The sequence below is a fragment of the Carettochelys insculpta genome, chromosome 27 (genome assembly GCF_033958435.1).
Source record: "Carettochelys insculpta isolate YL-2023 chromosome 27, ASM3395843v1, whole genome shotgun sequence".
NCBI lineage: Eukaryota > Metazoa > Chordata > Testudines > Carettochelyidae > Carettochelys > Carettochelys insculpta.
The window spans coordinates 14,579,116-14,698,204 of record NC_134163.1 but is presented as its reverse complement, the minus strand read 5'-3'; the positions used below and the strand labels follow the sequence as shown (position 1 = coordinate 14,698,204).

The following is a 119,089-nucleotide window of genomic DNA, read 5'->3' as shown; positions in this document are numbered from 1 at the left end:
TGCCCCCCACCACCTCGGTATAAGGAGGAAGGGGTGGAGTGGAAAGTCATTAAGAAATACTAAGATTGCAATCTGACCTATCACAAATGATCAGGTCTCATCCTGCAGTCCACCCACAACCAGTAGGTGTTGCTATGGGCTGTAGATTCACAGGAATAAATGTATCTTTTGGGGTCCTAAGTGCCAGCCTTGCCACTGGATGATTACCAGCTTTAATTGCTTCCTGAGCACCAAAGAATATGCTTCAGCATTTGTAAACAGACCATTAAATGCTATGAAGCTCAATAAACTATCATGGAGGCCTTATAATGTAGTGGTGATAATCCAGGAAGAACCAAAGCACTGAACAGTGGTATGTATCAGTTTACATTAACCCTGAATGCATAGACAATGGGGATGCAGGGAATAAAGAAATAATTATGTTCTAGTGCACTTAAATCACTTGAATTTCTTTGTATTGCCACCCAGAAAAAGTTTGTGACATCTTCTGTACCCTAAAGAGACTGATCGTGCATAATTTCTAAGCACTTTTAGGGAGGGTGCTAAATAGATTTACAAGGGAAAAGAGTACAGTTCTCTGTATGGGACTGAAATACATATTTATGCAATCCTGTTTGTTTATAAAGATTGTACAAAGTCCTATTTCCCTGAACACAGCAGGAAGCAAGCAAGAGCCAGTCTTTGCCCACAACTCCAGGCCACTTTTTTAGTAGGCATGTAGGCACAGATCCCTAAAGACATTGGCTATGTCTACACTAGCCCCAAACTTCGAAATGGCCACGCAAATGGCCAGTTCGAAGTTTACTACTGAAGCGCTGAAATGCATATTCAGCACTTCATTTCAGCGCTTCAGTAGTAAACTTCGAACTGGCCATTTGCGTGGCCATTTTGAAGTTTGGGGCTATTGTAGACACAGCCCTTAAAGTTCATAACTTTCACAGTGGAAATTAGGAGCCTAAGTACAGAAACCTCAGCCCTAGAATATTATGCCTCTTTCAGACGAAGAAAAGGAACAGGTCAATATAGGAGACTGACTGGAATCAGTATGAAATAAAAAGCAGTAGCTTAAAAGAAGAGCATCTTTTCAGTCAACTTGGTCTTTGGAAATATGCTATTGCAGTGTTTCCCAAATGGTGTTCTGGGGAACCTGGGCGTTTGGCAAACTGACAATAAGGGTTTTGCAAGAAAATCCCATTACAGTAGCTGACTCCATGGCTCCCTGCCTTGCTGCTGGTGAAACAGAAGAACTAAATTTAATTGGTTTAATGGCTGGCAGGGCAGTGGGAGGGATCTGGCCATTATACCAACTGAATTTAATTCTGTTACTTAAGCAGTGGCAGGGCAGAAATCCCCAGAGAGCACCTCACTTGCCCTGCTACTGAGTGGCCACAGTCAGCTGGTGGGCCTGGCTCATCTTACTCCCACCACTGGAACACCTCCATATCAGCCTTCCTTCTGCTAGGGGCACAGGGCTGCCTGGGGTAGGCTCCCTAGCCAGTGCCATGGATGGGTTAGTCCCGGGGGCTGGTTTGGGGCTGAGGGCGGATTAATTCTGGGGAGGGGGTGCAGGTTTGGGGCTGAGAGAAAAATTAAGCCTTGGGGCTGGGGGGATGGGTTTACATCTTAGGAGTTAAGCCTGAGGCTGGGGCTGGGGCTGGGGCTGGAAGGAGTTAAGACGTCAGGGTTTGGTGGATGTAGTGGGGGTAAAGCTTGGGGATGGGGGTTGGATTTGGGGACTGAGGTGGGTAAATCCTGGAGATGTGGGGTGGGTTTGGGGACCAAAGGGGGTAGAGCCTGGGAATGGGAGTTTAAAAGGGTTCAGTGGTCAAATAAAACTGGAAAACACTGCATTATTGGCTAATATTTCAAAGCTAAGGCAGTGCCAGCAATGTCTAACCTGTATCAGAGGGGTAGCAGTGTAGACAACCCCTTGTGGTTGTTCAATTGATTTTACTCGTTCCTTTACCAACTCTGTCAGAACTCATTTTTCAGCTTAAAATTGCTGCCTGTTCTACATAGGATCTTCTATTGCATTCATCTCCATGGTATTTGAGTGACATCCAGTAACACACAAGCAACATTACTAGTATGTCAGGTATAAGGTTTGTTCTCTCATCATCTCTCCAGGGCAACATTGTGTGCAGTAGAGTGTTTTGTTTCTACAGGGATGTGCTGCTCTTTATCATGAAGACAGATCATAGAAATGTGTCTTGAAGTTGAAGAAGAAGCTGGTTAGGTTTAGGGTGGTTCTGAGACTAAGCCTTGATATGAGTGGTTGGAAAGCATGATCATTGTGCAGTACTGACACCAAAGAAACACCCATCTTTACTTTCTAATATTCTGTGTGGCTAAAGAAGCATGCTGGAAGTTACTGGGGCCCTGAAGTATAGCAACTTGAACAAGGTGTAATTTCTACATGAAATAATTACTAGAAACCCTGAAGTGTTATGGCCAAGAGTCCAAAGTGTGAGCTGGTTCTAGATGCACATAATCAGACGTGTGGGAAATTGAGGCCCAGCACGAGGGAGTGATTTGACTTGAGTCACGCAGCCAGACCATGGCAGGGTAGGGACCAGAATCCAAATCTGACTCCTAGCCACATCTCCCCTGCATTAGAATATAGTGCTTCCTCTTAAAAGGTAGTTGAGGTAGATCCACTCAATTGCTGGAAAGGAGATAAACCAGGCTGCAGAGATCAGCTGAATCAATGTATGCCTCACCAACCCTACTCTGCCATCACTGCTCATTCATCCCAACACTGTCATCCCTGCCCTACTATCATTCTCTCCCATCATCTGCCCCTACCACACCTTTGCCCCCCATTCTTTCACTCCCCATGTTCCATGACATATCACCATGCAGCCATTCCAATCCCTTCTACTGGCCAACCACCCCAATCCTGTTATCTGCCCTGACCTTCCCCCCCTCACTGCCCATGTAGCCCTTTACTGGTGTGATGAAGTGGGGGTGGGCGGGGTCTTTATTCCCCTTGTTAGAGTGCATGCGGTATCCCCATGTGTGTGCCTCAGTTTCCCTCAACACTGGACCACTACGGGGCTGGTGATGGGAGTTTCTGGTGCAATAGCTTCTTGCACGTAAGCGAGGGCCCCGCCCTTTGTAATCTGAGCTCAGAAAGGGGTGCGGCCAGGTGACACCTTTTGCTTAGGAAGCAAGACAAAGACTGGAGGAGGAGCCTGGCTGGTGCGGTTGGGACCCGGCTGTTGGTAGCTGAGCAATCTTGTGCCTTGGGAGGCGGCGGGAGGGACAAGGCCCTGGCCCCCGTTGCGGCCCTGCTCCCCAGGATGGATGGTACTGACGGCTTCTGGGGCCCGTCCTGACAAGTCTGTTCTGCGCCGTGTCCCCCTCGCCCAATCACGCGTCTGTTCCCCTCTGCCGAATGAGTCACGTCTGGCTGCGGGGCGGGGGGGCAGTGCCTGGGGACCCCCCAGTCGGTGACAGGCACCCAACCCCCTCCCCTCAGTGGCCGGCCGACCACCCACCTCTCCATAGGGGCCCCTCCCCGCGGCCAAGCTCCCACCTCGCTGTGCCCGCACGGCGGCCCGCCCGCCCCACCTACCCCGCGCGGCTTCCCCCACTAACCGCTCCCTGTCCCCCGGCACCCGGCTCCGCACGCACCGTGAGGACACAGCTTAGACGGATTTAACAGCACCGCACCCCCCACCTTTTGAGCCGCCATCCGCTTCCGGGTTTGGCCATTGGCTGATTTACCTGTCCATCACCGCCTAGCGAGAGGCCGAGCTTTTCCCGCGCTTTAGCCACGCCCCGTCCCTGACTGATTGGGTGATAGCGGTACAATCCTGTCTCCTTTTGGGTTATCTGGCTGTCAATCTTTCCCAGGGCGACGCGGAGGGGCAGTCTGTAAATCTGCCTAGCAACTGGCGTGGGCGGGAAAAAGCGTCCTGAGAGGGTGACGGTTAGTGGCGCGCGCGCCACCCTGGGAGTCCCGCGCCGCCGGTGGCGCGCAGCGCGGGGCGGGGGAGGGAACCCGGCGCGAGGCGGGTCTCCCTGCGCGCGCAGCCCCCCTCCTCCTCCTCCCTCCTCCTGTCAGTGGCCACCTGAGGGAGCCGCCTCCCCTCCCCCCACGGCCCCAGTCCGGCCCGGGCCCCGCTGAGGAGGAGGAGGCGGCTCTGAGGGGGCTGAGGAGAGTGAGTGACATCCCCCACCCCCAGCAACCTGTGGGGCTCGGGGTGAGGGCGCGACAGGGAAGGGGGAGGTGGCCGGGGGAAGGGGGGCACCGAGGCTGAGGGAAGGGGGGGCGTTGGAAGCGGGCCGGGGTGAGGGGATATTGCGGCAGCGAAGGGAGAGGGGCGCGCCGGGACATGGGGCTGGGCGTAGTGAAACGGGGGCAAAGGGGGGGGGGGCTGAGGCAAGCGGAGGGGTTAAAGCCGGGGAGGGGGGACGAGGCCTGAGCAAAGGCGGGGGGGGGGTGAGGAAGGGCTGGACTTGGGGAACCAGGAAGAGCTGAGGGAAGAGGGTGGGGGCGGGGGAGGGAGGTGAGGGCACGGCGGGGGTGGGGGCGCGGTTAGGAGGGAAGCCAGGCCGGCGGGGGGAGGGGAGGAGAAGGGCGGAGGGAATTCTGGGAAGATTGGCCTAAGGAAGCACCAGGCCTGGGCAGAGAAGGAGAACCGAGCGAGGAAGGAAGTACCAGGGACGTGGGCGAAGCTGGAAGGCTGGCAGGCAGCGGGGGAAGGGTGCGTCCTGGGAGTTGCCCCACGGACAACAGTCAGGAGAGGCCAACGTGGTGCTAGTATCTGTGCCGAAGACAGGCATCTTGGGACGAACTTTGGGGCCAAGAAAGCAGTGTGGGAGAGGGTCACAGTCAGCAGCAAAGTGACAATGGGCAGGGGGCTTTGCCAGAGGGAAGATTTATAGTGGAGGGAGAAGAGTGGATGGTGAAAACAGGTGATTTTTAGGATAATGAACACACAGGAGCCTGGGCACAGGCTTCTGTGGTGTGTGCCACAAGGGATAGTGGCAGGGTATGGGCAGTAAAGATTTTTCATGGGCGTGCCATGCAAAAAGAAGGGTGAATGCAGGCAAAATACTGGTTGTATTTTGAGGAGTGCCAGCTGGGATGAGCTCATGATGGGGTTTAAGACTGATGTGTTTTTGTAGGGCTGGTGCCAAAGATGGGCAACTGTCTTTACTTAGGTATGTATCTATATACTCACCCACCTGCAGAAGTCACATGTAGAAATAACAGCAACAGAGGGGCCTGTGACACCTTATAGACTAACAGAAAAGTTCTGAGCATGAGCTTTTGTGAGCACAGACTCACTTCATCAGATGCTGGTCTTGGAAATCATCATCTGATGAAGTCTGTGCTCACGAAAGCTCACGCTCAAAACTTTTCTGTTAGTCTGTAAGGTGCCACAGGACCCTTCATTGCTGTTACAGATCCAGACTAACACAGCTACCCCTCCGATGTAGAAATAAGTGACAAATAGGTTAATTTCCCCCCTCTAAGCTGGCATCTCATATTTGTTTGCCCTCCTAAGTCCCAGTTTTTCTCATTTCTGCTGATGTGTATCTCTGGAATACCTCTGGGGGCAATACAGTCTGTATACAAGAAAAACTACACAAAATAAAGTTATATTGTGTCTATGATCTGCCACCTTCTCCTCACCACCCAGCTATGGTTAGGAGAATGTTACAGAGTTGCTTTAAAAATAATTCTGCTCTGTTTTTATCCCACCCTCTGCTTGTGGCACATTTCTCCCCTAAATAGTATAGAGTAAATCTAGTGAGGATAAAATGGAGATTGAGTGCCACCTCAGGTAAAAAGGTTGCGCTCAGGTGATAGCAATGTTAAGGTTAAACTGAAAACTGTCAACTCAACATTGTGTGTGTTAACTTTATAAGGAATGACTTTTGGTCTGTATATGTAGTCTGTATACTTATATAGATATACATTTTTTCGTATGGTGCATAGTGTGGCAGGTGCCATAGTTAGAAAGAACTCTCTCAGCTTGAATATTTGAAAATGACTAGGTCTGTTTTCTGAGTATGGTTTAAACTACATATTCTGAATTTTTAAAAAACTAAGAAAAAGTACAGTTTTTCTATTCCCAAGTGATATTTAAGGTTTCCTTTAGCTTATAATAGTTAGAAAAGGAGAAAGTGATTATATAAAGGATTAAATATATTCAAAGGTTTTTTTAAAGCACAAATTAAACTGAACATATTTAATTTTTCCCCTATAAACTTTAATACTTTTAGTGTTATTTAAAAAAGTGGGGGCAACGTTGTCCGTAAAATTTCACTTTTTCCAGTTGGATAGTTTTCCTTTTTTAAGGTTTAGTTTTAATTTACATTCTAAGCTCTCCTCTCATACCATGATGAATTTTTGGAGCTGTTCAAGACAATCTCTTATGGCATGTAAATGTGAAAAATAATACACACGTGTTTCAAATAGTAACCACTTACGCTACCATGATAATATAGCAGATTTAAACTTCTGTCATGTTCAGATAGGAGAACATTTCTCTCTGCCTCTGAAACTGAAACTAGTTTTAAACAACGCTGTAACTCATATATATGTATTTCCGTTATTTCTGAAAAGCCACTTGAAAGATGTGAGTTATCTTTCATGTAGTTTTGTCCAATTCTTGACCCTACAAAGTCTAAACCTCATGGGTAGTATGTAAAGAACATAACTGTAGCCTTTTTATTGCAGCAAAAATTAAAGGTAAGTGAGATTTGGGAATAACATAAGAATGGCCATACTGGGTCAGAACAAAGGTCCATCCAGCCCAGTATCCTGTCTGCCGACAGTGGTCAGTGCCAGGTGCCCCAGAGGAGGTGAACCGAAGACAATGATCAAGCGATTTGTCTCCTGCCATCTGTCTCCTGCCTTTGACTAAAGGCTAGGGGCACCATACTTTACCCTTGGCTAATAGCCATTTATGGACCTAACCTCCAAAAATTTATCAACCTCTTTTTTAAACTCTGTTAGAGTGCTGGCCTTCACAGCCTCCTCTGGCAAGGAGTTCCACAGGTTGACTGTGCGCTGTGTGAAGAAAAATTTTCTTTTATTAGTTTTGAACCTACTACACATTAATTTCATTTGGTGTCCTCTAGTTCTTATATTATGGGAACAAGTAAATAACTTTTCAATATTCACTTTCTCCACACCATTCACGATATACCTCTATCATATCGCCCCTCTTCTAGACTGAAAAGTCCCAGTCTCTCTAGCCTCTCCTCATATGGGACCCTTTCTAAACCCTTAATCATTTTAGTTGCCCATTTCTGAACTTTTTCTAACACCAGTATATCTTTTTTGAGGTGAGGAGCCCACATCTGCATGCAGTACTCAAGATGTGGGCATACCATAGTTTTATATAGGGGAAGTATGATATTCTTCATCTTATTCTCTATCCCTTTTTTAATAATTCCTAACATCCTATTTGCTTTACTGACTGCCGCTGCACACTGCGTGGATGTTTTCAGAGAACTATCCACTATAATTCCAAGATCCCTTTCCTGATCTGTTGTATCTAAATTTGTCCCCATCACATTGTATGTATAATTGGGGTTATTTATCCCCAATGTGCATTACCTTACACTTAACCCACATTAAATTTCATTTGCCATTTTGCTGCCCAGTCACTCAGTTTGCTGAGATCTTTTTGAAGTTCTTTACAATCTACTTTGGTTTTGACTATCCTGAACAGCTTGATAACCTAGTATCTTTTGCTCTTTCAGTAGACCTCAGGTTCATGGAACTGAAGCTTTTTTTTTTTCCTATAAGGGTGTCTTTCCACTACATTGATTCTTGTGCTTGAACTTAGGGAGTCAGTTAAAGTCATCTTAGAGGAAATGGTTTGTTATGCTCTCACAGCTTTCCAAAGGCGAATAGAAGGTTTAAAAAATAAGGGTGGGGACATGTTGAATGGACCTTTGGTCCAATTTGGATCAGCCTTAAAGTTGCAGTGGGACTCTGACAATTCTAAAAGAGTTGTTTAACAGCACAATACAGTGGAATCAGAATTCAGATTTCTTGCTTATTAGAGGAACATGGACTAGCATTGCTAATCCTACCTAAAGAGAAGTAACAACTTGCATCTCTTGATTGACTCACTCCTGCCTCAAGCTGTGTGAAGACATCAATACTTCTCCATCAGCACTACTTCATAGTAAGAAGTACCTGCACAGGACATAGAAAGAAAATGAAAGAAGGAATCCTTTAGAAAAAGAAAACTTGGAAAAGAAAAAAGTACTTGAGCCTGGCTTTGGGGAGGAGGCTCTCTATTACAGGATACCAGGAGTCAATCTTCTTCTCCTAGATAAGAGGGCAAAGGAGGGTAGTATTTCTTTTATTGTTAGACTATTGGCCTCTCTTTCACACTCTGGCCTGATCAAGAGGATCTTGTCTCAGTCTTGTAGCACTAAAATACCATTAATGAGCATATGTTCTAAGAATAATCTCTCTTTACAGGCCCACTTCAGACTTCTCTGTCCTATTGAAGAAGGCTGGATGTGCCTTTCTGCAAAGCACCCCAACAGTGTTCCAAACTTATGTAACAGGGATGAGGGCAGTAGAGAACCACAGCTGCTGGTACCTGCTAGTACAAGAATGTACAGGAGTAGCTCCTCAGAGGCTCCTTGAACCCCAGAGAAATGTCAGTGTTGGGACCAAAGCTCACCTCTGTGCTTGGCTGTGCAGTGTGCTGCCATTAGCTTGCCCTCAAAATAAGGAGCCTAGAGTTTTCTTTTGCCCTGAGCTAAGTGCCCGTGCCATGTCAACAAAATTGGATATCCCAACTTAATTAAAAGGATTAGTGTGACAGAGCACAGTTGGAGGAGCACTTTCCCCTGTATCTACCTTTACCATAAACTTCATGTTTCACTTCTTGAATTGTAGGTTCTTACTTAGACAGGTTACTACATTAGGGAAAGTAAGCAAATTAAGATAAATTGTGAAACATGCTAATAGCGAATACTGCATTTCCCTAAAAATAGAATAGTGCAGCTATGAAACCAGAACGTAAATTTGCCTGCCTTTAATACAGCTTCATTTTAAAACATTATTTACGTAAGTCAGCTGTGGCATCAGTTCATCCTTTAGAAATCTGTTAAGGCCAATTCAGACAATAGCCGCCAAAGCTGCAACAGCAGGGGGCCCATGGGTAATTGGGGTGGAGGAGTACCCTTCTAGTGACAGGTTGAAATGTTAGTATGGAATCTACTGCATTTGCTTCTTTGCTGCATGGCATATAGGATCAGTGGCTTTGTTCTAACAGCTGTTTGATAGCAACTTGAATCTACTAGTTGATCAGGATGTGTCCTTCTTTGTTACTATTGTTACTGGGACATTCTTGCACGCTTTTCTTTGGTTAACAGTAACCTCTATCTTATTCCACTATTTTCAGCATAAAGGTTTAAGGTATTTGGTGGGGTAGTCACAATCTTGGGCCCTGTGTCTGTCTCCAAATACCTAGCTTCAGAAGCCCAAAATTTCTTGAAACTGTCAAGCTGCTGGCACTATGATATAACAGAGTTAGTACCTCATCAGTTATGATGCCAAAATAAAGTTGAGTGAATCTTTAACAAAAAGTTTCACAAAACTTTTAAAAGATTTTTGGATATATTACAGAGCCATTGAGACTTAAGTTATTGTTCATGTATAGATAAGCAACTCCAAAGGCCATTTACATCTAATATAAGAGTACATCCATTCATATTCATGGACCAGTTAACTATCCAACAATTGATTTTATATAACTAAAATAGCTAGGGAAGTGAGAAATTTCCTTCCTTCTGGATACAATGCCAATGATGTTAAATCTCTAGAGACCCAGATAAGAGCTGTGCTGTCCTTTTTTGGAATTATTAAGCAAGTATAGAATTTATCCATTCAGGAGAGCACTGAAACCATAGAATTTTCTCCTGTTGGAACTTCTTCCTCTTGCATGATATACTTGTTCTACAGTTGTGCCCTTTACAGATTCAGGATAAAGCCCGTCTGGTACAAGCTTCCCTCCTATCCAAGAAAAAAAAAAAAAAAAAGAGGGTAGTGCAAGATTTGATGATGTAGTACATGGCACTGCCTCTCTTACAGCCAACCCCTCACCACCATATTGGGGTGAGTACTGTAGAAGGCAGCATCTTCGCACTGTGATATAAATTAGAGATTCTGATCAGGTGCAGAAATTCCACAACACACTTGATTGCAGCAGTAGGGGCATTTGGTGTCCTGGCCATGTTTCAACGTGGATAATTAGAATCTGTTTACCAAAGTTCACCTATAGTTTCAACTGGGTAGAATATTCTTCCTCTCTTCCTGACCAAAACTTATATAGAATTGCTATGTTCTGTTAGATAATTTATTCTACCATAAAACGTTCAGGAGAAATTCTTGTGTATGAGGTTTGTGAAGAAGTACTATATAAATATTGGAAGAAAAAAGAACACTCTTCTTAAGAGTTGCAACTAGTTTCAAATTCGTGCATCTTGAGACCGTGAGATGCAGATTGTATACTTAATTCAGAGGTTGTATTTACCCCAAGTACTGTAATAACCTCTCTTTGAAATTTGCTTCCTTCCTATCTTTTCTTGCCCCCCCCAACTAAAAAAAAAAAGCCTCCATCTATAGTTGCATCTGGCAATCCTTATATTAAAAATTAATTCACTTCTGACCCTTGTCCTACAGAATAAAAGCAGGCTATGGAAGTGACCTGCTCTACTTTTGTTGGGGACAGATGACACTATGTTTCAAGGCAGTGACTTGCAATTTGGATGTGGAAAACATGTTCTAAAGAGCAATAACTTCATGTCTGTCTTTTAGTCAAGAGGAATGATGTTTGTAAATCCTGTAAAAACTGGAATGAGACCAACAGATATCCATACTCCTCTTCAATGGACAACATTTTATTGAAATTTGCTCCATCTCTGGTCAGCCTTGGACAAATATCTACTTATGTTTTCTTGAACCTCAACTTTGGTTGACAGACATAACTGTCTTTAGCGGTATACAAGAATTTTATTTTGATACACTTCAGACTTCACAAATTTATAAAAAAACATTCACAGTAACTTTGTTAATGGAAGCATTACTTTGGAAAAGTCAAAGGAGGTAGTGTTTTTATCTTTAAAAATGCCAAGCAGTTTGTTTACAACGCAGGTTCTCAACCCCAGCCCAATTTGTGCACAGCTGTGGGCTAAAGAAAATTCAGTTTGCCATGCTGCTCTGTAAGGGGTGGGGCTGGCCAAGAAGATGCTGTCTGGATCCTGCAGGAATGCTCCTCCCAGTAGGAGTGAGTGCTAGAAGGGCACAGGAGAGTGGGTTTCTGGGCAATGACAAAGTCTGCCCGTTCTGGAATGATATTTAGGCAAAAGATACGGGGCATAGGTTTAGGAAGGCAGCACTGTGGTTCTCAACAGGTAGTCCAGTGATAAATAGATTTAAAACCACAAACTTCAGAGCATGTTTAAAAACAAACTATCCAAAACTCTTTAATCACTTTTCCCATCTAAGAAAGGATTGGTTGATTTTACTCCAATTTTTTTTTAAAATGATAGAAGGCCCAAAGTATCAGTAGTGTGCTTACTTTACAACATGAATCTGACTCTAGTTAGATTATAGTTCCTATTCTAATGCCTTATTTTCAGTCACAAATTTTTGAACCTTACTTTTGATTTTCAAAGTGCTTTGGCTTTTGGAAAAAAAGTAAATGTTCAAACCTTAGGAAAATAGAATATTTTTCTTCTCCCATTTTTTTTAAAAGAACTTTATATCCAGAGTAGCTTAGGAGTTGAAATCAGACCAGGAAATAGTATTCCCAAAGGCTGTGTGGTGCTCCCAGAAGAAACTAGTTTTCATTTGAGGTGTTCATTTTTTGGGTAATCTCTGTTGCTGTGTATTTTGAAGCATGGTTGCAGTTACAGCAAACTGACCATGAACCTCTTCTTAGTGTCCCTGGAAATGGAAGTTCTAGTAGATGTGGCTGCAGCAAGTTGCACTGCCAGCTTATCAAGCGAGGTGCCCCTTTTAGCATAAGGGACTGTGCACAGGGTTGAGAGACCTAGGAGCCAAGTTATGTACACACTAAACAATCTTTACTCTGTACAATATAATGCCTGCCTACCTGCCTGGGAAAACATTGTCCCATTTTACAAGTGGAGAAACAGATACAGAAAGGTTAGATAGCAGACCTAGAACACAGGAAGTGAGAGAGAAAACACAGATTTAATGTCAAAAGAACTACATGCTTTGATGGTTATGATTTGAAATTGAGATTTAGTTATCTGTGAGAAGGTAAGAGTATTTTCAGACCCTTATTGTTGGGATGTGTTTGTAATGTTGCTATCTAGTCTGAATATTCTGAAAAGCAGAGATCGTAGCAGCTTTGCACATGCTTCTTCACAAACTTTGAATATTTGCATTCCAGGTGAGAAAAGGAGTCACATTTTAACTATTCCTCAATTCCCTGGCCTTGTCAGAAAGTCTTTCCTCCTTAAATTGTCCCATAAAAACAGTTGCAACACTTTTACACTTGACTTTAGTCCTGTGTCCAGTTTACTGATCACATTCTTGTGTTTTTTATTCTGCTACTTTTATTCCATGTAGTAGTGTGACAAAAAGTGATCCCCGCAGGAATTCAGGGTGAAGTGTCTCCATCTTGCTTGTTACTAATTATTCCACTGTTTGATGTCCAGTTCAATGGTGCAAGGTTTTTAATTCTACAGCAGAAGGAGGCATTACATATGCAGTCTGAAGAGCCTAGCTGCCTAGAGCTAGCAGCATGTGTAGCAGAGGAAGGCTTTATACGTAGCTTCAGAGTCCTTACGTTGGGAAAAAACCTCCAAAAGAAAATTGAGTTTGCTGTTTACATTTTTGCTCTTTCTACAGATAGGGCCCCTTTTCATCAGATCTAATTTCTCTATGGCCAGAACTCTTTATAAGTATATAGTGCTTTCTTTAGCTCTCTATGAGCCAACTTAGATCGCTGTTGTCACTGATCATTTCTACTAAGGATCCAAGCTGCCCTTGGATCAAACAAACCCTTGAGAACCACATCAATACAGTTTGAGGAGTTCTTTGCTCTATATATACACATCCACTTACATTCCAACCCCCCAAAGAAACATCCCCCGATTCCAAGGTATTCAGCTCTCAATAGCTTGTGAGACACTAGTCAAAACAGCAAGGTCCTTCAGGAGGTAAGCCTTTCTACACCCTATATGGCAGATTGCTAGACTATAATGGAGACTTTTGCAGATCTGGTTAAGGATTATATACTGGAAACTGTGCCAGCATAGAGTTGATAACAATTGCATCCTAAATATTTAGTATGCTCAGTGGTGACCTACTGAGAACCTGAAAGGGATCACATCTGGACAATTTCAATTAGAAGTGAGATCCTGAGTCAGAATTTCACAGATGTACTGAAACAGTATGATCTGATTGGTATTCAAAGGTGGGGGAACCCATTAGTCTTGTCAGGAAATGATCATGCTTTAAACACATAGTCTATAGTGCTTCACCAACATTCTCTGCTTCTTCATGTTGCTAGAAAAGATGGACATTTCAAAAAGCAAAGACGTACCATCCCACTTGTCCCTTAAGGACACTGTGGTTCTCCCCCCACCCCGGCATAACCTACAAATAGAACTTCTTCCTATAAAGAGGATGCAAAGTATTGCCAGTTTTTGTTCCAGAACTGACAAGAATTATGGACTCTTAAGTTTTTATTTCCATTACTTCATATTCTAAAAGGATCATTGAGAGAGAGAGAGAAGGGCAAGTAATGACTGCAGCTCCAGCTTGGGCATATTTTCATGTGGTTCTCAGAATACTTGCTTGTAACACTGGGAGTGCCAATGGCCAGCTCTCCCAGATTTCTTATTTCAGGAACAGGTTCTCTATTTACATGACAGGTATGTGAACAAAGGCAAATAAAATGTTAGATTGTTGGATCATCAACTGACTTGTGAAAATTTAAAAAAAAAAAAACAACTTAGAATACTGCATTGTTCTTTGAACAATTTTTCAAGTGGAAGAAGTGTTCATTATTGGCTTCAAAGGAAGCAGCAGTAGCAGTAAGAACCTCCTAAAGGGATCTGGTCCCTTTTGTATACAGACCGTATTAGTCCATGCTCTGGAGAACCTACAGTCTAGTAGAGACAAAAATGCAGCAAGTGAACAAGACCTGAGAAGAAGGGGGCAGGCAAACAATAAAATGTAAGATCACTGACTGTTACACAACTGGAAGAGTCAAATGGTTTAAAAAAAAAAAAAAAAATTTTTTTTCAACTGATGTTGGACTGATTTCTCATAAGCAGCTTAGAAATGGGCCTTTTCTCAAATAAAGGATTTTGTACCAGAGAAGAGTCTAATAGGCACCCCTGCATATTAAGATTTGAGCCTAATTGGTGGGAAATAGTTTCCTTCAACCATTAATTGCTATTAATTAGAGGCATCCAATCAATGATTATGTTCTCATTTCTCATGATAGTTTGTAGTAGATTGACTGTGTGGAAAACCAAATTCCATGGAAACACTGTAAAAGTCATTTGTTTCAATGAGGGTCAAGACTAGGTTTTTAAAAAAAAAAAAAAAAAACCACCCATGCACATTACAGGCAATGGAACAGTGATTGATAAAGGCTGGGAAATACTCCCTCACAGCCATTCTGTCAGTGATGGCCCTATGGTACTGACTCATTGGATAGGTATCTTGACAGCAAACAAGGTAAGCCTTAGGCCCCATGATTAACACACATGGGCTGTGTCTACACTAGCCCCAAACTTCAATATGGCCACGCAAATGGCCATTTCGAAGTTTACTAATGAAGTGCTGAAGTGCATATTCAGCGCTTCATTAGCATGCGGGTGGCTGCAGCACTTCGAAATTGATGCGCCTCGCCGCTGTGTGGCTCATCCTGATGGGGCTCCTTTTTGAAAGGACCCCGCCTACTTCGAAGTCCCCTTATTCCCATCAGCTCATGGGAATAAGGGGACTTCGAAGTAGGCAGGGTCCTTTCGAAAAGGAGCCCTGTTGGGACGAGCCGTGTGGGGGGGAGGCGCGTCAATTTCGAAGTGCCGCAGCCACCCGCATGCTAATGAAGCGCTTCATTAGTAAACTTCGAAATGGCCATTTGTGTGGCCATTTCGAAGTTTGGGGCTAGTGTAGACATAGCCATGGAGTGAAGCAGGCTCTGGTAGACATTGTCAGGATCTGTCCGACATTTGTTTCTTCATAAGCTACCATCTCTTCTTTGATTAAGCAAAATTTTGATCCCAAAGGCCATCCTGACAGCTGGGTAGATATAATCGGATGGCTTCATAGCTTCCGTTTAGGCCTCACAGAGTTGCAGGACTGCATTGGGAAAGAGTTCTTCCCCAAAGCTGCCAAGTACAATGGGGAAGGGGCACCCCGCCCCATCAGCCTCAGCAGGGAACTACCTGGGAAAGCCGAAGTCACAAACACCCTCATGCAGTCAGGAGCCCTCACCCCTGCAAGCCAAACCCCTCTTCAGCCCCACCCCAGCATCCTTACTCCCCACTCTTGGTCTCCTTCCCACATTCAGAATCCGTCAGCCTTCCTTCTGCCACATGAATTGTGGTGTGTGGCACGTTTTCGTATTGCTGCACATAAAATTAATTCTGCACCAGTGGGGAGAGGGAAGAGAGTGAGAGGGAACACTAGTATTTTTAAGTGAGGTGAAAGTTGACTATACAAGTCAAAGCAGACTCCTGAAAAGCACACAATCTGGAAAGGTTGAGAGCCATTGTTCAAGCTGACAAGAGCTACATTAGTATGTGTGAAGTTTGTGGTTGGAACTAGGGAAAGACCTTAGGGAGAAACATCTTTATGACTCCAGCTGCACTCATGTTCCTTTCATAATTAGATGCTCAGCTTTTAGCACAAATCTGGATCATATTGCATCACCTCTGATCATTAGAACAGAATACTTGCAACCTACCCTGTGCCCCATTCTGTTCCACCTCATCTTAGCAGCAATAATGGCAAGTAAGTATTTAATTCTTAATATTAGCATAGTTGACACCTGTGAAAAGGGCCCTCCACCTATTGCCAGTCCACAGAGGAGTGTCATTGATGAAGTACACCTGGTGCCCTCTGTGGAACACTAGGAAGTTCCGGGTGGGAAATTTCAGCTCTGAATTTTCATAGGTGCATCAGACTTTGTTCTCCCATTTGTCTGCACATCGCTATATACACACACCCCTAACCTACTACAAACAGCAATCAAGGCCCAGATGAGGGCTGGAGCAATAATATTGTTACTAGCATTACTGCATATTAGATGTGCAGTAACAGAGGGAGCCGTGCTAGTCTATATACTGTCAAAACAAAAAAAGCAGTCAAGTAGCACTTCAAAGACTAAAAATAATTTATTAGGTAAGCTTTTGTGGGACAGACACTTCTTCAGACCATTCAGAACAGACTAAATATTTAAGGCATAGAGAACCAAAAACAGTAATCAAGGTGGACAAAGCAGGAGAAAAAAAAAAAAAAAAAAAATATATATCAAGGTGAGCAAATCTGAGTGGTGGGGGAGAGTCAAGAATTAGATTAAGCCAAGTATGATGTATTAGATGTATGTTAGAGTTGCTGGGAAGATACAGATGTTTGCTTCCTAAAGCAGCTTCTTGACAGTTTTGAACTGTCAAGAGTATAGTCCAGATTCAGGAACTGTATCTAGTTTATAAAAGTTTGTTCCTCAGTGACCTTGCAGAACAGTAACTGGTAAAGCTGTAAGCAGTCAGATTACTTCCACTGTTCATTCTGAAAGTTTACATATTCTTGTTTAATAAGAGGGGATTTTTAAAAAAACTTCGAAGTATTCTTAGGCTCTGGCTTTTGTTGAAAACTGATATTTGTTCAATACTATACCTCAAACCCATGCAAGTTACTAGTTTATGAATTTGGAGGATTCAAGCCTATTTACAGGCCGACATTAAGATTTTCAAACAGCTATTGTTTGAAAGTGTTCAGTTTATCACATTAACTCTTAGAATTCTTTGACAAAAGTGAGATCAGTTATTTTTTGCTCCTTTTTATATTTTTCCTCCTAAGCTCTACAAATCACTCATGAAGGGAATTCTTAAGAGAATGACCAGGTCCTTGCATCTTCCTCCCCCACATCTCTCCCACAAAAACAAACAGTTATGCAGTGGCTCTTGTCACATTACATTTTTATCATCTTTCTCTCTGAAAGATCAAGTCATTTTACATTTTAAACAAACTATTTATATAACACATGATCATTTTTATCACCAATGAAATGCAAACACCTGTATTACAAAACTTTAATAGCACATAGGAATACCTCTGATATTTTAAGACATGGTGAACAGTTTCTAAAACTGAAGCTACAGAAAGAATTCAGGTTGGTAGAGCATAGTTATGCAAATCATCATTTGACTAGTCAGAGAGGTAGCCATGTTAGTTTGTATCTTAACTGCTTCTGTGATGTATCACTTTAATATATTAAGGGATGAGCTTTTGTGGGGCGGACTCACTTCTTCAGAGCTAGAAATATTTCCAGCTCTGAAGAAGTGGGTCTGCCCCACAAAAGCTCATCCCCTAATATATTAGTTTGTTAGTCTTTAAAGCACTATGCAACTGCTTTATCATTTGACTAGGACACTTGAGCAGCAGATCCTTACTCAAAGATAATGCAGTACTATGAATGTAGAAAAGTGCAAGTGATGAACACCTTACCTTTGTGTGTCATACAAAAGGAGGCATTCCTAGCAACAGAGCCAACTGGGCATGGTGCTGGTTATTGGCTACTGACACAGTAAGAAGTAGCTCTTACCAAAAGATTTTCTGCACCACTTACGTCTTAAGTAGTGAGCAAGATCAGCATACATAGTGTTCATGAAGGCTAGGTAGTGTGGCTCTAGTCACGCAGACAATTCATGCATTTTTAAAATGCCCAAATAAACACCTTTGTTTAAGGCCATTAGCTAATCTTTATGTGGGTACAATTGAAAAGAACTTGAAGTTCTTTAGAAGTTGCATGTGTCAGCATACTAGATAACCCTCATTTTGTTTGAAAGTTTACAGGTACAGATACAAGTATATGAATAGTGTACAAATAGTAGGCCCTTTCAAATGGATCATGCAGGTGCCTAGTCAGTCAGTATGACCATACTTGGAATGATCAGGAAGTATAGTTGTACCAGGAGAAAATTATTCAGGATTAGCTTTGATAGTTGTTACACCTAACATACATTTCCAAATGATGCTAGTGCAGGAGAGTGACCCTCCTCCATTAAAATTTTACATTACATATTTCGAGAAGTCATAGTAACTTATCACCTCTATGACTACCCTTGTTTCAAGTGTCTGATTATTGTACTGTTTGTAACGAAGTAGTTGTGGCTTAAAAGAATACACAATGAGAACTGGCAAAATGCTTAAAGTTAAGCAATTTTGCATTAACTGGCTGTTAGGTCTTAACCTCTATTTTCTATATATCAATTGGTTATTTTCTTACAAGATAACTCTAAGCTTTGTGGACCCAAGGAACCCACCCACCCCACGCTCCGGCAGCTGAAGTTTAGTGTTACTTCTCTTATTTAGTACTAGTTTTATACACAAGTCATTGATAGGAGGGGTATCATTTCAGCAGCCTGTGAAGATCTGTTCCAAGCCAGTTACTGCACTTTGTCCACATGTTCTCAAGCACACACTATTCTGTGGCACTGGTATTTTGCTTATGGTACAGTTAGAACATATGTGATTTGTTGTTTTAAATGGCAGCAAGCTGCAATTTTATTGGGTAAATAATTGTAAGATAAGCACAACTTCAAGTAAGCTCCACTGCTGACAAACTTTAAGAGAATGCCAGTACTAGTTTGTGTCCAGCTTTTAGTGTCAAAGATTAAAATACCCTTACACTGCCCCCTCCCCCACACACTTTGAGAAAAGAATCCCCTATCTTCACAGCAGCATCTGACAAAGATGACAAAAATCAAATTCTGTGGGAGACCAGCCTATTATAGGCTTCTGCCTTCCACAGCAGAAGCTACACTTGAACTACATCCACCCTTAAGTCATTACCTAGCAAATGTGACTGGCCCTCACTTTCATGATAACACTTCCCCTCCACAAATTCTTCATCAGCATACAGAAAGGCAAAACAAAAGTGTTCTTTAATTTGCAGTGCAGTACCCAAGCAATATGGAACAACAGTCATATACAGTGTCGTGTTTCAAAAAGGCAACCCCAATGAGAGCTGTCATTGCTTGGGTTATTTTACAGTTCCCTTTTACTAGTTCTGAAGTCACTTCCGCTATGAACCACGGCAATAATTTTGGCCAGCCAAATCAAGTTTGCTGCAAATACGTTTGTGTTAGTCTTAAAAGACTGGAGTGGTATTCAGATGATTTCTGTACCCTATCAACAACTAGTTTCTTCTAGCAATATCAGATTATATTAAGGGTATGAAGTGTCCTAGATTGTATTTTACAGTCCCTCCCACACCTGAATGGTATGCAAATGAAGAAAAAATAGCATCCTATGTAGTTCTGCTCCACCACTAGTTTGTGTACCCATAATATAGTAATACAGCCACAGATCCTGGTCATTCCAAGAGATATAGCTACCATATTAAAAATACCCCCATCATCTCTATTCAATCCCTTTTTCCATGCACACAGACATGACAGCAATGTAATCCCCAACTATCAGCGCCAAGGCATAGATCTCCAGTAAACCAACTGCCATTGTATTCTTTGTTACCTCAGTCTAAAATGCAGTGGGCCTAAAGCTCACCTACAAGCAGCCAAGACAACCCAAAAGGCTTCTGCAGTACAGCCATAAGACATCACTCCCCATGCAGGATGAACAAACCCTGCCCATGCCAGTTATATATGCAAATTAGCCTTTGGTCTCAGATCAGGCTTACCTACTTCCTTTATCAGCAGAGGCACTCTACTGACCTTTGAATTTTTTTGGAGGGGGGAGTGAGGGAGATGATGATGAAGGGGAACATCTCCAGTTACTGGTTGTTGGGCAACAAAGTTCCAGGCAAGCCATCCATCTGGTCCCATTGCCAAGTTTCAAACCCTGAAGATGTCAAATATGCTGTCAATACTATATAGAACAAGAGGCTCTCCACTTCTTACACTGTAGCTTCTAATATGCTCCAAAGTCCTCATGTTGTTTTATAATAAGATGGTAATCCCATTCTTCAAGTAGCCACCTCTTTGCGAGATTCTCCATTCCCAGCTGCCTAGGAAACGGGGGGTGCTGTTGGCAAATAAAATCCTGCTGTTGAAACGATGCAGCCCTTGAGCCTCTAAGGCAAAGGATGTGATCCCTAGGAAGAGACAGGCCATAGAGACAAGCTTTTCAGGGTCCCTGCCATCACAATGGGAGTGTCTGTCTGCTCCAATAGCCAGTCATCAAGATACCATATTCTAGAATAAGGGATGAGAGAGAACTGGCAATGATTTTGTTGTACTAGATAGATGCTATGGTCAAAGTGTCTTATGGAACAGCAGAAAACAATCCAATCCTGTGAGAATAAAGCAGTCAAACATCCCCCAACATGCATAACAACAGCTACTCCTATTTGGTGTGCAAGGATTGAAGAACCAGTAAATAGTGAAAAAGCTCTCCCTCTCAAGGGGCAGAAACCTGTCTATCATTAGTAACCTTTAACATGATAACAATAGAGAGACACAGTTGCATAGCAAAGTACAATTGCCAAGAGAATGCCTAACTTGGATTGAGTGCTTGACAAGTAATACCTTGGCAGTATACTTTCAACCTCACTGAACTCCTGCAATCTGTTCATTTTCTTTCACAAGATATGAGCCTCACCTGGATTTTAAAAGAAATACTGTGGCAGAGGTTTGAATGTGAGGACAGGATCCTCATTCTTCCAAGGCCAGAACAGAAATCCTAACATGGTGTGTGCTGCTGAAAGGGATTCAATATTGCCTTGCTTTGTCCTGAACCATTAAGCTATCAGTCACAAGATCACCTCCCACAAAACAGCCCACTCCAGAGGTGAGCTGGAACCTTTTAGAGGCTGCACAAGAAATCCCTATTAGCATTAGCTTATCATAACATAAATACCCATCCACAGCAAAGCCAGACAAATCCAACCCCTGGAACGAACTGGTCAGTCTGAAAGCTGATTTAGTCACTTGTCCATCACAGCACTTTTGTAGTCCTGAATCATGACTATAATCTGGTCAGACCCCTTAATAGACTAAGCAGACCTCCAGGTCAATTATGTCATTCACTGACTGCATTTGATTTGGGAAAGCCAAGGGAAGGATGATACTTACCTGGAATCTTTCAGTGACCATACCAAATGTTAAGTAATGGAAACACATTAGATAGTTCAACAGCACAGCAAATTTAAAATGCCACTTGGCCAACCTGAATCTACCCGACAGTTTTAAATTTTGGCACAATACCATGTCAAATGAAGCTTTTCTAAGAATCATAGGTTACATCCACACCTCTGTGTGCACATGTATGATTTGCTGCTGGCATTTATCCAAATAGCATTACCTAGATCCTGGACAATTTAATTGGGGTAAGGCCTAACATACTTAGTACCGCATCCTAGTCTTTTCTTCTCTAAAGAGAGGAAGGCCCATTTTATACTTCAGAGGCATTTTTTTGCTTTGTGTTAGTTCTGACAGAATTAACAATGTGGCATTTCAGTTAGCAGCAACATGCATCATCTTAAAATTCTTATGTACAGGAGCCTTCATACCTAGCTTCTCATCAACACAGATGCTGCTTCAATCTCTGTTGTTGTCCAAGGCTAACTTGGTCTTAGAGATGGTGTTTTAGGAACTGACTAGTTTACCCAAGTCTATTTTTCCATCAGGTGGAACTCTGCAGCCTGTAGCTTGCCTACATAAGGCCAGAACAGACCTTGAGGGTCATTTAGTCCAATCCTTAGGTATCATAGGCAACCTGTCATTTATCAAGCTACATCTGAAAGTTAATGAGGTTGTTTGTCCCCCACTGCTTATAGCCTGTTCCAGAACATCACTTCTCTGATTAGTGGAAGTCTTCTACATTTCTTCTTGTGCCATTGTTGTCCTTTAGCAATCTCTTTTCACTCACAGGAGTTTAGGGGTGTCTGCCATGTCCTCTCAGTCATAATTTTGAGTAAATAAGCTTAACTAAGAAATTTTAATCTTGTCTCCTCTCTCTATCCAGAGAGTCATCTGTTCTCCGTATTGTGGTGTGGTGGGGTGGATTATACCCTGCAGCACATGTGCAGACAGAAGTTGAGATGGAAAAGGTTGCTGCTGGTTCACAGTGTTCTAAGCTTCTAATACTAAACCAACCTGCACATAATGAAACCAATTGTAGCAGACCCACAGCAAACTATATGCCTACTTCAAAGTAAATTCCAGCTTGAGCAGCAGCAGGAGCCCTAGCCTCCTTTTCTCCCCACCCCCTCCAAACTAGGGCAAGGTAGCAAAGTAAGCAGAGTACCAATATTACTGGTTGCCTAACCTCAGCTGAGGCCAACAGCCAAAAGGAGCCCTTCAAACTGGGCCTGGAAGGAAACTTGATTAACCAAGCCCTTCCACCCTCCTAGGGTATCATCCACTTGTCTCAGGCTTGCTGGCTAACATATCCAGGAGGAAAAAAAAAAAGTAGGTCACAGATCTTAGCCTGCCAAACGTTGAACCCCACTAGAATGAAGATTTAGGAAGTTTTTGGTATAGGGGGTGCCCTTTAAATGGTAGAGGCCTAGCAAAGCTGTAGCAGCGAGATCCTGGCGTCAAACACAGGGATAGGTGGCCCAAGGGTTGTAGCTGGGAACTCGCATCTTGACCGGGTGTGTCCCACAAAGCCACGCGGTTGCCGGGGCAGACCTTACTGCCTCAAAACGCGATGAGGTAGGAAATTTACGCGCATCCAGCCCGGGCGTTACTCGGCCGCTCGGGATTCAGTCAGGGCTGATCTCACTGGAACTATAACAGGGCTGCAAACCTCGCTTGGCTACTAGCAGCAACCGGAAGGGATGCAGCCGCCGCCACTGTAATACTCACCCCCTCAACACGTGGAGCCCTTGCCAGAGCTAGTCAGCAAGGAACGCTATTGAGTCTGCTGCCAGCAGCGCCCTCCTCTTCCTCTTGGCTGCTTATCCACGTGGCCCAGAGACGTACGTAGCAGGAGGAAAGATCGTTCCCCTGCCGCAGCCAGCCCTCCTCAGACCCGTCTACTCTCGACCCCTCCCTTGGCGTCTCACCACTCCCCAGCCAATCCCTGCTCTTGTGCCATGTGCACTGACCCCTTCTGCCAATGGTGCCCCAGGTCACAGACCTGGCCCTCCATTGCCCGGAAACTCGACCCTCTCCACCCCCAGCTGCTCCATATGTCCCGGCACCCAGCGAGAGCCTCCAGCTGCAAGGCTGGAGCTAATTAAGAGCTCCCTTGTGTTTGGGGGGTAACTCGTAATGGGCTAAAGTGCGCTGGCCTCCACGCGCATGCTCTGAGGAGTGACGCCGCGACTCCATGTGTAAGAAGCGCATTATTTGGCAAGGGGAGCAGCAGCCGAGAGGATTAGAGAGGGATCCCCGGCTGTGCAAAAAGCTGGGGGTGCTGGTTATTGATCCCGAGAAAGGATCTATCTCGTGCGGATCTGCGGGGAGCGAAGGGGTTGTGCCTCCGACTGTAAGTTCACCGATTCCAAGTTCTTCTGGGGGGTTATCCGGGGGTGGGGGCAACAGAAGTTATTTGTAAAAGGGAACTGGCACGGGCGCCCCTCCTCCTGCTTTTAGGGACCTGGCGAGAGCGCTCCCCAGATGCGAAGGGGCTATCAAGCCAGTCCTCGTTGCCCCGAGGGAAACGTAAAGTCTTCTTGTCCGGCTGCTAGAACTTAACTCTTTCTGCTGTGGGGATTTTCTTTCTCATGCCGACTGCGGGAGGGGAAGTAGTCCTGTGTCTTCGCTCGTTGTGGGGGCCCCGAGCAAAACTAGGGAGTTGCGATTCAAGGGTGCTGGAAAAGTTTCTGCTGCCTGATTCGCTCCAGAATTCCAGGCTGTGAAAATGTGGTTCGGGCGCAGACCGTGGCTCGGGGACCTCTTTTTAAAAGGCTCTAAAGCGTTTGTTTCGGAAAGTTATTGCAGCCTTTCAGCCCTGCCTCCTTCCTCTTCCTCCTCCTCCTCTTCCACCATCACACGCTCTCACGCTCTCCCTCCCGGCTTGGAGGGAGCCTGTAGTGGAGCTGGATGCAGGGGAAAGCCCATCGCCTCGAACGGCGCGATTTTAAAATGGTCCGGCTGAGATCTGCCTCTTCTGTCGGCGGGTGGGTAGCGTTTTTCGCGTGGGGGTCGTGTGCTGGGGTGGGGGCGGCGTGGCTACAGAAGTGGGGTGCATTTCGGTTTGAGGTCTCTGGGGGGGGTTAATGACGAGGCGGATCCCCCCCCCAACCCCGCTCGCTGCGGTGGAGAAGGGGCGGACTGGCCTCTTCGGGGTGGGGAAGGTGCGCCGGGGGCGGGGGTAGTGGACATATTTGTGTGTCTTGGTTGAGCCCCAGTCGTGGCACTTAACCCGGCTGGCAGCCAGACTGAATCTCATGTCAGAATAAAAGTCCCCCCTGTTTCTCTCCCCACCCCCCCCCTTGCCTTGTTTCACTCGACTGTCCTTCCTGCTGCTAAAGGTGTAGCCGGCAAAACGGTAGCAAGACTTTTGCCTGCTGCTTGGACACTAGTGCCAAAGATTCCCCACCCCCATCCTTCCTGGTTATAAAACCCTCCTCTTCAAGGTGGGTTTTCAGTGTAGTTCTCTAATCAAAGCAATCTCTATTGGTTTTTTTTCCTTTTTCTACCTATAATGGATCAGCAGTACTACAAGGGTCTCTAGCTACTGCTTTTTGAAAGGAAAAACTCAATGGGTTTATTGCCTAGCTCTCTGTATTGGTCGCTTCATTATGCAAAGGGTAAGTGAATGTGTGGGGGATCTCATACAGTACATTTAAAGGGGCTATTTCCCTGAGCCCTCCTTTTTTACACTGGCTTTAAATTTTAAGCAGTATGGACAGGTTGGCTGGGCTGGGGGGGATTATGTTTGTGATGGTACTTAATGTTACACTTTCAAAATCAAACTTCTGAAGTAGTATTATTCCTGTTTTATACATGGTGAAACTGAGGCATAGAAGAAATTACTGAGCTAGTGCATGTTCTGTGTCTGCCTGGTACTGTTTAGCAGGGTGTTTGTCGTTTTTTAATGATATTTTTCCCCCGTTAACAGCTCAGAAGACCTAGATACATATATGTATACCAAGTATGTGGCCTTTAGACCGGGGTGAGTAGCCCCTGGCATGAGTGCCAAGAGCAGCACACAAACAGATTTTCATTAGCATGTGAGGGGGGGCACTCAGCTGTGCCCCTTCTCCCCAGTGTAGTCAGCTCAAAGCCATGCCACCTGTGGATTAACAAAAGACCAACCACTACCTAAATGGTAAAGCTCTGCATCTTTATTTATTAAATTAAGCTGTTGTAAATAGGATTATTAGTGCCTTCAAAAAGTATTACTGGCACTCAGACGGTACATAGAGATCATATTTCAGCACTCTGCCTTGGAAAGGTTGCTGACCCCTGCTTTACACTTCTCTATGAAAGCCTAAGTGACTCATTTTAGGGTTTGTTTTTTTCCCAGCTCCTTTTTCTATTTTTATTTGACTCCTTTTGGAAATAGTGATTCCCAAACTGGTCCGTGGACTATTGGTGTTCTGTGGGAGATTTAAATGTGCACACTGTGCTAGTTCCTGTTTCCAGCTGCTTTTTACGGGTGTGTAGGATCTTAAATTCAAAGAACATCATGATGGCCTATAAATGCATCTGGAAGTGAGCTAGCAGCTTTGCTGCCTCTACTGGAGACAACTGCTGCACAGGAAGTGAGCTACCTTTGGGGATGAGAGGCAACAATGAGTTTGGAGATACTAGCCATCAATAGAAGAGAGGTTGAGCATTTGAGCAGTGCTGTATGTCTGGAGGAGAAAAGGATTCCAAGTGGCAGGGAAGCATGTGCATGGGAAGAGGAGGGGCAGGAAACTGGTAAGCATATGCAGTTGGAAAAGAAGACCAGGTGGCAGAGAAGCACATGCAGGGGAGGGAGTAAAAGAAGAACATAACAGATGGGAAAGGAGAGAACCCCCACCCCCATGTTAGTACATTAGAGGCAGATGAAAAACACTAAATACTTCTAGAATATTACCTGGCCCCCATAAGTAAATGTTATACTTGGCACTGGGATGTTGTGTCACCATGAATGAGCTGTCCCAGAGACAATCTTTCTATTACTAAATGGTGCACAGCATTTGGTTTTTGTGGAAGTGGTTCCACAGTGACACCTTCTGGTACGAAAGGCAGAGAAAATACAGACCAGCCAAGTTGCAGTGGAGTACCTAACATCCTGGAGTAACATGGCTACACCAACACTGCATGCATCTTGTATTACAAGCAGTAACTCTGTAAAGTGTTACCATTGTGACAGCTTGGTGGGGGCGGGAGGGGGGGAATTGCCCACGCTTGCATCTTCTCTCCAGCATAACCTAAAACTAAACATTTGAGTCTTTTGAGATGTATGGCTACAGGGAATTTTAAATATACTTGCATGATATTTTATAACACTGCTAGTTAGTGTGTGTACCGTTCTTCATGTTTGTCTCAAACCACGGCACACACATTTGCAAATTGCTCAATTGAGGTCAAGTGACTTGACCAGGATCATACAAGAGGTCAGTGGCATAGCTAGAATAGCCCCCAGCTCTTTTCATTTTTGTCCTTGTATTTTGACCTTCTAGACTATAGACTGTTACATTAAGTATGGAGAACTGTGAAGTCTGGGTGCCTTTAGCATAGGATAATTAAAGTCACACAAGACTGTGTGGCTAGTAGCTATCATTGATGTAGGATGGGAAGATTCTCCATCCTAACATTTGAGATGGGAGAGAAGAAAGAAAAGAGGCTCATATGCACCAGCCTTATGTACTGGTACTGCATTACTTGCCAAACATTACCATGCATTGCAGCTGTATGGCTCTCTGCAACTTCCTTTAGTGATCTGCCGGTGTCCTCTGATGATCTGACTTTTGGTATCTTCTTGTAGTTGTTTTGGTTCAAATCCAGCTTACACTGGTATAATTGAATATGGTTCTTACGTGCCTGAGTCCTAGAACAACTGAAGTGATCTTAGACTTTCAATTATCAGTGAACAACTATATGCATGTCAGCACCTTTTGCTGATTTTTATCATATAGACTAGGAGTTGAGTTGGATGTAGAAAGTGAGCTGATTTACATTTGGAGTCTGGGAAGTGAGGGGTTTGGGTGTTTTTTTTTTTTTTGTTAAACATAGGCTTTAACTGGGCTTTTGGATGCAGGTTTATAGTGGTCCCTTCTGGCCTTAGAATTTATGAATCCTCCAGTTCATCCCTCGCTTCATGGATAGGGGAGACAGGTTTGCTTTCACTGAACATTGCAACAAATGCCTAATGCTTGCAACTCTACATTAAGATCAAATTTCATGTTGCAGAGCCCTCACCCCTGTGCACAGGTGAGCAGATGTATTTTGAGGGTTTGCTGCCTTTCTCTGAAGTGCCAGCAATTGAGCACAGGTGAAGGCAGGAGATGGAGTGGACCGGTGCTCTGAGATGGCATAGTGTATTCTCTTGCCTTGAATACATAGATGATGTTTGTATTTTGCTCACATGATCAGAGCATAATGATACTCAGATTTGGGGTTGGGAAGGAATTTTCTCACAGGTTAGATTGGCTGTGACCTATATGTTTTCCATAGCAGGCAATCCATGCCCAATGATGCAGAGGGTCCTCTGCACCAAATCAGTTCCCTGCCATTTTCGGGGTCTCGGGCTTTGGTAATATCTTGATCTTCCCTGCTTCTGGCACACAATAGCTTAGTCTCCTGAGGGCTGAAATGCTATAGGGGCGTCTGACTGAAATGTAATGGCCAGTAATATTTACAAGGAAGTAAGAATAGATGGTCTAATAGCCCATTCTGGTCTTAAATTCCATAAAAGTATCTGCCGTGTAGCCCCTCTAAGCTAGCATTTATGTAAATGACCAGGGCGCTATAAGGACTCTCACTGCCCTGATTGTGCTATACCTCTTTTGTGGATAAGTTTTAAGAACTTAAGCTTCTGTCAGTGGCATCTTTCAGCAGTATGGAAAGCACTCTTGAAGAAAATTAAAATGAAGCAGAAGATAGTATGTGTACCTTGTATTAGTTTAGTTTTCAGAAATAACAAATGTGATGAGCTGTGATTTTTGAGAATGTAAAGTTGTTGATTGGAATTATGGCACATTGTGCCTTCTGAAATGGTGTCCATGTTGTGAGGTCCCAAGGGCAGTTGCTAAGCAACTGGAAGAGTCCTGGGTGAGTCCCTCTTGAGAAATTTAAAAGTCAGGCTAAGACAACAAGGTGGTTGTGTCCAAGGCAGTTTAAATTTACCTCATGAGGAGGTCAGTGCCTGTTTTATGTTTAACTTGCCACTGGAAAACATGACCACTCCCAGTGTATAGGTCCAATAAAGAACATATAGTAGCCTATATTTTGTGGTGCACAAAATATCTGTGGGGATACTGATTCTGTTCACTTTGTGCATATTATTGAATTATTTTTCACTTGTGCACATTGAGATACTTGGGCATAAACACATTTTATTTAATTTATAAATTTAAAATTAAATATAAAACTTTAAAAATACATTTGTAAGGAGATCTTGGCCAGGGATGTTTTGGATACTTTTTTAATGTTTATGTAATGCAGCCACCTGTAAGACAAATAGCATGCTGAAATGTCTAATTGGCCCAAGATGTTCTACCTGGGGCTTTTCTAACTCTTGTGAGGAAGGGTTAAAACATCTCTAGCATATTTATATGGCATACTGGATACTCACGCATGGTGATCTTTTTGTACAAAGATCTTTATAAAACAGAACATTTTGAACGTGTATCCTATCTTTCAAATAAGGATCTCAATGTGCTTTTATTGGATAGTATTAAAGACTAAATGGTGGTTTTGAGTTTGGCAGGAGTTCTTGGGGGGCCAGAATCCTTATTGGAGTGAAAGCTAGTCCTATAATAACGTTTTAAAAATCAGTGATAAGTATACTGGGTGCTTGTGAATTGTTGGTGTAAAGTTGTGATGTAACTAATTACATTTGCTGTTTCCAAAGGCAAAACTAGCATTGTGGTCCCTGTAAGTTTGCTTTTAGACTTGGGGATTGGGGAACCTCACAATTTTTGCTTCCGTATAATGCAATGTCTCTGGGATACTACAAACATGACGGCAAGACCCACACGGAAAACAATAATATAGTAGCTGTCCACATGGTATTAGTTATTAGAAAGTGGAGTATAGAAATATTGCCCTCATCCCTTTCAAATCAGCATCCTGTTGTCTTTAACCAGCGTTTAGACTGTATTGAACATAGACATTCTGCATTTTAAACAATATACTAAATAGGAGTCTAACGCATCCCTCTTCCCCCAGTAATGCTGCTCATCATCATCAACATTGAAAACGAGGAAGTGTCCTGGTTGGAGACACATCCTTGGACAAAAGCAACTTTGCCTTTGTGTAGTGTTAATATTTGAGACTTTCCGCTCTGTGAATCTGTAACTGTGTTAAATTTAACAGAAGTATTTCAGAGAACTAAGCTAATATTGAGAAAAACATAACAGTTGGTATACCAGAAAACACGTTACTGTTTGCATGTATTCCCCCTGAAATACAAGCTTGTTCCACTATGCCACAAACCATAAAATAAATCCTGTGTCAAGAGCGTTAGTTTCAAAGTCAAGTGAAAGCTGGGAATTACAGATTCTTAGGCTATGTGAGCCACCTTAATTCTGCTTTCTTATGTAAATATATTGTGATATAATTTAATACAGTTATGCTATTTTAATTAAAAGTTCAAATACCAGGGTCTCTTTCCACAGTACTCATCTTCATTCAGTGCATTGGGTGAACAGTGCTCAGGGAAAGAGGCTGCTGTTAAGTATTTTTATCCTCATCCTCTGAGTGAGGGTTCCTGCCTTATTTACTGCATGCCCTTCAAAGCCTGCACTGAATACATAATAATTTTTTTGTCATGGGAGCTTATCACTACAGTCTGTTTTTTGAGGCAGCATCGACTGTATGAGTTAAGAGGAGTATTCACAAATTCTGATAGGGCAACTGAGAGATTGCCTGAGGCCATGTGGTGAGTCTGTGGCAGAGCCAGTATTTGAATTTTGGAACTTATGACTCCTGTCCCTGTGCCCTTTCCTCCAGACCACACTATCTTATTGCCAGAGGTGCTGCACCTCACAGATTTGACTCCAGTTGCAGTTGTCCACGTCAGGCCACAGGTGTCTCAAGTGGGGTAAAGCTGCAGTTCGCAAACAGGGTTGGGACCCCAAAATGGGTTTCACTCTTATTCTAATGGGGTGCCAGCTGCCATTAGATGTTTGGGGGCATGGGGAGGGTCAGTGAGGGTAAAGCCATAGCCCAAACCTTAATACCCAGAGCTGAAGACAAAGGGCTTCAGTCCTGGGTGGCACGAGTCAGGCTTTGGCTTCCACCCTGGGTGGTGGGGCTCAGGGTTGCCATCCCGGTCTTGTATAGTAACTTTTGTTGTCAAAAGTGGCTTATGGTGCAATGAATCTTTGAGAATCCCTGGAGTAAAGGAACAAAAGTGAATGTTATGTGCAACTATAGAAACACGTCGCCACATGCTGCACCCAGCCATGTGTCTTTGGGTAGGGTTTGAGCACAGAATCTTCAGTGATGCAGAACAAACTAGCTTGCAGTGGAATATGGCTGTTATGGATCATCATATATACCAGATATGTAGAGTCCGGGGATGATTGACGGAGAGCCCAACCTGTCTTTCTCTCCTCCTTCACTCTATCCAACTCTGCTGGGGATGCGTGGGGAACTCCTTCCCCATGTCATGTCTTCTAGGGGCAGAAGAAAGAAATGGACTGGCGGGTGGGGAAGAGGCAAAGGGAACATGGCCTGGCTCTTTCTCTACTTGCCTCACACTCAGGAGAAGCTGTCTGCTTTCCCACTATAGCATTTGTTTGTCACTGCTCCTGCTTCGGTGACCATGTGGGTCCAGTGTTTGTTTTGGTATTTAATACAAGTATGTAACTTTAACTCAGTACATTCCTACAGGATCTCAGAAATGAAGGATAATTGTGAAGCTGGACAGTTTATGGATTAGATGAGTATAGGATTGGCAATCTGAAAATTTGGGTTCTCTTGCTGGCTTTGCCACTGATTTTGCTGTATATCCGTGGACAAGCCACTTAAACATCTCCAGGCCTGGGCTAATTTGTCTGTAAAATGAGGATCTGACACCTACTTATCTCTTTGAAATACAGATGACCATTGTTATAAAGTATGGCTTGGAACAAAAATTCAGTGTAGTACTACACTTGTTTCAACTTTTAAACAGTGTTTTTTTTAAACCAAGGTGGATAGCTAATCTTTATTCTGCCAGTGTGCATGCATTTAGTGTACCACTAGGACAGCCTTTTCAAATAATCATTACTCACAGAGGTCACTTCTATACTAGCAAGCTGTTTTGAAATATTTTTCAGAAGGGCTCTTCTGAAATATCTAGTAGAGTGTCTACAAACACAGCGTTCTTCCAAAATTAAATTGCAAGAACATGACGTTCCTTTTGAAAGTGCTCTTCCAATCGCATTTCAGGCAGAGCGCCTTCTTTGAAAGCTTCTTTCGAAAGAAAATGTGTGTGTAAATGCTCCACTGGCCCTTTTTTTCAAACAAGCAGTCCTCATGGCACCTGACTCTTTTAAATCCCTGGCCCGTTCTTCTGAAATGTGGGGGCTGTGTAGATGCTCTCTTTCAAAAGAGCAGATCACTAAAAAGCAGATCATAAGAGTGTGTGGATGCAGTCTTTTGAAAGAAGTTCTTTCGGCAGAGATCTTCCAGAAGGACTTCTTTCAAAAGATTGCTGTGGGGTAGACGGAGCCATAGCATGTTTCCTGTTTTAATTAATTTATCTCGAAAGCAGACAAGTCATTTACTTACAATTTTAGGAAATGCAGATTCTTGGAGGACCTAGAGGAGAAAGGCATAACAAAAAACAATGAGTGGAAGTTAAAACCTGACAGACTCAAATTAGAAATAAGGTACATATTTTTAGCCTTTAGGACAATTACTGAACATGTTACCAAAGAAATTGGTCCACCATGCCCTGTATCTTACATAGGCATCCAGTCTGGATGTGACTTTCTGAAATATATGCTTTAATCCTACGTTCTGGTGGTCAGTACTGAGGTAACTGAAATTCTGTGGCCTGTATAAATTGGGTTAAGTGATTTAATGGTCTCTCTTGGCCTCCGTCTATGAATCTTTAGTATCCACTATGTGCTCTGTTACTGCAAGAGATGTGATCTGTCCAGAAGTCTGTTTCATTATTTAGTAAGTGTTTTGCTAACTGGTTACAGTCTTTGCTGTTCACTTTAAGACAACAGAACTAACTTTTTTCATACCTGCAGATCTACAGGCTTAAAGAAATGGGTATTTGGTCATAATGAATTGCTGACAAAAGATAAACGAGTAATCTCTCTTTTTTTGGAATAAGAATTCCACATACAGGTGGCATATTCTTGGCACTGTAAACCTAAACATTTATGGCAAAATGGTTACAAGCTATTTCAATGGATCCATTGTCCCTCCAACCTTGTTTCTTAAACAATTATCTTGGCTAAGGAGGCTCTCAGAAGCATTAGGGAAGCGTGACCTGCAGTGACATAAATTCCTGGCATTTGGGTGTATTTCTCATAGGGTGCTGTGCCAGTTCCATAATTCAGGGTTGCTTGTCAACCACGCCCTCTGGCCTGTTGCTTTCCTAACATAATATACTAAGGTTTGTTGCTGATTTACTTATGGTTCTTGTCCTGACAGGTGGCATTCCACGATACTCTTCAAAGTCAATTGAAGCCTAGTCACGTGCTGCCAACATAAAGCACATGAGCCTACTTCAAGTACTGATGTATGTCTTAGCTTATTAATGTGGTGTTTCAAAAGTTAGTCTAGTGGTGGCTTTAATATTATGTGGCTTTAATATTGCATGGCTATTAATATTTAATGTTACAGGCCGAACCTCTAATTGAGGACACTCATCTGGCAACATCCATAATTTGACATGATTTTAGTTAGCCAGAGGACCCCTTACCATGGGTGTGGTTGTTACTTGTGGTCCCACGTAGTTTGTTTATAGCCACCCATCCTGGTTCTGTGCTGTTTGTTTAGCTGTAATTTACCCCTAATGTCTTCTGAGCTCCCAGGAAACAGTGGAAGTGTTGGTAATGCACTAGAAAACAATGACTTTCTGTGGTCCAGCAAATTCTCTCGTCTAGCACCGGTCAGGTTCCAAGGGTGCTGGACGATAGAGGTTCAACCTGTATTAAAATATAGGCTGACAATTGTTCTTGGATGCCTAGGCATGATTATTTCTGATGCACAACTCCGAGTGAGTCAATCTGTTCTGTTTGTGTTACCTTTTCTTTTTTAAAACTTAGGGTTTTTTTTAACTATTCGAAGCTTAGGTTTTTAGACTAGTATGTTTTGATGATACTCCTCCCCCTTTGCTTTATTCTGCACATTTTGCTTCCATAGGCCCACGATAGACTTTGTCAGTGTTTCTGGATAGTGTTCAAAGAAGGCTGCTTTACTACATTATCACTTGAATTTTTTTCTCTTTTTGGGGAAACATACCTGTCCTTCCAGCCAATACTAATCTGAAGCTGCGGTCCCATGTGTGAAGCTTTGCATTTTCTACATTTGGAAGAGGCTGTCTTTGTAGCAATTGTTGAATGGAATCGGAGGCAACTAATGGATTGCATGCTGCTGATGGTCTCCTGAGGGTCCGTTATGCCTTCTTGAGTGAAAAATGGTATTCTTTAGATGCCTGGGATCTTGTATCCTTGTTGATACTCTGAGGACACCCTTCTGACTTAGGATATGTGTACGTGGAAACTTGAACCAATATAAAGCATTTAAACTTGCACTTAATTTTGGTTCCACTTAGTCCTTGTAGACAAGCCCTTGGAGATACAGCCTGATGATACAATGCATATGGCTGGGATGGATTCATCTGAAGTCCACTAGTTAAGGGGGGTGCTCTTTTTTTGTGTCCTTCCACCTCAGCCCCTCCCATTTAAGTATGGGATTGGAGGAGCACAGAGTTGAATGAGAACCTATAAACTGTGCTTTGTTGCTCACAAGAGAGCTTGGCTGTACCACAAAGTGGACTTTTACCGTGCAGATTATTTTTGTCTTAATTTGCCATGTTCCTGGTTAATTTTAAAAGGACTGCCTTATTGACTTAGGCTGTACATACTGTTCCCCTCTATTTTTCGTCAAAGTGAAAGCTGTCCAGCATCAGTTAACTACAGAAATAAAGCTAGGGAATGTTGGAGGGGGGTCTAGAAATGTACACTTAAAACTAATTTTCCCAAGAAGAAAGTCGATTGATCTTTCATTCACCAGTAGTTTAACTGCTGAGTAACTTTGCAATACCACTTTCCTCAAATTCATGTGCTCAGAGTACTTCAGAGTGCATGCGTGTGTGTGTGGATGCAACTGCATTACAAGGTTAAAGTGACAGCTATGATCACTGTTGTTAAAATATCTTTGTTTTGAAGGGCTATATGAAGAAATGCAGTTGATGCATGCAAACATTATTAGAGATCAGGTATAGTGAATGCAGAGTAACATTTTTCCCTCGCTCCCCTACTTCTTCCAGTGAACCCTATGTTTAATGAGTATATTTGAGAGGAGTGACTTGTTGGATTCTTGTTCCCTTAAGTAGTTGGCTACATTAAGTTTACCTGTGGATTGGGAGAGGGACTGCTTTTGATGTCTCTGGCAGTCCTGAATTTGCCTCTCAGACTTGATTTGGAGAAGGAGCCAAAAGACAGGGACAAATATAAATTCTTCAGCTTTGTCACAAAGCTTGATGGAATTGGATTTCAGTAATAAATCTGTGGTTTTGAGGAAAAAATGTAAATAACTGCCCATCACCCAATTACTCTTTCCTTACTTCAATCTTAACATGTGAGCTGCTAGCATTTTCACAGTCTAGTTACATGTGCACTAGAAAATTGATTTATTATGGACTGTGGTAATTGGCACCCAGCAATTCTGAATCAGCATTGAAAATGGCTTACCCATTAACCTAGATGGGGCAAAACTACATCCAACATAATTACAGAATGCTGTTGACACAGTGCTGTCCCATCTGTACTAGCTGTTCCCCATTCTGTGTTGCTTCATCATCAGAAGGTCCATTTCTCAGTCTGGTTTACACCAACCATACTGAAGGCTTCCAAAGTTGTTATGGAGACTAGACACTTGGTCTCTTGCCAATGATTATTCACCCATCCTCAATATAAAAAGGAGTAATTTCATCACTGTACAGTCATGTCACAAACTAAGAAAGGTAAAACTATAGGTCCATTACAGAAAGTCACATGACTTACTGGCTTTGACACTTCCAAGACTTAGAGGAAGTAAACTAAAAGTTTTAATGTTTCAGTAAGTTCTCAGCAAATCATGGCTTGTATAGAATTCTGAACTGCATAAATCTGTAGATGTAGCTAATCTATAAGTATATACCTATGCATCAGAACAAACTTAAGTATAAAATATAATCCTACAGTTATCGTTCCTTTTTTCATCAAATAAGTGAGTAAAGTATTATACAGCTGGCTGAGTGGAGGGTACAATATTAGGTTGTTACTCTGTAGAATTATATTTGACATGGACTTTCTACTTCACTTAGGGAAGGGGGGGGTTCCATTTTTAGTAGCTAATGTCCACTGAGGTGAATATATTGTACCAACAGCAAGTCTTTGTCATTTTATTTATCCATTAGACTTCAAGCAAGATCATGTTATTGAACATCTAGAATATAAGTTGTTTCATTATTCTATTTCTCCTTAAGACTATGGCCTTAGATCTGATTGTGTAAGTGGATGGGAAGGAAGTCTTTCCTTCATCGGTCTTCCAAAAATGTAAATGCTACTTACTTGATAAATCTGATTGAGGGTAAATTGTTAACCAGTTGAAAAAGTGTTGTCCTCACCTCCTACTCCCCAAACATCTAAATTCGCTAATCTCTCTTTAGATGTACATGTTTGAAAATAACCGAGAGGTAGCCGTGTTAGTTTACATCGGTAAATGGCTTCAAATTATCTTGTTCAAATGTTTTTGATTAGAGACCTGCACTACTGATGGTAGATGAGTAGCACAGCCTCTTAAGTGTCCCATGTGTAATTTCCCTTCAACACTTGCTAGAAGGAAGTCTGGAAGATGTTCTGTGGTGGCACTTTTTTGGGGGTCACATCTGAACTAGGGAAAAAATGCAATTTTTAACACCTTAGCTGCACGAATGTAACCTGAGGGGGATGCTCAGATTTTTAATCAACTACTGTGTTTAAGCTATGACTTCTTCTTTTTTTTTTTCTTTCTTTCTTCCCTTGTTACCTGAGATTTTAATGTGTTGTGTGGCTTTTTCCTCCCCCCCCCCCTCCCCCCTCCCCCCCCAATAAGGGGGAGCCCTGGAAGACAAAGTCCAGAAGTGAAATTCTGAGGTTGCTTCCTTAACCAACACTTCTGGACAGGAAGGGGGCCAACAAGTGGTTGACTGGTTTTCAAATACTGAAAAAACCCTATTTGTGTAATTAACGGTTTCAGAGTTTAGTAGCTAATAATCCATCCATGTCATCATCAGCCGGCAACTGCTGCGCTCATTAAAACTTTAGTATCTGTAACTATGCATGAGAAATTAAACTTCTTCTCATTTACAGGGTAGGATAATCCTCAGGACCAAATAGTTTGTAAGTAGTGAGGTACAGTGGCCTGTGCAAGGATACTTCTAGATAGCTACAGTGAGGTATGCACTATTAAAACTTTTTGTCTTCAGCAGACTAGATAATCGACAAGAAGTGTTCCACCTGCCTCTTTAATTCTCCATAACATATTGAAAATATCACAGAATGATACTCACCTGCAAATCGAGTTGGGTTTTTTTTTTTTTTTAAAAGATTTTAGTACAGTCTGTTTCTCAACTTCACAAGTCATATAGTTAGTTAGGATGGGAGAGAAAGTATGATGTACTCTGAACACTCTGGTCTATATGTGCATTTTATGACCTTGAAGCAATTTTTTGGGTAGAAAAGCTTCTGCAAGACTTTATTGAAAGACTGAAAGAGGTAAAGGTTACATGTTTGAGCAAAAGTTAGTAGTAACTTCTGACCCTGTTGACTGTGTGGTCTTATATTTCCTCTGACCCTAGCTTCCCAGTAGTACAGTGAAAGAGGCATAATGGGTTTTTGGTTTTCTTTGCATTTACTTTCAAAATTCTTCTCTGTATTATACACATACAGTATTTGAAACTTCCCTCCAGTTCTCCATTGTATTGATGATGATGATGATGAATAAAAATTCTCCATAGATGGTTATATTACAATTTTGGTTGGCAAACATCTTACGAATCGGAGATGATGGTTTAGTAAGTGGGCCAAACATGAAGGTTCATGACACCCCTTCACCATCTACAACCACATATTTGAATCCTGGCAGTTGAAGTAAGTGTGCTTAGTTGGTAAACTGAATTAACCTACATAGTTCACTGCTCTGGAAAAGGCAAATCTGATATTCATTGTTGAGGTACTATAACAGTTGTAACCACATAAGTAGAATATTTTTTTAAGGTCTTCGATCTGTCTTGTATGTGTATTTAATGATCTTCTAGGAATCTTCATCAGAGTATAGCTTCATCCTAACCTGTTGAAAGTACCTCTTGCCCAAAACATTTGTGCTTTGTGATTTTTACATCCCATCTGGTTGCCGTATTCCACCCCAGAAATGCTTGCATTTTTAGTTCTTAAGTAAACTGCTTCCTGTAACACTGTATTTTGTGATGAATTTGTCATCCTATAGAATGAAAACTGGTTTATAAGCATAAGGTGATGGAAAGTTAGAGTACGGTCTGCATCGGTGTTTAGTAGTGAGAAGATACTGACTTTTGCAGGTGCATCTTGCTATATCACGCTTTTACAAGTGTCAATAGAATTGCTGGCTTTAGGAACTAGTGACCATCTGAAATACTGTATTTCGAGTGACATAAAATATTCTCACTATCCCCTTGAAAATAAGTGTGGTGCAGTCAGGGGATGCATTCAGCCTGTACAACTGGTAAGCTGGGTCTACACTTGCCCCCATCTTTGAAGGGGGCATGTTAATTAAGGTGATGGGAGATATTAATGACATGCTGCAGTGAATATGCAGCACTTCATTAGGCTAATTCTCCCCTGTGGCAGCTTCGAAGTAGTGTGGGCACTTCAAAGTTCCCCATGGCTACACGCATGCTGGCACTTTGAAGTTGCCACAGGGGAGAATTAGCCTAATGAAATGCTGCATATTTACTGCAGCACTTCATTAGTAATCTCCCATCACCTTGATTAACATGCCCCTTTCAAAGTTGGGGGCAAGTGTAGACAAGTCCATAGAGAAGTATAGGTCCTATACAGCCAGTATAGATGAAACCTTGCATCTAAAGAACTTTTTTTTTTCTATAAGGATTAGTTGTCTGGTATAGATGGGTCTCTGTCATCTCCTCATGCAAAAAGAAATCTGATCAATTGGTTAAACCTCAAATTCTATTTCATGGTATACCTAAATTGCCACAAACTACTGGTAAAAGGATGACAAATCAGAAAAAAAATTGAGGTGAGCAAATCGGGGGGGGGGGGGGGGAGGGAAGAGTCAAGAATTTAGATTAAGCCAAGTGTGCAAAAAGCCCCTAAAATGTCCCAGAAAACTTGCATCCTGGTTCAAACACCCCACCCCTCTTCTCTCTGATTTGTCATCCTTGATTACTGTTTTTGGTTCTCTGTGGCTTAAATACTGAGTCTGTTCTGGTCTGGCTATGGTCTGAAGAAGTGAGTCTGTCCCACGAAAGCTCACCTAAGAAATTATTTTGTTAGTCTTTAAAGTGCTACTTGACTGCTTTTTTGTTTTAATGTATAGACTAGCATGGCTCCCTCTGTTACTATTCCACATTTTCAAGTAATAAGTCGTGGAACTAGGATTTGAAAACCCAAACAGCTGCTGAAGCTAAATAGAGGAGGGTGGCAAGAAACATCTGATTTATCTGGTATCTGACTGCTAGTTATAGGCTTTGGCATCCAATAAGCAAAAAATGACTGTAGAACACTAGGAGAAACTCGAACCATTCCAAACTTGACTGTTCCAGCCAGAGGCATCAGAATGATGGAATACATTCCCTTCTGTTGAGACAAATGAAAGACGAAGATATTTCACTTACTGATTAAAGACCAAGAGTTACAGTCAGCCATGCTGGAATGTCCTATCTAGCAACCAGAAAATGGGAGTTGGGGGCGGGGAAGTATGGCTGTTGCCATTCTCTGTAGTAGCATGCACTAATAAGTCTCTTATTCTCACATCTGTGGTGTCTTATAAGGTGAGTTTTATATACGTGAATGGGGTGGGGGTGGAATAAATTATTGCTGCGTTCTGTATGTCAATATAGCTATTTTACATGCTTGTTTGAAAATGGTAGATACACTGCCTTCTTCAAATATAAAATGCATGTTCCTGAAAACAGTTATTCCAGTTCTTCAGCTGTGTGTTCATACAACTATTGTAGATAACTTTCCTTACTAGATTTAGCAATAATGTATTCACTAACAATATTTCATCAATGCAGCCCAGTGGAGAGACTAGCTGACATGGTAAGTTAAAAGAAGTAAAAACAAAAATGTCTGCCGGCCTTGCTGAGGCATCGCCAGAGCATTTTTCTTGGAAGTACAGATTGAACCTCTCTGGTCTGGCAACTTCGTGGTCTGGTATGGTTTTAGCTAGCTGGGTGTCCATTTGTAGGTGTGGCCGGGTTTCCTGCAGTCCCATAAAGTTTGTTTACAGGCACCAGTCCTGGCTCTGTCTTCCGTGCTGTTGTTCAGCTCTAATTTACCCCTAAATGTTTTCTAAGAGCCCTGTAAGTAAGCAGTGGAAATGTTGATGATGCGACTGGACAAAATTGACCTCCCCCTGGTTGAGCGAATCTCTGGTTTCACACAGTTGGATCCTGAGAGTGCCAGACTAAAGAGGTTAATCCTGTATTTTAGTCATGAAGGTCCTGATCCTGCAAGGTGGTTCACCCAGGTAGATAGGCATGAGAGGCATTGATTGCAGTGGTGCTCAGTGTAGGCTCAAAGTCAATATGATTGTTCTGTACCCCTGGACAATCAATCCGACTGATGCTATCCTGCAGCTTCCAGTCTAATCAAATACATATTTGGCTTTGAGTTCAGTCTGCTTTAGTTTCGAACCTAATAAATGCACTGTTTTTTAAATCAACAGTTTTGTAGTCCACCTACTGCTGTGGTGTGTGTGTGTTTGTTTTTTTTTTAATTCATTGGCCTCTCACGAAGATTGTTAGTGATTCAGTCTTACTAGTACATCTTCTAAGAAGATGCATCTGGATAGACAAAAGATGAAACAGACAGAATGGGTGTGTCTACACTTGCATTATCTTTTGATAGATGTATGCAAATGAGATGTAATTTTGCATATCAGCATCTCATTTGCATATTCTAATTTCAAGAGTTTCTTTTGAAAGAAGAAAGCCAGTGTAGACGCTGCGCTTTCAAAAGTAAACCCCATCCTTTTTATCTATTTGTGAAAGAGCAGCATCTACACTGGCTTTCTTCTTTCAAAAGAGGTGCTTTCAAAAATCAGAATATGCAAATGAGGTGGTGAATATACAGATTTATCATTTGCATTTTTAATTTCTCATTTGCATACCTCTTTTGAAAAGAGGTATGCAAATGTAGACACACCCAATTTTCTCTAGTTCTCTTGTTTTGACAGAGGGTTTTTTAATTTTTTTAATAACAAAGATGAGACCATAACTTTGACTTGACTGTCAGTGTTACAATTTATATTTTAACACTAGTACTGAGGGTACAAGTTGGAATTATATTTATTTGTACACTATATAGGGTACATCTACACTAGCTGGCTACTTCGAAGTAGCTGGCACAACGTCGAAATAGTATGCATCGCATCTACATGTGCCGTGAGCGCTTTCAATGTTGAAATCAACGTTATAGGCGGTGAGATGTCGAAATCGCTATTCCTATCCGAAGATGGGAATAGCACCCTACTTTGACATTCAACATCGAAATAGGGCATGTGTAGACGATCCGCGTCCCGCTACATCAAAATAGCGGGGTCCTCCGTGGTGGCCATCAGCTGAGGGGTTGAGAGATGCTCTGTCCAGCCCCTGCAGGGCTCTGTGGTCGCCACATGCAGCAGCCCTTAGCCCAGGGCTTCTGGCGGTGGCAGCGGCTGCTGCTGCTGCTGGGGGCCCATGCTGTGTGCACGGGGTCTGCAAGCGGTTGTTGGCTCTGTGGATCTAGTGCTGTGCAGGGTGAGTTGTTTGGGAGGGGCCCTTTAAGGGAGTGGCTTGGGGCTCTGCTGGCCCCTTATTTCGATGGGGAGCGCTTGTGTGTGTGGACACTCTGCATTTCCTTTCGATGTTCTCCATCGCTACTTCGACGTTGAATGTCAGTGGCACCAGCCCTGGAGGATGTGTATACGATATGCATCCAAGTAGCCTATTTCGATGTTCTTACGTCGAAATGGGCTACTTGGATATAGTGTGCTGTTGTAGACATAGCCATAATGTTTTGGTGAAATGTGTCAAACATGGGTACCCTCCTGAATGAGAGAACATCCCTCCTATAAATTGTGTAGGATGAATATAGCATTACAGTTAACTTGTTTGTTATGACAACTGGTTTTAAATTTTAGTTCAGACAAAAATGTGTCCAAAAATGGTGAGTCCTCCATGAGACTACTTCTACCTAAAATGCCACCTTGTCTATCTTGACAGAGGTCCGAATTACCTAGTATGGCCTACTGAGTTTGTTCAAGTATTGATATCTGGGATGGTGGTAACACCGTTTCATGGATTGGTGGGGGTAGGGGCACTAACGTTTTTCTTGGGATTTCCTGGAGACCTGCCCCCTTCTTTACCCATATCATGAAACAACTTACATCTGAAGTGAAAAGCAGATGGCATGCTCATGGTTTTTGTTGGACCCTGTAGAGACGCAACCCAAGACAATTGGGATGTTTCTATTCATGAGTAGTCAACCAAATCATGATCTGGGTATTCTGAGCTTTCCTGTTCTTCTAAATCAACCCACAAAGAAATGCCGTCCATTTTGTGCTGAGTTAGATCTCTGCCTGGGGTTAGCCAGTGTTGCATTTTCCATGTAGTATCTGTGACCTCTTTTTGTTGCATTTGCTCTGTACACTTTGGCTTTGTAAACTGCTGACTGGTGCAGCAAGCCTTGAGCATCCCTGGCTTTTTGTAACCAGAGGCAAACTTTGAAGACTTTTGAGTAATGAACTATGCAAGAAATCCCAGTTAGGGCTTAAAAGAAGGGAAAAATATTGAAACTTTCTCTTTGTTTCTCCCATACCTTCATATTAAAGTTTTTTTTTTGGTTTTTGTTTTTGTTTTTTTGTTTGGCTGCTTGGCAGTTTTAATAAGACTGAGTCCGTATGAGTAGAATAGTAACCTTTTGGGAAATGGTATTTGGTATTTAGATGCATTAGCACTTGATTTTGGAGTATCTTGATCTAGCATTCAGGAGCTAGACATCCATAGCTTTTGGTTCCAGATTATATTCATGATATCAGGGCTTTTACCCTGTATCTTTTGGGGAGTCCCAGAGCTTCTGTTTTTTTCATTCTGCCTTCTTCCTGTGCCCCAGAATGAGTCATAGGATTTCTGGGGGGAAAAGGGCTGAACTTGGGACATCAGAGTATGGATGCTGTAAAATATGTGCTTTTCAAAAGCACATATTGAAAACACTATCTATGCCTCCAGTTCCTTGAGACAGACCGCAAGCAATGTGTCTGTGACCCCTCACACAGGAATTCTTGCAACTGCTCATTATGCTCCTCCTGTAGCAGGATTTTGAGAATACAAAGCGAGTCAAATTCTCATGAAATACAGTATCTTAGTGCACTGGATTGCAAGCCAGGAGACCATGATTTCTAATTCCCTGCCCTTGCATTGATTGCTGTTTAATACTTCTATGCCTATCAGAGCCCTTATCCACTGTCATTCACTAATGTTACAGCTGTAATTACTCAGTGCCAGTGTTCCCTCTGTTTTCTATCCATGTGCAGAATAAATGTTGTTGTTGTTGTTGTGTGCCAAGGCACACGCATACGTGCACTACCAGTAGAAACACACTGCCAGCTGTGGGTGCTCTGCTAATCAGCTGGAGGCATTTGATTCTCTCCTGGGTGGCCACACAAGCACCTGGCTTACAAGTGCACATTGCTCAGCACTCACACAAAGTTGTTTCCAGCAGAGTCAGGAATAAATCCTGAGTCTCCAATATAGCAGCCCAAAACCTCCTGTGTTTTTTTGCTGTGCTCTTTCAGAGAGAGCATCAAATATTTGTATAACCGCACTGTGACTGGTACCTTTTTATTGGACAGCAGAGACATTGGTGACTCTCTCCTTCTCCCTTCATATTAATAGGTTTGCTTCTTGGCATCCAAAGTAGTCTCGTACCTTTTTTCACATCCAGATGTCTTAGGCTCAGTCTTTACAGAGGACCCAGATAGAGAGAGGTGCTACGCTGTCTGGAACAACTAGACAAGAAGTTCCCAACCTGGGATCTGTGAAGGCTTTGCAGTGAGTTTATAGGCGGGGGTGGGGGGAATAAAGTGTAGAAAAATACATTGTTTTTAATATCTTTTGGTAATTGTTTCTTGAAGAATCTGTTGTGGCTTTCTTTTTCACTTAATGAAGTGTGCATAGCAGCTAGTATTGGCTTTGGTGGGGGTCCATGAACGGTTGAGGGCTGATTGTAGGTCTTGTAAATGGTTGGGGGGTAATTGGGGTCCTGCCCCAGTGAAAAAGTTGGGAACCACTGAACTAGACCATTTAGTTTGTAGAACCAGCAGTAAACACAAGGGATCTTATTTTGAGGGCCTCTGTGGTCCCACTTCTGGGTTTGGCACACTCTGGCATTGGGCTTGAGCCAGTTGCGAAAGGGTAAGACAAGCTTGTCAAAGTGGTTCTCTCAGTAAACTGGTACAAATAAACTTACCTTTCTTCATCCAACTTTCTACTGCCTTCTCCCAGTTACATAAACCACTAACAAAGTGTGGTGCCTGTTGTAGGGGCCCATCTCACACAGTGACCCCATTTTTCTCATCTTCTCCCCCATCCCTGCAATACCTTACTATACCTGCAGCTGAAGGGGAAAGACTCGTGCTGTGAATCTGCAAGGTGAGGGTTCAAACTCTTCAGCTATGCCTTACTCTCTCCCTGAGTCATGTGGATTGTAGGTAATATCGCTAATATGAGGACTCTGAAATAATGTTTGTTTTGTGGCACTTCAGAAGCATGTGGATGTTGTGGTGTTTGTAGCATTTGTTAATATAGACACCAATTCCCTTTCCTATATAAGAACAGGATGGGGCACTTTTCTAGTAGCAAGTTTGAAACAGTTGTCTGTAAGAGATTTTTGCCTGCAGACAGGGCATGTCTACACTACAAAGTTAAACAGCTCTACAGCCACTGCAGTAATTAAGTCCAGTCATATATCCACACCGCACTTGTTGGTGGAGTGTTTGCACTGATACATAGGGAGCAGCACACAGTAGTGGGAACAGGACTTCAGCCTACAATGATACTGTTTCCTCTTGCCCTCTCTATGGCCCAGAGATGGGCTTCGTCTTATTAAATAGCTGGGACTGTGGAGTCCCGTTCCACCCCGCCCAGTCCAGTTGGGTCCTCAAGCAAGATTTTTTGCAGCAAGATCCAAATTTCTTTTCCCCCTTTCTCCTTTGCATATGCAGAATCATACACAACTCAGCCTATGGAGACAATAACATTAGATAGTACAGTAAAAGGACTAATGGCACTGAATGACCGCTTTTGTCTCTAGGATTTGCTCTTGTGGCATTGTTCACACCTGGCCTGTCACAATCAAGTAAACCCCAGGACTATAAAGAGCATGTGAAACTGCATTGCAACTTGTGTTCTCTAAGGGGATGGAAATGCCTCATAGGGATTCTCGTGTATATCCCTCTTTCCCTGATTGTTTTAAGAGGAAATCAAAATCTGACAAACTCTCACTGAATAAAAATAGATTTTTGGGTGGGAAGGCAAAAAAAAAAAAGATTTTTACCAGCCCAACATGAAATAAACTGATTTAAATTTCCATAAACTACCATGGTGATAATTTATATTATTTTAATGCATGCACAGTAGCTGTAATCTCTCTGCAAACTACTCCCACTGGAATTTGTTTGAAGGTAGACTAATCTTCTTTTTTTTTTTTAATGTTTGAGTGTGGGGGGTACCGTATGTTGGAAATGGGGAGGCTAACACATATTTTAGAGTTTGTCTGGTTAGCTGTTCAAGAACTCCTCCTAAACTGTAACAGTTAGGACCATCAAATTTCGGTATACAACTTCCTCTTTCTTAACTTAAGCAAGGTAAGGATTTGGTTGTGCCAGGAAAATGGGATGTGCCCAGAATGGAATTGCTTCTCATTAAACCATACAGAAAAGAAACAGGATTAGGTGGTCATTAGGTGGTCATGGGATAGGAGGAAAGGTCCTTTCATGGATCGGGAATTGGTTAAAAGACAGAAAACAAAGGGTGGGAATAAATGGTAAATTTTCACAATGGAGGAGGGTAACTAGTGGTGTTCCCCAGGGGTCAGTCCTGGGACCGATCCTGTTCAACTTGTTCATCAATGATCTAGAAAATGGTGTAAGCAGTGAGGTGGCAAAGTTTGCAGATGACACCAAGTTGTTCAGGACAGTCAAAAGCAAAAGGGATTGTGAAGAACTACAAAAAGATCTCAGCAAACTGAGTGATTGGGCAGCAAAATGGCAAATGAAATTTAATGTGGGTAAGTGTAAGGTAATGCATGTTGGAAAAAATAACCCAAATTACACGTACTACATGATGGGGTCAAATTTAGCTACGACAGATCAGGAAAGGGATCTTGGAGTTATAGTGGATAGTTCTCTGAAGACATCCATGCAGTGTGCAGCGGCAGTTAGTAAGGCAAATAGGATGTTAGGAATTATTAAAAAAGGGATCGATAATAAGACAAAAGATATCATACTTCCCCTATATAAAACTATGGTACGCCCACATCTCGAGTACTGCGTGCAGATGTGGTCTCCTCACCTCAAAAAAGATATATTGGCATTAGAAAAGGTTCAGAAAAGGGCGACTAAGATGATTAGGGGCTTGGAAAGGGTCCCATATGGGGAGAGGCTAGAGAGACTGGGACTTTTCAGTTTGGAAAAAAGGCGATTGAGGGGCGATATGATAGAGGTATATAAAATCATGAATGGTGTGGAGAAAGTGAATATAGAAAAATTATTTACCTTTTCCCATAATACAAGAACTAGGGGACACCAAATGAAATTGATGGGTAGTAGGTTCAAAACTAATAAAAGGAAATTTTTCTTCACACAGCGCACAGTCAACCTGTGGAACTCCTTGCCCGAGGAGGCTGTGAAGGCCAGGACTCTATTAGGGTTTAAAAAAGAGCTTGATAAATTTTTGCAGGTTAGGTCCATAAATGGCTATTAGCCAGGGATAAAGTATGGTGCCCCAGCCTTCATAACAAGGGCAGGAGATGGATGGCAGGAGATAAATCACTTGATCATTGTCTTCTGTTCTCCTTCTCTGGGGCACCTGGCATTGGCCACCGTCGGCAGATGGGATGCTGGGCTCGATGGACCTTTGGTCTGACCCAGTATGGCCATTCTTATGTTCTTAGGATCACCAAGCAGGTGAAAGAGGCTGGCTGGGGTGTTCCCACCTGCCCTGACAAGGGGACATTCACCCATCCTCCAGCTATGCCAGCTGGAGCTGCAGCAGCCGTGGAGAGGTGCTGCTTCTCACCTGGCCCCAAGCTGCTGCAGTGAGAGAGAACTGGGATTAGTCCTTTCTACCCTGTGCAAGTTGCGTTCTGAGCCCTCCACTTCGGAGTCTGCAGCCTCATCCCAGAGCAGTGATTTAAATGAGGCATGTATGTCTTCATTTTAATTTCTTTATTAGGGACCCAAGCAACACCAGCTAAATCTTCTAGTACAGATGTACGTGAAACAAACTGCATGTAGTCCACAGATTTAGACTACAGATCCTTTCCTTGAGATGTTTCGCATTTGGTTTTGAATGTATTGACCGTTAACAGGTAATCTGAAGTCCAAAATGGTACAAAAGCATTAGGTTTTTTAACCACATCTTCTTCATCTTTTTGATGCATCCCTAGATAGAGCATCACTTCTGTCGCCTGATCAGAAATCAAAATTTTTTCAGTCTGTCATCAAGAACCAATAACCTAGAAATATTATTTTAATTTAGTACAAGTCCTTGTAAATTTACTGCTCATTACCATATCCACTCTTAAATTGGTAAATTTATTTTTTTCACATTAAAAACACAGTAGCAATCATTCTGCTGTCAGCAGTTTTGATCAAGAGTAAGACACTCTGAGGTGATGACACCTGTGGATAATAATAAAGGTCTGAATACAATCCAGTGAAGCTGGATGTTTCAGCTATAATCTAGCAAACTATGTGCCTGTTTTACATTATGAGGTTTCAGAATTGCTCTCCCATTAGGATATATAAGTACAACTGTACAACATACATTTTTCAGAGCTGTTTTTTCCTGTCTATAAATGGTGAGATGTAAGTACAGTTAAGTTGCAGGTGTGATTTCATTGCACTGAGGACTGGAAACTGAACTCAAAAATCATGGGACCTTAACTCACAGAAGTTGATGGTAAGGGAGCCAGTAGCAGCTTGCTGTGGCATTTCACAGATTGGTTTAGAAAATTGTCCTTACCAATTTGTTTTTTGTTTGTTAAAATAAAGTTTGAATTTTGACAAGTGGACTGCATACCACCTAACTTCTGGTTAACTACTTCTCTGCTGGCCTCCAGTGTAAAACTGTTTGAATAATGCCACTTAAATGTAGTGTTGCAACTTCAGTCCCCTTTTAACAAACATTTTTTACTTCCCCATACCTCACTTGAGGCAGGTGGTGTTCTCACTTCATGGTTGAAGGGGTGAAGCCATAGGATGGCTTACAGATTTCATCCAAATACATGAGGAATCTGTGTGAAACAGCATGAGAGCTGACTACTCGAGCACTTTGCCTCCCTGAAGTGTCAATGCCCATATACCCTCAACATTTCAGTGGAAGCTTTTTTGCGTATTGTGAATAGGTTGGCGCTAGAAGAGCACTACACATTTAGACAGCAGAAAAGTACTTGAACCTCATGCTTTTTTGTGCTGGTACTTGCCAGTATTGAGTACCGGCACCTCAGGAGCACCAGCCATGGGATTCCCAGCCAGGTGGCAGCAGTCCATGGCAGCCCCACAGCTGGGAGCCATCTCGGGTTTGGAGCCCTGCCAGCAGCCCAAGCCACGGGAACCCTGTCAGGGAGGGAAGCAGTAGAGCTCCAGGTGTGTGTAACTCCAAAAAAAGCATTGTTTAAACCACTGCCTTAGAGAGGTGGAAGCTGGGTGAGTCTGACACTACCAGCATAGGAGGTCAGTATCAAAATTCATCAAGATAGAGGATGACTGCTAGAGGTTCAAAAACTTCTTACGAATCAGAAATATTGATGTCAAATTTATTTTGTGCCAGGGAAGAAGTATATAGCTCCATTTTTTGTTTTGTTTTGTTTGCTCTTGGGCCTTGCTTGCTTAACACCCACAATTCTCCCTTAGAGAAACGCATTCTTAGGGCTGGTCTACGTTTATAAGTTGATATAGGTGTGCTGGTCAGGGCCGTACGAGTCCACAACTCTGACCAATAGTAGCTAAAGTGCATCTACTTGGGGGGAGGGGGGGGAGGTTAGGCCATAAATGTCAGTGGAAGAATGTTCCTGTCAGTGTCCCTGCTGTAGTTCGGGGAGTTGGTTGTCTTACACTGATGGAATGATTTTGGGGGCGGGGGGGCATTGGTTTTTCCCTGCCCCCACCACTGGTGTAAGTGACGACATTACTGTGGCATAATTATGGTAACTTAGCCCTTCCAGGAGAGTCTTCATTGTGTAGACGTTCTTTCATACCAAGATCTGACAGACCTCTTCCTATGGACTTGGGGGGAGGTAATGAAGTTAACCATGGTTTTGCCTTTCGGTGAAGGCTTCGCCAAGATGCATGGCTTAATGTAGCTCTTTAGAGATGCAGTGTTTTGCCCTCTGATGAAAGCTGAATGGATCTAATACCAAAACTGAGGCATCATTGATCAGTGAACTGTGTCTAGTTGAGAGATTTTTATCCTCTGCAACCATCTGACTTCAGTGGTATTTAATAGGATATTGCAGAATTTGGCCCTGGAGGGCTTGGTAGGGGGTAAAGTAAAGACTTGCACTGCTGTATCGTGTGATTACCTGGTTTTGGTGTGTGTTTTTTTTTTTTTTTTTTTGTTGTTTTTGTTTTTTGCTGGGGGGGGAGTTGTTTAATAACTTCAAGTCCTGTGCAGTAGCTTTCAGTGAATTTCCAATGCTGTATTATCTATTACAATTCGTAGCCTCTGATTGCAAAAGAAATATTTATTACTGTCAAAGCCAGATTGTTAGGGATGCAGCATGCCTTCAAAAGTAGCTGGCTTCGCTTTAGTCTATACAGCACTGCTGAAACCTTATAAAAGTACTGAAGTAGCAATGGCAATGATTTCGTATTGACTGCTCATTAGAAAAGCCTTGGACTAATAGGATGAGCTATACTTAGTAAGGCCTGCCCTTTTTTGGTTAAGCAGAGCCAAGAAACTAATAAATATCTGTTCATAGAATCTTAAGCAGAGGACTTTTGTCGTTTACCATATTTCCATAACCCTGTTTCTTTGGATTGTTGAGTCCTACATTAGACTGTCTCTTAAACTTTCAAGATAAAGCAAACTCCAAGTACTAGACCCAGTTTTGTGACCCTTGTTGATGTAGCTTGTTTGGCAACTAATCCAATAGAACCCAATTTAAGTGTGCTCGGGGATGTGCAGAAGTGTCTCACTTTCATACAATCTGTTTTGTTACCCAAAGAGAAACACCGGCATCTGTTAAGCAGCCAGTCACCAGTTATCTTGCCTTCCTGGACAGAAGAAAATGGTTCTGGATCATTTTATGGAGGGAAATTACTCAGAATTCTTGGTGGCTTACCAGAAATTGTAAGCCAAACTTCCCAAAATTCCTCCTTGGGCTCACCGTGTGTATCTTATCAGGCTACACGTGCTGTCTGGCAGGATAAGCTTGAACTTGGGAACTGATACTAACCACATGCGTGCTACTCTGTAATACTCTCAGCGATGGTGTGTGTGTGTGTGAGATATAATGCACACAGTAAACTATAAGGTGGGGGGGAAGGTTTGAGTAGCTTATGCAATTTAAGTGGCTGCCACTCCGATAGTGTGGCAAAGTTGTTTTTGTTTTTATTTCTTTTAATAGTTCAGTGACTGTTGTAAGAATCAGCCTACTGGGTGCTTTAACCCTTTTTTTTTTTTTTTTCTTAAAAGCTGTAATACATAAACATCTATGGATATACTATTAAATCCAAATAGCCCTCTTTGTTGTAAGATTTCCTATTTTGGGGTGAGGATATATTTTCCTATGCCAGCATTCGTTTTAAAGCCTTTGGGGCAAAACAATTAAAATCAAAGTACTAAAATAATTACTGAATAAGTTGGGTGAGATGCCTTTCTGAGGCACAGCAAAATTAAAGGGTCTTCTCCCCTCCACTCCCTCCCTTTCCCAAATCTGTCTCCTCACTTCTGACTGGTATTGCCCTTGTATTGATGAGGGCTCTTCCTCCGTGTATAGAACCTCTGCTAATGTTCCCCTGAACTCTGGAAATGTGAGCCAGTCTAAAGAGCATGAGCTAGCATTTCTTTCTGCTCTCCTCCTGTATGAGGAAGCTTCTGTGGGAAGTTACCCTCCCCCTCCTTCCTTTGCTTTATATGTGACACTACGGAAACTCCCACTGTAAACCTGTGGGTACACACTCAGATAAGCTGTTTCTTCTATGCTTTGGGGGCAGTGGTCTGCATCACAGCACTGAACCATTTTGTAGCCTTTCATTTCAAGTCATGCTTTTTAAATAAAGGCAGAGATTTAAGTGCTATCATGGGAAGTTACCACCAAATAGGTACCTGTAAAGTACTTTGGCATGTGCTGTTTTTGCCAGTATCAAAAAATGCATCTCTTAATTTATATCCAGAAATACAGATTAATTCTCAAATAAATCCCAGCCGCAATCCTATGAAAAGTCAGGTAAGCTATCCAATATTACTTCACCACATTTTCCGCCTAGTCTTTTGAGCAGTATATAAAGAGAGAGATTCGAGGGATTCTGTTCTCTAGGCTGCCTTTCTGTTACACCACTCGAGGTTTTATTCATATGGCAAAGCTCAACGACACTTATGTTATGTTGGGTTTTGTTTGTCCTTGAGAAATACTTTAATTGGGCCTGGGACATCAACATGGCTGCTAATGACAGAAGAGCCACTAGATTTAAGACTACACTGGACAACTAGTACTGTGTTATATGCATCTGGCTAAGTTGTCTCTGCTACTAAAATAGGTCCATTTGCTCATTGTGTACAACAACAACAACAACTGAAAGCAGCTTGAAACCTTCCTGAAATAATGCTGGTTTTCTTTTCCCTGATTGTCAGTGTTGCAAGTGTAGGACAATGTCATAAGCACTGGCTTAAGGCTAGAGAATGGGGACTTGTTTGGAAAAAATTAAGGTCTGTTGTCTAATACCCAGACCTCATGGTCTTTCACTTCACTGGCCAAAGGGGGGAAGGGACGGTGGGTGTATGGTGGGGTAGTGACAAACCCCCAGGACTTCATATTGAGCACTGAGTGCTAGCCATTGTTGTAATTTGATGTGCTGGTGCTGAGTTTCCCTATCTCAAGGGAAGCTGAATAGTAACAGAGAGGTAGCCGTGTTACTATGTATTCTAACAAAACAAACAAGCAGTCCTGTGGCACTTCAAAGACTAAGAAAAATAATTCAATACCAAAACTGAGGCATTTATTAGTTTTTGAAGTGCTACATGACTGCTTGTTTTGTTTATTTTCAAGGGAAGCTGTTGAAAACAATTTAACTCCTAACAGGTGTCTGGATCAAAGCATTTATTGTTAAGGACATTAGGCTTCACCCCGTGATGTTAACCTGAGGTGGTGATGGGATTTTTGTGGCACGATGAGAGAAACAGCAGCTTCTAAATGCTTATAAGAATTCTCATTTTAATCTGAGCATAATGTACAAACTGTGGCTACACAGGCAAAAAATGGACTTGTAATTCTCCACCCATGGAAGCTGTGGTGTAGAAGAGTATCTGAGTCTGAAAAATGCACGCACGCACACACCTCTCCTGCCAGGTTACAGACTTAAAAATTAAATTGTGGCTTAAACTCTTATTTTTGGAGGTGGGGGGGGCGGAATACTGTGCAGTTTGTTTGCTTCCATTGGCAGTGAGGTCTCAAACTCCTCTGCAGTCAAGGCTTATGTGTATTAAATTATCCCTTCTTCCTCCCCAGGACCCTCATTGCAGGCCTATCACCCAGCTGGGAGAAGTGGACAAGAGTTTCTCTGGAACCCATGAACTTCTCTGACAGGTAGGAGTTGCTCAGGCATGTTAAGCTCTTTAGAATGAGGGGTCACCAAATGAAATTTAATGTGAAGCAGGTTTAAACCTAACAAAAATGTTTTTCTTTGCGCAGTTCACAGTCGACCTGTGGAACTCCTCGCCAGAGGATGTTGTGAAGACCTGAACTTTAACGGAGTTCAGAAAGGAACTAGATAAATTCATGGAGGTTAGATCCACCTATAGCTATTAGCTAGAATGGCCTGGGATGGTGTCCTTAGACTCTGTCTGTCAAAGGCTGGACATGGATGACAGGAGATGGATCACTTTATGGTTACCTGTTCTGTTGACTCCCTCTGGGACATCTGTCATTGGCCACTGTTGGAAGACAAGATACTGAGCTGAAGGGACCTTTGGTCTGTCCCAGTATGGCTGTTTTTATGTTCTAGGGAGCATCTTGCAAACTCTAGCATCCCTGGGAGGTAAGAGGGGAAGGTAAACTTAGCCCCTTTTTTTTTTAAATAGGGAACTTAAGCATAGAGACGTCTCTAGACCCAGCTCTCCTAAATTCCCACTATAGTGCTGTAACAATGAGAACATCCTTTACTTTCTAGTTAACCAAAACCCAAATGAACTGAAAAAAAGAAAAACAAGGAGTCCAATGGCAACTTAAAGATTAACAACTTTATTGTGACTTAAGCTTTTAGTTGTGGGGTTTTTTTCTCCTTCCTTCCCCTCTGGGTGACCGAATGAGTTCATCACATCAGTGTGCTGCCCAGGGGTCCCAGAAGGCAGGGAGCTTGCTATGTGATGCCCCAGCTCCCCCACTTCACCTTCCCAGGGCTGGCCACATGGCTCCCTGGAAAGAGGGAGAGTTGGCAAGTGTAGCCGAACATCCCTAATTTACAAATGAGCAAATAGACAGCTATTTCAATGAGTTGTCCTTTAGTATACTTCCTAGTTGATCAAAGCACTACACACTGCACTGAGTTTTTAGTCCGTGAGAGAATGGGAAGCAGGCAGCCCTGACAACGGAGCTGTGCTGGAAAATGTGGAGTGTTTCCCATACCTTGGAAGTTATCTTTCCACTAAAGTTGATATTGACGTTGAAATCCAACATCATCTGAGCCGTGCAAGCCCTGCTTTTGCCAGCCTGAGACAAAAGGTCTTTGAGAACCAGGACATCTGTCCCAAGACAAAGCTGTTCGTTTGCTGTGCGGTGGTGGTTCCAGTTCTACTGTATGCATGTGAAACCTGGGCAACGTACAAGCGTCCTTTAAAGGCACTTGAATGGTATCCTCAATGAAGGTTAGGCATATGAACATTAGCGTCATGTAAGAGTCTAACATGACCAGCATTGAAGCCATTATCTTTCATCAACAACTTCGTTGGACTGGTCACATGGTTCAGATGTCTGATCAGCACCTCCCAAAACTGCTTTTCTTTTCTGAGTTGGAAGAAGGACAGAGGAGCGTTGAGGGGCTAGCGGAAGTAATGTAAGGACATACTGAAGGCACGCATTGGTCTTGATACTTGGGACAACCACGCCTAAGACAGTCCCCAGTGGAGAATGGTAATCTGTGAGGTGGTAGCAGTTTGAGAGGTCTCGCCGTAGTGCAGATGAGGAGAGGTGGAGAAGAAGAAAAAAGTGTCAAAAACTGTCCCTTCAGTGATAAGATCTGTAGCTCCAGAATCGGGCTGATCAGCCACCAACGGACTCGCAAAGAGGAGGGTGACATGAAGATGTCCTGCTTGTTATCGAGTGACTGCCAAGAGGGTTAGGGGCAAAGAGAGCAGTTGCCCTGGACCCCTTTTGAAGTGCCCTCAAAGGGACGGGACTAAGGGGTGAGCAGCCTTGGCCATGACCCTTCTGAGGCAGGGAGTTGGGGTCCCTCTCCCACTTTGCTGCAGGGCCCACTGCAGCTGTGGATCCTGCTGGAAGCAGGAAAGTACAAATCCTACTCTCTCTCTGTCCCCACCCAACCCCCAAATCTTTATCCGAGTAATCTGTATGGTTTAAACTGGAAAGTGAATGTGAGTGGGAATGGAAGTCCTGAGTTATCTCAGCCTGGCCAGTGTAGCTGTGAGACTTGGGCAAGTCAGTGACACCTCTGTTTCTCCCTCTAAATTAGGGGCATTTGCCTAACTCACTGTGATTGCTGATTAACACATTCATGCTCCTACAATGGTATAAAGCACTATTTAGCATTTATTCTTCCTGGCACAATGGCTGGGAGCCAATGGCTTAGATTTTATTTAGCCATTTCTACCTGTCTCCCCTTTTGTTCTCTAACCCAGTGTCGCTATGTCTAAACATTTTGATTTATTTGACTCATGACTGCGATCCATCATAAATCATTTTGTTTTAGTCTGTATCTTCATAAAACGAAGCAGTCTTGTAGCAGCTTAAAGACTAACTATATTATTTATTAATTAGGTGATGAGCTCTAATGGGAAGGACCTACTTAAAGGTGCTGCAAGATTGCTTTCTTCATTTTTGTTCTAGTTGTCCATGCTCTATTGCAGAGTTCAATCTTGAGATATCGGTTACTGTTGCAAAAGTTTCCAAGTGGATTCCTTATTAGCCACTCAGGCTGTCACTAGTGGTAAAATGGCTGAGATTGTTGTCAGGTCACACCTTTAGCCTTCTCTCTATTGCACTCAAAGAACTCACTGTATTTAGCTTATCACTAAAAGCAAGTTTATGAATCTTTTGTCATTCTCTGGGGCCTCTCCAGTTTAGGAACATCTTTCTTGTCCCCAGTTCTGGTGCCGAGAGCACAGGGCTGGGGTTACCATATTTGACTTTTTGAAAAAAGAGGGCACCCCTGAGAGTCAGTGTATCTGTATCGGTATTTACCAGGTCATGTTGTATTAATGTCTTAGAGTATATATAGCACATTAATACAACTTGAGGTAGATAGTGATACGGATGCACTCCACCTCTGGGGTGGCCACCCCTTTTTTTTAAAAAAGGTCAAATGTGGTAACCCTATTGGGGACACGTTCATCTTGCCTCAGCCCTGGAGGATGGACTAAATGATTTGAGATCCCTTCCAGCCCTACATTGTTGTAATCCTGTGGTTGTCACATATAAAGCAAATTTTATGGAAAAAAACACCAACCTGACAGCAGGAGCATCAAGAATGGTTCGTGTTCCCAGTTAACAAAATAAATCCAGATGCTGACGTCTGTTATGTAAAGGTGTTCCTCACTTTTCCCATAAATCTTAAAAATTAACTTTCTACCACACTTTAGAAGCAGCACATTACAAACAAGCCGACAGACGTGAGTCAGCCCCGGTCTTATGGTATGATTCCCACCATGTGCCTGTGTGTGTGTGCGCCCAAATCTGGATTGTATGACACTATAAAAAAGAATCTTGAGGCAGAAGTGAATTGGGGTGTTTCTGTGGGGGGAAGTAACTTCTTCACTGCCTTTCATGAGACCAAATGTTAAATGAAATAGAGAATAATCTCCCCTATCTGTAACACTTCAAGCTGCTAAGAAATTGGAATCTTGGCTTTTTAAAAAAAAAAAAAGAGAAAAACCTACATGCCAAGTAGCCTGCTACTTCTGCTGATGCACCTTGGTGTTATTTACCATAATGTCTTGGGAACTTTTCCATCCTAAACGCAAACAATGCTGTCTCCTCTTAAAGACTAACAGTTTTATTTATTAGGTAAAGCGCTTTCATGGGAGAGACCCACTTGATTGGATTTGATGAATAATACTCTGTTCAAATTCAGGCAGTAGTGTGCATAGAGAAATTCTCGTTTTTCCCCGCCCCCACTGTTTTCTTTGAAGTGCGCATTGCAAAGATCACTCAGTAAGCCACTGACTTCACATTACTATTTGTTGCTGTGATTAACTTTACTCAACATTTTTTTTGTAAAGATTTTTTTCACTTGCTGGGAACACACACCTCCAGAGAACTCAAAGCTTCTGTTGGAAGGCTGAGTGTATTAACTTCTCACTTCAAAAAAAAAAAAAATCACATGCTCCTCTGTTCATGGATCAGTTCCTTTAATAAGGAAGTGTGAATTTAATATATTTGGATGCTTTAGTAAAAGTTTATCAAGATCTTCTCTAACATTGCAGTTTGTTTTTGTATAGAACATTTTAATTTGTGTGAATGAAAGGCTTCAAAATCCCACTCTTTTTAGAAATTTGTCACCCGTTGGGTAAAGGCAGTGCTTCTCAACTGGCTTTTAATTACCAAGGAGATGGGACTTCAGTAAAACAATTTCTCCCGATCATTTCAGGACTGCGCCTTCAGTACTGCTGTGGGCCATCAGTCCTAAGTTAAGCAATTTCAGCTATAGAATCACAGAACACTAGAACTGGAACGGACCTTAAGAGGTCATGCAGTCCAGTCCCTGCAGGACCAAGCACCGTCTAGACCATTCCTGATAGATGTCTGTCTAGATGTTTGAAGCTCTGAGCTTCATTTGAGAAGATACATAAGAGATCCTACTGAGATTGTTCTACACTAACTTTTTTTATAAATTTTAAATTTGACAACTGAATTATGTCATAATAACCAATCTTTTAAAAGAATTCTGAACTGTTGTGTTGTGGACACAAAGTTGTACATTAAGTTCACGTCATGTTGTGTAGTCACTGGGAAGGAAATAAAGACAACCTTAACAATATAGGAAACCAGGTATACAATGAATAGGTTCTCACAGATGTGCTCCAGAAAACACAAAGCTTAACAGTGAGTTTAGTTTAGCAAAGCCTAATACAGAATTCTTCCCTAAAAAGCATTGAAGCAGAGCAGCAAGTCGTTCTTGAGCCAATTTGTTGGATTGGTATCACCATACTGTTTTTGGTGATGTTGAAATCTAATGGCAGATCATAAACGCTGGGCTTGCACATCTTGTTTTTTACCTTTCTAGCAAGGTGATGGTAGCTTAACTTTTTTTCTTTGTGTCTTGGCTTTTTTTTTTGTATAAAGTGCGCATGACAACTTCCACAGCAAGTTTTCTGTTGCTTTTAATCATAGGTATTTAATGAGCCTAAGCAAGCTCATTTTCCCTGAAAGCTATAAAAATTCATAACCCAAAAGATGATTCCCTGAACAGACTGGTGTGTGCATTTCTGACTCAGGCATGGTGAAAGTATGGGACACAAAGGGTTAAAGTCTGCCATTTTGTTATGTAACACCCTTAATGGACATATCAGTGAATGGCACCAAAATGGCAGGGCTTAACCCTTTGAGAGCTGCAGTGCCTCACATTCAGAAACATGCATCTCGGAAGCTAGCCTTGTCCTTTAAAACCTGAGACTTGGATTTTTTAAAAAGATTTGGTTTAAGTAGTCTGTCGCCTGCTAACTAGTTCTTTTGCTTCAGTCACAATACCAGGAAACTTTAAAACATTGCTTTTAATTTTTGTTGATACAGTTTTTTGAGAGAGACATAGCCCCATGGCATGAAAGTGACTAAGCAGCTTGCCTTTAGTTGCAACTTTTCTCATTATTGAATTGATGCAACAAGAAAAGGATTTTTGAGTTACCTGAATGCAGCCATCTAAGGCATAAAGTGACCAATGTTCAATCTAGGAATAGATTTTTGTGTTTGTTTTTTCTTTTCTTTTTTTTTTTAAAAAAAAAAACAAAAAAAAACAAAAACCTGCTGCTTAACTATCAAAAGTAAATGGGGGGGGCGGGGCATGGTAGCAGCAGAATCTTGGCCTTTGGCTTTTTTTAACAGGGCTGGTAATTTATTGTGGCTTTTTTTTTTTTTTTTTTCTTTTTTTTTTTAAATAATGTGACAGATTTCTGTTAAGTTATTTTCACTGGGAATTAGAAAAGCAACAATAGTGATTTCATGATGCTAAAATAAAGTTGAAACAGTGTATCAGTGTAACCTTCATTTTTCCCTCGTGTGTGGGGATGTGAACGGGGGACCCTGAGCATTCGTTCTGATCAAGCATTAAAGCTCTTGCCTACATAAGCTGCACTCCAAGGGAGGCCTGGACAGCTTCCAGGATTTGAGTCTGATGTGGTATATTAGCATACTAACAGTCAACAATAACAGAAGTAGCAGTATTAGTCTGTACTCCAAAGTGCTACGTGTTTGCTGTTTAGTTTTGTTGAAGACTAACAAAATGATTTATTTGGTGGTGATCATTTTAAGTCTTGAAAGTGCTACATTTCTGCTGTTTTAACAGTCATTAAGTTAACGCTGATCAATAATCAGCTAGTTTAGTAAACTGACTGCAGTATTCTTTGAACAGCTTCACTTAGGAAGATGCACTCAAACATTACTTGACCTGCCTCTTACCTTTCTCTGCAATTGTTTCCTAGTCTCCTTCAAACAGTCATAAGAATAAGCAGTGTCTTTTTTTTTTTTTTTTTATAAAAGAGGGGAGAAAAAAGAATTGCTACCATTACTCTGCTGGCTTCCCACCCTCTGCCCCATACCAATCCCATAGCTGCCTCTGCTGAGGTGCTGGTACTCAGTACTGGTAAGTACCTGCCTATATCAAAGCAAAAATATTCTCTCTCCCCACCCCCCACTCTTAAGGTTAGCAAACTTGGTATAATTTGTCTTACCCTAATCACACAGCTTTCAAAAGGTGTCCCTAAAACTCTTCTGTACCAGACCTTTACTGCTTTTTTGTTTTGATAGTGTATAGACTAGCATGGCTTTCTCTTGGTTACTGTATATAATGGCGGAACAATACTTGTACCTTGTTCTCGTTCAAACCATATCATCTGCTTTGCCGGAATCTGGCTGGCTGACCTGGAGGATCATTTTTCCCTGTTCACTTTGATAAGCTGAGGGTTAGCCTCTAAACAAAAAGTGATGTTTATGTAATGGCTATGAGCTGCTTTCTATAGAATATTCTGTGCCCTGGCTTGAATTTCCTTGAGTAATAATTGCTAAGAATCAGATATGCTTATAGCTGCAGGAATTCAGAACTGCATGGCTGGCCCTTGGCTTATATGAGGTCTTGAGGGTCGGGGAGGGAGTGGATGATTGTACTGCGTCTGATACATACATACATACATACATACATACATTTTAGAGATCTCAGGGTTGTAGCAATACTAATGCAGTTAAGACACGTGGGTATATTATGAACATGTTATGTATTCTGAAAATCGCCAGTAGCTGGTATCTTAGTACACAAGGAGGTAGAAATCTATACAATTAACTCTTGAGAGCTCTTTATTTTAGCAGCTAACTTGTTTGTTTTTACTGGCAACCATGAGTGAAGTTAAGCAAATTCATTCAGTAGCATGTTGGGTACTGTAGGAATAGTGCACAGCTGATATTTCACCAGCTGTTCTCATGAGACAGCTGTTGGGGACCAGGGCTCACTCATTCCCCTCCCCCAATTCTGATGTACCAGTTCTGCTTTTTGTCGTCTTTCCTCTCAGTACTGATAATCAATTGACCAACTTTAGTGAACTAGAACTCTTCTGCCTCAGGGTGGTGCAGGCAATACACCAATTTTATACTACTTGAAATGACAGTGTCATGTGAAGATTAGCTTCCTAGTTTACTGGACTTGGTTTGTACTCTTCTGTGTGTTCTACCCATAGGTTCTAAAACTATGGTGCTGTATCTCCCATTTGCAGTATCTCTTCTGATGCATTTTTAAACTTTATTTCCCAAACAACCATCCTCTTTCAAATCTTTCTTCAACTGCTGCATAAAATATGGTATTTTGATTTCTCCCCCCCCCCCCCCCCCACTGGGATACTGTTATCCCAAATTCCTGACTTTTTGGTTTAGAAGAGAAGATTGAGGGGGGACATGATAGCGGTTGTCAGATATCTTAAAGGGTGTCAGGAGGAGGAGGGAGAAAACTTGTTCTTCTTGGCCTCTGAGGAGAGAACAAGAGGCAATGGAGTTAAGCTGCAGCAAGGGAAGTTTAGGTTGGACATTAGGAAAAAATTCCTAACTGTCAGGGTGGTCAAGTACTGGAATAAGTTGCCAAGGGAGGTTGTGGAATCTCCCTCGCTGGAGATATTTAAGAACAGGTTAGATAGATGTCTATCGGGATGGTGTAGATAGTGGTCGGTCCTGCCGTCGGGGCAGGGGACTGGACTCAATGGCCTCTCGAGGCCCCTTCCTGTCCTAGTGTTCTATGATTCTAGAAGACTTTGTAAATCTCAACCTAATATAAAAGTCGGGGGAAAAGGAGTAATATTGACTAGAAACTTCTCATGTAATGATAGAGTTGGTCCATGAAAGTGTTTTAATACAAAATAGTAACAGAGAGGAAGCCGTGCTAGTCTATACACTATCAAAACAAAAAAAGTGCTACTTGACTGCTTTTTGTTTTAATACAGAATGATCAATAGCTCAAGTCATTACCCATCTAGAAGTACCACTACCAAAGATTAGACAAACTAATCAGGGAATAGTGACCACACTTAATTCAGCAATTTATTTGTTTTAAACAACTCCTTTATACTGGGGTGGGAGAGATGGGGAGGAGAGAGAGGAGCCTAAACTATAGGAAGAGGCTTTGTTAAAATGTATTTGCATTACAAAACCCAAAATGTTTGTCCAGTAACTTCATATTGATGCTCAAGCTATAGAAGGGATGAGAAATCCTTGTACAAATTCCAGAACCAGAGTTTGAGCCTCAGTCTTACAAGCATGGTCCCTTAAGAAAAGTGATATTGATGAACAAGTTAGCAACCTTTTTCATTCTGCTGCTTTCAGTGCATGGGGCAACTGCTTTGCAGTTGTCTGAAGAACTAAGTGAAACAGTATACTATACTACAATTTATGTGCTAGATTAATTGTAATTTTTGAGATGTTTAATTTTATGAAGTTCATCACTAATTAGCTTGTAAAATAGTAGTTGTGCTTTATATTGTATGGTACTCTGCCTCACTCATGATTTGACTCATTATGGATACTTCACCATATGCCTTATGGAGGAAACTAGAAAGAGGAGGAAGCTTAAAGATAGATGCTCTCATTCTTTTCCCCCCATCAGAAAGGTGAAAAGGTGGTGTAATGTATAAATCTGGACTATATCGCTCCTAGAGATCATATTTATTGTCTAATGATGCATATTAGCTAGAAGGAGAACCCTTGAAATTCCAAATTCATCTAGGAGAATGTTCATGGGAGAATAAAGTTCATGTTGTCCAACAAGAACTAGACAGTTTTATTACTTTTAAAATACCCTTTTTTTAACCTTGCTTAAAATGATGATCAGTTATCCTTCCAGATTGAGTTGTCTTCTATTGGCTTTTCAGCTCTGAATATGGAAGAGAGTCACTTGTGCTTTGGCTGGGCTGTTGCTTAGTTGATTCTCGATGTTGTAGACATGAGAGCCAAGAAGCTGCCAGTGTTAGTGTTGCTGCTTTCTGGGCAAGATAATTTGATTCAGTTAATCAGTGATGCATAAATTCTTTGCATAGATAAAACTATTTCTGCCTAGATGGATCACTGATCCTTTGTGTGTCAAGGGTATGTTGCCTTGTGGTAGGCTCTCTTTCTGTTGTCATCGTCATCAGTTCTGTCACCATAGTTGGGTGTAAAAACACTTTTCTCTAGTTGCAATTGTATGAGTCATATGAGGGGGTGAGCCTTCATCATGGTGATTAACAAGGAGCCTTTAGTGATAAGTTGACAAACTCAGCACCTGTAATTGTACCCCCTCTTCGAAGCCATCTTTCGTATACTGAGTGATATATAGCACTTGTCTAGGCAAGTCATGTACACTGGTCAGAATTCAGTTTGCTCTGGGACTAGATGCATTTCGATGACGCAGTGCTACGTTTGGATGACATACTCCTAAAAAGTGATATAGGCCTGAAGTCATCTGGCTCTATTGCATCTTTCTGTGGCTTCAGGAGTGTCACAACCCATGCTTAGTGCTAGTGTGGCTGAGCATATGTTAAACAATTTATGTACCTAGTTCTTTATTGCTGGCCTGGAGTGTGGTGGTTTGTAGGGTGAATGTCATGTAGGCTCATAGCTTTGTCATTTTTGAGGGCTTTTGAGAGTAGCTTGCAGGATCTTGTGAAATAATTCTGTATCGGACTGAATGAAGGGCTTGGAGGCGCATATGACCAACAGCATGAAGTGGGAAAGGCCCAGGAGTCCCAGAAGAGCAAGTGGGGGTGAAATACCCCAGACCCAAATATTGCAGACTGTGGTTGATCCTACAGATCCAAGACTTTCCATCCTTTGCAGACCTTGGAGAACTGAAGGGTCACAGATTCTTCTTCACTCCCCTCAATACCATATGGCATCAAGGGACCAGCCGTACCCCTCCAATACTTCAAACTGGCCTGTGAGGAAAAAATGTCCTGTGTGGCTACACATACAGCTACATTTGCATATTCAAGTTGATATACATGTTTGCAACCTTTCTACTTTAAAATGATCACCCCTAAATTGTATAGCCTGACCTATGTGGGTGCAAGGGGATTGCACATTCTGGGTGAGGAGAGGTGAGGGAAATTCAGAAATTCAAAGTTCTGTTTGGATAGCTAAAGTATCTGTATTTACTAGATCACAACAAATATTGGAGAGTTCATAATGATTATGAAAGACAACAATAATTGTAAATGCATGCAAGGCACCACAGAATGCACAGCACCAGGAAAGTACTTGGTCAGTGCTTATTTCCTGGGCCCAGAAGTGTCTCTATCATCTGCAGCTACTCCATGAATCTCTTCAGGATCTTGAATTGCCTTTTGCTATGCCTCTCAGCAGACTGTCCTTGGTGAAATCTTCACGTCCCCCATTGTTATGGCTTTTCCTGCAGGTCTACAAATGCCAGAGAATTGCATGTCCTATATTTTCAGTGTTCTTGAGCATAGAAGCTGCAACCCACAGGCTCTGCTCTATCAGAGATGGCAGACACTGAAAAATTCCTCCTCGGTTTGTGGAAGGAGGGGAGGGGGACATGAAAACAATGTAATTTGAATGATATTACAGGATGGAGAAAATTGCATGCTGGCAATTTGACACCTAGTTTCCAGAGACCTCTAGGCAAATCGCTTCTTCTGTCCCACAATACGTTGCAAAAAAAATTCCTGAGAGGTGGTGTACTGGACAGTCTTGCATGGCACGTTAAGCTCTCTACCTGTGGTGCAGAGTACTTATAGTGATGCTCATTCCTAATGAGTATGTGCAGCTCTGATGCAAGTGGCCGGGTCTGGCACGCAGCAAAGGATATATGAATGACAGCAGTTGTCAGCTTACAACTTGTCTCAGCCTGTTTGCAGTGCAGATGTGACCTTACTGATATTTCTTAGAAGCTTGAAAGATTTTGGCCAAAGGAGTAGGGGTGGGTGGGGGTCACAACTAATGTGATCTGGAAGTCTTCCATGAAGTGAGCTGGTATGATGGGTGAGGTGGTGGTGTGGGTTGCTTGGATTTGCCTGCCACAGGGGAAGATCCTTTTTGAAAGTGAGCTCTGGCCAGGCTCCCCAGCTGTGGAAGCAGATATATAGAATGGTATAATCATGGGATTTCTACCTGGGCAACTCTTACTTTCATGTCACAGTGCATCTTGAATTACAACAAAGCAAACTTGTGGTTTCTTTCCCCAACTCAGTGAATCAGAACTCTGCTCATTTAGTTCAAGTCCTCCAGGACTTTAGTGTACAAAGGTTTCCAAATACATTGTTATACCTGGGAATCTGGTTATTCCTGGCTTCACTGCACATCCAGCGGGGAGAAGCACAAATTTCCAAAGTCTTAAACTGGAACTTATCTATTTTTCCCTGTTCTGTCACTTTCCCCTACAGTGGCAAACGAAAGCGAGCGGATAATTGTCCCAGGATCTCGCAATCCTTTGTCATCTTTGCAAATGGGAGGCATTCTGGGACTTATGTGATAGGAATCTCTCATACACATCCATGCTGGAAAAGACACTGGCTGAATCAAACCAGGTTTGTCTTGTATTTTTGCTTTTTTTTGTTTTTCGGAAGGAAGGGGGCTTGGGGAAGAACTTTTGAGGGGTTTCAGGAAACACCTCTGTCGCTGTCTTTGCCAGCGCAAATACTAGTGGGGCCATAGATGTGCATGCTGTTTGATCTACTAGCACAAACCCATTCCTGATTTCAAAAGACCTTTATTTTGTCTTTGTAGCTGTGTTCATCCCAGGCTAAAAAGCTCAGCCAATTGGTCTTAGTATATGAGAGAGAGAAGCTTTTTGGAGATCTTCAGGGCTGAAGGAGAGAGGTTTTTTTTGTAAGCAGCAAAGCTTTTTTGTCTCATGCCTGTAAGGGGAGATTTCATCTCTTGTCTCTGATTTTTGGAGATTTCACTGACGGGGCCATTGGATTGCTCTGCATTGGTAATGTGCATAAGAGAGAAGCTCATCTGTGTAATCCAAGTGTTCCCTTCTGTTTTACAACATTAGATGTATTTTGAATGTAAACTTATTACAGTCCAGACAGTGACTTGGATTGACAATCTGGCACATCTGGTGTCTACATTTAAAAACTGATGACTCTAACCTTTCAAACTAGTTGTAGCTCTTAGTGCTGTGAAAATAACCATTCCAATGTCAAAAGGCACACTGATGTTCAAAAAGTCTAAAGACTGAAGCAATGGGTTGTTCAGTTTGTGAATTGAATATTTATTTCATTTGCATGCTAACCTAATGTCAGTATTAACAATTTCACTGTGTATTATTTTATCACAAATATATAGGAAATATACTTTTGTACTGTATTTTAAATGGCAAAGACAATCTTCCCTTCAAACTCTTGTTCCTTAGTTGCTATCCTCTCTGCTCAACATATGTGGTTTCAACCTCTTTCCCTAGGAAACTATATTTTGCTCTTTCTTTAAGAAAGTTTCCTGATTTATTTTCCTTCCTTTCACTCCTCTGGTTCCAGACTAAATATAAGTTCTGTCTACATTTACAACATTAGAGCTCTATTCCCTGAAATAATTTAAAACTTACTTCTGTCTCAATGGACATGGTTAAAGTTGCATCCACATTAGAAAACGGAATCTCCCATTTTGATGTAGAAACTGTCAGGTTTGGGGTTCACTCTGAGATGTTATAAAGGGATAGTCCCTCCCCCCCACCTCAGCACCTGGTAGGCGGAGTGTTTCTGTTCTGACAGTTAGCGATCTAATCTAAAAGCTGTTAATAGATGTATGGGGGCAGGGACTCCTACGGAATTCACAAAGTGCAGATGTGAGTCTTGGGTTTCTTTTTGTTTATGGTATTGCTTGCCACAGTGTATCCGTAGACCCTGAAAATGTCTTATGGCATCTGCAGAATGAGGGTGTACATGGGACATTATAAATGCAGTGGAAAGAGTTTGGGCCTCTCTACATCCCAGGGAAGCTCTAGTCTCCACTGGTGAGTATTTAGGGTTTCTGAGAGGCCTGAAGGGAGTTACGAAGAGAGAGCGGTTGTCGCTGAATGGTCTCATTTGTCTCTTCCCCAGAGCAACAGTGTTACACTTTTAGTACAGGTTGAACCTCTCAGGTCTGGCGATGGACTACAGATGTTGCTGGATGAGAGTGCTCCAGATGTGCAGCACTGGTCTGGCTGGCCATCTGGGGGCAGAGGCTGCAGGGAGCCCAGCTAGAGGGCTGGGAGTGGAGCCCCTCCTCTCTCCAGCAGCCCAGTGGTTTGGGAGTCCAGCCAGGAGTACAACTTCCTCTCCCACAGGCAGCCTGGGGCAGGGAGCAGAGCAGCTGTCTGGAGAGGACCCAGTTAGTAGGCATCATTCATTCAGGACCACTCAGGTCCTGAGGGTGCTGGACCAGGGATGTACAACCTGAACTTGATGATAAGCATCGAGATGCCCTTTGAGCTGGGTAAATATGCTCCATGAGGGAGGGGTCTGTGGTTTTTTGTTTTGTGTGTTTTTCCAGTGTGGTAAATGGAGCCAATCTTACCTTGACTTCACAATTTTAGAAAAAGTGGGTGAAGTAATTTTTTTTTGGGCGGGGGGGGGCAGTCTCTGCTAGTGAAAGAGAGGCCTTGAAGCTTATACAGAGCTCTTCTTCAGTTCCATGTAAACTTTGAACGCTTGTTTCTTTCACTTAGCTATTGCTAATGAAAGAGAACCTCATCCTCCTTGTCTTGCTAATACTCATACTACCTAATGGATATAGATGCAATAAAGGACAGGAGACAATACAGTGTGAGAGATGCGCCTTTCTCACAATAATGAAGTGGGTCCATGGAAGAGTTGTGCATAAAATCCAAGTCTTGAATCTTCATCCCATGCTTTAACTTAGTAGTGGGCAGCCAATGGGCTGCATTCAAGTTCTATGGGTGGTCTGTAAGACAATTGTTTTAACTGTTGCCACACAGGGTTGCCAAATTCCATGGGCTTCTGCCTGCATAATTCTTATCCCTCCACCAATACTACTGAAGTGACGCACATGTGAAACAAGGGGATATGAAGTGATGTGCTCCCTCTGCATCCAATCAAAGCGCTGCTACAGTTCAGTTGGCACACCCCAAAAATTCTAGTTCTGCAAGCACAGTTAGGAAAAACTACCCCGTCCCAGGATAAGCCTTGGTCACAACAGTCTTGTGGCCCATTGAGATGAAGTAAGGCCACTTGTGCAGCCCACTCACCTAACCTACGTTACCCATCACTGGAATAAGGAGAATTGAAAATAAACGCAAGCCTTCCTTATTGTAACTCAGGTAGCCAATAGAACATGTGCACTTGTTTTGAAAACATTGACCAAGACAGCCAGCATTTTTAAGTTAAAAACAAAAACCCTGTAGAATAAGCAGACTAGATGATATATTGGCTTGCAGTGGCCTTCTGTGTTGAGGCTTGGGTTCAAATTTGTCACGCTTTGGCTTGTTAGTGATAAGATTTGCTCATGGGTTACTTAGAGTGGAGCAGTCAGGATGCTGCAGGCAAGAACTAGGGTGTTGGGAAGAACTGTGTGGAGAGGCTCAGAACAGGAAAAGCAAGGTTTGTCGCATTTCAGAACAGAAGGGTATGGGCTAAGCCAGGGTGGGGAACACCTGGCCCGGATCCAGACTACAGCTTCCCTGGATCCAGGGCCATGGCTCAAAGCTCCCCTCCCCAGCATCTGGTCTGTAGTGGGATGGAGGGTGTGGAGCTCCAAACCTCCCAGCCTGGAGTCAGGCAAGCCCAGGCTAGATCTGCCCCACAGTCTCTGACTGGCCATGGGGGATCAGGAAGCAGCTCTATGGTGGTGCTGCTGGGTTTTTTTTCCCACCCCCCTCCACTCCCAGGGAAAGGGGGAGAGGCAATAGCAGTGCTGTGTGGAGGCTTTAGCTCACCACTGATTGGTTGGGATTCCAGCCCAACAGAGCAGTAGAGGGCTGTGCCTGGGACTGGGGAAGGGGTCACAGTGGTGCTGCACCCAGGTTTTGCACCCCTAGAGTGCTCCTGTAGGCTGCCTCCTACCCACACCACCTCCTGAAACCTCCATCCCATCCTGACCCTTCCAGACCCCAAACCAACTTCCTGGCAGCCCTCTCCCACGGAACCTCTCATTTTTGGCCCCACCCCAGAGTCTAGAGGGGCTCACAAAATGTACTAGCCCTGCGCCCCCCGGCCCCAGTGTGCAAGGGGGGTGTCTGGGACCATGTTAGTGAGGGGAGGAGGGTTGTTTTGGAGTTTTTTTGCTTCTCTCCTATGGCCCCCAGCTGACGTTTTTTTCCTTTGCGAGCTTGGCTGTCTCCCAGCCCAAAAAAGGCTCCCCACCCTGGACTAAGCTGTGTAGAAAATTTCAGCGGCACCTGGCTTTTCTCCTGTACAGTGCTGTTAATCTCACTTTTGCGGTCACCCGTGTTAACTCAAACTGTCACCTTTTTAAACTACAGTGTTCTTCAAGATTTTAGTTTAACAGTTCAGTTCCTATGAACTAACTGGTATCAGTCAGTGTGAATGATTGTCATTTCAGACAGCTCTCTGGGAAATTCTGTGCAAGCCAACAGACATAAATGCTTTTTTGTTTGGAAACACCAAAACAAAACAAAAAAATCTGGGATGCTGTAGATACATGACTGTGACTTAAGTGTAAAGTGGAACGGGAAATAACGTTCTATAGTGTAACAACTCCACTGTCCCTTACTTCCAGGCACCTGCTTGTGCTGAACTTAATCTATATGAAACAGCTACTTTTAAGAATTGGTTTTTAAGCTGTTCTTTTAAAAGAACAAATGCTGTTATGTCTTTGGAAGGCTAGAGTAAGCACAACAGCTGCACTGCTGGGCTTTAATGTGAAATTCAAAGAACGGCCCCTTTAAGAGCAGGGATGCTCTCCCAGGCTTGTGTGCTGGAATGCCAGCAGCAGTCCTGCAGACACACTGCTGCTGCTGCTGGTGCTGTCGTGTCTCTGTGAGGGTTAACTACACTCCAGCTTGTTGTCTGGAGCCGGTTCAGACTGGTTTTCTAGAAAGTGCTTTGTCTCTCAGACTGAATCCTGGGAAGGGTCATGTGGAGCCCAGTGATGTCATGGGATCAAAAACTGACTCAGCTTTTTTTATCAGATGTGTGTCTGCAGGTACAGTAAAGTGGCAGACTGAAATGCCAACGCTCACCAAAAGCAAAAGTTTCTGTGACTTTGGCATGCAGTGAGTTAACTGTGATCCCACAGGAGCTAAGCACTTCCTGTGCAGCGAGTGGAAAAGCCTGGCTCATTCATTAAGAGGGAAGAAAGTATGAACTTAAATATTGCAATGGCAGTGCATTAATCTCTAGTGACAAACTGTAAGGAAATATGGATGAGAGTCTCTTCATGCAGGGTGTGGAAATCTTTTTTCCCCTCAACGTCTGATTCCTGAAATCTGCAGTCAGAGACAGGTGCTAAGAAATTCATGACGGAAATCCTCCTCCCCTGCCTCCCCCACCCCCCAAAAAAACCCCAAAAATTCTCATCCTAGATTTAAAAATAAAAAGTACATATTTGCATCTGAGGCAGAGAAATTTATTCCTTTTTTTTAAATTAGCCAAACTTTTTTTTTGTTTCAGTGGCATACCTGTACAGTCTTCTGCATTCTGTCATACTTTTGGGGTTTACATTTTGGAAGTATAGTTATTTAAAACAACTACCGTGACTAACTTCCTAGTAAGTTCAACCTAGCCTATCCTAAGGGTAGGGTGAGTAAGTATATGTGAGTACTACTTGCTTTTTCAAGATTTCTTCTTTTTTGTAGCAACCATTCTAGGCCCTCTTTTTTTATTTTGAAAATGCAAGTAATTCTGCCCCCCATGCACTTTACTGACCTCTCTCCCCTTTTTTCCAGAGCTTCACAATGACAGAGGAAGCATGCAGGACACGAAGTCAGAAGCGAGCACTAGAACGAGAAATAACCCAAAATGATGTGGACAGTAAAAAAATTAAAATGGAGAAAGGACTGCTGGGAACAGATATCAAGACTGAAGGTGACATTAAGATAAAGACTGATCCTGGAGCTGGAAAAGTCCAAGGATTATTAAAAGGAGGGGAAGTAAAAGCAACCATTAAAGTGGAGGTGCAGACAGGTGATGAGCCTGTTGATATGAGTACCTCAAAAAGGTGAGTGGCTACCTAGAAACTGTCATGCTTCAATATTTGAACTACCTGCATAGTAAAATGCAGGGAAGTGAGTGTCTTGTTGAATAGCTCTATGGATTCACTTGGAATGGACCTCTGGGCTTTTTATTTCCTGTAATGACTGAAAGAGTAAGTATATACAACCTCTGAAACAGGTTGATTTGTGTTTCAGTTTAGCATTCCTCTCAAGACCAACCTTGGTGATGTAGCTATATTGCTTGTTCTATCCATAAGCATTGCCATCATGTTAGCTGCTGTAAAAGATGAATACTGAAATGGGGAAATATGACCTTGAGTGAAGGAGTGGATGCTAACCATAGGGCGTGCGGGGCTCCTACTTCCATTTACTAAAGGATTCATGTGGGTATTTTAGATAAAGGGTAGTTCGTATCTATGACTTAGAAGGACATTGTTTAACTGCATCTTACTGCTGTGCCTTCAGAGCTTTTACAGGGGGGAAAAGTCACTAACAAGGAGTATTAATTAGTTGCAGTTAATTCACGTGATTAATCACAATTTTGAGTTAATCACACTGTTGAACAATAGAATACCAATTGAAATCTATTAAATATTTTGGTTTTCTACACTTCCAAATACATCATTTTCTGGTGCGGTGCTCACTTCATATTTTATTACAAAATATTTCCATTGTAAAAATAACCATAGTATTTTTAGTTAACCTCATACAAGTACTATCATGCAATATCTTTTTAGTGTCAAAGTGTAACTTACAAATGTAGGGGGGTGTTTTTTGTGGGGTTTTTTTTTTTTTTTTTTGTTACATAACTACTCGAAAGCAAAACAATTTAAAACCTCAGAGCCTGCACATCCACTCAGTTCTACTCTTCTCCAAGCCAACTGCTAAAATGCAAGTTTGTTTACATTTACTGGAACTAGTGCTGTGTACTTTTTATTTACAGTGCAGTCTGAAAGTGAGAACAGGTGTTCTCATGGCACTTTTTCAGCCAGCATAGCTAGTTAGGCTATACATTATATATACCCTTTCATGCTTCAGTCACAAATTCCAGGAGGTATGTTCCCATGCTTCTGGTGCTGCTTGCTTTTTTTTTTTTTTTTTTTTTTTTTTTAAAAAAAAAAAAAAGCATTAATTAAATTTTGTAACTGAACTCCTTGGGGGAGAATTGTATGTTGTGTCTTACCCTTATTTTGCCACATATTTCATACTGTACCATTCTCAGATAATGACCCAGCACACTTTTGTTTTAAGAATACTTTCTTTGCCTTTGGTACCTTCACAGCAAATTTTGACACATGCGATTTCTTTAAAAAGAGCCACAGCACTTGACCCAAGGCTTAAGAATCTGAAATGTCCTCCAGAATGATAGAGGAATGAGGTATAAAGCATACCTTCAGAAATCTTAAAAGAGCAACACTCCAAAGCAGCAACTACAGAACCTGAACTGCCAATAAAATCAGCCTTTTGCTGGTGGCATCTCACTCAGAGGATGAAAGTGAACATGTCGGTCTGCTCTCCTTTGGATTGTTATCGGGCAGAAGGTATCGCCATGGACACGTGTCCTTTGGAATGGTGGGTTGAAGCATGAAGGGACATATGTACCTTTAGTGCACCTGGCTTGTAAATATTTTGTGATGATGGCCACAACAGTGACATGCCTGTTCTCACTTTCAGGTAACTTCATAAACAAGAACTGGGTAGCATTATCTCCTGCATATTGTAACCAATCTTGTTTGAGTGACTGGTTGAAGGAGAAATAGGACTAAAAGAACTTGCAGTCTTTGAAATTTTGCAGTTCTTTATTTTTAATGCATTTTTAATGTAATTCATCTGCAAATTCAATTTTTCATTATAGGGATTGCACTACAGTATTCACAATGGGCAAATTCAATACTATTTCTTTTTTCCGTGAAATTATTTGTAATTGGAAACAGAGGACTGTACACTTTGTAATTTAAATAAATAGTTGAAGAAAACATCCAAAATATTTAAACAGTGATAATTGGTTTCAGTGTGATTAATCATGATTGATTTTTAATCCCTTGACATCACTCTTACTAGTGTTCTAAGGTGCCTCAATTTTTTCTAAAAATGACCTGATTCCTATAAAGTGTGTTGATTTTTGCAAAAGGCAAGTGTGTGGCATTTTTTGAGAACAGGCCCCTTTTATTTCTTTAAAGACCTAAAAATTGGAGTATCCAAAATCACTGGTTATTTTGGAAAATTTTGTGCTTATTGCACCAGTCTAAGGTCTCTTTCAAACACACACACCTATCAAACAAAAATTAAACTATTGATCTGCTCTATTCTGTATGCAGTCTGTCTCTGGCTTCATTATGTGCCAAGATTACAGATGGTCATGTGATCTTGATGATTTTTCCTCGTAGGACAGACTTGAATATTCCACGTTTTTTAGAATTAGATGTGGTCTGGTGTTTAAAGTATGGAATAAGGAGGCAGGGCTCCTGGCTCATGTTCCTAGCGCTGCTGCTGACAGTTGAATCTTGGGGAAAGTGAGTTACCTTTTTTGTGTTTAGTTTCCCTATCTGCAAAATGGGTTAAATATTCTGAATGTTGTTGCAAGACTAAAGTGGTATCAAGTTGATTCCTGGGATGAAAGGTGTAATAGATGTGCAAATGATTAATATGTTCAAGCAGAAACTTGAAGTTCCTGTCAAGTATGCAAATTCTTATATATTAAGCCTGATTTTTTTTTAAAGCTATAGTGGGAAATCAAATACTACAAGGAAAAACTGGTACACCCATATGCCATAATTGTAACTAATCTATGGTAATGTAGACACGGCCACCTTCCTTCGAAGGAAGGATGGTAATGATGCTGTTTGGAGTTTACTAATGAAGTGTTGCTGGGCATGGGAAGCACTTCATTAAGCAAATTTCCCACACACCCTGCAGCTGAGGAGTAAGGGACTTTGAAGATGCCCCAGCACTTTGAAGTACTGGCGGGTGCGCTGCAGCTAGATGCGTGCTGGTACTTTGAAGTTTAAAACTTTGGCATTGCTGCGGGGGGGTGGGGGCTGTGTGTGTGTGTGTGTGTGTGTGTGTGTAATTTGCTCAATGAAGTGCTGCCCATGCCCAGCAGCACTTCATTAGTAAACTCCGAACAGCCTCATTACCACCATCCTGAAGGATGGTAATGTAGACGCAGCCTATGAATTGTTCAGCTTTCTTTGTTCCTGCTGTTGTACATGAGAATATGTCCTGCTTATAACAATGGATTTATGTCCAAATGTCACGTTAAACAATATATCCAAAATGCTAGATTTCTTCTAACAGCTTGGATTGACTGTAATTTTCTGACTACGCCTTCTTCCATAAACTCATAAGTAAAAGGGGCATCTTCAGACTTTGCTCAAGGTGATATTTAGGTACACTTGCGTGTCTAATGAAACTTGTGTTGATGACTTTCGTACAATATCATTTAAGAAAGTACTAGACAGATGTCTTCCACAAAGGGAATTTCTTCTGTTTCTCAAAGAATCAGAGGGAGTTGGCAGCTCCAGGTTCTAAATGTGGGTAAAACTTTTCGGAAGGATAGTAGCATGTTGTAGCTTTCTCTGCCTGCTAACTAGCATAGCTATGTGTTCAGGTCTCTTAAAGGGGAAAATGTAGTCTAGTGGCTAAAACACAAGGCTATCCACTGTATAGCAAGGGTTCTGTTCTTGGCTTTGTAAGAAACTGTGTAAACCTAAGGAAGGTATTTGCTAGAAGTCAAGTGAACTTCCTTTTAAGTGTTTGAATTCTCATGTTACACCTCTCCTGCATCCCTTTGTCACTCTTTTTTTTTTTTTTTTTTTGGCTTTAAATACATTTTCCAATATTTTTCTAAAGTGTCTACAGTACATGGTGGTAGGCTTTTTACTTCTCTTCTTACAAAGGCAAATCTTCCCTCTCATTTAAGCATGTCTGTACTGGAGGTATAATTTAAAATGCACTTCTTGTTGAGAGCCTTTCAGTGGGATTTAGGTCAGGTCCTAGCTTATGAAGTGTATATATAGCATAGGTTATGATTATTATGACATTGCGCTTTGAGTGGAGGAACAAAATACTGGAGTTTCTTACACATTGAAGATAAATCTAAATGATTCTGAAGACTTTACAAGTAGTATTTGTCCCTGCTCCCTACCACTCCCCAAAATAGGTAACCTATGTTGCATTCTGAAAGATTAAGCTATGTATGTGACAATCAAGACTTACCTGAGCATGCATCTGATGAAGTGGGTCTTTACCCACAAAAGCTTATGCTCCAGAAAAATCTTAGTGTATAAGTTGTCACAGGACTTCTTCTCCCCCGCCCGGCCCCCCACCGCCCCCGGGTGCAATAGCTGATCTAAAAATGAATGATTCCAGTGCATAAATTTGATCCCTTGCCTGGCTAAAAAAGTACAAATTTAACTTTTGTATGTGCAGGTGGAACATCTCTCATCCAGAGCATGCTCACCCAGCAACATCCATAATCCAGCATGTCTTTAGTTAGCCAGACAACTACTTACCATGGCCTCATAAAATTTGCTTACAGCCAGCAGTCCTGGCTCTGAGTGTGCTGTGCTGTTGTTTTAGCTGTACTTTATCCCATATGTCTTCTAAAAGCCCAGTAGTTAGTGGAAGTGTTTGGTAATGTGTTAAACAATATTGACCTCCTGTGGTCCGGCAAATTCTCTTGTTCAGCACCAGTCAGGTCCTGAGAGTGCTGCCCGAGAGAGGTTCAGCTTGCAATTACATGGTGCTTGAGAGAACATCTCTAAAGTTTCAAATCGGGTCTCTTAATTTGGGACTCAGCTTTCCATGCTTTTCCCAGACATCTCATATGAACCCATAACACAGCTTAGATAATGATTTGTATCCCTTGAAATATAGGAGTTTTGAGATAACTATTCTTTGTTTTGCTGTACTGCTAAAATCTACCTCTCTGCCTTGGTAAATTCTTAATTAAACACCATACATTAATAAAAAACTTTTTTGGAAGTGATTTAACTGAAGATTTTTTTTTTTTTTCAAAAGTATCCATTGATCTTCAGTTTTACCTGGCCTGTAGCACATAGAATGGATAATCTATTGGCTTTTTACGATTTGAAATCTGGACTTGAAAACACCATTTTATTTTATTTTTTTTTAAAAGATTTTCTGACTTGACTTTTTAATTTTAAAAAGAAATTTAAATACTATCTTGTTTCCTTTTAGGCATCACAAAATGTGCTCAACAAAAGGATCGGTGGTGGTGATGAAATCACATAAGGCCAACCTAAAGCAGGGGTGGGTGTATGTTTTTTGCAGCAGTGCAAGCTGAGCAGAGTTAGTTAGATGCATAGTTTTGCCTGATTTATTAGGGAGAATAAACTGAGGAAAGTGACTTGAGTCTCTGCAGCCTTCTGATATTTTACTGTGGATGTTGCTAGAATGTAGTACAGTAAGGTCTGAGTACGCGAACTCAGAGTGCATGACCCTGCTCTTACGCGTCTGACCCTGACATCCCACCCTCGTTTTAAACCACCTGCAAACCGCTCTGGTTCAAGCCGTCCTGCGGGGCTCCAGCGCAACCCCCCTGCCAGCTCACAAGCTGCCCGCCCGCCTTCCCCTGCCTCAACCCTGTGTGGTTCCGGTGCGACACTCCCCTCCACCACACCAGCTCACCACCCAAGCATGGCTCTGGTTCCAGCCCAGCTCACCACCCATGCTCAACTCCACCCCTTGCCCCCCTGCAGTCCTAACCTGGGCACCCCAGGCTTAGCTCACTCCCCAACCCACCACCAGGCTTAACCCTCCCCAGCTGCCCCCCCCCCCGCCCCCAGCCCAGTACTTACCTTTCAGCTGCTTCCCCAGCTGCAGAAGACGTGTTCTGCTGGGGAAAAAGCCAGACCCCAACTTGCGCAAAATCTGGGTTTACACGAGGGTGCATGGAACGGAACCCTCGCGTACTCTGAGACCTTACTGTAATTTTAGACAAATAAGCATTAATGGGTGAGAAGGGTTTGATGGTATTTGGCTTAAGTCAAGTCCATTAGAGATGAGCAAAATATTTAATAGGTAGTCACTCTTAACACCATCCCTTGTGTTTGTGATGTGCTGTGTGGTTGCAATCAAGTTTTCTTTTCCTTCTGGTTCAGCAATAACTTACCAGATTTCTTTTCATGTCATCGGTGCCAGCATTCAACTGAAAACAATCAGTGAACTTTTCCTTGTCCGAACTGTGGCACGTAGGGAAAGAGAACTGGAAGTGTCTTTCTGAAGTGAGGCATGTCAGGCTTGAACATCAACTGTGTACCTCCCAGGACAGGACACTGCTCTTAAGTTTAAAAGACAGTCAGTTGGGTGTGTGTGTGTGTGTGGGTGTGTGTGTGTGTGTGGGTGTGTGTGTGAGAGAGAGAGAGAGAGAGAGAGAGAGAGATACCTACTATAGTTAAGATTGCTGGAGCTTGAAGTTAGAAATTAAAAATGTTGTCTTCTGGTTTGTATGCTTTAGTGAACTCAGTAGCACTTGGTGTATAGTGTCTATTTTTGGTAAAACTAACTTGCTCATCTTGGAGTACATTAGACCCCCGACTTACACAGCGGTTGTGTTCCCGTGTAAGTCTCAAATTTCACGTTACCTGGAGGAGCCAGGAAATCGATCAGGCTCTAACATCCTGAATTATTTTGTGCATATATCTAACGTTATAAATGCTCCCGAAATGTGACACGGTGTGCAGGAATACAGTGTCTAGAGATCCCGTGCCTAGAGGTTTAGGGGAGGATGTGCCAGATGCTTCTAGGAGTGGCCTGGAGCTAAGGCAGATGGCAAACCATGGTTAAGGTGGGTTCCCTAACAAGCTTTTTAGTGGTCAACTCCTGGTTGGCAACCCTCACTGGGAATATCCACAGCGGACCCAGTAACCAGAATATGCATCTTGCAGTCCCCAATGACCGGTTGTTCTACGGTGGGCACCTGGTCATGGCCTCTGCTGTTTGTCTCCATGAAGTCGCTAGTACAGCAAGCAGTAAGTGGCAATACAAGAGACTTTTGGCATAGTTTTCTTACTGAGAATTGTTGAACACCGAAAGCTTGTGTTAGCATGGTTGTGTTGATTGCCCCACCATTTGCCTCATACTGTTAACAGTAAACCTTAGTATGTACACATCTGGTTTGCCTGCTTCTTGGCGACCTTTGAAGTAGTGGAATAGCTTTGTCCGTTTGAAATCAGTGGAGCAACTGCACCCACGCTTGTCTTGTTCAGAGTCAGTAGTAAAAAAATATTTGTGCAGAGCATCCTAAATACAGCATGTTGTTAAGGTTCTGATCCAAGACCCCTTGGGATCAGTGGGTAAATCAGTGCTAGACCTACTTCGGGAGGAACGGGGAGGGTAACAATTTCTGCTTTAATCAAAATGTAAGTGTGGATGAGCTGGGCCATTGGCATTTGATGTAGGTGGAGGCTAAAGTTATTGATGCCCTTAGTAGCAACTTACTTTTAAATTTTTCAGGTATGTAGATATCGATTGGCTTTAGCCACTGCTTGTTTGTCTAAATGAAAGCGCCAAATAAAAATGAGGGTGGGGAATTTGAAGGCTTCTCAACCATTCTGGCTTTCTGTCAACCTGTGCACCCTAATCTGTATTTATCTGCTTACGGTGCCTTTTATTTAATGTTTTACATACATATATTCCCCGGGGAGGGGCGGGGGGCAGGTATTGGAGACCAGTTTCTGTTGCCTTAACTACAGTGGGTGTTTCTGGGAAAACCACGTGGTCCACAGAGCATCAAGTCATTCTCTTGCTGTACAGATATTCTACATCTCACTGTAATGTGTTAGACAAAGGTGTCAGAGTTATACTGAAGTTAACCTAATGGGTTGTGCTCTGAGCTGCATAGTGGGAGACATGGCACTAAATTCCCAGGCCTTTCTCTAACCACTCCCCAGGCTTTTTGGGGAAGAAGTAATCATGTCATTGCTGTCTAACACCCTCCTTCAGAGTGATACACAGTCCTTGTCTTGGATTGCTGGTTGCTGCAATACAGGCTCTTAATGGTGAGGGAAATGGAGGAATTCCAGCGCAGTGTTAAAGTATGTTCCACAGAACACTGATGTTCTGTGAACAACCCACAGGTGTGCCATGAGCATCTGATTCTCTTGATATCCGACACTGTGGGTGTATATTTTGCTGATAAAACCAGATGCAATGTTACAATCTCATTGCTGTGATCCCTGATTAAATTACTTCATTTTGTTTTGTCTGCATATGGTGCTGTTTTGGGTTTTGGTTTCTTTTTTTGGTCTGACAGCAATTTTTAAGAAAATTTTCATTGGTGCTATTTGGTGTTCTGTGGTCTCAAAGTTTAAGAAACGCTGTTCTAGAGTAATATCAGAACATGGAAGATTGACTTGGCATCAATATGGTCTTCTAACCCACAAATGTATGGAAATTCTGAATGAAGGCTGAATGCTTAACCCAACACCTTTTTTATATGTAAAGCACTGAGTTCACGAAAACAAGGAGTTTGTTCCCCTGGGAGTTCTCTTGATTTTTTTATCTGTTAGGATATGGTCTTGCACATGCTGTATTTTAGTGTTCTACTTCATTACATACAACATTCTGGGAACAAAATTCAGTGTACAAAAATTGTAATCCGTGAAGGGTCTGCATGCTGTGCTTACAAAGAATAGGGCTTTAGTAAAACTCTGCTTCCCTAGTGACCGAGCTAATAACAGAACATTGGGGAGTGAATGTATAAGGTGTAACGTATGTGGGAATGAAAGAGCCCAGGCTGGCCCTGCGAGAAGAGGAGAGAAGGTGGTTGAGAGGAAGATGAGATTGAAAGAGGGGACACACGTAAACTTCTGAAGAGCCGTTCAAGAGACCTATTTACAACTGCAATTATCCCTGTGCACATTAAAAGTAAACTCTCTTCTCAGCATCACAGACTTAGTCTTTTTTTTTTTTTAAATTATTTTTGTCTTTATACCTTATTGATGTTGCACTTTTTGTGAGCTGCCTGCTTTTGTGCCACCCTAGCATCCTGCGTACATGTTGCACTTTTCAAAATAGGCTCTCTTTAAAATAAGAAACATTTTAAAATGGGGCAAGTCAAACGACAGTGTTTTAGCCAGTGGAACAAAGAACAAAAAACACGCTCCAGTTAGGCTATTTCTGGCTTAATATAATATAAAGAGACACTACCTAAGCACAGTTCTTGTTAAACTGGCTTCCCACTCTGGTCGCCCAATGTAGTGTCACTGCAGCAGAACTGTCTCAATGTGGTGTTAAGTGCACTCTGACTAGCCAAAGCATGTTGGTAACTGGTTTAGCTGGAAGTATGTGTAATGGAGGTTTTTAAGATTTAGCTGCTGGCACAGTATTAATTAGGCCTCCATGTTACCAGTTTACCTCATTTACGATACAGGCCTGTTTTATCTACTGGGACTTGCTGATAGATTGTGTGCCGAGAGGGTTAGGTACAAAACAAGGGAGTTAAAAGATGCTGTGGGGGAAAAACCCGATTTACAGGTTTCTTGCTTTTGTGAATGTCTCAATTTAAAATGCAAGATCAGCTCATTGTGGGGTGTGTAGGTATGGGAAAGGCGTAAATTTCACAGACCTTTTTTTCTTTCAGTATCGGACCGCTACATCCAGAGGCTTTCATTGACGTTTTGGATTAATTTAGACTTTACATCTCCAAAAAATCATCTAATTTCTTTCCTTGTTCCTCCCTTACATCTCGCCCCCAACCCCAAGACATTCCTCCCAACAATCTCTCCTACCCCACAATAAGGGGAAAAAAACCCTGTTCCACACTTCAAAATTGCTGAGCATTGGACATAAGTCCTTAGTAGCAGTTAGTCTGTCTCCTGCTAGAAAGTAAAGGAGATAATCTATTGCTCTGGTGTCATGGAATTGTAAATCATAGGATGAGGGGAAAATCAGACATTGCCCATGGGTTTTTATGCTTAAATTTGAGCTTTTCAACTCTCATGTTGTTTATCTCGTCTTACTGAAGAGGAATTTTCACACTACTTTGAAAGGAGAGGCTGCCGAACTTTTTTTTTTTAAAATATTTAAATTGGGCACTTATTCGCGGTTTGAACCGGGATAGGAATTTTTTAAGTCATTTATAGGGGCTCTTTTTTGCATACTTGACTTAATCTAATTCTTGACCTTGCCGCCCGCCCCTCTACTCTTTGATTGCTCACCTTGATAATATTTTTCTGATTTGTCAACCTTGATTGCTATTTTTGGTTCTCTGTGCCTTAATTGAGTCTGTTCTGGTATGGCTATGATCTGAAGAAGTGGGTCTGTCCCACGAATGCTCCTCACCTAATAAATTTATTCTGTTACGGCTTTTAAAGTGCTACTGGACTGCTTTTTTGTTTTGATTTTTATTTTTTTTATTTACTCCATTGTATTGTAAGTTTTTTATATCAGCCCAATATTAGTTAATTCAGGGTTCCTGCTTAGCTCCTATTTTTAAAAATCTGGGATCTGAATTGAAAAAAACAAAATATGCTTTTGATATTCTTTTAAATCCACAGTCATTGGATTATGTCACTCTTGAGGTCTAGTTCATTATTGTCCTGCATAAGATGGAAAATGAGAAACTGGGCCCTTTTAACTTTTTAGGCTTAAAATTTAAAGAATTAGATCAGCGTTTATCTGAGAGCCACTGCACAGTGAGGTATGCCTACTTACACGTGGGTGAATTTGACCTAGTGACTTTTAAAGAAGGTACTTTATTGTCATTATAATACAGGTTGAACCTCTCTCGTCCAGCACCCTCATGACCTGACTGGTGCTGGACAAGAAAATTTGCCGGAACACAGGAGGCTAGTGTTATCTAGCACATTACGAACACTGTCACTGCTTCCTGGGCTCTTAGACATTTAGGGATAAATTACAGCTAAATGACAGCACAGAACACTGAGTGCCAACCCTGGTGGCTGTAAACAAACTTTATGGGACCATGGGAAGCTTGGTCACACCCATGATAAGTGGTCATCCAGCTAACCAGAATCATGCAGGATTATGGCTGTTGCCGGATGAGAGAGTTCGGGATTAGAGATGTTCAACCAGTACAGCAAATCGAAAATTATCCTCATACCATCCAGTTTCAAGAAGTTTTTTTTTGTATTACCTGTAAAAAGAGTTGTGAATCTGAATTACATGGGAAATGCTTGGATGTCCTGTCGTAAAGAATTGAGAGTTCTGGATTTAGTGGCATTTCATGATCCATGTCTGTGTTGAATGCTCCAAAACTTACAGTTGCATTGCAGTGGTGGCGTTGTGAAAGAAGAATTAGAGGGATCAAAGAATCCCACTTTGTTTCTCTACCTGTAAAACAAAAATAATTTCCAGACCTTACAGGGATGTTCTGCTCCTAGTCTGTGGGTAATGTTTTGTTTGGTTTTTTGTTTTGTTTTATGCACGGTGTACTGTGATGACTGTCTGTAGGCATTTGTCTGCAAAGTACCCTGAAGGATCTGGCTGCATCTTCTCTTAAAGGAAGCTATGTATCTAAAACACCCAAATTGCTTTTGAAAATCCTTGCTAGAAGCCCCACTTCTTTCAGCAGCTCAAAAATTTTACAGGCAGTCTTTCCCACAAGTGTGTTGGAAGCTGTTGGCCATAGAGAAACCCATACAAGACAAAAATATTCAGAAATAAGGCTTAAGGAACTCCTTTTTTTTCTTTGTATTATGCCTAAGAACATAGTTTGGTACAGTAAACCCTTGATTTAATGGACTAATGGGGGGCAGGGGTGTCTGTTAAATCCAAATGGTTATATTGTACGAGGATGCAGTGACCTTCCCAGCTAATCACTCACTTCTGTCCAATGCCTCCACTTCCCTTCCTGTCTCCTGCCCCATTCTTCCCCTCACACCACCTTCTCCCAATTAGTGGGAGAGGAGCTGCACGCCGTCCTGGCTCCTTCTGCCTTCCATGGCTCTTAGCCCGTTCAATGCTGTAGCTCCTCTGGCCCCAGCGGCTCAGGTGAGTTGCCGGCATTTATTGGGGGGGTGCCCCGCTGGCAGACATTATTTCTGAAGCCTGTTAAATCAGGGTCTGTTAAATTGAGGGTTTACTGTAGTTGTAACCCCTTTTGATAGCTGTACATTCATTTCTAAACAAATGAAAATAGTCATCCTCCTAACCATGGCTTCCAACATAGAAACTAGAAGGATGGGAACCCAGAAGTTGCTCTGAAGAAACTGCTTAAAACCTCCTGGGAACATTTATGGATTTCTCAGATAAAGGGGCTCGCTGGCCAACTTCAGAGGCTAAAAATTTACTGTCTGAGTTCACAGTTGTAGCTAGGTAAGTATTATGTTGAGGAATTATTCCATTCTTATGTTGAAGAATATGGCGGCTGTTTTGAATCAGTCTTTCGCATTCTCACACGTTGGTTAATAGGGTATGGATATCCTCTTTTTAAGAGGAAGACTAGGCTATAAAGATCAAGTCCTGTATTCACACAGTTAACAATTTTTTGCATTCTGGTCTGTGATGTAATTGGTCACATTATTGAGGCCTGAGTAGATGAACCAACCATAATATGAATGATAAACTTATTTTGCTTTTGTGAGCAAACCTTAATGCAAAATACAACTGAAAAGTGGGTAGCAGCAGGATCTCATACCATCAGAATTAAGTTGGTCACCCCTAAACGCTGTCTAATTTTTGGAACTATAGAAGGGTTGTGTATTTTTTAGCTTTCTGTAGAACAATAAAGAAAGCTACCTGCCAAGTTAGACTTTGATTAGCAAAATTTGGAGAAAATGGGTATCGGTTAGATTTCCTGTGTAGACTGGGTTTGGGTTTTTGTTTTTTAAGAGATGGGGTGTTGTTTCCCATCCCCAATCAAAAATTAGACCTCCTAACCCACAAAATGCCTATAACATTTTACTGAGTATTTAATTTTAAAACCTCTAAACTTGGAAATTTTGTATTTTTAATGCTTTGAGTTTTATATGGGTATGATCTATTTTTATACCCTTATTTTTAAGAATACCCAAAACAATGGAATTTGTGTCAATCAGTTGTGTAGCACAGGTGTATGCATCCCTTGACAAATGTAGCTTGCAATAAGCACCCCAGGAGATCTTAACTTTAAATGCAGGTGCATTGGTAGCATCTCTAAAAGTATAGAGTTTTCATGACCTCTCATTCCTCCATTGTCCAAAACTGTTGTTCACGTTAATAAGACAATCTGATTTCCAGTCCTGTTTGAGTTAATCTTGCAAAGCTGTATGTGAGGCTATTCTTTGGATAAATCGGAAAGAATGGAGACAGTGAATGATTACTGTGCAAAGAAAAGTAAACTTTCATATCCGGCAGCCCTGGGATTGGGATGCTGCTGGATATTCAAATAGTCTGGATAATAGACAGACAGGAATACCTAGTAGTGTATAACACTACAGGAAAAACAAGGTTAGATATTCAGAAACATATGTAGAGTACTTTATTTACCAATAACAGTAATATTGTACACTTATTTGTATTTTGTTTGTATTTACTTTCACTGTACTGTACTTATAGAAAAGTAACAAATTTACGTATGGTTAAAATGCTGGTTATTTGCAAGTTCTGGATGATGGAATGCCAGTTATGAAAGTATTTACTGTATCCACAGATCACTTTTAATATGAAGCCCTATTTTTGCATGGGGCATGTTTAAACTTCATCGTTAAGAATTAGTTTTGAGTATCTTCTCACCACTTGGAACCTAATACTTGCTTATCTTACTGTCTTAATCTTGACAAGTCACTTGATATTTTTTCAATGATATTTGGCTAGACAGACAACCATGATGAGTACAACTTCCAGAACAAAATACAGTCAGTAGAAACTTCATCCTTCCCTAAGCAGCACACGTTGTTGTTAGGGAGGTTGATTAGTTAAACAGTTCTACTGCAATACTACCAAACATAGCTCTTCCTAATTTCTCACAATTCTGTATTATTCATGGTCTCTCAGTAATTTCTACCTTGTCTTCTCATTCTCACCTGGCCTAAAAAGTACAAAAGAACTTTTGTGTCCAAAAAGCCACCTTTTGGGTCTTTTTTTATTTAAAGACGCTGCGTTTTAGACGTGTAGTGGACTATTGGTGCGTATTTTAGAGTGTTTGAAGCAAACCAGAAAGTCAATTAAAACTTTTTAAAGAAGTTGTACAGCAGTTGAACATAGTTCAACACTGCATTGTTGGATGAATGTTTTTCTACTGTCATACATTTGTTTGTTTGTTTTAATTAGTAGTCTCAAGTGAGCACTTGATCCAGGAAGTACCTGTAGTGCCAGGGCAACCCCTTAAGCTTAAAGCCTGCTCCATTTTCTACAGCACCTGAACCCTACCTCACTTCGTAAAATGAAGGCTATGTGTCACAAGCCGGTTAGAACTGGCTGTTGCTATGGTTTTCACGGTGGAAGGAACAGTTAAAGGGTCACATGTCCAGTGAGGGAAATGCCTTTCTCACATGACGCTTTGGTGGCCTGATTAGCATACAGGAAGTTAGCTCCCTGCTAGCTGTTATGATGCTGTGATAACTGATGTGGTGACATCACCCCTGCTACATACGTATTGATTGTTCTTGTGCATAGCTGTTTTGAGAATGGAATGGTTGAAACAGGGCCTTATGGGCTTTCTGTCAATGCCCCATTCCCTGACTAGCAATGTTGTCTTGAATGCAACTTCCTTTTTACAAATCGGGTTTAAGTATATTGTTTTTAAATGTGTTTTAATAGGCTCTGAGAGCGATTCAGCAGACTTAAATCTGTCAACAGAATTCTTCCAAATTGTTTCATGCCCAAATTTGTGCCATATTTTGTCCTCTTGTAGTAGGAGTGAATGGGGATAAGACCTTCCCCAAGAGAATAAAAATATAATCCTTTCATATCGGTTTGGGTGTTCACAGAAGTCTGAACTCAGTTTTCTTGAATTGCATCAACTGGTCCTCTCAGGGAGGTGTTTGCAAAAACTGATTTGACATGCCATCACAGTTAATGTTCAGGGACCCAGCTTGCTACTTGGAAGCATACCCAAGTTTGTTTTTCACTGTTACATAAAGTAATAGTAGAATTAACTTTTTCATATCTTGCAGGCCTGGAATGAGGCAGTTGCTAGATATTCAAATATTCTGGATAATAGAGAGGTATATCTAGCAATGCATAACTACAGAAAAACAAAATTAGATATTAAGAAATAAACGTATGCAGAGTACTTTATTTACCAACAGTAGTATTAAACACTGTAAACTTGGTGCTGTATTTTGCTGTATTTATTTGTATTTACTTTCACTGTACTGTAATTATGGAAAATGTAACTAAAATTTGCTTATGGTTAAAATGCCAGTTTATTTGAGAGCTGTGGATGAGAGAGTGCTGGATATGAGTCTACTGTAGTCTTTTGTTTTTCAAAGTCTCATGATTTCAAATAGTATGTGGCTTTTCTGGTGGGTAATAGTGTTCATAGCCCAGATAACCAAAATCTGCATGGTATCTTGTATACTTGTGGAAGTCCGTTATAGTACAAGATGCTTGGCTATGTACTACTTTATAGCTTTACAACCTAAAAAGGAATAATCTAATTGTATGTATCTTTTTAAAAATATGTTGGATTAGGTTCAGCTACATGAACAACTCCTACAGATCAACACAAGGTTGTGTTACCTAAGTAATGAGATTAGTGCTTTTAGTTAATTTTGTTTTTTGAAAATCCTTTTCAGGTGATTCCCTCCCTGCCACCCCCTCTTCTTAGCAGGATAGGTAGGAAAGCCAAGTGGTGGTGTTTTTGAGATGATGTGCTTTAACTTTGCCTATATGGAAACCCCTCTAATACCCTCCCTCCCAGTCTTGTTTTAGCCAAGACAACCAATCCGGTGTACCTTAGTCCGAGAAAATCTTGGGCTGTAAATTTTCACCTGTGCCCCCATAGTTATTTTAAACCCCTTCAGAATTAAACGATTGGTTCACTGGCTCACTGTGCCCCCTAGAGGAAACAGAAATTCACTTTCTGCTCCTTCTCTACCAAGGTGGACAACTAACTGCATTCATGGAGTATTGAGGATAGGACTACAGTTAAGATACCAAAGACTGCATTTCATAGCCACCAATATTGTTTTTCATCTAACATGGCTTTACTGAAAGTGTGCCATTTACCTTAATATGCGGCTTGTCAAAAGTGGCTAAAGAATAATAGCTCCAGTAGAGGTACTCTGCACTGTGGGGCTAATCTGTCCCTGTTTTGAGATTCTCTCTGACATGATCTGGTGCATTACCACATAAATGTTGCTTGTTGTCTTTATTAAGTATCTGGAGTCCTCAGATAAACTTCTGTGTGTCTCAAAAAGTAGTATTGTTAAATTGAGAAGTTATAATTTAAGGTAGGGAGAAACTGCCTCATCTTATGAAGTTAGCCCCATATTCTGTCATGCTTACCAATTGTAAATAAAGGTAACTCTTATAACAAAGTAGATATTAAAGATCAAGTGCTTAAGCCTCTTGTGCTGCAGCAAGGCTTCTATAATGGATGCCTTTATATTTTCTTTATTTGGCTTCATTGTCATAAAAATCTTATGCTGTTTTAAGATTATTTTGTCAGGTTTGCAATGGTCAGCAGTAGTGCACAGAACAACTATTTCATTTACAGGACGCTGGTTGATTGAAAAGGCATCTGTTGTAGTTTGGTAGCTTTTATTCTGGGTTTGCAGCACAGGTGTTGAAATGCATGCTTATAAAGTGATTCTGCTTACCCTATAAACAATGTAAGTTCTAGCAGCATGGATGGAGACTATGCTATTTCAGTAAAAGACCATTTATTTCCTTGCTGGAAGATGCCATATACTTGGTATCTGAAAATTCCTAACCCTAGCACATTGCTGATCACATATATTTTACTAAAGACTCGTTTCAGATCAAGTTCTTAATTTGTTTTGGCAAATGGCTCCTCCTGCCCAATCAGAAAGCTGTATGCTGCAGTGGAAAGAATGGTACTGTAGTCTGCTGTTCTTGTGTGACTATCCTAGAGTCCAAAGGTAGTTCAGGTGTCTGAATCCAGCACTTGTTAAGATACAGCAAATTGAACAGATAACGACTCTTCTGTCCTTTAAAATTCCAGATATTGTCTGTCTGTCTGTTCCTGCTTCAGTGGGACTCTCTTAATTTAAATTAATTTAACGCTTGGGTGGGTGATAAGGTAAGCAACCTGATTAAATGTGGGTCATTTGAATCCATGTCATACTCCTACAGACTGAATAGATTAGGCCCTTGAGCATTCAGAGAAATGTAGTGAGCAAATAGTTTCTGATAAGCCCTGGGATATAGGTCCTCGGTGTGCTTAGAGCATGGGTGTCCAACCTTTTGGCTTGCCTGGGCCTCATTGAGTGAAGAGGAATTGTCTTGGGCCACATATAAAATATATAATATAGTTAATGTATATAAATCACATAATAACGTTAAAAGTTTACGATCTTGTGGGGCCGCGTTACTAGCTGTCCAGGGCCTCGTGTGGCCCGCGGGTTGGACATGCCTGGCTTAGAGCTTTGGTTCTCAGTGACTCAGCGCCATTGATTATGAAAGAATTGGTTGAGTCAACAGTTCCAGATGGGAGGCTTTTTCCACTGTACAAACTACCATTATGTTTGGCACTTCTGTTGGCAGTCTCAACAGTGTCACCAAGGGTTTCAGGCAGGTGGGTCTCCAACAACCCCATTTTAAAGGAGTATTTCCTGCTGGGACCCCAGACTTCAGTGAGTACAGTTTTGAAGAACAAAACAGCATCCACTGCCTGGCATGACCTCACACACCAGCATACAACTGAGGTTGCATTGCATGGAAGTTGCCAATTAACGTTACAAAACGCACATACTCTGCATATTGTGACTTTTTTTTTTTAAACCTGTGGTGCCTGCTAGGGGTCCCCACGAATTCCTCTGCCAATGGCGATGATGCTCCTGTTTATGGTCGCAACCCACGGTTTGGTAGCCAAAGATTTTATGACCTGTTTCTGCTCTTGCTGTGACTATTTATTCGTAAGCATAAACATCTTGCTGTGCTTATGGTCTTCAGATGAAAACTGGAATCTGAAGTGAACTCTGGTCTTGTGTTTTGGATACAAATACTTTCTTCATGCGTGAGGCATTCGTGGTCAATCTGTCAGTAGAAGCTGAAAAAAGTTAAATGCCCATGCTTTCTCTTTTTGCTTTACAGTGATCTAAAGAGAGACAAGAGAGTCCCCTCACCTGATATAATAGTGTTATCGGATAATGAACCTTCAAGCCCTAGAATGAATGGTTTAACAAAAATAGCATTAAGAGAGACCAACACTGAGGCACTCATGGTGAGTCCACGTTTGTTGAGGCACTGTAGGCCAGGGTGAGCAAATTTTTTTTCCTCAGGCTACTCTTTTTGTCCCTGCAATTAGCAGCCTCCCCCCGCCCCCCCACCTGTCTAATGAAATCCAAACCCACAGGAATTTCAATTATGTTCATATGAAAAGAATCCCTTCCTGCATGTATAAGAAAATAAGTCTGTAGAATGTAAAAACTTCACTAATCGGTATACAAATGTAAATACACAGACATAAAAACATTTCAATGTTTTTAATGAACTGGATGTCCCTGCATCACTCCACTTACAAAAATTTCATGCCCATTGAGGGGGGCCTGCCCCCCACTTCGTGCACCCCTGCTCTAGGCTGTGCTCCTTAGAAATTTTGAGACAGGTACTACTTATTCTGAATTGATGCTGAGACTACAGGATGTAAGATTCAGCAGCTGTTTTCACCTTTTTCTTATATAGCTTTGAGCAATTTGATCTCTTGGGGCTGAAACTGAAGTCTGTGTTTGGGCTTCTGCTTGCTTACTTTCCCTCACCCCCATTAAAACTCTTCAAAAACTTGTTAGCCACTCATTCAGTATTTAATATAACACAGTATTGTTATGTCCAGTATTCCTGCTTCACTTTGCTTTTAAACAAGAAGTTTCTGCTTCTTGAACTGGTTTTATTTTTTTTCCCTAGGTTAGTGAAGGATGGATTTGAAACCCTGATTTTGCTTTGAGTTCTTTCTCAGCACTTAATTTTTCTGTCTGTACATTCTTAGTGAATGCTGTTTAGTCTCATTGAGTTATTCTGCTATAGGTTGTCATTACTTGTACTTTATCTTTTTTTCCTTAACTGGCCTTGCAGAAGAGCAGCCCAGAGGAGCGCGAGAGAATGATTAAACAGCTAAAAGAAGAATTACGGTTAGAAGAAGCAAAACTTGTTTTATTGAAAAAACTGCGGCAGAGTCAAATACAGAAAGAGACCACTACCCAGAAGGTATTCACTGCTCCACAGATGTTTAACAAGTGTTCTCCATTTCTAAACACTATTGGCATGATTAATGTCATAATTTGTGTACCTCTTTGTATTGCTCTCAAATCAAAATGTATTATAACACTTCAGAATAACCCTTTGCTGTGGGAGGGGGGTACTATTTTCTCCAAACATTATGTGAATTTCCTTGTTTCTTAGAACAGTCCAGTTTGGCAGTCCAACCACCATAAAAACTAAAACTTTTTAAAAATCTATTCTTCATCTCTACAAAATGGGTAGCCAATACAGAAATGTACTTAAAGTCTGTTCTAGTTCCTGTATTATCTTCCCCACCACCCCGATCCCATTTTCAAATATAGATCTCTTATGGGATCTGTATATGAAGAATATTTATTAAATTAATCCTTTACAAAGGCCATTTTCTTTCCACTGAGTTTGAATAATGCATGTATAATAGAAGAGCTTAGCAGTATATCCCTTCTTAAAATTATGCACAATAGTTTACTAGCACTTTGCTGTTGCATGAGTCTTCCAAAGTGTACCATGTCCTCTACATCATGTTTTTGCTGTTTTTAGTTTTAATGCTGTAAAACTGTTCATTAATTAGTTTTATGCTTTTTTTAGTTTGAGACCATTGGACAGCTCAAGCATTCTTGTGTTGAAATATTGCACATCTGAAATAATCATTTAAAAAAAAAATCTAGATCCTTAATAGAACATTTTTCCAGCATTTAATATAATCAAAATACCTTTTGAAAGGTCAGGTTGCAAGCATTTTTACCTATCTGCACCTGAGCTCAGGATTCTGAAACACTATTTAAGCATCTAAGAATCAAATACACAGAACCAGTAGCAAAGTACTGGATCCCTTATACTGCTTCAGATGTTCCTGATAAACCCATGCAAGGGAAACTCAAAATTCTGAGCTGTAGTCTTAGTAGATAAATAGTTGAAAATCATTTCCTGTTTAATTTTACTTTAATATGTGTGTGACTTCATGGCTCTTAACAGCTTTTGTACGTACTTTTATTAAGCATTTTAGCTCACGCTGGAGGTAGGTGTAAGGAGAAACATTTTATTTCCCTTACTTGTGGTTTTTCTTTTAGTCATTTTGTTTTTAAACTCTCACATTTTTGTTTACTGAAACCAAATAGATGTGTGTGTTACATGCGTTAGACAATCTGCTACTGAACACTGATTAAGTGAACTTTGAATACTGAATTGACAGTATAAAGGAACTACATATTTTAGAAAGCTTTCTTAATATCTTAACTAATCAGGGAACAGTCCTTTAACAATTAAAGAAACTTTGTCCCTGCATTGGGGACTGAATTAGATTGCATATTGAGACCTATGTAATTTTTAAATAATTAGTTTTAAAATGTATTGTAAACTACTGAACTGTTGCATTGCTGAAAGTCTTAATTTATAAAGGTATAGCATTTATCTACAAGAAAGAATGAGCGAATCTTTTATCTACACTTGAATACTATCTTGTGTATTTAAATATGGCACTTTGTATGTGAGTGTAAGGGAGGGGGGTATCAATATATTGGAATAATCTCTCATCAAGTTACAAGGAGGTAAATATTTTATTTTCCTTAATTTCCTGCAATTTGGCTCATGCCCTCACATATCTGTCTCTGGTTTTAATCTTGCAGCCTCCTGGTTCCTCTGGGAGTGCTGTGGCCACCCCTCCCCCATTGGTGCGGGGAACACAGAACGTTCCTTCTGGCAAGCCATCCCTTCAGGTTAGCGTGGGAGCATTACATTGCCGAGTTTGGGGCATGCAGGGGAGATGAAGGTGCATAGTGCTAGGAGGGCTAATCTTCAGTATAAATCTAGTGAAGTTGCTCCATGTGTTGCGGGGTGGAGGCATAGTAATATGTTGATGACATCTCCTTCGCTTCTAATCACAAACATTCTAGCAAACTTGTATAGTGGCAGTTAATGAACAGTTTTCACACACACACTGTCCTCCAAGTTTTATTTGATAGGTGTGGATGTCCGTGCTCTAACTAGAGTCACAAGAACAGCCTGGTTCCAAGTGGAATTCTTTTTGTGATATTTAAATTACGGCTAGCCCCTGTGACCCCCAGTTGCAGTAAGCTTTTAAGACGTAGTGGGGGAGAATAAGATGTTGCAGGCGGATAACCCTGGAAGCTCATCTTCCAGTGGCTTATTTTTAAAATAAGTCCAATTCCAAATGCACTTTCCTGACTGATACATAGGAGGTACTGAAAGAGCCTTTGTCGTAGACAAAATTAAGCAGTGTGTGTTATCTGGGCACCTATGAAACTATCCTACCATCATAAGCACATTTCAGGTCTCCAGAATAAAATAAGCAACTCAAAGATGGGTGGATTCTTTGTGCTGCACGCTGACATAGCTGCCATCTCTACAGACAGCACTTAAGGGAACTTGCACCACAAGTGAAATTTTCAATTAGCAAATAGTGGAAATGTTTCCAGCAACAGAAGGCATATGGTCAGTAGATAGGAGTACTGGTTCCCAGCTCTGGGCTCTATTACTGTGCTGTATCTCACTCGCTGAAAAACTTTAACCTCTCTGTCTATCTAGTATAAAATTGCAGTTCCTGCACTTCATGTAGTTTATTTGTAAAGCACTTCTAAAAATCTTGAATTACAATCACAATGTATGTGAACATTAGCTTCCCTTATAACCTTAAAAGCATGAAGTTGTGTTTCTTACTATAGATAGCGAAAGGGGGAAAACTTTAGGGCTTTTGTGAGACCCTCACTTGTGAACAGTGGCAAGTTTTTGGCTTCACTAAGTGAACATATGCCCATCTGTATAAAACTATTTAAAAAAGTTCTCTACCTTAGAATACCATGTTATAACTGAAGTCTTTCCATTTTTACGCCAGATTGCTTCAGGGAGCAATGATCCTCTGTCTTTACATTGTGTGAAGTCTGAGATTTACCTCTATGCAAATCATTCCCTCCATAACAATACAAAGAACAGCTCAGCAAATAGATTAAAGAGGAGAGCGAGAAAGCAGGAATGAAAGAAAAATCTGTTCAGGCATTTATAAGGAAGGCGTGGCAGTGCACTCTTTGAAAATTGTGCAGGCCTGCAAACAGTCAAATACTAACAGAGAGGAAGCCGTGCTTGTCTATACACTATCAAAACAAAAAGCAGTCAAGTAGCACTTTAAAGACTAGCAAAACCTAATAAACTATTTTTTTAGTCAAATACTACTGTTAGGAACTAAATAGAAACATCCCTATAGCTAAGCATGTTATGTTTTCTAAAAATAAATTTAAATTCTTCTCTTTTTGTAGACCTCTTCTACACGTATGCCAGGCGCTGTTATTCCCCCTCCACTGGTCCGTGGAGGGCAACAGGCATCTTCAAAACTGGGATCTCAACAGAATACACAAATAGTAATGCCGCCTCTTGTCAGAGGAGCACAGGTAAGAGCTGGTGTGGTGGTATGTCTCCCTCATCACATCAGGTGCCGCCTTTGTTCCCGTGAAGGCCTAAGGGATTGTCTCACTGAATCTCTCTCCACGTTTACACTCGAAGGCTGAGTCATGATCACCATTTTTTACCCAGAAAAGTTGGATGAGGTTCCTGTAAGGCCATCTCCTTCACAGACTGTATGTTTTACTTCTGAGTGATGCAAGGTCCTTCCAACCTGTGTTTGTCTCTGTGACTGAGAGATTTTTAATGGGTCTCAGGTGACACGGAATGCTACTATTGGGCCAGCTTTACCCAGCCGAACAATGTGGAAAACTTAATCCTGCTATGTGTTTGGTTCTTAAACGTTTTTATCTTTACTTCTCCTGTTTTTATCCATTTCACCTCTGATGTGTAACTCTCTCTCAGTGCCTTCATTGTCGAATTGACTAATGTGCTGCTAGAATGAGATGGCAAACTAGAGAACTGAAAATACTTTGAAGGTGTATTTTTAAGTCTATTTGCCTTCTATGAGGGGAAAATAGCAAGAGGCAGCAAAGGTGCAAGGTGAGGAGGGGAGAGTTCATGACCGTGGATCTCATTGCATTTACTGTGACCACTGTGTAATGCAGGGAAATGTTTCTGTAGCTTGATGGAGAATTATTTTATAGTCGGGGGCTACTTTTCTCTTGCTTGGGGTTTTTTAATAAACCATCTGTGCCTGCAGTGGTAATCTAAAAAAGAAGGTATGGCACATGGGGATTTAGATTCCCTTTGAGTCCTGATTAATATGCAGAAAACTTGTTCACTCTCAAGTAGACTTGTCTCGCTAGTAATTTTAACATTAAAGAGACAATTAGGACATTTTGGAAAGGGATGGTTGACCTGTAAAACTTAAGCCAAAAATCTAGTGATTATGGCCTTGATAAATAAACTTAGTTAAGCATCTGCTGTTGCCTTGTATGTTCCTTCTCTCTAAATGCATTTGTAGTCAAGATGAAGCTGCTGGTTTTCAACAATGATATTAATGTTACTATTTTTTGTTTGTTTGTTCCCTAACTTGTATCGTTTCCATTTCATCCTATTCCACTTTTCACCACCTGTTCTCCACCTGCTCTAACTCTCTCCATGCCATCCCTCCATGGAACCATTGCATCAGCCCATCTCTGTCTCTCCCCAGCAAATCCACAACATCCGCCAGCACTCCAGCACGGGGCCACCTCCACTGCTTCTGGCACCACGGGCATCCATCCCCAGTATACAAATTCAGGGGCAGAGAATTATACAACAGGGTCTAATCCGCGTTGCCAACGTTCCCAACACCAGCCTGCTTGTCAATATACCACAGGTGAGTGCCAAAATATACATAATGCTATTCACTTCTGTTCTTTTTCAAACTAAATACAGTTACTGATTTGTCCAGTTGATGTATCTCATTATTCTTGTTTACCATCTTCTCTTCTAATTGATGTAACTGGTTATTACTGTTACTACTCTGCTCTTTGCCCGCAGGCATGTCTTTATTCAGTTTGCTGAAGCTCTAGCTGTTGTATGCACATCCAAGGGAAAAGAACAGTCCGTGTGAATTTGTTCACACCCAATAAAATCTACTATGTTAGTTAATTTAAGATGCATTTAACATTTGATACTGTTTTAATTGACTTTTCTGTATTGTGTGCAAGCAGACAGAGGAAACATGTAAGGTCCTGGGGTGCAACACAACAAGACTTGAATGTAAACATTGTGGACAGTTTTTGGATTTCAGATGCTATACTGAATGTATTCAGTTAGGGAAAATCCCCTGGAGTCACCTTTTTAGTTTCTTTTCCCATCTCCCTTCTAAGGAAGCGTTTTCTTGCATAAATAAAATCACTATGTAAAAAGAATCAAAAAGTGGGCAATGCACTTCTGGTAGTGAACTGGTGAAGAAGACTGAAGCCAACTAACTCTGTTCCCTGTGTGGTATTCAGTTCCTAGCTGATAACTAGCACACTAAAAAATGTAATAAAGGAAGATGATCATGTTCGCTTATGAGTTGTATGTGTAGGGAAAAGTCAGCATTTAACAAATCAAAAATGACCGACTATTAAGAGGAAGTTCTGCAATGGTCTTTTCAAGCATCTAAGAATGCGTTACAAAAAAGATGGAAGAGCAAAATTTAATTATTTGGGGTGTGGGGGTTGATAGTGACTGGTAATTAGTTGCCTAGTATTGCACCTCTAGGTGACCCATGCTTAGGGTAGATACAAATCATACCCTGATGTCTCTTCTGTGGGCTGTATGAACTTGGGTTTTTAGGGGGAGGTGGCTCAGTTCTGTCAAAACAGACAAATGTCTACAGCACAATAACTATTATGATTGATACTAGTTGGCCACCTTGCTCCTTATCTCAGAGGGGACAAGATGAGCAGGGGCCACAGAGAATAAGCTATCAAGACTGTTGTATTTTGATCAGTAATCTGCTTGTTTTTTGCTTTAAGGCCTCACCTACTTCAATCAAAGGTACAACAGTGACATCTGCTCAGGCTAATGCTACTACTACCAGTGTTGCTTCTATAGTGAACTCCAATGATTCCCCAGCCAGCCGTCAAGCTGCTGCCAAACTTGCACTGCGCAAACAGCTAGAGAAGACACTGTTGGAGATCCCTCCACCTAAACCGCCTGCCCCAGAGATGAATTTCCTGCCAAGTGCAGCCAACAATGAATTTATTTACCTGGTTGGTTTGGAAGAGGTAGTGCAAAACTTGCTAGAAACTCAAGGTAAGCGTCTGCCATAGATATCTCGGGCTTGTTTGAGGGCTTTTTAAAATATGCCAGAAGTGAGAAGTGTCAAATATACCTTGTGACTTCTGATAAACTATGCTTGTGCTCTACCTTACTGTGAAGGCTCATTAATACAACTGCAAAATATAACACCACCTTCACCTGTTTCAGAAGCAGCACGAGTTGTTCTTTAGAGCGTGCAGCTTAGGGTATGTTTCTACTTACAGTGCATTTGGCACACCATGATTGATCCTCCGGAGTTTGATTTTTGCCAGGTCCATGAAGATGCAGCAAAATCAATCTCTCTGGGCTCAGCCCTTGACCTGGCACTCCACACTATTGTGTGGAGTAAGGGACGTTGGCATGAGCCTGAAGAGCCCCGGTCTACACCAGGGAACAAAGTTGATCCTGATAACTCGATTCTAGCTACTCTAATGGCATAGCTAGCATTGTATATCTGAGATTGACTTTGTTCCCTCGTGTAGACCAGGCATCAGTCTGGTTGTTTGATACCATGTGGGCTTCTCCAGGTTACTTAACCTTCTACTTTATTTATCTTAAATATTGAAATACTTGTCTTCCTCAGGCAGTTAGTAGTCTTGCGCAGAAGTTTTAAAGGCAAAGTGCAGCAGCAGTGCTAAATTTATTTCTTTAATATTCTTGGCTTATGCAGAGGGGGGATGTTCTTTAGGCTCGGGCAAAAGAGGTGATGGCCCTGCCTCGTTATCTCATAAGAAGAGTTTCGGTGACAATGACTTTTAACCAGGGCTGTCTCCAAAGAGATCTTGTATTTTCTCACTGTATTTCGGTACACCATCAACAAAAAATTAAACATTGGTTTCAGTAATCTCTCTGGCTTGCAAATGTGTGTTGTCTTAAGGCCAGATCTACACTAGGAGGTACAATCGATTTTTTTTTAGGTATGTCAACTCCAGCGCTGCAATTCTTGAAGCTGGATTTACATATCTAAATATGATTTTTTTTGGTCACCATCTGCACAGTGGGAGGCTGATAGGAGAAATTCTTGTCGACTTCCCTTGCAACTGTCAAGAGTACTGGGGTAGACGGTGGCACCATGACCATTCGATTTTTAGCGTATCCTCGCTGGATGCAATAAATCAAATCCTGGAAGACTGACCAGCAGGTTGATCTTCCACTAAGTACAGATGTACCCTAATGCTGGGATTTCTGGAAGCCCTTTATCACCCTGGATTCTTGGGTGCCGGATACTGATCGTAAGATCTTTTCTCTCAGAAGCTCTCATGCCCTTCCTTATTTTCAGTTCTTTGGTCCCCTACCCCGATAGGATTCTCCAAGGAGGACCACTTTCTGGATAATAATCTGGTATGGACATTGCCTGTTAATCTCAGCGAGTTTCTGTCCCAACCTGTTTCTAAAAGCAAAGAGGATATGCATTTCCAAATGTAACGGAATTTGTGTAATTGAAAAACTTTCGTGTGCTTGCTGGCTACTAAGTGACCTAGATCGGATTGTTTTGTTTGTCCATGGAGCTTCTGAGGACAAGGGCTATACTTGAGATTTGGCTAGACAGCAAAAAAAAATTATTCTACCCAGATAACCTCAGGAATTACAGTTGCAAAGACCCATAGATCTGCTTCCTGTTTTTGGAAGGTGTTTTTTGATTCAGCCAACTATTCAGTTTCACATTGGGTCATAGGGTTTTTAGGCAGTACTCATAGTTAAGTCAAAACCACCACAAGAACAAACTCGCTGTTCCAGTCAGTGGTGATAGCAGTGGACACCTCCCTTTCCCCATGCTTGCTGACCCCTTCATTGTACGTTGACCTGGAGCTGACCGTCTCTTGAAGTGGACCAGTCTTTGGCCTCTGAGTCTGCCCAATAAGATTACAATTTGTGATGTTTGATTTCATGTTGAGGGGGAGAGAGGTGAACATTTATGTGTACTAGACCCGTGCTTAAAGTGGCTCCCTTCAAGCTGATATGAAGCAGTCAACTGAAATCATACCAAAGCAGGGTCAGTATTTTGGAAGTGAAAACCCATCTTCTAGTCTAATCCAGAGCCATCAAATCTGTACCCCAAATACTGCTGGCTTTCTTTGTTGGTTGTGACGCCCTTGTTGTTCCATTTCCTCTTCCTGGCAAACCAGTCCAGCTAATTACAAGCGAGTAATCAGGTGGATAGATGGGGTCAGCTTCTGTAAGGCTCTTTTCCCTAGAGATCCATTGCCAGACTTCTGTAAAGTTTTTAAATTCATATACTTTTTTAATGGGCATTTGGGTGTAAAAGAGCTTCCACCTTTTCTAATAATCTTGTCTCTCTCAACCTGACCTTCCTCCTGGAAACATTGATTTTACTGTTAATTCTAACTTGTGGTGACTTGGGCAGTATGAAGGGAAAAGACATCCAGAACACAATTGTTGAAATGAGATTTTACTAATACAAGCAAGTTAAAGACCTGAGGAAAGGAGAATATTTTTAATAAGGCATTTACTTTTGTATTATGAGACTTTTACAGGTTGTCCATGGCTAACTGATGCATGCAGTGTAACGTAGTTTAGTTAATTTCTGGTTTAATTAATGGTTGGTCATGTCCATTTTGACAGCAATGTTTCCCACCTAAACCCTGTTGGGTTTCTTTAATCAGACTTCAGGTGTCCGAAATCTTTCAGAAAACAGGTTGTACTATGTGGGTTTTAAGAATCCTCCTATACATTTTATTTATAGTTACTATTTCTATAAATCCTTGTAGAATCTCTTGACGCTCCTGTGAAGTTATTTTCAGATGTCTTTTTGTGTGTGGTTTAGTCAGTTATGTGGGTACTGAGAAAAATGTTAAATAACCTCAAGTAGATTATTTTCATGCCATAGACTTGAATGGTCCCTGCCTAGAATAGGTTAGGTCTATTGCAAATAAAGACAACAATTATGACATAGGTGAGACCAAGATCTTGATTTCTGTACAACATTTGGCAATTAAACTTTTAAAAACAAAAAAAAAAAAGTTGTACTAATTTCTTGGTGAATAGGGTCTCGAATGAAAACTGAGGGGTCCCTCCGTTTTAAAAACATGAAAAAAATATATCACCACCCTAACACAACTGTCAAGGTGTAGAAATTAACCATATGACCTTATAAATGTAGCTCTTATCCTTCCTTAACCCTATATTGCTTATTTTTTAAGTATAATTTATTTTGCCATGTCAGAATCAGACTTTAGTTTCCTCCGTATCACCCTTCAAGTGTCTAGTATATTTTGGAGAAGTTCAAAATTGTAAGTTTTGCTTTAATTAGAGTGGTAGGAAAGGAGGGAGGGGACAAAGGGAGGAAAATATCCTTCACAGACAATAATTTAGAAACCAAAAGCATAAGGACCTCGTGGCAGGTCTGTAGTGTTACTTTTAGAAGTCTGGATACAAGGGTAAGGGAAGGATTTATATGCTAGTAAATTCTTGCAAAACCCTCAGGTCTAGTTTTTGTGAGGAGAGGACTGTGTTTAAATCCATGGCTCTGGGAGGGTGTGTGGCTCATGGTGTATCATTCAGGTAGTCTGTCTGGTAAGTCATCTGTATCAAGCAAGTCAGAATCCTGGCAACAAAAGATTAAAGTTGTTTAAAATTGTTTATAAGAAGAGTAAATGAATTGGGGGTTGGGGGGAGCAGAATAAGAACAAGCAGACAAACACTTGGAGCAGAAGTTTCAAATGTAATTGCATTGAGACCTCCTGATGATGATGATTGCTACACAACCACAGGATAAAGGACCAAAGAAAGAACCCACCTGAGCCTGTGCTGTGGTGGGGGTGTCTGTAGCCTGAGCCCCACCAGCCAGCCCAGAAGCTCAGGCAGTAGGGCAAGCTTGGGCTTCAGCTCTGGGCCTCAGCAAGTCCTGGCAATGCCATTTAAAAAATGTTCCTGACCCACCGTTTGAGAACCATTGACTTAGGAGTGCTGGGAGCTTTAAAACAAATGTATAAGCCATTTTGAGAACCTGCCTCGGTGAGCTATCTTGGTTGTCTTCCACAGGTAAAGTTTTGGTTGCAGCCTCCTCTCAGGAGCCCTATATGTGTGCTCAGTGTAAGACTGACTTCACTTGCCGCTGGAGGGAAGAGAAGAATGGAACCATTATGTGTGAAACCTGCATGACATCAAATCAGAAAAAGGCCCTCAAGGCTGAACATACTAATCGACTTAAGGCTGCCTTCGTGAAAGCACTGCAGCAAGAGCAGGAGATCGAGCAGCGAATATTGCAACAGAGTGCTTCTCCTGTACAGACCAAGTCAGAACCTATCGTCCAGCACCACTCACTCAAGCAGGTAGGAGTCTTTCCGTGCTAAATTATCTTCAGTGGCTAATCACGCAAGGCTTCCACAGCAATGTGTGCCCCCTCTTCTCCTGCCATGCATGTCAAGACCACACCCCTGTTTTGCACCACACGTGGGTGTGAAAGTTGGTACCTGAAGAAATAAGTTCTGACTTTGTATTTTGAATTAAGTTTTTTTAGCTGTCCTGTTAGTAATTTGGTGCCCTATGGTAGGTAAAGGGATCCTAAGGCTAAGATGGGAGCTCAGCTCCTAAAGTAATAGAGAATGCATCCTCTGGCAGATTGAGGAGGAGCAGGGATGAATCTGAGGAGTTGCATCCAGTTCTTATTAAGACCTAAGGGCATGCTCATGCATACTCAAAAGGGAAGGTGCTCATAGGGTTCCAGGGAAGGAGATAAGTATTTTGTATACTACTGGTGTGTTGGAGCCATCTTCTAATAGCATATGTCTCCATCAGTGGGATGACTTAGTGACACAGGTCCTAGATCCATTTGTGTCATTCTTGGAAGAGCTCCATTTTTAAATAGTGACTGAAATGTTAAAGAACTCCTGGCTGCTTTGGCAGGGTGATGGGTCTCTACAGGACCTTTGCATACTAACTTGAGCACACAATTTTCAACATCCATGATCGCTCTTCTCATCTTGTTCCACCTGAATTGCTCCCACATGAATCCCAGAGTCCCAGGCTAAGGTGCACGTTTGGGATAGTGTTCTTTTAAAAGCACAACTAACTTCTGACAGCCCATAACTTGGCACAAGTCATGTATATTCCTGTGATCCTGTGCAGCTTTGTAATATTAGCACTTAGTGAAAGAATAAAGTAGCAGCAAAACTGTTACAGGCAAAAACTTGTGCAGAACAGTAACTCGGTTATGGCCTGATGACTTCAGGTACTAATTATATAAATGAGTCCATTCACTATTCCCAGGGTGTTGTTTTGGAAGGGCAGGTGTCAAAAGGAACAGAAACTGCTGTCTGTAACATTTTGGAGCACAAAAAAGATTTAGTTAAGTTCGTAGAGGATAGGTCCGTCCACAGCAATTGTTCGAGATGGTTAGTGACAGTTTCCTCTAATTTTTCCATCCTTGGGTGGAATAAATGCTGTATGTACCAAGGTATGTGTGGATGTGTACCACCAATAGAAACATAGGCTTGTGACTGTGGGAATTCTGCTAATCAGATGGGTGGCACCTGAATCTCTCCTGGGCGGCCGCTCATGCACTCAGCTTACAGGGACCACTGACCCACAACCCTGTATTCAGGGTGAAATGCTGAGTGCTGCAAGCTGGGACTGGAAGATATGATGGGAATAGATCAGACCTGTTCTGTACATTCCCACTGAGGCAAGCATATGGCAATGACGAGCTGGAAGAAAGGATACTGCGCTAGATGGACCATTGCTCTTACCTAGTATGGCCATCCTTGTGAGCTCAGATGTCTAAGGTGATGTGCGTGCAAGCGGTAACCAGTGTCCATGCCAGAGGCTTGGCTTCGAATAGCAAATCTGATGATAAATGTAAACGAGTAATTTCATCATCTAATCCCAATCCCCATTTATACACCTCACCAAACCACCATCGAATTGGGAATGCAGGCAAGGAAGGCTAGAACTGGCGTAGCCATGGGATTTGATGGTATAGGTCAGGTCTGCAGTCTGGTGGTGCTTCCGTGTGGGGAAGTTCACACAGTACTTACCTTTTCTTGCTGTTCGCAGTCAGTACGTCTGCCTGGCTTTATGCGCCCTTCACTTTAAAAGGTAAAAATAGACTGCTGATGACACGGCGGAAAGCAGGCTTTTATTTTGATTTAGAGATGACGAAGTTTGCTGCCAGTACCAGGCATGGTAGGAGGAGGAAAGGAAGAAGAGAGGCTTGTCACAGCTATTGTACTGAACGTTTGCAAGACACAAATTGGCATTCCTGTGCCCTTCTAATTAATTCTTCTCTTGCACTAGACTCCTAGCCAGCTGTCTCGAGGTCCCGCAGGCACCCCCCGAGGAGTCTTGCATGCATTTAGTCAGTCACCCAAGTTGCAGAATGCGTCATCTGCAGCAGCACTTGGTAGTAGGCCAGGTAAGCACGCTGAGAGGCCTGTCAGCAAGGGCAATTCTACTACCTGGAAGAAGACCCCCATCAACACAGGTAGACTTTTTCTTTCATGTGTTCGTTTCTTCGTAGTTGCTAGTTACACCCTGTTGGCCAAAAACCTTAGTTCTTTGTTACTGTTCGGCAGCTCCCTGCCCTGGAGGGCAGTGGCCTGTTGCTCCATTGCCTCACACTTGGTACAGCTGTTCACACCTGTCCAAAGTGGCTGGGTATGTGTCACCAGGTGTAAATGTTTGTACAAGGTGCAGGGCAATGAAGGTCAGGTCCTGTGCGTGCAGTTGATACTGTAGTGCTGTTAACCGTTGTTTAGAAATCAACATCTGTCTCCACTGAAATTGGGAAAAAATAAATCTTGGCTGTCGGAAAGGCTACAACACATGCTTCTCAGTGTGCATCACAGAATATTCAGCTATCATTGTCCCCCTTTAAGTTAAAGGGTCAGAGGACCTCACGTCTCTTAAGTCTTCTGGTCTCTTCATTTAAGCAATATTTGGAATCCCTAGGAAAGAGATGCTGCAGCAGCTAGCTCTCTGGTAAATTTTTGGTTTTTTTTCTGCCCTATATTGATTATCTTTTCGTACCATTTCAATCTCGAGTTGAATGGGATTTGATTGTGGTCAGCTCACTGCTTAACGATGAGACTTTTAAACAGTTTGGGATGCTTTGCTGCCATTTGTGCAGAGGGTTGTGGAGACTTTTTTCTCCTTTTGCAAAACTAACCTCCTCTGGGGGATGGAATACAGTTTTGTGTTCCTATTTTGGAGAGCATCCATCCTCCTAGTTCTCGGGTGCCCTTTACTGAGTTGTCTATTTTCCACTGTTCCCATCTTGATGGTCTAAGCATACTGTGACACTTGCTGCTTTCTCCTTTTTGTGTTTTGTCAGGTGGGGCTCTAGCTTTTGTCAACCCTAGTTTAGCTGTGCACAAGACTTCTTCAGCAGTAGACCGTCAACGTGAATATCTCCTGGATATGATTCCCCCGCGATCCATCCCTCAGTCTGCAACATGGAAATAGTGCAGTGGCATGCCCAAGATGAAGACTTAACCTATTTCTGCCATTCTTTTTTAATACCACAACACAGTGGAATCTGCTTTAAACCCAGCTGGATTTGCCCAAGCTTTGCAGGACACAAGAAGGCTGCTCATCCCATTGAGTGCTGCTGTCCTTGCTATGAGAAGACAACACCGAGAGGTGGAAAACAGACTCGAGCTCCTTTGGCTATCGAATTCTCATGATTGGCTGGTGGTGAAGGCTGTCACGATGGGGGGACATTCTTATTATTTTTGGCTTTGTGTATTTGGGTGTTTGGGGGTTGCTGGGTTTTTTGTTTTGTTTTGTCACCAGCACAAAAGGAGGACTGAAAGGACTTTGGTTTCCTTACAATATGAGCTAGCTAGACACCAAGCGAACAGTGTTCACTGGCAATCAAGGATGCACTTCTTTGCAAGAAAAGCGGAATACGAACCCAGTGATTGTGGATGCTTTTAGCAGGTGAAATTCATGTTTGCTTCTTCCCCCCCACCCCCCCACAAAGGCAGTCTACAGTTTGTAATAATGAGCTGATAAGTGCAAATTCAAATTCCAGTTGGGCATGATTTCTGACGGACTGATGGCTGCCCAAATGGGCCCAGCAGTGGAAGGGCAACGTAGGCCTTTCTCACTTGCATTGGATTCTGTTGAATAGACTTTGTGGACACTTGGTCTAAACCCTAAAGTACTGAGCAATCAAAAGCAGCTTGTTCAGTCTCTCTCCAATCCAGCACAGATAAATTGCCCTTGAAAAAGTTCCCAGAGACTTTTTAAAAAAAACACAAAAAAAAACAAAAACTTTTTTTTTGTTTGTTGGTTTGTTTGAGAAATTGTATTCAAAAACTAGGCGCTCCCGGAAGTGTGTGAAAACAGAGGGTAGCAGAAGGGTGAAAGGCAGGAGTCAAGCAACAGGTTCTTTCTTCTGCTCTCAGTGGAGAAGCAGTTCTTCCTAGTCTGTCCTGTAATGGTGTGGTGACTATTCAAGTGCATGGTGGGCATGCTTCAGGCAGCACTGCCTGACCTGATCCCTGGGATTCCATGCTCCTGGTCTCACGTGCCTCCAGTGTGTTTGTTTTGGTAGAGCATCAGGTAACCCTGCTGTAAGGACAGGTTTGTGTGATTTTAATGTTTTGGGGCTACACAGATCCATTTAGAATCATCAAGTTTGGGACTTTATATTGGTCACAAGTGGCAGAAATACATACCTTACTATTTGTATTGCATATTGGTACTAGAACTAGTGCTGATATGAATGCTTTTCAAAATTATATATATATATATATATATATATATATATATATATATATATATATATATATATATAAAAAAAGATGGCGGGGGAGTTACTATCCAGTTTCTACTTTGAATCTGGTATTTGTTTTCTTAGCAGCTTCAGTTAGATCCTTAATTTAAAACAGTTACCGTGTAGGGTATCCCTCTTCAGATCCACCTATCACATTATAAGCTTGTGTTTAACCCCTCTTCTTGTGTGTGAAATATCAATATTTAGAGGCGTTTTTTTTAAATACCCAGTAGTGTAGATGACCTAGTTTTGCAAAATGACCATGTTCCTTCCCCTTCTCCTCCTCCCCCCCCCCCCCCCCCCCCCCCCCCCCCCGTAGAAATCCCTAGAATTCAGTTTGACTTTGTTTTGAATGTATTAAGGACTAGCTGGGGAGGAGAGGGGTGGTTTTTGGTTGTGTGTAGTTTGTTTGTGGGGGTTTTTTTCCATTCCAAGGTGAGGGGGAATTTGTTTTGATGGGGGGGTTGGGTGGAAAGAGTGCATATTATTTTGCACAGTATGAAAGTATTTCAGTTCCTTGAAATTTTTTGTTCCTGACAAATACCTGTCTTACACTCTCATGAATACAGTTGTCCATTTCTGTTTAATGATCTGGGCCAAAGCATGTTTGAGTTTCTCGCTTCTTGAGTTACAATTTTGTGCCCACAAATGGCTTTTTGGAAACCCAGTATATGAACAACTTGTACGGTCAAAAAGTGTGCCCTTGATAATGTGAGGCAGCAAAGGTTCTAGCCAGTGCTGTAGAAGGGGGAAGGAAAAAGCAAGAAAGTTGCTTGTTTAAAAGCAATGTCAAAATTGTTTTGGAAAGTGCCAGTATTGGTACAGCAGCATTTAAAATCTGAATTTCAGTAGAAAGGGTAATGAGGACGTCTTTATTTTTTAAAAGACCAGAAGATTAAATAAAAATCAAAATTTGCACATACTGCATCTTGCACACTTTACCCGCTCCACTACATTGCATCAGCATAATGTCGGACTTTCTGTTCCCACTTATAAAAGTAATACACTGAAGCTGAATGGTTTTAGGGACACCATGTAAAAGAGTGATCAAAAACTTATTTTACAGATATTGCACAGCCTGGATCTAAAACACTTTTGACATTGTTTTTAAGCTATTGTTTTTGGGATGTTACAGGTAACCTAAAGGTATTTATTTCATATGCTGTTCCTGAAAGTTTGGCTAAAAATGCCACAAGAAAAGATTCAAGTGGAGTACAGAGAGCTTACTTGGGCCAGATGGCGAGAGATGTGTATATTTACTTGACTATCCTCCACCTGCCACTTGAAACGCCATTGGCTATCTTTAGAATAACTATTAAAAGATTTTTGCAACATCTTTCCAAATAATGTCCAGCTCTCCTTACCTGCCCCTTTTTACCCCTCTCCATCATATACCTAACACAAACCATTTGTTAACGCTGTGGTATTGTGACTTAACCCTTTAAAGTTGTGGGCTGGGGGCAGGGGGAGAGTTGTAAGGACAAATCTTTTTTCACTTTATTTTTTTACTACACTCATGTTTGGAATTCCTGCCAGCAGAAGGGCTATTACTTTCTCATAGAGATGCTCAATGATGGGCAGGTTGCTGACTCCTTCATACAGGCCTGGAAAGAGGAATCCTCCCCACCCCTGTCCTCTAGGTGAGGCATAATTGTATTTAGAGCTCCTTTTCTGTGCAAGAGAGAATGTACGGTTTGACAGTATAACATGTGAATTTGGTCTTTGGGTGGTACATATTGCAACATGCCCCATATTCCATTTCCCCAACCCTGCATTGCTTTGCTGCAAATTGCCACGTGAGCTGGCTTTACATCACTCAAATGCTGTTTGCTTCCCCCCTCTCCTGGGGAGAGGGTTAGAGCAGCATTGGTTCTTGCAAGCCATATAACCTTTTTCTTTGAGCCGTTGCAATGACGAGATTTTATAATACAGTAATAATGAAAATGACTGACTATTGTACTTAGATTTTAGCAACTTGTGAAATAAACCCCTGACTTTCATTTGAACCAGTGTTGAAATTTGGGAGCTGTGTGGTTTTTTTAATTTTATTTTTTTATATCCTAATTTATTATCTCTTTGATTTTGGGCATGGAATAGATTCCTGTTCTCTTGCCCAGAAACATTAAAAGTGGCCTGGTGGAACCTTTTTATTTTTATAGCGTAGAACATTTTGGCAGCTTTCCTGCTCCTGTAAAGTTTGACTTGCTAACTTCTTTGTATTGTAGGGATTCCTGTACATAGCATTCCAGCTCTGATATTGAGGAGGATTCTTTTCTGGTTAATCTTAAATTCGGGATAGCATTGCTTTGTTTTCTGTAGCTCTTTAGATCATCGTTTTAGGAACCATTCAGTTACCTCTGAATTATCAAAATTAGTTACCAAATTTTTCTTGCTAAAAGAAAAAGGATTTACCAAAGTACAGCAAAGAAAATGAAAATGGGGGACTTGTATTTCAGAGCACAGTTGAAGGGGGAAAGCTTATACAGTGGTCTCATCAGAAACCTATTTGGCTCAGATGTCACTTCCTCCTTTTGTAAGGAGGGGATACAGTTGTCTTTTTTTTTTTTTTTTTTTTTTTAAAGAAAATATATAAAATATATATCTATATATAATGCAAAAAGACCTCAAGGAACCGCAGTAGTGTTTGTCTGCTTAAGGCAGAGTTATGCTGTATATTGCATTTAGCGAAATAACTTGCATTGTGCTTTTTTTAAAAAAAAATTTATAATCATTTAACAAAGAAACTGTAACAGAGTAACGTTACGCAAGCGCAGGGTATGTTTTTTGTCACTCGTATTTATTGTGACTCTAAATCTTTGATAATAAAACAAAAATTTATAAAAAGTTCCCACTAAAGCCAGATAGTCAATTTCAATGGAAGAAGAACCTGAAATCAAGAAATGTATATTGTATTGTGAGGGATTTTTAGTATTTGAATGACAATAAACAAATGGACAAACTGTCTGTCTGTTTGCTTTTCTTTTTCAAGCTTGGTCTTCAAGTTGTATTCCAAATTCTTTAGAGACTTGTTTTCCCAGAGATGTGTTTGTGCATGGCTGATCGAAGTCCGAGGGAGTTACGTGTATGTGTCTGAGAGCGAACTTTGGGCTTAAATATTTTGGAACTGTCTAGTTCAGGATGCAGGGCTGGTGAGCAGTATTTACAATGTCCCTAGTGTAGTGCACTGCACCCTTGTCTAAGGGATACAAAAATGTTCATATGGTTGACTTGCTGTTTTTAAACTAGGTGCAGAATACAAGGCAGGCTGTCAAGATCAGGAGGTGCACAGATGATAGATGTGCCCAGGAAAATGTCTGTTAAGAAGGACCTCTGCATTAGAACTGGGGGTCTGTTTTATTATTGTCTTTTCTTACCTCCCAAAACAATACTATTTCTGAAATGTGGGGAGGGAGGAAAATCCACACAGCTCTCCTGAAATGAAACAAAGTGCATATAGAAATGCAAGTTTTCAGCGTTTAAACATGTCTCTGGTACATCCTATGCATCGCTCTTTTGGGTGCCTTATTTATTCTTCCCACCTTCTCTGTGCCTAGCCAGGTGAATTTTGGTGAGACCAAACTAAATGTGCTAATGCCCTAGACAAGGGGGTTGGGTAGCATTACAAGTTTCATAAAAAGCCGACAAAATTCCCACTTCAACTGTCCTATCCTCCATCAGATCCAATGAGTGGCAGGCAAGAGGGATAACTGCATAGGGGCTCAGAGTTCCCAGTCATGGAAGTGGCACCCAGGAGCTCTGAGCCCCTTTGAGTTGCTGTGGGAATGTCACTTTGCCACTCCACATGGCTACGGGGGGGCGGGGGGGAAGACAAGCGCTGTGGTCTGGGTGATGCTGAGGGTTGATTGTCCTTGGCCCCACCCCTTTTACATGAGGCTCCACCCCTTCCAGCAGGTGGAGCTGCCCCACACATACTTGCACTCAGACCCATGGTGGCTGTCAGCCCTGCTGTTCTCCTAACTAGTTCTTCAATCACTAATGGCTCCACCCATCCCCAGTCTTTGACAGTTCTAGCTGTTTTGTTTCCTAAGTGAGACGATGACAACCTCATACAAGTTCAGTACGTCCCTCTTTAACTTCTTGGAGTAGCTGAAATTTTGTGTTCACCTTGGAGATTACAGCCTGCTGTTTCTAGCACCAAAACTTTTCCAGTTATGTGCTATATTCATTTAAACATCTCTTAAAATCCATAAATCCAAAACAATAGGAAGATGGATATTATGTGAGAATCAATTTCCTGGGGGTGGTGGGGAAAAAATTTTACAAGCTTGAATGAATGTTAACTATGACTTAACTGATTCTTCAGTCTGGCTGAGCTCAGTTCAACCAGAAAATGGGGTTGGGAACAGTAGGGAAATGGGATAGTCAGAGTTCCCAGATTGTGAAAGCAGCATGAGCGATGCCTGCTATAAATGAGAGCAGTCCCACAAGCTTGCTTAACGTAGGCTCTCGTGCCCTGTCTCTCTGAACTATTGCAGCTGCCCAGAAGAACCAGAGGACAGGGTGCCCTAGCCACATTTCTGCCCTCTCCTCTTCCCCCCACTCCTCCAGTATGCCCCTATACTCTGGGGACTGCAGGGGGTATGGCACAGGGCAGACCTGCCAGCCCTGTCAGGGTATTCTCTTTTGGTGTTCCAAAAAGGTCAGGCCTATAGGCGCTCAGATTTTGCATATGCTGCAGCAAACTTCGCAATGGTGAGGGAGGGGAAGGGACAGGCTGTGTTCCATTGGTTTATTTAGAGACAGTCATGCTCTGAGTAGGAATAAAACATTTAGTTCCTGACTTTAGAAGCAAACCCCTAGTTTAAACAGATTTAAAAAAAAGTGTGAAATTATTTTAGATCAAGTCCAGCTTTTCTCTGAGCTGGAAGTAAAGAAAGTCTCCAAGTCCAAAATGCTCCTGGAGTTGCCTGGTCTCCCTGCTCATAGGTGAATTAACTTCTTTCATCCACAGGCCTTCCCCTGTCCCCTTCTTGCAGCAGAATGTAGCTGTTGGAAGCCATTTCCTGGAGACTGAGATCAGACTCCTCTTCATCTGGGGAAGAAAGAAACTGCACTGTGCCTCACTGCACTGCATATCTAACTCTTTTTGGAAGAGCTGGGTTATGCTATGCAGCCACCTGGACCCTCTGAAAACCATCCAGCAGATGTAGTCCATAGCTTTTTCTACCTGGATCTTATAATAAATGCTTGTAATTCTCACCAGACGCTTCTCAGATTTACCATGGGTCACTATCAAGCTTTTGTCACGAGTCTTACCTCAGACCTGCAGCGTGACCAGATGCTATTTTAGCAGCAAATTTAATCTGGATATAACCAGAACAATATCCAATCTCTTCCCGGGGACTGATACAGATCAGCCAACAGCATCCAATGTCTCAGAGCTTACAGTCCCTGGAACAGGAAAAGGTAGAGGGAACCCTCTGATGTGTGTGTTCTGGATGTTGCTTTCCATACGAGTCTGGATCGGGGCTTCCCCGTAGCTGTGATTTCTGTGTGTGGACAAGATTAGAAGAAGGGAAAGTTTTTTTTTTTTGTTCAGGTATTACATTCCACCTCATGAGAACTTCACCCTCTTGCATAGAGGGAAGACTTCTTTTCAACTAGCTGGAGCCCAGACTTGCTCTCAGAGAAACACCACTCTTGAAACTGACCAGTGGTTGAGAAGAATGATAGATAGAATTACTGTTCAAACCACAGCAAAAGCCTCCTCTGGTCTCCTTGCCAGGAGAGTGGTACTCTGGCAAAACCATGCTGTTGCAGAAACAAGCAAAGCTGTGTGGAACTCGCCAGCATACCATCTGCTTGAGGAAAAGCCCCGTTGGAAACCAGATCTGTGCTGAAGACTAACCCTGTCTAGCACACGGCCCAAGCTGTGGTGAATTCTTTGTGAAGTCTTGGGGCCAGAAAGCTGTAGACCGACCTCCTCTCCATCCCCGATGCAATCTCAACTTTTATTCCTCTTTTGACCTTTCTGTAGGTAATTGCTCCAGCTGTGCAGAGAGTGGATTAACCCTCCTCCCCCTCCAGAGCTGGGAAAGCTGTCTGACTTCAGAGTGCCATAAAGCCAAGGATCTGAATCAGTGTCATGCTACAGGTTATAAATTTCTGCTTCAGATAAGATCTACTGCAGGCCAATGGGTTTCTTCTGTCGTCTTAGGAATCTGAGCCACAGAATGAAGCTGGTAACATCTGAAGCTGGCAAGCAGGCGTGCCAGCCTATGCTGATTTACTAACATCAGGGCAATCGTACTGCATCAGAGGTGGGAAAAGCCCTTTGGAAGCTGGATATATGCACTTATCCAGTCTAAGCCTTGACTTAGTTGGCAGGTGAAATTGCCACCCTCCAAAGAGTGAAACCCAGTCCAACTTTCCTTCCAGAGTTCTAATGCAGGAGTGGGACCTTGCTTCATGAGGAACAGAGATCACCTTATGAACATTACAGGTGTGTGGATGCCATCACCAAAATTGCAGCAGGCTGGGCAGCATTTAAAAGACCGAGTCCAGGTCTACGAGACATTGAGGTAAAGTTGTAGAGATGCAATTCTAGTTGTGTAGCGGGAGCAGTGAGGCCAAAGGTGGCCGCGGTAGGAAACTGGTGGATTCTGGACAGAAGCCTGCCTGGCCCCTCTCCATGAGGCGCACACCTGAGAGCAGAACCTGCCCAGGTAGCTGAGCTGGGGCAATCCTCAGTGTAGCCTCCAAAGTATTTAGGCTCTTGGCCACCTTCTCCCCTCCCTTCTACTAGTTTTCATTTGCAGCCAGGCCACCCTATGTGCCAGGAGGCTGTCGGACGGGACGCACAGGGTAAGTGGTGTCCTCTCCTCTCCTGCCCCATAGGAAACCTTGAAATACCAAGTGCGACTTTTTGTCTATTAGGTTTTAAAACTACCTAAAACTAAAAAGTTGATGCACCCAGCTGCTGTTTTCCTGGGGTTTGGCAGAGGGATAATCAAAATGTGGCAAATTAATTCTCTTAGGATACAGCTGAAGATGCCTGATATCAGACTCCTTTACCGTTCCCCAAAGGCCCTTGTTCTCCTAGCAAATACAAAACTCCTGCATATTGTAAAAACAGTCCAACAGCCGCCATGGGATGCTAAACGACCAGCTCTCTTCTTTTCTCCTGCCCTTCTGGGACATCTTGCATGAGGAAGAAAGAGGTCCTTTGTGGCATGGAAGACTGCAATAGTTGCTTTAGATTTCCACCATTCCCTCTGGGCTAATGCGCACTGCTGCCGGCATCTCTTTGGACCCAGATTTCAGCTTTGTCTCTCTTTTATAAACAGGTGGCTTGGTGCCAAAGATTTTTAGCCTGATGTTGCTATGCAAGAACAGGTCAGGGTTGCATCAGCTCCTTGCACAATGCTGCCCCTATAGAAAGGTGGTGGAGAACCTCATCTTGCTTAGGGCCCTGCGCCCCCCGAAGAAATTTAACTCTAAGGTGAGAGCATTCCAGGTCCTCACGGCTTGGTAGTGATCCACAGTGATTTTATTCCGCTTAGATTTTTGGCCTAAGCAGTACTATAGACCCCGGGAAGCTCTGAACCTTAGCTCCCAAAAATAGATTTTATTTGCGTTCACTAGGACAACATTAAAGGGAAAGGGGGGGGGGGGGGCAGGACTAGTGTCCAGGGCTTCCCTCTCCTGGGCGCTTCCTAAACCAGCTTGACAGGTATCAAGCGCCCTGCACAGGAAGTCTGTTCAGGGCAAATGGGAGCGAATCCAGCTCTCCTACACAGGCTTTGGTTACTCATCTCCAAAACGAGTTGCCTGCCTTAAATTGTAAACTTTTCACAGCTCTGGCTCATGGGCAGTGCCCTACCAAGGGGGCCTAGTCACAGGGCCTCTTGGAATTACTGCTCTACAACTACACAGCGTGTACATTTTCACAGGGAGCAGGAGGTCAAATTTCCCCCTGTACCAGGTTAAGGCCCAGCTTGGCTAGCTCTCCTTCTCCGGGGCCTGTCATCAAATGCTGACTCTGCGTAAGGGGGCAGGCCTTTCCCTCGGAGTGCAAAAATGGCATTTTTCAACTTGCAGGGACCTGCTTCTTTCAGGGGAGAAAATATCGGTGGCTCATCCGTTTTAATAAGTTGCTAAGGAGTAACTTCAGAAAAGCAAAATGACTTCTTCCCTTTTATAATCTAGTAGCCTAGTTAAAATAGGGTAGATGGGATGAGCGTGGGGGGGAGTTGCAGAGATTCAGGAGGCTCACAACACTTAAGAATAAGAACAGTCTCCTTCTAGGTGGCCTAGGGAGGAGGGGGGAAACTGACCATAGTTTAGAGGGTACATAGGTGGGTGTTGGCCTCTGCCTGGGGATGAATTAAACCTCCTCTGTGCAAAATTGCCCCCGTGCCACCCAAATTACCTTTAATGATTATTTACATGCAAGCAGCCGGTCTGGCCTCCAGTGGGTAGCTGGCTACGCAGGTGATACACACAGTGCTAGCTGACACTCACGCATGCGTATACCTACACCTACACTGTCTCTGCCACTAGCCTTGTTTGTAAAGCAAGTGGGATTTCAAGTGTTTCTGGAAAAGCAGCAGGCAGGGCTGGAGAGCTGTAAATCAGGGCCAAGGGCCTTCAGGCAGTGCTGGCAGCTGATGGAATGTACGTATTCATCTCCTACAACGCAGAGTCATGGGATGTGAGAACTAGAAGTAGCAGAGGGGTAACAGAATTAGTCTGTAGCCACAAACATGAGGCATCCTGTAGCACCTGCTAGCCTAACATTTTGGAGCATAAGCTTTTGTGGGCACAGACCCACTTTGCCAGCTGCATGTAGTGGAGATTCCAGAGGCTGGCCTAATTATACAGGCTCATGAAATGGAGGGAGTCCTAACTGAGAGGAAGGCCAGTGCTGCCGAGGTCAATTCAGTCAGGGAGGATATGGCCCCCTTCTAGCAGCTGATGTGCCCTTCTGGAACTGCAGCTATTTTTTTTAAAACCATTTCACTGGAGTGAAAGCACTCCCCCTTTAGCTCCCCTGTCCTCTGGGGTTATTTAGGATCTGAGTACTGAACTGAATTTAGTTTTCAATTCCCACTCTGGAAGTCAGATGCTGTTCATTGGATCCAGCTTGTAACAACACTACTTCAAGCTGGGCCTTGAAAACACCTAGAAAGCTGGTACCTCACTGGGCCAGTGATCCGGATACCAGCTTTGCTTCCCCAACCCAGCTAAGGCATTCTCTCCCATCCTGCTCCCCCATGCTCTGAATATGGGCCTTCATTGCACTGCTGCAAAATTCTGACCCAGCCATGCCTTTGCCCAATCCAGAAAGACCCCTTCACTAGAGTCTGTGGCATGAGAGGCAGAGATCTGTATAGCAGCCTGGGTGTGGCTGCACTGTACCCCCTTTCCTGTTCAGCCCAAGAGTGAATACCCCTGAATAGGCTCATGCCTTTGACCCATATTATCATCAGTGCTGATGGAAGAGCCCAGCTCTGCTTTCAGCTCCTAGGCTGAGTGGTATGGGGTGGAAGGTGGCAGATAAAAAGTGGGTGGGGGTTTTGTTTTTCCTTCATGAAGCAAACATGATCTGGAAGATCAGGGAGGCTGGAAAACCATGGAACCCCACAAGGCCGTTTCTTCCACCGTCATGTCTCTGAGCTGAGCAGGACATGCAGTTAGTGCAGTAAAAGCAGCTGTCAGCAAGGGAGGAGGATGAACGCAAAAGGATGAAAGGCACCTTTTTCCTCTGCATGAGCTGACTAAACTGGCTGCTTTCTCGCCCTCTCTGTCAGGGAGGGTTCTCTTTGTATTGCTCAGTACAAACAGCAGCCCTGAGAAAGCTGGGGTGTACTCACAGTAGGACCAGCTCCAACTCTCCAAAAACCATGAACCAGGCTCCCCAGAAATCATGTAAAAACAGAATCCTAGCCCAGGTTCCCTGTAATATTCTGCACATAGGTGGAGAACAAGTTTTGTGCGCCCCAAGGCGCATGTGAATGTGCATCACCAGTAGAAACACACAACCTAGCTGTGGGCCCTCTGCTCATCAGCTGTGGGGGCTCTGAGTCATTGCTGAGCAGCTGCACGAGCACCGAGTCAGATCACAGAACACGAGAACTGGAAGGGAGCTCGAGATTATCCGGTCCTGTCCCCTTGCAGTCGCAGCAGGGCCAGGCACCATCTGGACCATCCCTGACAGCGTTTATCTAACCTGCTCTTAAATATCTCCAATGCTCAAGATTCCACAGCCTCCCTGGGCAAATTATTCCAGGGCTTAACCACCCTGACAGGATGTTTTTCCTAATGTTCAACCTCAGCCTCCCTAGCTGCAATTTGTGCCTATTGCTCCTTGCCTAATAGTAGGTCTGTATTTGCCTTCTGCTTGCTGAGCTCTTTCATGCACCAGGGTCACCTGTGGAAGCTTTTTCCACAGCCAGGAGGCCTAGAAACATTATTTTCCCTTTGCGAGTGAAGGCTGTAATCGTCACGTATCCACTTGACTCCAGAAGCTGGTGCTTTAAGGAAAGGAACCACAAGATGTGGGACATAATCCTGCCAGTTGGCAGCACTGGAATTGTTTATACAAAAGCCAAGTACTCCCTAAACACCAGGGGGAGTTGTGAGAAAGAAGGGAGAGGCCCCCTCGTCTTCACCCTACTTTGGGGTGAAGTCCCCGTGTGGGTCCAGAAAGCTCTCATCCTCTGTAAAAAACGTCCTCTGGCTACTGGGTCTGCCTGAGGTCAGACAGCATCTTTCCCCCACTGACTCTGGCTGCTCCCAAAGCAGAGGTGATTTATGACCCAGGAAGTGACCAAAGTCCTCAGCAACATTTCCTCCCAGCTGTCTCCTCTTCACTCCCTGGCCCTGGCGAGCATCCCTGGGGCGCTGCTGTCTGCTGCTGGCTTGCAGGAGGCTTGGCTAGCTGGGGAGGCACATGGAGGACCCTGCTCGGGACTGTGAGGTTCTGCTCTGCATAAGCAGGCCAAGGCACTGCTTTGGGTGGTGTCTCAGCCAGGTGACCTCCTTTCCTCTGCCCACTCCTGCTTTTTCATGAGCCTCTGTTCTCACGCACCTCTGTAGGCTGAGTAGGAAAACAAAGGGAATGGGCCATGGCAAAGCAGCACTTAATGACTTAACCCCCACAGGGCAGCTGCTGGTTGTTTCCTGAAGCTTCCCTGGCAGGGAAAAGATCCACTTCCCATGGCCAGCCCCTTCTCAGCTCCCCCCCAGGCCCACAGGAACCAGGGAGACCAATTGCCACGGTGGAAGTCAAGCTGGTGCTGCTGCACCCTGGGGTCCAGGAGCCAGAGAGGAGCAGGAACAAAGTGATGTGGGCCCAGCACGTGCTGTGCCAAGAGGCAGAGCCCAGGGGCCTCCTTAGCTTAGACCTCCAGCGTAATGCCCAGGGCCTGCCCAGAGAGACTGACCACAGCTGTTCCGTACTGAGAACGGGCCTTAGGCAGGAAAGAACCCAGCTTGTCTCTCTGCTCCCCGGGGCAGGCTGAGGCTCACGCACCTAGAACTAATGGTCTGTGAAGTGAGGAAAGCAAATCTGGAGTCACCCTGCTGCTGTTCCCAGGGAGCCTCCAAGCAGGACTGCCCTAGGGCTTTGCCCTGTCCAGCTGTTCCGCCACCGTCCTCCCAAGCTTGGCTCTAACGTTTGCGGCAACCCCTGAAACCAGGCCAGCAGGGGCAACTGAGGTCCCACCACAAGGAGAGGTGATTGCGTTGCTCTGTCGTCACTTGGTGGTTTTTCAGTTTTTCACCAAGTCCCCAGCATTTGCTAACTTGAGTCACCGTGTTTTCCTTCAGAGGGGTTATGGGGTGTGGCACCTGTTTGCGACTCACTCTGGGGAGGGGCTCAGGCGCCCAGGGATAAGGGCTGCTCTGGGTATCTTTTTCTCCACAGTCACTAGGTGGGACTCCTCCCCATGTACCTGATTCCCAGGGAGAGGGCAGTGCTGAGGTCAACGGCCTCACCAGTTTGATGCCAGCGGTCACCAGAGCAGAATTGGAACCCTTGGCTGGATTCTCACCGACGCTGTTGGGTGCTGGGGTGGATAAGTGGTGGGGAGGGGTGTTAAGCCACGTGTGTGTTCCCTGCCTGCTGGGGCTGAGCAGGGCCCTGCCTGCTGCACTCTGTGAGTTAGAGCAGGGACAAGACTGCTCCAGCTTGGGCTGTTCTTGAAGCACTGTCCCTGTGGGGCTGTTTCAGGTTTGCATTCAGCTCCCCCCCATGGAGCAGAGATTTTTTTTCCATTAGCAGCTTGTGTGTGCACCTAGTATACTTCTGGGCCATGCGCTCAGGCCCCGGGGGGCTGCTCAGAAGAATCACCTTCCCCTGTGGCAGAGCCAGAGCCGGTTGGTGCTGCCAGTAAGCCTAGGAAGCAGGGGGTAGCCACAGTGCAGTCCTTCCAGCAATGCCCCGATCTGCCCCACTGGCACCAGAGGCTGGGAGCTGGGAGCTGGGCTGGGAGGTAGATCCTAAACTTTCTGTGCATGTGCCACAGGGACCCTTGGTCTCAGGTGTTATCCCCTCAGCCTTTCACATAGTGTGTTCCAGGGCCTTTCTTATGCTCTGAGCCTGTTGTTTCCTGTAGTGGTCAGAAAGCAACCTGGAAGTAACTCCTGCAAAGCCCTGTGGGTGTGGGAAACTCGTCCCCACTGTGCCCATCTCTCCCCCCGAGAGCTGGCTCCTGCTTTTCTCTTCTCACCGGGAGCCCTGACTGGGGCTTGGCACTGACAGGGGGACAGGATGTTAGGCCTGAGCTGGAGCACAGCGAAACAATCACTGAGCGTTAGGCAAAGAAAAATGACTCCCTCATTCTCGGCTGCCCCTGTTCTGCTGGCCCAATGGGGCTGGTGCCTCTTCCTGCCCCAACACCAGAACTTACCCCCTTTGAACCCTGGCCCGCTCCCTAGTGAATCATTAATCGCTGTTTGCAAGTGGCCACTGCACAGCACGCTCGGGGCTGGGCTGGTCCTCACACAAACTCTAGGAATTGTACTTTCAACCCTGGGAACATGGTGCACCCTGCTAGGACACTGCAGGCCACTGGCCTGGTACAGGACATTCTCCCCAGCAAGGTGGGGCGTTCGGCTGGCAGGCTGCTGTGTGTATTTGGGCACAAGGAGTTGAGAGTGTGGACAGACTCCATGGCTGGGGTCAAGTGCTTAGCCCTGCCACTGCTTCCCTGCATGGGCTTGGGCAAATCACTTAGCCTCTCTGGGTTTTTATTTGGCATTGCTACCCTGCAGCAGCTCTACGAATGCACTCATTACGGAATGGGAGGTGTTTCCCTGCTCTGGGGTGGCAGAGACAGGTTTTCCTAAGCCACGCAGCTCCTCTCAGCTCCCCAGATAACCCACCTGCTGGCTGTAAAACTCTCCTTTTACCTGCATTCCTGCCTGATGCCTTAGGCTGCCAGCACAGGGCAGGGCTGTGCTCCCCGAGCTGCTGGAGTGGGAGGGTCCTATGGTCCCTTCTCATTCTTGGCTCTTTCCTCTGTGCGGCTGAAATGGAAGACGCAAACGCTTTGCAGTGAACTCTGAGCTAAAGGAGAAGCTACTTAACTCTGCCCAGAGTCCCTGGGGACTGGCATTAGCAGAGGGGAAGGTGGATTTCAAGCCGTGCTTCTTGCAGCCTGCCTAGTGTTGTGCAGTGCTTGGGCCGGAGCACGCTGGCCTCCTGCTCCGCCAAGGCACCTCAGTCCCTCAGGGTTTTCCTACCTGACCCTCCCCCCGCGCTCCCAGCTGATCACGCTCCTAGCTGGCCAGCTCGCTCTTGCTACTCCATCACCTTTGCAGCCAGCCCAGGGGCCTGGTGTGCCCAAGGCTCCTGCCTCTGCTGCCCCAGGAGGCTCAGACCCATGTGAGGAGCTGAGGGCCCCTGGGCTGAGGCAGCCTGCAGGGAGAGCACCTGGCTCCCTGCTCTCTTCCCAGGGAGACGAGGGTCCCTCGTTTCTGCTGTTTGACCGAGGGGCGTGAGCCAGGAAGCTCAGTCAGAGGGGCTGAGGGGGTTCTGCGGCCTTGCTCCTGGGGCGCCTCCCCCTGCCAGAGGTTCCCCAGGGTGGCAGCTGGCAGCTGCAGGCCGGAAGGGTGGAGCTGAGCGCAGCCATTTTGTTGAACTGCTGTGCTCCTGTCCTTCCATTTTCCTGTCCTCCAGCCAGGAGGGCAGGCCCCGCACGCCACCCCGGGCTGGGCTCAGCTCGGCACAGCACGTGACTCTGGGCTCTGACGCTGGCCTCCACTGTCTCAGCCAGGGCTAACCCTTTACCCTCCCCCACTTCCCCCCCACCCCCAGGAAACATTCGAGGCGGCTGCTTGTGCAACGTCACCGCCGTGGAAGAAAACCGCAGGCACCCACAAGCCTGGGCCCTGCCCCAGCCGGGAGCTGCAGCCCAGGGGAGCCGCGGGAATCGTGCACACACACGAGTCCTTTGCAGTTGTGCTGTGATGGGGGGGGTGGGGCTGGGGGGGCCAGCTGCGGAATAACCCTCCAGGGACCCTCCTGCAGATTAAGCCAATAAATCATTTTGGGTTCCAGCCCCAGGAGAACCGGGGCCAGGGGGAAGGTGGGTCCCAGCACCCCTCTCCTGGGCCCAGTTGGGCCGGGGGTGGAAGTGGGCTGGGCGGCAGCCGCTGCAGCCAAGGGCAAAAGCTGGAGTTTAGCCCTTG

General features: G+C 42.8%; 1 protein-coding gene across 2 annotated transcripts; it reads left to right on the top strand.

Moving 5' to 3' along the window:
• Window positions 1–4,132: 4,132 nt before the first annotated feature.
• GATAD2A (GATA zinc finger domain containing 2A) lies at window positions 4,133–104,414 on the top strand. Of its 2 annotated transcripts, none has more exons than XM_074978441.1 (13): window positions 4,133–4,166; window positions 52,683–52,760; window positions 64,472–64,615; window positions 69,940–70,211; window positions 88,396–88,525; window positions 89,374–89,505; window positions 91,164–91,253; window positions 92,808–92,939; window positions 94,106–94,273; window positions 95,406–95,685; window positions 99,694–99,983; window positions 101,947–102,133; window positions 102,983–104,414. In XM_074978441.1, exons 3-13 carry the CDS (start codon window positions 64,583–64,585, stop codon window positions 103,111–103,113), a joined length of 1,845 nt encoding a protein of 614 aa, XP_074834542.1. In that variant the 5' UTR covers window positions 4,133–4,166; window positions 52,683–52,760; window positions 64,472–64,582; the 3' UTR covers window positions 103,114–104,414. The 2 variants fall into 2 exon arrangements, with proteins under 2 accessions (XP_074834542.1, XP_074834541.1); XM_074978440.1 differs by having other exon boundaries at window positions 94,085–94,273.
• Window positions 104,415–119,089: the final 14,675 nt, after the last annotated feature.

What these genes read in the sequence shown, in the direction of transcription:
- GATAD2A (XM_074978440.1), top strand. Translation starts at nt 64,583, where the DNA reads ATGCTGGAAAAGACACTGGCTGAATCAAACCAG. An exon ending in CTGGCAAGCCATCCCTTCAG is followed by an intron (nt 91,254 to 92,807) that starts GTTAGCGTGGGA and finishes CTCTTTTTGTAG; the next exon opens with ACCTCTTCTACACGTATGCC. An exon ending in AGCACCACTCACTCAAGCAG is followed by an intron (nt 99,984 to 101,946) that starts GTAGGAGTCTTT and finishes CTCTTGCACTAG; the next exon opens with ACTCCTAGCCAGCTGTCTCG.